This window comes from Sesamum indicum, linkage group LG1 (genome assembly GCF_026168435.1).
Source record: "Sesamum indicum cultivar Baizhima isolate 11 linkage group LG1, ASM2616843v1, whole genome shotgun sequence".
Classification (NCBI taxonomy): Eukaryota; Viridiplantae; Streptophyta; class Magnoliopsida; order Lamiales; family Pedaliaceae; genus Sesamum; species Sesamum indicum.
The window spans coordinates 5,974,496-6,076,870 of NC_142657.1; the positions used below are offsets into that span (position 1 = coordinate 5,974,496).

At 35.5% G+C, this 102,375-nt stretch overlaps 2 protein-coding genes, 2 long non-coding RNA genes and 10 pseudogenes across 6 annotated transcripts; 3 read left to right on the forward strand and 11 right to left on the reverse strand.

Moving 5' to 3' along the window:
* The first annotated feature begins 716 nt into the window (after positions 1–716).
* LOC148789380 (uncharacterized) lies at positions 717–7,326 on the forward strand (annotated as a pseudogene).
* Positions 7,327–8,556: 1,230 nt separating this feature from the next.
* Positions 8,557–9,506, reverse strand: LOC148789381 (adenylate isopentenyltransferase 5, chloroplastic pseudogene; annotated as a pseudogene).
* Positions 9,507–10,732: 1,226 nt separating this feature from the next.
* LOC105180045 (adenylate isopentenyltransferase 5, chloroplastic pseudogene) lies at positions 10,733–11,229 on the reverse strand (annotated as a pseudogene).
* Positions 11,230–40,495: 29,266 nt separating this feature from the next.
* LOC105180090 (uncharacterized) lies at positions 40,496–44,393 on the forward strand. Of its 3 annotated transcripts, XR_016067364.1 has the most exons (8): positions 40,496–40,536; positions 41,047–41,113; positions 41,891–41,949; positions 43,138–43,389; positions 43,475–43,543; positions 43,612–43,680; positions 43,756–43,821; positions 43,896–44,393. It is a non-coding gene; the product is annotated as an uncharacterized LOC105180090 (long non-coding RNA). The 3 variants fall into 3 exon arrangements; XR_016067363.1 differs by having other exon boundaries at positions 41,891–43,389; XR_016067366.1 differs by having other exon boundaries at positions 41,891–43,271.
* Positions 44,394–45,259: 866 nt separating this feature from the next.
* LOC148789382 (adenylate isopentenyltransferase 3, chloroplastic-like) lies at positions 45,260–47,346 on the reverse strand. The gene is made up of 3 exons (XM_088882755.1): positions 47,178–47,346; positions 45,410–45,592; positions 45,260–45,360 (listed from the first exon to the last, which is right to left on the reverse strand). The coding sequence occupies exons 1-3, from the start codon at positions 47,344–47,346 to the stop codon at positions 45,260–45,262; spliced, it is 453 nt and encodes a 150-aa protein (XP_088738881.1).
* Positions 47,347–51,303: 3,957 nt separating this feature from the next.
* On the reverse strand, positions 51,304–52,140 carry LOC148789383 (adenylate isopentenyltransferase 5, chloroplastic pseudogene; annotated as a pseudogene).
* Positions 52,141–56,187: 4,047 nt separating this feature from the next.
* LOC105180091 (adenylate isopentenyltransferase 5, chloroplastic pseudogene) lies at positions 56,188–57,015 on the reverse strand (annotated as a pseudogene).
* Positions 57,016–65,576: 8,561 nt separating this feature from the next.
* LOC148789384 (uncharacterized) lies at positions 65,577–66,434 on the reverse strand. The gene has a single exon (XM_088882770.1). It carries the CDS (start codon positions 66,432–66,434, stop codon positions 65,577–65,579), a length of 858 nt encoding a protein of 285 aa, XP_088738896.1.
* Positions 66,435–70,111: 3,677 nt separating this feature from the next.
* Positions 70,112–71,113, reverse strand: LOC105180358 (adenylate isopentenyltransferase 5, chloroplastic pseudogene; annotated as a pseudogene).
* Positions 71,114–71,776: 663 nt separating this feature from the next.
* On the forward strand, positions 71,777–73,953 carry LOC148789385 (uncharacterized). The gene is made up of 3 exons (XR_016067563.1): positions 71,777–71,879; positions 71,978–72,022; positions 72,123–73,953. It is a non-coding gene; the product is annotated as an uncharacterized LOC148789385 (long non-coding RNA).
* Positions 73,954–87,718: 13,765 nt separating this feature from the next.
* LOC148789386 (adenylate isopentenyltransferase 5, chloroplastic pseudogene) lies at positions 87,719–88,642 on the reverse strand (annotated as a pseudogene).
* Positions 88,643–92,822: 4,180 nt separating this feature from the next.
* Positions 92,823–93,593, reverse strand: LOC105180085 (adenylate isopentenyltransferase 5, chloroplastic pseudogene; annotated as a pseudogene).
* Positions 93,594–94,996: 1,403 nt separating this feature from the next.
* On the reverse strand, positions 94,997–95,920 carry LOC105180084 (adenylate isopentenyltransferase 5, chloroplastic pseudogene; annotated as a pseudogene).
* Positions 95,921–100,012: 4,092 nt separating this feature from the next.
* LOC105180083 (adenylate isopentenyltransferase 5, chloroplastic pseudogene) lies at positions 100,013–100,935 on the reverse strand (annotated as a pseudogene).
* Between the last annotated feature and the right edge of the window lie 1,440 nt (positions 100,936–102,375).

Genomic DNA, 102,375 nt, shown 5'->3' on the forward strand with positions numbered 1-102,375 from the left:
AGAATATTTAGCAAATTCTGAATACAATTAACTGCCCAGTAGATGAACAACTAAACTACAAATAATCATGTTCAAATCATCAATGACGTCCATGTTGAATTCAAGTATCACTACAACAATAATTTAAGAGGTGGGAAGAATAATTCATGGTCCACACACCAATGAGAAGTCTGAATTTTGTTTAACAAAGCTGAAGGAGTTTTTGTTTGTTCTTGCAACAAAAATAATTGAAGGTCCACTTCTTATACATTTTTGTTTGGTTCTTTGCAGCAAGAAAGTATGTAGCCTACATTTGTATCAAATTATCATGATAGAAATGTTGAATTCAAGTATCCCGTGTGTTTGTGTTTGTACAATTATTGCAGCAAGAAAGTGATAAAGCCCATGACTCCATGCAGCATTTTTGTGTTTGTACAATTATTGCAGCAAGAAGTGATAAAGGCAGTGACTTCATGCAGCATTTTCAAGTTTATAAATTGGAAAATATCCAACTCCTCGAAACCAAAAATATTTTAATGTGCAACTCTTCAAGTGCGATCCTTGGTTCAAATTGTCCAACTCTCCAAACAAAAAATATTTTAAAGCTCAAGTTAGTTTTCAAGTTTATAAATTATTTCAAATATTATTCTCATTTATTGTATTTTGTTAAATATCTCAAATTATTCATTAATGGAAATTGTTATGACAATCCTTTATTAAAATTGTGTGTAGTTAATATGGCTCCAAAATTGAATAATGGTTGGGAGCATGCCACCCCTGTTGGGGGAGACAAAAAGAAATTCAAATATAACCATTGTGGAAAGATGGTACATGGCGGGATTACTCGACTTAATCAACATATTGCACATGTCTCTGGAAATGTAGAGGCATGTTCAAGAGTTCCATCGGAGATTAGGAAGATGATATGAAAGCTCTTGGATGATGGGATAAAAGAAAGGGTAAATTACATTTTGCCATCCAAACTATGATTATTTTTATACTTGGGCATTTATTTTTTTTTAAGTCAACTTAACGTATCAACTTTACGAAATTTTGTACTTTACCATCTATAACTATTTTTCAACCAAGTTTTTTGTCCAAAAAACATCACATGAGATGAACATGTGATATTTAAGGATTATGTGATGTGATATTTTTCACATATCCACAGTATGTGATGTTTATTGATAAAACAATTAGCAAAAAAACAATCATATATGGTAAAGTGAAAATTTTGAAAAGTTGAGATGACAAGTTGATACAAAAAAGGTTTAGATACCAAAACACGGACATAGTTCGGATGACAAAATGTAATCTATCCTAAAAGAAAAGGCAGTCTCCGTATGAAGAAAAGAAACACTCGTAAATGCTATAAGAGAAGATAGTTTGAATGGTAATGTGGCAAATATTCATGCTCAAAGTAATGATGACATCGATGAGCATGGAATATCCGCATTGGAGAGAAAACATTGAAGCAGGCTATGGCTGAAAGTCGTTACATTGGACATGTAGAATAGGAAATTCGAAGGAATCCTAGTAGAGGTGCAGGTATAAACAATTGAGAGACATGTTTCGTGTACAAAATATTAATAAAAATTATTTTATTAATCTCTCTTAAACTAAGTTTATTTTAAATTTGTAGGATTCTTTCGAGGATCTTCTAAAGGGTCAACTTTTGGAGCAAAGCGCAGAATTTCACAGAGCTATGGGGTAAAATCGGGTGTTGAGATGCCTTCCATTGGCTTTGATCCACACATATTTCTGTTTGAAAAAAAGAACTACAAGGGGCATGTTGTCCAAAGAAGGAATGAAGAAAGTAGGTAAAGTTGTGTCAAAATTTTATATTTTTAATGCTTCACCATTCAATGCAGCAAATAGTAGTCTTTATATGTAATCAATGATTGATACCATCGCTGAGGTGGGACCTGGGGTTAAAGGGCCATTTGAGTATCACATTGGTGGTATTCATTTGAACGAAGAGGTTGAGGAACTCAAAAATATATTAACACTTTGAAAGTTAAATGACCAATTTTTGGATGCACAATAATGTGTGATGGTTGGAATAGTAGAACAAAATATCCAACCATAAATTTCATCAGGTATAGTGATCGAAATATGATATATCATTCATATGTCGATTGTACAAATAAAGAGAAAAATACAAATTTTATTTTGGTCTGATGGATCGAGTAGTTGAAGAGATTGGAGAACAAAATATTATGCAAGTTGTCACAAATAATGAAAGTTCTTTTAGAGTTGCTGGAGAAATGTTGATGCAGAAAAGAAAGCATCTATTTTGGCCCCTTGTGCGGCACATTCTATTGATTATTATGCTAGAGGATACTGGGAGGATGAGATCAATAAAGGAGACCATAGATGAAGCTAAGAGAATTACTAGCTTCATATATAATAGTGACAAAATTTTGAATCTCATAAAAAATTTATACCTAGGATAGAGAATTGTTAATACTTGGAATCACTAGATTTGCAACTGAATATGTTGCCCTTGAGAGTCTCATTCGTCATAGATAGAATTAAGCCCATTGTGTACATGTGGTCCCAAAAAATGAAAGTGGTCCATTGTGCTTTTGTTTTGAAATCTCCAACACTATGGTCCCATTGTGTTGTTATTGTCTTGAAAGCAACTTTGGACAAATTTTTTTTTCCTGTCTGTCTGCTGAATATTTTATGTTGCCCATGTGCGTGTAAATGTGTTCATTTTCTGAAATTATGTGTAAATGTATCCATTATGTTTCTTTTTTTGTATGATTTTTTATGAATTTTTCTGTGATTAAAATTTTTAACTTGTTACTTGTTCTTCTTTGACTTGTTCTGTTTTCTTTTTTGTTTGATTTGTATGAATTTTAACTTGTTCTGTTTTGTGTTTGTTTGTTTGTGTTCCTTTTTTTTTTCTTTTAGATAATAATGACACTATGTTAGCAACCATTACATTACATTTTTTGGGGGAATGTAATGTACAAATTTAATTATGGGGATGTTTATGAAATGTCTATTTCAAAACTGAATGAAATGGCTAGCGAGATGGGTTATTTTGGTAATAGGATATATTTCACAAAGCTTGGAGATGTGTATTACAAAGTAAATAATGACGATGTTTTGTTTGATGTGTGTATTGGTATTGCTCCTAAAAGAAAATCGATATATATGTCGAAGTTGATGGAAATGTTATGGGTAGTCAGGTTGGTGAATGTAGTACACAACCTCAGGAGGGTGGGTTATCTAAAGAGGGTGAAAATTTGTAAGAATTTGAATCCTTTGAAGAGAGTGACTATGATTTGAGAAATGATAAGATGAATACTCAAAAAACCAGGAGAGTCCATTGATGAAGAGGCTCTGGAAAAACAAATAGAAAGAGAGGTTGAAGAAACTAATATAAAAGAAAAGAAAGAAAAAAAAATTGAAAGAATCTAAATCCTTTGAAGATAGTGACTATGATTTGAGAAATGATGAGATGAATACTCAAAAAACAGGAGAGTGCATTGATGAAGAGGCTCTGAAAAAAACAAATAGAAAGAGAGGTTGAAGAAACTAATATAAAAGAAAAGAAAGAAAAAAATAAAGATCATGACAAGGGTAGCAATGAAGAGGGAGAAGAAGACCTATTTGGGAGTGAGGATGACTTTCAGAGTGAAAAGGGGTCTGATGATGATGAAACTAGAGAGCCAAATATTATTTTCAATCCTGTGGAACAATATGATCCTACCTTTGAATTAGGTATGATCTTCAACACTATATCTGAATTTAGAATTGCCATTCACAGTCATGGAATAAAATCAAGAAGGCATTTGAAAATCACCAAGAATGATAAGAACAGAGTGTATGCTAGATGTGCTAAGGAAGATTGTCAGTGGAGGATAAATACACACAAAATGGCTGATGAATACATATTTCAGATAAGAGAATACAATTTCAATCACACTTGTGGAAGGGACTATCATGTTAAAAATTTAAAGTCATAGTGGCTTGCAAAAAAGTACATTAAAATATTCAGAAGTGATCCAAAAAGAAATGTCAAAGGTTTTTGGGTTGATGTCATTCAGGAGTTAAGAGTCAACGTATCACGAGATCAAGCATATAAACCAAAACAAAGGCACTAAAATCAATAGAGGGTGCTGCTGAGGTAAAATATTCAATGATGGAAGATTATGCACATGAATTGCTAAAATCTAACCAAGGTTCCACAGTGGTGGTAGGGGTTGATATTGATTTGAATTCGATAAATTTTATGTGTATTTTGGTGACTTGAAAAATGGGTTTAATAGGGGGTGTAGACAGGTGGTAGGTGTTGATTGATATCATCTAAAAGGTTTTTTGGGGGTATTCTGTTAGCAGCAGTAGGCATTGATCCAAATAACAATACTTATCATGTTGCATATGCTGTTGTTGGAAAAGAAATGAGGGTTACGTGGGAGTGGTTTTTAAGGCTTTTAAAATCTGATTTGGGGCGGTTAGAAATGATCAGTGGTGTTTCGTATCTAATAAGGAAAATTGGTTAGTTCACGCATTTTTGTGTAAGACATCTACATTCTAACTTGAAGAATACAGGCTTCAGGGGTTTGGCATTTAAACTACCCTTAATGAATTCAGATTGTGTATGAAACAAATGTCAGTACTTGATAAAACTGTTGCAGAATGGTTTGAGGATAAACCCCCAACACAGTGGAGTAGATCACACTTTAAAACTGACTTTAAGTGTGATGTTTTATTAAATAATTGTTGTGATACATTTAACTCAAACATTTTGGAGGCTAGGGAGGAGCCTATTGTCACTATGCTTGAATGGATCAAAGAGTATTTAATGAGATGATTTCCAGAGAATAGGGATAGGGCAAAACTGAAACGGACTGGTGTTATATGTCATAGGATTCTAAAAATTGTTGAGAAAAATATTGAAAAGTCCGCTGATTGCATTCCCATAAAGGTTGATTCATCTCATTATCAATTAAACTATTTTGATGGTTTAGAACATTCAGTTGATTTGGACAAGAGACGCTGTTCTTGCAGGAAATGGGATTTGAATGGCATCCCAGTAAACATGTTTGTAGTGTCATATTGTGTAAAGGTGATGATCTTATTAAGTATGTGAATAAGTGCTATAGTGTGACATCTTATAGAATGTTTATAAAACTGCAATTATGCCTATGATTGATAGAGAATTGTGGACCGCTAAACAATTCATTCCTCATTTGCCATTAAACTTTGGTAGGGGGGCTGGTAGCCCTCCAAAATCTAGTAGGAGGGAACCTAATGAGATAGTGTCAAAGCAGAAGAAAAATGGTAAAGGAAAACCGCAGAACAAGTTGAAAAGAGTGCAGAATACTGTCAAGTGCAGCAAATGCGATGAGGAGAAACACAATGCCCGAAGATGTCCATTGATAGATAGGATTGCACAACACTAATTCTACGGGACATGAATTTTTACTTTGTATAGATAGGATTGCAAAATACTATATTATACTTAATTGATACAAACATCATTAATATATTCACATTTACAATTAAGCGTATAGAGCCAGAAGAAAGGTACTAAAATCAATAGAGGGTGCGCCTGAGGTACAATATTCAATGATGCAAGATTATGCACATGAATTGTTTAAATCTAACCCAGGCTCTATAGTGGTGGTAAGGGTAGATACTGATCAGAAATTCGATAAATTTTATGTCTGTTTTGGTGCCTTGAAAAATGAGTTTAATGCCGGGTGTAGAAAGGTGGTAGGTGTTGATGGATGTCAGTCAAACGGTCCTTTTGATGGTGTCCTATTAACAACAGTAGGCATTGATATGAATAACAAATATTTATGCTGTTGCTTATGCTGTTGTTGGAAAAGAAATGAAGGTTATTTGCGAGTGGTTTTTAAGGCTTCTGAAATCTGATTTGGGGGTAGTTAGACATGATCAGTGGTATTTCATATTTGGTAAGCAAAAGGGTTAGTTCAAGCATTTGAGGAAGTGTTTCCTGCTTCAGATCATAGGTTTTGTGTAAGACATCTACATTCTAACTTGAAGAATGCAGGCTTCAGGGGTTTGGCATTTAAAAACTGTTTGTGAAAAGCTGCAAGGGCTACTACCCTTAATGAATTCAAAATGTGTATAAAACAAATGTCAGTACTTGATAAAATTGCTGCAGAATGGTTTGATGATAAACCCCCTACACAGTGGAGTAGATCACACTTCAAAACTGATTTAAGTGTGATGTTTCATTGAATAATTGTTGTGAAACATTTGGCTCGAACATTTTCAAGATCAGGGAGAAGCTTATTGTCACTATGCTTGAATGGATCAGAGAGTATTTAATGAGAAGATTGTAGGAGAACAGGGATAGGGCAGAACTGAAATGGACTGTTGTTATATGTCCTAGGATTATGAAAATTATTGAGAAAAATGTTGAAAAGTCCACAGATTGTCTTCCCATAAAGGCTGATTCATGTCACTTCAATTAAACTGTTTTGATGGTTCACAACATTTAGTTGATTTGGACAAGAGAAGATAATCTTGCAGGAAATCAGATTTGAATGGCATCCCATGTAAACATGCTTGTAGTGCCATATTGTGTAAACGTGATGATCCTATTAAGTATGTGAATGAGTGCTAAACTGTGGAATCTTATAAGAATGTTTATAAGATTGCAATTATGCCTATGGTTGGTAGAGAATTGTGGACTGCTACACAATTCATCGCTCATTTGCTACCAAACTTTTGTAGGGGGTTAGTAAGCCTTCGAAATCTAGAAGGAGGGAACCTGATGAGATAGTGTCAAAGCAGAAGAAAAATGGTAAAGGGAAACCGCAGAACAGGTTGAAAAGAGTGCAGAAGACTGTCAAGTGCAACAAATGCGGTAAAGAGAAACACAATGCCCAAAGATGTCCATTGAAGAACCTAGAAGAAGATACACAAGTCATTTGATGCATTTAGTCAAGTGATACAAGAAATCAAAGAAAAAGAGGCTCATGCAGGCAAAAAAAGAAGGGTAAGACTGAATATCTAAATATGATTTTGGTGTGTTGATTACATACTTATCTAAATCTGATTTTGTTACAGGTTGAAAATGAGGCAGATGACAAGAACATTTTGACTAAAAATGATGAGTTTCAAGGAGACAACACTATGGTATGAAACATCATTACCCATTACATTTTAAGTTGCCTTTCATTACTACTTAATAACTTTTTTTGCAGGGGATGCAAGAACAAATTTCATATGACGAGATGACTAAAGCTGATGCATTTGAGGAGAACAAGTCCGTGGTAAGAAACTTCAGCACCCATTCATTCCATTTTAATTATACATCTTCTAATACTTTATATGGACTATTTTTTCAGGGTATGAAGGAACAAGAGCTTTTAAGTACTGTAGTCCATCATACAAGCCAACAAACTGCAGCTTTAGTAAGTAATTCTCAAGTAATTTCAAGAATTTTGTTTATCATTCACTTATTCAATTTATTTCATTCTCCTTATAGGTAATACCCAAACCATTCAAGCCACCCCGGTATAAACAAAACGCTGCACACAAACAACCATGGAAGCCATCATTCAAGTCTTCCACATCCCAACAACAAGATGCAACTCAAGTCTAGGCCTCCTCCACCAACTTAGCCAAGTCATCTGCAGCCACCAATCCCAAAAGTTAATATTAGAGCTCCACCACGATGGACAGAGAGACAGGAGGTATTTTCAAAACAGCCTTTACAACCAGAGACCAAATCTCTTCTGTAAACATGTACATTTTTGGAGACAGATGGCAAGAAGTATGTTACATTATCACGATTGAACAATGTGTTATCACAATTGAAGGACAATGGAGAAGTGGGCAAGAAGAAAGATGGGAGGAATTCACCTTTTGTTTAAGTACTTTTTTATTTTGATTGAAACATTTTTTGTTTGTAATCTAAAGATACTTGAGAAACTTGAAGAATCAGTTGTGATTGCATATGTTATGAATTAGGCGGTTCTGTGGACAGGTTGTTATTGAAGAAATGTAGTAAATGGATGTTCATGTTTTTTGTGATGAAAGACTATAAATTGTTGATGTTAGTATAAAATGAATGTTTCTCATTAACATGTTGAAAATGGTGCAGAAATGAATGTTTTTATTTTCATTATATTTCTAAAAATTCCTTATATTATTGAAAAGGGTGCAGAAATGGCTAAAAAGGATGCAAAAATATTGCTGAAAATTTCTTATATTGTTGAAAAGGGTGCAAAAATGGCTGAAAATTCATTTTCATTTTTATTCTATTACTAAATTAATTAACAACTGCAATTTTAGACTTTTAGTTTCATTCTTAAAATTCATTAACAGAATTCTTTATCAACATAACACAAAATTCACAAAACCTTGAAATTTGAGGCTTTCAATTTCATTATCAAAACCACGAAATGCCATTACAATTCCTCCTTCTTATGTTTACCCATACCTAACAACATAATGTAAGTTCCTACAAATCTAGCAACCTAGAACAATTCATCGAACGATTCATCCAAAGACCACCATCCGTTTACCCATCCAAAAATCGACCAACACAAACCATGATGCCACCAAAAATCTGTCGATCCACTAGTTGTTTGTAGTAGCTACTTCAATGGCATTGGATGGAGTACCGACAGTTGGTTTCGGGTCTATGTATTCTTTGCAAATGAAACAAGCCACAATGTTCATTATAGGCTCCAGCATCAATTTCTCCCATGCTCCATTGGCATCTCCACCACGTCGAAGGAATACCTATGTGGCGTTCAACCGATAGATCTGCCACCCGAATTCCTCCCTCATCCTCAAAATCTTTTCAACTTGATGGCAAGCTAATTTGCAATTGTTCGTCTTAATTTAATCAATAGCTGCCTTAAGAAGCTTACCCCTAGTTTCACCATCGACAAGACCCTCGCTCCTGAAGAACTCATCCACTCTCGGGGACCCCAATGGCACGCCTAATCCCATAATCATAGTCACGAATTTTTAGGTAAAAAATGCCTTACCCTCCTCCACCAACCCGCTTTCCACCATCTGATCAACCCTTTTCGACACATATGAATGCAAGACCGGGATCACCACGTCCATCCCGAGAAAGCAACACTAGTACTTGGAGCGAAACTCAGGGTCGTCATTGACAAGTGCCTGTACGAAGGAATTGAACCCTCCAGCAATGATTGACAGCGATTCTTTTGTACAATGGCATCAACAGCCAGAAATGCATGATGCACAAAATCATGTATAGTGAAATCCACCTCCGGATCAGTGATCCCAAGCAAATGGTGTGGCAAGCCACGACCTTATTCAATGCTAACCTTATTGGTTACTATGTATAGGCCCTTGTAGACCTGAATTTTGTTCGAGTTGATGACCTCTATCCTGAAACGGGTGGCCAAGTTTATCGCCAGGCGTGATTTGCCTATACCAGTGGCACCCAATACCACCACTACCTTATCCTTCCCTTGGTGCTTGTTCATCATGCCCTGAACTGAAAAGTTCGTTATGTTGGATTGTGCTGGCTTCCAAGAGGAGATCGGCATTCTAATTGGTAATTACTTTTACTTTTTTTAACACCTCTCAACTTAATCACACAAATAAAAAAAAGTAAAAGGCCATGTGTTAGAATTCTCTCAAATAAAACAAACAAAACATGTACCAAATACAATCTATTATTTTAGAATATCTATCTATCATAGAGAGACAAGACCTTTTCAATTCTTGGATTAATTTCTATTCTTCAAAAGGATTTGTTTGAAGAAAAACTTTAAACATTTGTTGGCTCTAGAGAGAATCACGAACAAGTTTCATTGACGTGAAAGAAATTATCTAGATATTTGTTTGAAACGTGAAGAAATATAGGGATGTGTAGGGGGTATTTATACATACATACGTACACACAATATTTTTATATAGAATATTTAATATAAACTAACTAAATAATTATTTTATACATATTAACTCTTTTATAGATGTGTATTTTTAGATACAGTAAATTTATAAAAAAATATAAAATATATAAAGAATACATTTTTTCACATACTTGTTAGATATATGAATAGATATTTTATATTATAAATTCTGTATTATATGTAAAAGTTCTTGCAAATTATTAACAATTGACATAGGTAGTTTAAAATGGCAATAGTTGGTAATTAGTAAGTGGGTGGACTAGGGTTTAAATCAATTTTGTAACAAATATTTGAAAGTTTATTCATTTGTGGCCATATCACCTTGCCATCTCGCAAAAAATGGCAAATATTACAGTCAAGTCATTTCTTGTGATACATAGGATTAAAAAACTTCAAAATATATCCAACGTGGATATCATGTCATGTTTTTGGGACAAAAATTGAAATTTCGGACAAATATATTGGGAAGTATCTTAAGTTAGACCCGAACGCATGTGTCATTGCACGCAATCGTCATGGAACTTTAATAGAAATAAATGTACCGGTATTCATTAACAACTTAAAAATACATGTATTTTCCAAATAGGAACTAATGATATCTCTAACATACAATGTGAAACGGAGATTACAGACATAATTATTATTAATTCAAATGAAATTACGCGGGTTTTTGGTATGATGATTGGGAAGAATCTCATTGTGTAGTCCTTGGTGAGCTTTGGGATTTGACTCTCGTGACATCACATTTGTTTGTTTCACATGGGATTCACGAACATATACGTCATAAATGAAGAGTAGTAATCATTCCAAATTGAGAGTTTTGAATCCCCGAAGCTCACCAAGAATCTTCAGATCCACTAGTTGTTTGTAGTAGCTACTGAAATGGCAATGGATGGAGTACCGACAGTCGGTTTCGGATCTATATTTTCTTTGCAAATGAAACGAGCCACAATGTTCGTAATAGGCTCCAGCACAAATTTCTCCCATGCTTCATTAGCATCTCCACCACGTCGAAGGAATACCTTTGTGGCGTTCAACCAATGGATTTGCCACCCGAATTCCCCCCTCATCCTCGAAATACTTTCAACATGACGGCAAGCTAATTTCCAAGTGTTCATATTAATTTTATCAATAGTTGTCGTAAGAATCTTAGCCTAGTTTCACCATCGATAAGACCCTCACTCCGGAAGAACTCATCCATCTCGGGGACCCCAGTGGCACGCCTAATCCCATAATCATAGTCACGAATTTTAGGGGCAAAAAATACCTTACCCTCCTCCACCAACCTACTATCCACCATCTGATCAACCCTTTTCGACACATACAAATGCAAGACCGGGATCGCCACGTCCATCTAGAGAAAGCAACACTGGTACTTGGAGGGAAACTCAGTGTTGTCATTGAAACTGCCTGTATGAAGGAATTGGACCCTCCAACAATGATTGACAACCGATTCTTTTGTACAATAGTATCAGCAGCCAGCAATGCATGATGCACAAAATCATGTACAAGAAATCCACCTCGGGATCAACTATTGCGAGCAAATGTTGTGGCACGCCACGACATTCCTCATTACTCACCCTATTAGTTACTATATATAGGCCCTTGTAGACTTTAATTTTGTCCGAGTTGATGACCTCTTCCCCGAAACGGGTGGCTAGGTCAAGTTTTGTCGAATTCTGAGAACGTTCAAAATTGAGTTGTTTGGCACAGTTTTATTAAAGCAAGTTTGTTTCCCTTTTATACAAACTTGTAGTTATTATTACACTTAGAAAATTTAACACACAAATTCGTGGGTCTATAGCAACATTTGGGTAAAGTTTCGTCAAATTCTTAGAATGCTCAAAATTTAGCTGTTTTGCACGGTTTTATTAAAGCGACTTTGTTTATCTTTTATCAAACTTGTAGTTATTATTACGTTTAGAAAATTTAACCCACAAATTCTTGGTCTAGTGCAACGTTTGGGTCAAGTTTCGTCGAATTTTGAGAATGTACAAAAGTTAGCTGTGTTGCACGGTTTTATTAAAGCAAGTTTGTTTTCCTTTTATACAAATTTGTAGTTATTATTATGCTTAGCAAATTTACCACACAAATTCTTGGGTCTAGACCAATATTTTGGTCAAGTTACGTCGAATTCTGAGAACTTTCAAAGTTTAGCTGTTTTGCACGGTTTTATTAAAGCAAGTTTGTTTACCTTTTATACAAACTTGTAGTTATTATTAAGCTTAGAAAATTTACCACACAAATTCTTGGGTCTAGAAAAACGTTTGGGTCAAGTTTCGTCGGATTTTGAGAACGTTCAAAATTTAGCTGTTTTGCACGGTTTATTAAAACAAGTTTGTTTCCCTTTTATGCAAAGTTGTAGTTATTATTACGCTTAGAAAATTTATCTCACAAATTCTTGGGTCTATACCAACATTTGGGTCATGTTTCGTCGAATACTGAGAACGTTCAAAATTTAGTTGTTTTGCACGGTTTTATTAAAGCAAGTCTTTTTACCTTTTATACAAACTTGTAATTAGCAAAATTACCACACAAATTCTTGGGTCTAAACCAGCGTTTAGGTCAAGTTTCGTCGAATTACGAGAACATTCAAAATTTAGCTGTTCAGCACGGTTTTATTAAAGCAAGTTTGTTTCTCTTTTATCAAACTTGTAGTTATTATTACGCTTAGAAAATTTAACCCATAAATTTTTGGTCTAGAGCAACGTTTGGGTCAAATTTCCTCGAGTTTTGAGAACGTACAAAAGTTAGCTGTGTTGCACGGTTTTATTAAAGCATGTTTGTTTCACTTTTATGCAAATTTGTAGTTATTATTACGCTTAGAAAATTACCACACAAATTCTTGTGTCTAGACCAATATTTGGGTCAAGTTACGTCGAATTCTGAGAACTTCCAAAATTTAGTTGTTTTACACGGTTTTATTAAAACAAGTTTGTTTCCCTTTTATACAAACTTATAGTTATTATTACGCTAAGAAAATTTACCACACAAATTGTTGGGTCTAGATTAACGTTTGGGTCAAGTTTCGTAGAATTCTTAGAATGTTCAACATTTAGCTATTTTGCACGGTTTTATTAAAGTAAGTTTGTTTCCCTTTTATACAAACTTATAGTTATCATTACGCTTAGAAAATTTAACACACAAATTCTTGGGTCTATAGCAACGTTCGGGTCAAGTTTCGTTGAATTCTTTGGTCTATAACAACGTTTGAATCATGTTTCGACGAATTCTAAAAAGGTTCAAAATTTAGATGTTTTGCACGATTTTATTAATGCAAGCTTGTTTCCCTTTTTTACAAATTTATAGTTATTATTAGGTTTAGCAAAATTACCACACAAATTCTTGGGTCTAGATCAACGTTTTGGTCAAGTTTCGTTGAATTCTGACAATGTTCAAAATTTATCTGTTTTGCACGATTTTATTAAAGCAAGTTTGTTTCCCTTTTATACAAACTTGTAGTTATTGTTACTCTTAGCAAATTTACCAGACAAATTCTTTGGTCTAGACCAACGTTTGGGTCAACTTTCGTCGAATTCTGTGAACGTTCAAAATTTAGGTGTTTTGCACGGTTTTATTAGAGCAAGTTTGTTTTCCTTTTATACCAACTTGTAGAAATTATTACGCTTAGTAAATGTATCACACAAATTCTTGGGTCTAGATCAACGTTTGTGTCAAATTTCGTTGAATTCTTAGAACATTCAAAATTTAGTTGTTTTGCACGGTTTTGTTAGAGCAAGTTTGTTTCCCTTTTATATAAACTTGTAGTTATTATTACCACACAAATTTACGTTTGGTATAGACCATCGTTTGGATCAAATTTCGTCGAATTCTGAGAACGTTCAAAATTTAGCTGTTTTGCACGGTTTTATTAATGAAGATTGTTTCCCTTTTATATAAAGTTGTAGTTATTATTACGCTTAGCAAATTTATCACACAAATTCTTGGGTCTAGACCAATGTTTGGGTCAAGTTTCGTCGAATTTTGAGAACGTACAAAAGTTAGCTGTGTTGTACGGTTTTATTAAAGGAAGTTTGTTTCCCTTTTATATAATCATGTCGTTATTATTACGCTTAGCAAGTTTATCACAAAATGTTTTGGGTTAGACCAACGTTTGGGTTAAGTTTTGTCGAATTTTGAGAACGTTCAAAATTTAGTTGTTTTGCACGCTTTTATTAAAGCAAGTTTGTTTCCCTTTTATAAAATCTTGTAGTTATTAATACACTTAGAAAATTTAACATACAAATTCTTGGGTTTAGACCAAAGTTTGGGTCATGTTTCGTCGAATTCTGAGAACGTTCAAATTTATCTGTTTTGCGCGGTTTTATTAAAGGAAGTTTGTTTCCCTTTTAGACAAACTTTTAGTTATTGTTACACGTAGCAAATTTACCAGACAAATTCTTTGGTCTAGACCGACTTTGGGTCAAGTTTCGTCGAATTCAAAGAACGTTCAAAATTTAGCTGTTTTCCAAGGTTTTATTAAAGTAAGTTTGTTTCCCTTTTATACAAACTTGTAGTTATCATTACGCTTAGAAAATTTAACACACAAATTCTTGGACCTATAGCAACGTTTGGGTCAAGTTTCATCGAATTTTGAGAATGTTTATAATTTAGCTGTTTTGCACGATTTTATTAAAACAATTTTGTTTCCCTTTTATACAAACTTGTAGTTATTATTACGCTTAGTAAATTTACTACACAAATTCTTGGGTCTAGACCAACGATTGTGTCTAGTTTCGTCAAATTCTTCAAATGCTCAAAATTTAGCTGTTTTGCGCGGTTTTATTAAAGTAAGTTTGTTTCCCTTTTATACAAACTTGTAGTTATCATTACGCTTAGAAAATTTAACATACAAATTCTTGCGTCTATAGCAAAGTTTGGGTCAAATTTCATCGAATTTTGAGAATGTTTATAATTTAGCAGTTTTGGACGGTTTTATTAAAATAATTTTGTTTCCCTTTTATACAAACTTGTAGTTATTATTACGCTTAGTATATTTACTACACAAATTCTTGGGTCTAGACCAACGTTTGGGTCTAGTTTCGTCAAATTCTTCAAATGCTCAAAATTTAGCCGTTTTGCGCGGTTTTATTAATGAAGTTTGTTTCCCTTTTATATAAACTTGTAGTTATTATTACGCTTAGCAAATTTATCACACAAATTCTTGGGTGTAGACCAACGTTTGGGTCAAGTTTCGTCGAATTTTGAGAACGTACAAAAGTTAGCTGTGTTGTACGGTTTTATTAAAGCAAATTTGTTTCGCTTTTACATAAACATGTAGTTATTGTTACGCTTAGCAAATTTATCACAAACTTTTTTTGGGTTAGACCAATGTTTGGGTTAAGTTTTGTTGAATTTTGAGAACGTTCAAAATTTAGTTGTTTTGTACGCTTTTATTAAAGCAAGTTTGTTTCCCTTTTATAAAATCTTGTAGTTATTAATACACTTAGAAAATTTAACACACAAATTCTTGGGTCTATACCAACGTTCGGGTCTAGTTTCGTTAAATTCTTCAAATGCTCAAAATTTAGCTGTTTTGCGCGGTTTTATTAATGAAGTTTGTTTCTCTTTTATATAAACTTGTAGTTATTATTACGCTTAGCAAATTTATCACACAAATTCTTGGGTCTAGACCAACGTTTGGGTCATGTTTCGTCGAATTTTGAGAACGTACAAAAGTTAGCTGTGTTGTACGGTTTTATTAAAGCAAGTTTGTTTTCCTTTTGTATAAACATGTAGTTATTATTACGCTTAGCAAATTTATCACAAAATTTTTTGGGTTAGACCAATGTTTGGGTTAAGTTTTGTTGAATTTTGAGAACGTTCAAAATTTAGTTGTTTTGTACGCTTTTATTAAAGCAAGTTTGTTTCCCTTTTATAAAATCTTGTAGTTATTAATACACTTAGAAAATTTAATACACAAATTCTTGGGTCTAGACCAACGTTTGGGTCATGTTTCGTCGAATTCTGAGAACGTTAAAATTTATCTGTTTTGCACGGTTTTATTAGAGTAAGTTTGTTTCCCTTTTATACAAACTTGTAGTTATCATTACGCTTAGAAAATTTAACACACAAATTCTTGGGTCTATAGCAACATTTGGGTCAAGTTTCATCGAATTTTGAGAATGTTTATAATTTAGCTGTTTTGGACGGTTTTATTAAAACAATTTTGTTTACCTTTTATACAAACTTGTAGTTATTATTACGTTTAGTATATTTATTACACAAATTTTTGGGTCTAGACCAACGTTCCGGTCTAGTTTCGTTAAATTCTTCAAATGCTCAAAATTTAGCTGTTTTGTGCGGTTTTATTAATGAAGTTTGTTTCTCTTTTATATAAACTTGTAGTTATTATTACGCTTAGCAAATTTATCACACAAATTCTTGGGTCTAGACCAACGTTTGGGTCATGTTTCGTCGAATTTTGAGAACGTACAAAAGTTAGATGTGTTGTACGATTTTATTAAAGCAAGTTTGTTTTCCTTTTGTATAAACATGTAGTTATTATTACGCTTAGCAAATTTATCACAAAATTTTTTGGGTTAGACCAATGTTTGGGTTAAGTTTTGTTGAATTTTGAGAACGTTCAAAATTTAGTTGTTTTGTACGCTTTTATTAAAGCAAGTTTGTTTCCCTTTTATAAATTCTTGTAGTTATTAATACACTTAGAAAATTTAACACACAAATTCTTGGGTCTAGACCAACACTTGGGTCATGTTTCGTCGAATTCTGAGAACGTTCAAATTTATCTGTTTTGCACGATTTTATTAAAGAAAGTTTGCTTCCCTTTTAGACAAACCTGTAGTTATTGTTACGCTTAGCAAATTTACAAGACAAATTCTTTGGGATAGACCGATGTTTGGGTCAAGTTTCGTCGAATTCAGAGAACGTTCAAAATTTAGCTGTTTTCAGGTTTTTATTAAAGTTTGTTTTCCTTTTATACAAACTTGTAGTTATCATTACGCTTAGAAAATTTAACACACAAATTCTTGGGTCTATAGCAACGTTTGGGTCAAGTTTCATAGAATTTTGAGAATGTTTATAATTTAGCTGTTTTGGACGGTTTTATTAAAACAATTTTGTTTCCCTTTTATACAAACTTGTAGTTATTATTACGCTTAGTAAATTTACTACACAAATTCTAGGGTCTAGACCAACGTTTGGATCTAGTTTCGTCAAATTCTTCAAATGCTCAAAATTTAGCTGTTTTGCGCGGTTTTATTAATGAAGTTTGTTTCCCTTTTATATAAACTTGTAGTTATTATTACGCTTAGCAAATTTATCACACAAATTCTTGGGTGTAGACCAACGTTTGGGTCAAGTTTCGTCGAATTTTGAGAACGTACAAAAGTTAGCTGTGTTGTACGGTTTTATTAAAGCAAGTTTGTTTTCCTTTTATATAAACATGTAGTTATTATTACGCTTAGCAAATTTATCACAAAATTTTTTGGGTTAGACCAATGTTTGGGTTAAGTTTTGTTGAATTTTGAGAATGTTCAAAATTTAGTTGTTTTGTACGCTTTTATTTAAGCAAGTTGGTTTTCCTTTTATAAAATCTTGTAGTTATTAATACACTTAGAAAATTTAACATACAAATTCTTGGGTCTAGACCAACGTTTGGGTCATGTTTCGTCGAATTTTGAGAACGTTAAAATTTATCTGTTTTGCACGATTTTATTAAAGGAAGTTTATTTACCTTTTAGACAAACTTGTAGTTATTGTTACGCTTAGCAAATTTACAAGACAAATTCTTTGGACTAGACCGACGTTTGGGTCAAGTTTCGTCGAATTCAGAGAACATTCAAAATTTAGCTGTTTTCAGGTTTTATTATAGCAAGTTTGTTTCCCTATTATACAATCTTGTAGTTATCATTACGCTTAGAAAATTTAACACCCAAATTTTTGGGTCTATAGCAACGTTTGAGTCAAGTTTCGACGAATTCTGAAAAGGTTCAAAATTTCGATGTTTTGCACGGTTTTATTAATGCAAGCTTGTTTTCCTTTTATACAAACTTGTAGTTATTATTACGCTTAGCAAATTACCACACAAATTCTTGGGTCTAGATCAACGTTTGGGTAGAGTTTCGTCGAATTCTGAGAACGTTCAAAATTATCTGTTTTTTGCACGGTTTTATTAAAGCAAGCTTGTTTTCCTTTTATGCAAACTTGTAGTTATTGTTACGCTTAGCAAATTACCAGACAAATTCTTTGGTCAAGACCAATATTTGGGTCAACTTTCGTCGAATTCGGAGAATGTTCAAAATTTAGCTGTTTTGCACGGTTTTATTAAAACAAGTTTGTTTCCCTTTTATACAATCTTGTAGTTATTGTTACGCTTAGTAAATTACCAGACAAATTCTTTGGTCTAGACCAACGTTTGGGTCAACTTTCGTCGAATTCGGAGAACGTTCAAAATTTAGCTGTTTTGCACGGTTTTATTAAAGCAAGTTTGTTTCCCTTTTATACAAAGTTGTAGTTATTATTACGCTTATCAAATTTACCATACAAATTCTAGGGTATAGACTATCGTTTGGGTCAAATTTCGTCGAATTCTGAAAACGTTAAAAATTTTAGCTGTTTTGCACGGTTTTTACTATATCAAGTTTGTTTTCCTTTTATACAAATTTATAGATATTTGTACACTTAGCAAATTTACCACACAAATTCTTGGGTCTAGACCAACGTTTGGGTCAAGTTTTGTTGAATTTTGAGAACGTTCAAAATTTGGTTTTATTAAAGCAAGTTTGTTTCCCTATTATACAATCTTGTAGTTATTATTACACTTAAAAAATTTAACACACAAATTTTTGGGTCTATAGCAACGTTTGAGTCAAGTTTCGACGAATTCCGAAAAGGTTCAAAATTTTGGTTTTTGCACGGTTTTATTAATGCAAGCTTGTTTTCCTTTTATACAAACTTGTAGTTATTACTACGCTTAGCAAATTACCACACAAATTCTTGGGTCTAGATCAACGTTTGGGTAGAGTTTCGTCGAATTCTGAGAACGTTCAAAATTATCTGTTTTTTGCGCAGTTTTATTAAAGCAAGTTTGTTTCCCTTTTATGCAAACTTGTAGTTATTGTTACGCTTAGCAAATTACCAAACAAATTCTCTGGTCTAGACCAACGTTTGTGTCAACTTTCGTCGAATTCGGACAACATTCAAAATTTAGCTTTTTTGCACGATTTTTTAAAACAAGTTTGTTTCCCTTTTATACAAAGTTGTCATTATTTTTACGCTTAGCAAATTTACCAAACAAATTCTTGGGTAAAGACCATCGTTTGGGTCAAATTTCGTCGAATTCTGAGAACGTTCAAAATTTAACAGTTTTGCACGGTTTTACTATATCAAGTTTGTTTTCCTTTTATACAAACTTGTAGATATCAGTACGCTTAGCAAATTTACCACACAAATTCTTGGGTGTAGATCATCGTTTGGGTAGTGTTTCGTTGAATTCTGATAACGTTCAAAATTTATCTGTTTTGCACGATTTTATTAAAGCAAGTTTGTTTCCCTTTTATACAAACTTGTAGGTTTTGTTACGCTTAGCAAATTTACCAGATAAATTCTTTGGTTTAGACCAACGTTTAGGTCAACTTTCGTCGAATTTTGGAAACGTTCAAAATTTAGCTGTTTTACACGGTTTCATTAAAGCAAGTTTGTTTCCCTTTTAAACAAAGTTGTAATTATTATTACGCTTAGCAAATTTACCACTCAAATTCTAGGGTATAGACCATCGTTTGGGTCAAATTTCGTCGAATTTTGAAAACGTTCAAAATTTAGCTGTTTTGCACGGTTTTACTATATCAAGTTTGTTTCCCTTTTATACAAACTCTTAGATATTAGTACACTTCGAAAATTTACCACAAAATTCTTGGGTCTAGACCAATTTTTGGGTCAAGTTTTGTCGAATTTTGAGAACGTTAAAAATTTAGTTTTATTAAAGCAAGTTTGTTTCCCTTTTATATAATCTTGTAGTTATTATTACACTTAAAAAATTTAACACACAAATTCTTGGGTCTATAGCAACGTTTGAGTCAAGTTTCGACAAATTCTGAAAAGGTTCAAAATTTTGATGTTTCTGACGTTTTTATTAATGCAGGCTTGTTTCCCTTTTATACAAACTTGTAATTATTATTACGCTTAGCCAATTCACCACACAATTTCTTGGGTGTAGATCAACGTTTGGGTAGAGTTTCGTCGAATTCTGAGAACGTTCAAAATTTATCTGTTTTGCACGGTTTATTAAAGCAAGTCTGTTTCCCTTTTATACAAACTTGTAGTTATTGTTATTCTTTGCAAATTTAGCAGACAAATTCTTTTGTCTAGACCAACGTTTGGGTCAACTTTCGTCGAATTTTGGGAATGTTCAAAATTTAGCTGTTTTACACGGTTTCATTATAGCAAGGTTGTTTCCCTTTTATACAAAGTTATAGTTATTAATACGCTTGGTAAATTTACCACACAAATTCTAGGGTATAGACTATCATTTTGGTCAAATTTCGTCGAATTCTGAAAACGTTCAAAATTTTAGCTGATTTGCACGATTTTACTATATCAAGTTTGTTTTCTTTTTATACAAATTTATAGATATTAGTACACTTAGCAAATTTACCACACAAATTCTAGGGTCTAGACCAACGTTTGGGTCATGTTTTGTCGAATTTTGAGAACGTTCAAAATTTGGTTTTATTAAAGCAAGTTTGTCTCCCTATTACACAATCTTGTAGTTATTATTACACTTAAAAAATTTAACACGCAAATTTTTGGGTCTATAGCAACGTTTGAGTCAAGTTTCGACGAATTTTGAAAAGGTTCAAAATTTCGATGTTTTGCACGGTTTTATTAATGCAAGTTTGTTTTCCTTTTATACAAACTTCTAGTTATTATTACGCTTAGCAAATTTACCACACAAATTCTTAGGTCTAGATCAACGTTTGGGTAGGGTTTCATCGAATTCTGAGAACGTTCAAAATTTATCTGTTTTGTACGGTTTTATTAAAGCAAGTTTGTTTCCCTTTTATGCAAACTTGTAGTTATTGTTACGCTTAGCAAATTACCAGACAAATTCTTTGGTCTAGACCAATGTTTGGGTCAACTTTCGTCGTATTCGGAGAATGTTCAAAATTTAGCTGTTTTGCACGGTTTTATTAAAACAAGTTTGTTTCCCTTTTATACAATCTTGTAGTTATTGTTACGCTTAGCAAATTACCAGACAAATTCTTTGGTCTAGACCAACGTTTGGGTCAACTTTCGTCGAATTCGCAGAACGTTCAAAATTTAGCTGTTTTGCACGGTTTTACTATATCAAGTTTGTTTTCCTTTTATACAAATTTATAGATATTAGTACACTTAGCAAATTTACCATACAAATTCATGGGTCTAAACCAACGTTTGGGTCAAGTTTTGTCGAATTTTGAGAACGTTCAAAATTTGGTTTTATTAAAGCAAGTTTGTTTCCCTATTATACAATCTTGTAGTTATTATTACACTTAAAAAATTTAACACCCAAATTTTTGGGTCTATAGCAACGTTTGAGTCAAGTTTCGACGAATTCTGAAAAGGTTCAAAATTTCGATGTTTTGCACGGTTTTATTAATGCAAGCTTGTTTTCCTTTTATACAAACTTGTAGTTATTATTACGCTTAGCAAATTACCACACAAATTCTTGGGTCTAGATCAACGTTTGGGTAGAGTTTCGTCGAATTCTGAGAACGTTCAAAATTATCTGTTTTTTGCACGATTTTATTAAAGCAAGCTTGTTTTCCTTTTATGCAAACTTGTAATTATTGTTACGCTTAGCAAATTACCAGACAAATTCTCTGGTCTAGACCAACGTTTGTGTCAACTTTCGTCGAATTCGGAGAACATTCAAAATTTAGCTTTTTTGCATGGTTTTTTGGAGCAAGTTTGTTTCCCTTTTATACAAAGTTGTTATTATTATTACGCTTTGCAAATTTACCAAAAAATTTCTTGGGTAAAGACCATCGTTTGGGTCAAATTTCGTCGAATTTTGAGAACGTTCAAAATTTGGTTTTATTAAAGCAAGTTTGTCTCCCTATTATACAATCTTGTAGTTATTATTACACTTAAAAAATTTAACACACAAATTTTTGGGTCTATAGCAACGTTTGAGTCAAGTTTGGACGAATTCTGAAAAGGTTCAAAATTTCGATGTTTTGCACGATTTTATTAATGCAAGCTTGTTTTCCTTTTATACAAACTTGTAGTTATTATTACGCTTAGCAAATTTACACACAAATTCTTGGGTCTAGATCAACGTTTGGGTAGAGTTTCATCGAATTCTGAGAACGTTCAAAATTTATCTGTTTTGTACGGTTTTATTAAAGCAAGTTTGTTTCCCTTTTATGCAAACTTGTAGTTATTGTTACGCTTAGCAAATTACCAGACAAATTCTTTGGTCAAGACCAATATTTGGGTCAACTTTCGTCGAATTCGGAGAATGTTCAAAATTTAGCTGTTTTGCACGGTTTTATTAAAACAAGTTTGTTTCCCTTTTATACAATCTTGTAGTTATTGTTACGCTTAGTAAATTACCAGACAAATTCTTTGGTCTAGACCAACGTTTGGGTCAACTTTCGTCGAATTCGGAGAACGTTCAAAATTTAGCTGTTTTGCACGGTTTTATTAAAGCAAGTTTGTTTCCCTTTTATACAAAGTTGTAGTTATTATTACGCTTATCAAATTTACCATACAAATTCTAGGGTATAGACTATCGTTTGGGTCAAATTTCGTCGAATTCTGAAAACGTTAAAAATTTTAGCTGTTTTGCACGGTTTTACTATATCAAGTTTGTTTTCCTTTTATACAAATTTATAGATATTTGTACACTTAGCAAATTTACCACACAAATTCTTGGGTCTAGACCAACGTTTGGGTTAAGTTTTGTTGAATTTTGAGAACGTTCAAAATTTGGTTTTATTAAAGCAAGTTTGTTTCCCTATTATAAAATCTTGTAGTTATTATTACACTTAAAAAATTTAACACACAAATTTTTGGGTCTATAGCAACGTTTGAGTCAAGTTTCGACGAATTCCGAAAAGGTTCAAAATTTTGATTTTTGCACGGTTTTATTAATGCAAGCTTGTTTTCCTTTTATACAAACTTGTAGTTATTACTACGCTTAGCAAATTACCACACAAATTCTTGGGTCTAGATCAACGTTTGGGTAGAGTTTCGTCGAATTCTGAGAACGTTAAAAATTATCTGTTTTTTGCGCAGTTTTATTAAAGCAAGTTTGTTTCCCTTTTATGCAAACTTGTAGTTATTGTTACGCTTAGCAAATTACCAAACAAATTCTCTGGTCTAGACCAACGTTTGTGTCAACTTTCGTCGAATTCGGACAACATTCAAAATTTAGCTTTTGTTGCACGATTTTTTAAAACAAGTTTGTTTCCCTTTTATACAAAGTTGTCATTATTTTTACGCTTAGCAAATTTACCAAACAAATTCTTGGGTAAAGACCATCGTTTGGGTCAAATTTCGTCGAATTCTGAGAACGTTCAAAATTTAACAGTTTTTCACGGTTTTACTATATCAAGTTTGTTTTCCTTTTATACAAACTTGTAGATATCAGTACGCTTAGCAAATTTACCACACAAATTCTTGGGTGTAGATCATCGTTTGGGTAGTGTTTCGTTGAATTCTGATAACGTTCAAAATTTATCTGTTTTGCACGGTTTTATTAAAGCAAGTTTGTTTCCCTTTTATACAAACTTGTAGGTTTTGTTACGCTTAGCAAATTTACCAGATAAATTCTTTGGTTTAGACCAACGTTTAGGTCAACTTTCGTCGAATTTTGGAAACGTTCAAAATTTAGCTGTTTTACACGGTTTCATTAAAGCAAGTTTGTTTCCCTTTTAAACAAAGTTATAATTATTATTACGCTTAGCAAATTTACCACTCAAATTCTAGGGTATAGACCATCGTTTGGGTCAAATTTCGTCGAATTTTGAAAACGTTCAAAATTTAGCTGTTTTGCACGGTTTTACTATATCAAGTTTGTTTCCCTTTTATACAAACTCTTAGATATTAGTACACTTCGAAAATTTACCACAAAATTCTTGGGTCTAGACCAATTTTTGGGTCAAGTTTTGTCGAATTTTGAGAACGTTAAAAATTTAGTTTTATTAAAGCAAGTTTGTTTCCCTTTTATATAATCTTGTAGTTATTATTACACTTAAAAAATTTAACACACAAATTCTTGGGTCTATAGCAACGTTTGAGTCAAGTTTCGACAAATTCTGAAAAGGTTCAAAATTTTGATGTTTCTGACGTTTTTATTAATGCAGGCTTGTTTCCCTTTTATACAAACTTGTAATTATTATTACGCTTAGCCAATTCACCACACAATTTCTTGGGTGTAGATCAACGTTTGGGTAGAGTTTCGTCGAATTCTGAGAACGTTCAAAATTTATCTGTTTTGCACGGTTTTATTAAAGCAAGTCTGTTTCCCTTTTATACAAACTTGTAGTTATTGTTATTCTTTGCAAATTTAGCAGACAAATTCTTTTGTCTAGACCAACGTTTGGGTCAACTTTCGTCGAATTTTGGGAATGTTCAAAATTTAGCTGTTTTACACGGTTTCATTATAGCAAGGTTGTTTCCCTTTTATACAAAGTTATAGTTATTAATACGCTTGGTAAATTTACCACACAAATTCTAGGGTATAGACTATCATTTTGGTCAAATTTTGTCGAATTCTGAAAACGTTCAAAATTTTAGCTGATTTGCACGATTTTACTATATCAAGTTTGTTTTCTTTTTATACAAATTTATAGATATTAGTACACTTAGCAAATTTACCACACAAATTCTTGGGTCTAGACCAACGTTTGGGTCATGTTTTGTCGAATTTTGAGAACGTTCAAAATTTGGTTTTATTAAAGCAAGTTTGTCTCCCTATTACACAATCTTGTAGTTATTATTACACTTAAAAAATTTAACACACAAATTTTTGGGTCTATAGCAACGTTTGAGTCAAGTTTCGACGAATTTTGAAAAGGTTCAAAATTTCGATGTTTTGCACGGTTTTATTAATGCAAGCTTGTTTTCCTTTTATACAAACTTCTAGTTATTATTACGCTTAGCAAATTTACCACACAAATTCTTAGGTCTAGATCAACGTTTGGGTAGGGTTTCATCGAATTCTGAGAACGTTCAAAATTTATCTGTTTTGTACGGTTTTATTAAAGCAAGTTTGTTTCCCTTTTATGCAAACTTGTAGTTATTGTTACGCTTAGCAAATTACCAGACAAATTCTTTGGTCTAGACCAATGTTTGGGTCAACTTTCGTCGTATTCGGAGAATGTTCAAAATTTAGCTGTTTTGCACGGTTTTATTAAAACAAGTTTGTTTCCCTTTTATACAATCTTGTAGTTATTGTTACGCTTAGCAAATTACCAGACAAATTCTTTGGTCTAGACCAACGTTTGGGTCAACTTTCGTCGAATTCGCAGAACGTTCAAAATTTAGCTGTTTTGCACGGTTTTACTATATCAAGTTTGTTTTCCTTTTATACAAATTTATAGATATTAGTACACTTAGCAAATTTACCACACAAATTCATGGGTCTAGACCAACGTTTGGGTCAAGTTTTGTCGAATTTTGAGAACGTTCAAAATTTGGTTTTATTAAAGCAAGTTTGTTTCCCTATTATACAATCTTGTAGTTATTATTACACTTAAAAAATTTAACACCCAAATTTTTGGGTCTATAGCAACGTTTGAGTCAAGTTTCGACGAATTCTGAAAAGGTTCAAAATTTCGATGTTTTGCACGGTTTTATTAATGCAAGCTTGTTTTCCTTTTATACAAACTTGTAGTTATTATTACGCTTAGCAAATTACCACACAAATTCTTGGGTCTAGATCAACGTTTGGGTAGAGTTTCGTCGAATTCTGAGAACGTTCAAAATTATCTGTTTTTTGCACGGTTTTATTAAAGCAAGCTTGTTTTCCTTTTATGCAAACTTGTAATTATTGTTACGCTTAGCAAATTACCAGACAAATTCTCTGGTCTAGACCAACGTTTGTGTCAACTTTCGTCGAATTCGGAGAACATTCAAAATTTAGCTTTTTTGCATGGTTTTTTGGAGCAAGTTTGTTTCCCTTTTATACAAAGTTGTTATTATTATTACGCTTTGCAAATTTACCAAAAAATTTCTTGGGTAAAGACCATCGTTTGGGTCAAATTTCGTCCAATTTTGAGAACGTTCAAAATTTAACAGTTTTGCACGGTTTTACTATATCAAGTTTGTTTTCCTTTTATACAAACTTGTAGATATCAGTACGCTTAGCAAATTTACCACACAAATTCTTGGCTGTAGATCATCGTTTGGGTAGAGTTTCATTGAATTCTGATAACGTTCAAAATTTATCAGTTTTGCACGGTTTTATTAAAGCAAGTTTGTTTTCCTTTTATACAAACTTATAGGTTTTGTTACGCTTAGCAAATTTACTAGACAAATTCTTTGGTTTAGACCAACGCTTAGGTCAACTTTCGTCGAATTTTGGAAACGTTCAAAATTTAGCTGTTTTACACGGTTTTCATTAAAGCATGTTTGTTTCCCTTTTAAACAAAGTTGTAATTATTATTACGCTTAGCAAATTTACCACATAATTTCTCGGGTGTAGATCAACGTTTGGGTAGAGTTTCGTCGAATTTTGAGAACGTTCAAAATTTATCTGTTTTGCACGGTTTTATTAAAGCATGTTTGTTTCCCTTTTATACAAACTTGTAGTTATTATTACGCTTAGCCAATTTACCACACAATTTCTTGGGTGTATATCAACGTTTGGGTAGAGTTTCGTCGAATTCTGAGAACGTTCAAAATTTATCTATTTTGCACGGTTTTATTAAAGCAAGTCTGTTTCCCTTTTATACAAACTTGTAGTTATTGTTATGCTTTGCAAATTTAGCAGACAAATTCTTTTGTCTAGACCAACGTTTGGGTCAACTTTCGTCGAATTTTGGGAATGTTCAAAATTTAGCTGTTTTACACGGTTTCATTATAGCAAGTTTGTTTCCTTTTATCCAAAGTTATAGTTATTAATACGCTTGGTAAATTTACCACATAAATTCTAGGGTATAGACTATCGTTTTGGTGAAATTTCGTCAAATTCTGAAAACGTTCAAAATTTTAGCTGATTTGCACAGTTTTACTATATCAAGTTTGTTTTCTTTTTATACAAATTTGTAGATATTAGTACACTTAGAAAATTTACCACACAAATTCTAGGGTCTAGACCAACGTTTGGGTCATGTTTTGTCGAATTTTGAGAATGTTCAAAATTTGGTTTTATTAAAGCAAGTTTGTTTCCCTTTTATACAATCTTGTAGTTATTAATACACTTAAAAAATTTAACACACAAATTTTTGGGTCTATAGCAACGTTTGAGTCGAGTTTCGACGAATTCTGAAAAGGTTCAAAATTTTGATGTTTTGCACGGTTTTATTAATGCAAGCTTGTTTCCCTTTTATACAAACTTGTAGTTATTACTACGCTTGGCAAATTTACCACACAAATTCTTGGGTCTAGATCAACGTTTGGGTAGAGTTTCATCGAATTCTGAGAACGTTCAAAATTATCTGTTTTGCACGGTTGTATTAAAGCAAGTTTGTTTCCTTTTTATGCAAACTTGTAGTTATTATTACGCTTAGCAAATTACCAGACAAATTATCTGGTCTAGACCAATGTTTGGGTCAATTTTCGTCGAATTCGGAGAACATTCAAAATTTAGCTGTTTTGCACGGCTTTTTAAAGCAAGTTTGTTTCCCTTTTATACAAAGTTGTAGTTATTATTACGCTTATCAAATTTACCACATAAATTCTTGGGTCTAGAACATCGTTAGGGTCAAATTTCGTCGAATTCTGAGAACGTTCAAAATTTAGCAGGTTTGCACGGTTTTACTATATCATGTTTGTTTCCCTTTTATACAAACTTGTACATATTAGTACGCTTAGCAAATTTATCACACAAATTCTTGGGTGCAGATCAACGTTTGGGTAGAGTTTCGTCGAATTCTGGGAACGTTCAAAATTTATCTGTTTTGCACGGTTTTATTAAAGCAAGTTTGTTTACCTTTTATGCAAACTTATAGTTATTGTTACGCTTAGAAAATTACCGACAAATTCTTTGGTCTAGACCAACGTTTGGGTCAACTTTCGTCGAATTCGGAGAATATTCAAAATTTAACTGTTTTGCACGGTTTTATGAAAACAAGTTTGTTTCCCTTTTATGCAAACTTGTAGTTATTGTTACGCTTAGCAAATTACCAGACAAATTCTTTGGTCTAGACCAACGTTTGGGTCAACTTTCGTCGAATTCGGAGAACGTTCAAAATTTAGCTGTTTTGCACGGTTTTATTAAAGCAAGTTTGTTTCCCTGTTATACAAAGTTGTAGTTATTATTACGCTTATCAAATTTACCACATAAATTCTTGGGTCTAGACCATCGTTTGGGTCAAATTTCGTCGAATTCTGAGAACGTTCCAAATTTAGCAGTTTTGCACGGTTTTACTATATCAAGTTTGTTCCCTTTTATACAAGTTTGTTCCCTTTTATACAAACTTGTACATATTAGTACGCTTAGCAAATTTATCACACAAATTCTTGGGTGTAGATCAACGTTTGGGTAGAGTTTCGTCGAATTCTGAGAACGTTCAAAATTTATCTGTTTTGCATGGTTTTGTTAAACCAAATTTGTTTCCCTTTTATACAAACTTGTAGTTATTGTTACGCTTAGCAAATTTACTGGACAAATTCTTTGATCTAGACCAACGTTTGGGTCAACTTTCGTCGAATTTTGGGAACGTTCAAAATTTAGCTGTTTTACACGGTTTCATTAAAGCAAGTTTGTTTCCCTTTTACACAAAGTTGTAGTTATTATTACTCTTAGCAAATTTACCACACAAATTCTACGGTATAGACCATCGTTTGGGTCAAATTTCGTCGAATTCTGAAAACGTTCAAAATTTAGCTATTTTGCACGGTTTTACTATATCAAGTTTGTTTCCCTTTTATACAAACTTGTAGATATTAGTACACTTAGAAAATTTACCACATAAATTCTTGGGTCTAGACCAACGTTTGGGTCAAGTTTGTCGAATTTTGAGAACGTTCAAAATTTGGTTTTATTAAAGCAAGTTGGTTTACCTTTTATACAACCTTGTAGTTAGTATTACACTTAAAAAAATTAACACACAAATTCTTGGGTCTATGGCAACGTTTGAGTCATGTTTCGATAAATTCTGAAAAGGTACAAAATTTAGATGTTTTGCTCGGTTTTATTAATGCAGGATTGTTTCTTTTATACAAACTTGTAGTTATTATTAGCTTAGCAAATTTACCACATAATTTCTTGGGTGTAGATCAACGTTTGGGTAGAGTTTCGTCGAATTCTGAGAACGTTCAAAATTTATCTGTTTTGTACGGTTTATTAAAACAAGTCTGTTTCCCTTTTATACAAACTTGTAATTATTGTTACGCTTAGCAAATTTAGCAGACAAATTCTTTGGTCTAGACCAACGTTTAGGTCAACTTTCGTCGAATTCTGGGAATGTTCAAAATTTAGTTGTTTTACACGGTTTGATTATAGCAAGTTTGTTTCCCTTTTATACAAAGTTGTAGTTATTATTACGCTTAGTAAATTTACCACATAAATTCTAGGGTATAGACTATCGTTTGGGTCAAATTTCGTCAAATTCTGAAAATGTTCAAAATTTTAGCTGTTTTGCACGGTTTTACTATATCAAGTTTGTTTTCGTTTTATACAAATTTGTAGATATTAGTACACTTATGAAATTTACCACATAAATTCTTGGGTCTAGACCAACGTTTGGGTCAAGTTTTGTCGAATTTTGAGAATGTTCAAAATTTGGTTTTATTAAAGCAAGTTTGTTTCCCTTTTACACAATCTTGTAGTTATTATTACACTTAAAAAATTTAACACACAAATTTTTGGGTCTATAGCAACGTTTAAGTCATGTTTCGATGAATTCTGAAAAGGTTCAAAATTTAGATGTTTTGCACGGTTTTATTAATGCAAGTTTGTTTCCCTTTTATACAAACTTGCAGATATTAGTACGCTTAGCAAATTTACCACACAAATTCTTGGGTATAGATCAACGTTTGGGTAGAGTTTCGTCGAATTCTGAGAACGTTCAAAATTTATTTGTTTTGCACGGTTTTATTAAACCAAGTTTGTTTCCCTTTTATACAAACTTGTAGTTGTTGTTACGCTTAGCAAATTTACCAGATAAATTCTTTGGTCTAGACCAACGTTTGGGTCAACTTTCATCGAATTCTGGGATCGTTCAAAATTTAGCTGTTTTACACGGTTTCATTAAAGCAAGTTTGTTTCCCTTTTATACAAAGATGTAGTTATTATTACGCTTAGCAAATTTACCACACAAATTCTAGGGTATAGACCATCGTTTGGGTCAAATTTCGTCGAATTCTGAAAACGTTCAAAATTTAGCTGTTTTGCACGGTTTTACTATATCAATTTTGTTTTCCTTTTATACAAACTTCTAGATATTAGTACATTTAGCAAATTTACCACACAAATTCTAGGGTCTAGACCAACGTTTGGGTCATGTTTTGTCGAATTTTGAGAATGTTCAAAATTTGATTTTATTAAAGCAAGTTTGTTTCCCTTTTATACAATCTTGTAGTTATTAATACACTTAAAAAATTTAACACACAAATTCTTGAGTCTATGGCAACATTTGAGTCAAGTTTCGACGAATTCTGAAAAGGTTTAAAATTTAGATGTTTTGCATTGTTTTATTAATGCCAGCTTGTTTTCCTTTTTTACAAACTTGTAGTTATTATTACGCTTAGCAAATTTACCACACAAATTCTTGGGTCTAGGTCAACGTTTGGGTAGAGTTTCATCGAATTCTGAGAACGTTCAAAATTTATCTGTTTTACACGGTTTTATTAAAGCAAGTTTGTTTCCCTTTAATGCAAACTTGTAGTTATTGTTACGCTTAGCAAATTTACCAGACAAATTCTTTGGTCTTGACCAACGTGTGGGTCAACTTTCGTCGAATTCTGGGAACGTTCAAAATATAGCTGTTTTACTCGGTTTCATTAAAGCAAGTTTGTTTCCCTTTTATACAAAGTTGTAGTTATTATTACGCTTAGCAAATTTACCACACAAATTCTAGGGTATGGACCATCGCTTGGGTCAAATTTCGTCGAATTCTGAAAAACACGGTTTTACTATATCAAGTTTGTTTGCCTTTTATACAAACTTGTAGATATTAGTACACTTAGCAAATTTACCACACAACTTCTTGGGTCTAGACCAACATTTGGGTCATGTTTTTTCGAATTTTGAGAACGTTCAAAATTTGATTTTATTAAAGCAAGTGTGTTTTCCTTTTATACAATCTTGTAGTTATTATTACACTTAAAAAATTTAACACACAAATTCTTGGGTCTATAGCAACGTTTGAGTCAAGTTTCGATGAATTTTGAAAAGGTTCAATATATCAATAGGGCTACATAATTTTGTTGATCATACTAATTGTTCATATGCACGAAGCTACATATATATTTTTTTAGTAAAAGCATCATATAATGCTTGTAAACTAATTGTACGGAGATTGGTTTTAGACTAGATCAACATAATAACTTCTTTTGTAGACCATAGTTGTTGCATGTACACGATTTTTCACTTGATGATCATAATAAATACTTTGACACGAATTTTTACTTGCCATAGATAGGATCGCAAAAGACTATATTATACTTTATTGATACAAACATCATTAATATATTCACATTTATAATTAAGATAATTTGCAACTATTCTTGATCATATTAATTGTACTAACAAGAGTTGTAAATTGATATGACTTGGATTATATTTCACAAAAATTCTAGAAACAAAGTTTTAATTTGTAACTAGGACTAAATATTTCATTGATGGAAGCACCATAAAACTACGTATATGAGTTTTATTAACTTAGATAAATATTACAAGAATTAATCACATAACTTATTCCACATTCATATTCAAGAATATAGCAATGATTAATACGCTTCTATAGATATCATAAATGTTAACATGCGATCACAATTCGTGTTAGTCGTCATATAATAATATATTCGTATTATACATTTATTCATCAACCTCAAATGCAATCGCGAATAATTTGATTTAATTTTCAACTTTATTCAAGAACTCCGGCTATATATGTGTACATATATACACACCTAGACACCCATAGTATTTTTACTTATATTTTATTTATCAGACTAATTATTTTAGTAATTTTAATTCTATAATTTATAATTTTGATAATTTGGTCTGGTAAAAAGTATTTTTCATAATTCATGTATGATAAAAAATGATACTCCCTCATAAATTATAAGACAGAAACTGTATTTTTATCCCTATACACATATGTAGGATTTAATATTTTAATAATCACACTAACTGCTCGAACACGAGTTTAATTGGTATAAGTAGAGATAATTAATTTCTTTCATACATATGTAGAAGCATCATATGGAAGTAAGTATTAATTTAGTTTGAGTTCGGATTACATCCTTCGTTGATCATACTCATATGGAAGTGAGTATTAATTTAGTTTGAGTAGGGAATACATCTTTTGTTGATCATACTAAATGTATTGGTAAGTTTTAACTAGTTGCAAATAGTATTATATATATTTCTTGTTGATCATGCTAATCGGACGAACAGGAGTTTTAATTGGCATTAATAGGATTACATATATATTTCGTTAATGAAGCATTCAATATTAATGCTTTCATACTAATTGTATCGCCATGAATTTTAACTCAATATATCATTAGGACTTCATAAGTTATTAGTAAAAGTATCACATAATGCTTGTACACTAATTGTACGGACATTGATTTTAGACTGGATCACCATAATAACTTCTTTTGTAGACCACAGTAATTGCAAGTACACGATTTTTCACTTGATGATCATAATAAATAGACGGGACATGAATTTTTACTTTGTATAGATAGGATTGCACAATACTATATTATACTTAATTGATACAAACATCATTAATATATTCACATTTACAATTAAGCGTATAGAGCCAAAAGAAAGGTACTAAAATCAATAGAGGGTGCGCCTGAGGTACAATATTCAATGATGCAAGATTATGCGCATGAATTGTTTAAATCTAACCCAGGCTCTATAGTGGTGGTAGGGGTAGATACTGATCAGAAATTCGATAAATTTTATGTGTGTTTTGGTGCCTTGAAAAATGGGTTTAATGGCGGGTGTAGACAGGTGGCAGCTGTTGATGGATGTCATTTAAACGGTCCTTTTGGTGGTGTCCTGTGACGCCCCAAATATTATAATACATAATTGTAGGATTAATTGATAAATTTTCGTAAAATTTAGTTAATTAGCCACTAAATTATGGGTCATAATGGAATATAATAACACTTGAATGAATTAAATTGGAGTTCGTTATAATATTTTGGGATAATTTTTATTAATTAAGAAAATTAGGAAGGACGTAAATAGTATTTTGAGAAAAGTTTAATTATATAAATAAAATAATAATATTATTATATATAATATATATTACTAAATAATAAATATATATATGTAAATAATATATATACATACCTATTTATAAAAGAATAGGAAAAAAGAAAAAGGTAAGAAAAGGATTTTGGGGGTGGGCCATTACCCACCGCCCCAGCCCCTACATATATATATGTGAGCCAATTATCATAATCTCACAAATATAAATTTGCAATTTCCTTCTCTGTTCGGCAATTCGCAGCGGAAAGTAAGTTTTATTTTAATTTCTATTACTTTATATAATTATATTATTTAATTAGTTCATTTATTAAATATTGATTATATTGAGCGATGAACTATTTTATCGGAGTATTTTATGATTTTAGCTATCTAAATTAATGTCGTATTAAATATCACATTTGATATAAAAATGATGTCGTTGGTTAATTAGATTATTAAATTCGTTAGATTTGAACATTGCTATAGCCAATTTATATAATTCCATCGGAATTGTTAACTAAATACGCAATTCTACATATTGTTATTTAATTAAATTATATAATAGCGAGAAATTAATAAGAAATCCATAGAAATATTCCGAAAATTATATGTAAAAATTGGTATGTTAATAAAGAGGAAAAACGAAGATTTGTACTTCGATAGAAGTGGAATATTAAAGAATTAGTAGAAATTGTACGAATAATATTTAACATTGTAATTAAAAGAAATTATGATATTCTCGATATATTAATTGTATGTGGTATAACTCATTATAGGATACAGGGGTGAGGTGAACGGACTGACAATTAGCGATTGAGTAGAAAGAAACGTTGTGAGGTTGAGGTAAGTAAATAATTAGTATTATATATATGTTCTCTTTATTTGTGGTATTACTATTATATGACTTTGTGGTTTATGCTGATATTGTTTTATCTGAAAATATATGCGTGGTGAATGATTTGATTTGATTGACGATACTGTGTACGTGCAATGCGAAGACACGTTGAAATATCATGTTTGTTGTATGTTGTGTTGTGGGTGTCTGAAAATGAGAATGTAATGATATATTGTTTTACGTTACTAGTTGCTTACAAGAATGGTGATATGTGGAAATGAGAGAGTGGTGGAAATTGAATATAATTGTGGTGTGAATACCCCTTGATGTATTGAAAAGCCTATAAGGCGAAATGAAATGAAAAGAGCTTTAATGCGATATGAAAAAGATGTGATGTGAAAAGAGCTATAATGCGAATTAAAAGAGCTATGATGCGAATTGAAAGAACTATGATGCGAAATGAGATTGATGTGCCGGCTGTCAAGGGAATTCACTTAAATTTATATAACGGTGACATTGAGTTGACCGGAAAAACACGATATCACCTTCTGCTAAGCAAACTAGGAAAAAGGAAGTTTAATTGATGATTTTATTGTGAGATAGCTATGTGGTGTACTACAATTGATTATGTTGGAATTAAATTGACTGTAATCCATGCACGTTGCCTACTTGTCCTGTTTGGGCTGTGTTTGATATACATATATAGATAGTGTCGATTATTTACTTACTGAGTGGCAGGCTCATCCCTCTGTTGACATATTCTTTCAGGAGTAGACTTTGAGGTATCTGACGTTTGAAGAATAGGTCTACGCACTATACTCAGTCAGGTCGGGCCAGTATGCAGTTTTCTCCTCTTGTCAGCTAGAGTACAAATCTTATTTTGTTTGTATAAAGAGAACATAGGCGTAGCGATCAACTGTGGTGTTTGATTTGTATATATGTGATGTTGTGGGTTGACTATGTCGTTATGACGTTGTGATTACGTATGCATATTGATTAAATGATTATGTGCATTTATATATATAAACACAGGGATTATTATAAGTATGACGTTTATGGTAGATATATCCCTTGTAGCGAAAGGAGTGCTACATTAGGTGGTATCAGAGCAGGGATTAGATTTCCTTGGGATAGTAGATGAAATATCATTTTATACGTAAGGTGTATATGTTAGGAATCTACTCACATGTGTGTATTTTATATAGGATGGAAGCGTCAAGAGAAAACGCTGCTGTCCCCGCTGAGTCAATAGAGTCTATGCAGGGTCATGATACAGGATCAGAACATCAGGGGTTAGAATCCCAAAATAGAAATGCCCCACAACTAGAAATAAACCCTTTTATGCAACAGTTTATCGAAATGATGCAGATGATGGTTCCATCGCCACAATCACAACTACATGATGCAGTTATTGATAAAAGTTATGAAATAGTAAGGAGACAGGGGGCGAAGGTATTTGCCGGTACAACTGATCCTGCTGAAGCAGAGGAATGGCTGAGAAACACAGAAAGGGTGTTGGACATGATCGAGTGTACTTCTGAGCAAAAGTTGAGGTATGCAGTGTCCTAACTGGAGAAAGATGCCTTAGATTGGTGGGAAACAGTCCCAGGGAGCAGGAACCGACCAACCACTTTGACGTGGAATGACTTCTTGAAAGAATTTGCTGACAAATATACTCCACCAGTCTACAGAAACCGTAAAAAATTTGAATTCCTGGAATTAAAGCAGAATGAGTTATTTGTTGCTGAATATGAACTGCAATTTGTGAAATTGTCAAAATATGCCCCAGAAGAAGTGAGTACCGATGAATTGAGAAGAGACAGATTTGAAAGGGGGTTGAGACTTGAGATTCGGGATAAACTAGCAATCAAACCTCCAAGTTATGGTGCACTGTTGGAAGCAGCACTGAGGGCAGAAGAGACGTCAATTGAAAGGAGTTCTACTGAAGCTAAACGAAAGAAATTAACAGGTAACCTAAATCCTACAGTGGGACAGAGTGGTGCATTTTCCTTTAGGGGCTCTGGTCCGCAGAGAGGTTGGTTCGGAGGCAGGGGAGTGGGTCAAACTAGCAGGTCTCCTTCAATGTTCTCGAGTAGAGGCGGGCCTACTTCGATTAGATCTGGAGCAAGACAGGGTCTAGCCAGATCGTTCAGTGGAAGATCTATTCCTTCTTGTGCTAACTGCGGTAGGAGACACACTGGTGAATGTTGGGGAGTTCAACCAATTGTGTGTTATCGTTGCCATCAACCAGGACACATTATCAGGGATTGTCCTACATGGAGGGATAATTCCAGAAGACCTCAGACTTCAGAGTTTAGCAATGTAGTCAGCCTCAACCACAAGCTAGGATAAAGTAGTCAGCCTCAACCACGAGCTAGGGTGTATGCAATCACAAAAGAACAAGCTCCTACGGCACCCGAGGTTATCACTGGTTCCTTCTCTATTTGATTCTAGTGCACATGTATTGATTAATCCAGGATCTACTTATTCATTTATATCACGTGATTTTGCATCTCACGTACATGCTAAAATAGAACCATTTGGACATGATTTACATGTTTCTATGCCTGCTGGTAGGTTTGTATTAGTGAATACGGTGGTGAGATCTTGTCCAATAGTGGTGGAGGGTGTTACTTTATATGCAGATCTGGTAGTAATAGACCTTAGGGAATTTGATGTCATCCTGGGGATGGACTGGTTAGTTAGTAATCATGCTCTAGTGGATTGTCAAACAAAAGAGGTGATGGTTGAAGTCAATAGGCAGATGAAGACGGTTATAGTGGGGGAAAGAAAAGTGATACCTAATTGCTTAATTTCTGCTGTGACCGCTTTTAATCTAATTAAAGAAGGGTGTGAGACGTACCTAGCTAGTGTGCACGATACCATGAAAGTTAGTCCGGGTGTATTAAACGTTCCAGTGGTGAGGGAGTTTCCTGATGTTTTTCCTGATGAATTACCTGGACTACCACCTCATCGAGAAGTAGACTTTGAAATAGATATTATTCCTGGGGCGCCACCTATTTCAATTGCACCGTATAGAATGGCTCTGTAAGAATTGAAAGAATTGAAGAAGCAGTTAGAAGAGCTATTGGATAAAGGGTTCATCCGACCTAGTATTTCACCGTGGGGAGCACCAGTATTATTTGTAAAGAAGAAGGATGGGAGTATGAGATTATGTGTCGAGTATAGACAGCTGAACCGAATCACAATCAAGAACAAGTATCCTCTGCCACGGATTGACGATCTGCTTAATCAGCTAAAGGGTGCCACTGTGTTCTCTAAAAATGATTTGAGGTTAGGATATTGGCAACTACAGATTGAGGAAGAGTCGATCCCAAAGACAGCTTTCAGGACCAGGTATGGCCACTATGAATTTGTCGTTATGCCATTTGGATTAACGAATGGCCCTGCAGCTTTCATGGCTCTGATGAACAAGACGTTACAACCATTCCTTGATCAATTTGTGATTGTGTTTATTGATGATATTTTGATATATTCGAGTAGTCCCGAGGAACATGAACAACATTTACGGACAATTTTACAGATTCTGAGAGACAGACAACTGTACGGTAAATTCAGCAAATGTGAGTTTTGGATGGAGGAAAACGCTTTTTTGGGGCACGTTGTTTCCAAAGAAGGGGTACAACCTGATCCAGCAAAAGTTAAGGCTATTTTAGAATGGGAACCACCTAAAAATGTGTCGGAGATCCGGAGTTTTCTAGGATTGGCTGGTTATTATAGAAGATTTGTAAAGGACTTCTCTATAATCGCAAAACCTTTAACGAACTTGTTGAAGAAGAATGCACCATTTAATTGGAATGACAAATGTGCTCAGAGTTTTGAGGAGTTGAAGAAGAGACTCACTTCAGCACCCATCCTTGCTTTGCCGTTTGGGGATGGAGGATATGTGCTATTTACTGACGCTTCACGACAAGGACTTGGGTGTGTTTTGATGCAGCATGGGAGAGTTATAGCTTATGCTTCGAGGCAGTTGAGGCCACACGAGATGAACTATCCAACCCATGATCTGGAGTTAGCAGCCATAGTACATGCATTGAAGATTTGGAGGCATTACTTATACGGGGAGACGTTTCAAATATTTACAGATCACAAAAGTCTAAAGTATATCCCAACACAGAAAGAATTGAATTTGAGGCAAAGAAGGTGGATGGAGCTTTTGAAAGATTATGACTGCACCATTGACTATCATCCCGGGAAGGCAAACATTGTAGTAGATGCTTTGAGTAGAAAGACGATGGACCAACTTGCGGGTATGATCTGCTATAACATGGAGTATTTGACTGCCCTCAGAGCTATGGATGTACACTTTAGCATTGGTGGTGTTATTCTACTAGCTACGATACAAGTGAAGCCCTCCCTCAAGGATAAAATTAAAGATGCACAGGCTAGAGATCCATATCTACAGAGGATGAAAGCTAAGGTGCAAAAAGGAAAGAGCGATCAATTTATAATCCAAGAAGATGGTACATTGTTCAATGGAAAACGTATATGCGTGTCGAACGTAGAGGAGTTGAGAATGAAAATTATGCATGAGGCGCACTACGCACCATATGCTATGCATCCTGGCAGTACCAAGATGTATCGGGATTTGAGACCTTATTACTGGTGGCCAACAATGAAGAAAAATGTGGCAGAGTTTGTAGCAAAATGTTTAACTTCATCCTTTGACTATACCTGAATGGAAGTGGGAAAAGATTACTATGGATTTTGTCATTGGGTTACCACGTACATTCAGAAGACATGATGCTATTTGGGTGATTGTTGACATACTGACTAAATCGGCACATTTCCTACCAATCCGTCAAAATGAGTCCTTGGATAAGCTCGCCGAATTATATGTTTCAGAGATTGTAAAATTACATGGCATTCCTACCTCTATAGTTTCTGATAGAGATCCTCGATTTACTTCTCATTTCTGGGGAAGCTTGCAAACGGCGCTAGGTTAAAAATTGCATTTCAGTACAGCGTTTCATCCTCAGACCGATGGACAGTCAGAAAGAACGATTTAGACATTAGAGGATATGATGAGAGCCTGTGTAATTGAATTCAAAGGAAACTAGGATGATCATCTACCACTGATGGAATTTGCTTATAATAATAGTTTTCATTCCACTATTGGTATGGCTCCATATGAAGCTTTGTATGGAAGGAAATGCCGAAGCCCGATCTGTTGGGATATTGAAGGATTGAGACAGCTTGAAGGGCCGGAGTCAGTCCAAGAAACAGTGGACAAGATAAAAATAGTTAAAAAGTGTTTGAAGGCAGCACAAGATCAGCAGAAAAGTTATGTTGATAAGCATCGGAGAGAGATGGAATACCAGGTGGGGGAAAAAGTTTTTCTAAAAGTATCACCTTGGAGAGGAATCTTGAGATTCGGGAAGCAGGGAAAGTTAAGTCCAAGATATATTGGGCCATATGAAATTCTGGAGCGAGTTGGACCACTAGCCTATCGGTTAGCATTACCGACAGAATTATCGCAGATACATGACGTGTTTCACGTTTCTATGCTACGGCGATACCCTTCCGATCCTAGTCATATTTTGAATGAGCTAGAGATAGAGATATCAGAAGGATTGACATATGTGGAAGAGCCAATGGAAATTCTGGATCGGAGTATAAAGAAGTTAAGAAATAAAGAAATACCAATGGTGAAGGTCAAATGGAGTCATCACCTCCAAGGGAAGCCACTTGGGAAGTTGAGGAGAAGATGAGAGAAAAATACCCACATTTATTCCCTGAGCCGGTAAGTAAGTTAAATTTCGAGAACGAAATTTTTATTAGGAGGGGAGAATTGTGACGCCCCAAATATTATAATACATAATTGTAGGATTAATTGATAAATTTGCATGAAATTTAGTTAATTAGCCACTAAATTATGGGTCAATGGAATATAATAACACTTGAATGAATTAAATTGGAATTCGTTATAATATTTTAGGACAATTTTTATTAATTAAGAAAATTAGAAAGGACGTAAATGGTATTTTGAGAAAAATTTAATTAAATAAATAAAATAATAATATTATTATATATAATATATATATTACTAAATAATAAATATATATGTGTAAATAATATATATACATACCTATATATAAAAGATAAGGAAAAAAAAAAAAGGAAAGAAAAGGATTTTGGGGGTGGGCCATCACGCACCGCCCCACCCCCTACATATATATATGTGAGCCAATTATCATAATCTCACAAATATAAATTTGCAATTTTCTTCTCTGTTCGGCAATTCGCAGCGGGAGGTAAGTTTTATTTTAATTTCTAATAATTTATATAATTATATTATTTAATTAATTCATTTATTAAATATTGATTATATTGAGCGATCAACTATTTTATCGGAGTATTTTATGATTTTAGCTATCTAAAATAATGTCGTATTAAATATCACATTTGATATAAAAATGATGTCGTTGGTTAATTAGATTATTAAATTCGTTAGATTTGAATATTGCTATAGCCAATTTATATAATTCCATTGGAATTGTTAACTAAATACGCAATTCTATGTATTGTTATTTAATTAAATTATATTATAGCGAGAAATTGATAAGAAATCCGTAGAAATATTCCGAAAATTATATATTTAATAAATGGTATGTTAATAAAGAGGAAAAACGAAGATTTGTACTTCGATAGAAGTGGAATATTAAAGAATTAGTACAAATTGTACGAATAATATTTAACATTGTATTTAAAAGAAATTATGATATTCTCGATATATTAATTGTATGTGGTATAACTCATTATAGGATACGCGGGTGAGGTGAACGGACTGAGAATTAGCGATTGAGTAGAAAGAAACGTTGTGAGGTTGAGGTAAATAAATAATTAGTATTATCTATATATGTTCTCTTTATTTGTGGTATTACTATTATATGACTTTGTGGTTTATGTTGATATTGTTTTATCTGAAAATATATGCGTGGTGAATTTTGATTTGATTGACGATACTGTGTATGTGGAATGCGAAGACACGTTGAAATATCATCTTTGTTGTATGTTGTGTTGTGGGTGTCTGAAAATGAGAATGTAATGATATATTGTTTTATGTTACTAGTTGCTTACAAGAATGGTGATATGTGGAAATGAGGGAGTGGTGGAAATTGAATATAATTGTGGTGTGAATACCCCTTGATGTGTTGAAAAGCCTATAAGGCGAAATGAAATGAAAAGAGCTTTGATACGATATGAGAAAGAAATGAAGTGAAAAGAGCTTTGATGCGATATGAAAAAGATGTGATGTGAAAAGAGCTATGATGCGAATTGAAAGAGCTATGATGCGAAATGAGATTGATGAGCCGGCTGTCAAGGGAATTCACTTAAATTTATATAACGGTGAGATTGAGTTGACGGGAAAAACACGATATCACCTTCTGCTAAGCAAACTAGGAAAAAGGAAGTTTAATTGATGATTTTATTGTGAGATAGCTATGTGGTGTACTACAATTGATTATGTTGGACTTAAATTGACTGTAACCCATGCACGTTGCCTACTTGTCCTGTTTGGGCTGTGTTTGATATACATATATAGATAGTGTCGTTTATTTACTTACTGAGTGGCAGGCTCATCCCTCTGTTGACATATTCTTTCAGGAGTAGACTTTGAGGTATCTGACTGTTGAAGAATAGGTCTACGCACTATACTCAGTCAGGTCGGGCTAGTATGTTGTTTTCTCCTCTTGTCAGCTAGCATACAAATCTTATTTTGATTGTATAAAGAGAACATAGGCGTAGCGATCAACTGTGGTGTTTGATTTGGATATATGTGATGTTGTGGGTTGACTATGTCGTTATGACGTTGTGATTACGTATGCATATTGATTAGATGATTATGTGCATTTATATATATAAACACAGGAATTATTATAAGTATGACGTTTAGGGTAGATATAGCCCTTGTAGCGATGGTGGTGCTACATGTCCTATTAACAACAATAGGCATTGATCTGAATAACAAATATTTATCCTATTGCTTATGCTGTTGCTGGAAAAGAAATGAAGGTTATTTGCGAGTGGTTTTTAAGGCTTCTGAAATCTGATTTGGGGGTAGTTAGACATGATCAGTGGTATTTCATATTTGATAAGCAAAAGGGGTTAGTTCAAGCATTTGAGGACGTGTTTCCTGCTTCAGATCATAGGTTTTGTGTAAGACATCTACATTCTAACTTGAAGAACTGTTTGTGGAAAGCTACAAGGGCTACTACCCTTAATGAATTCAGAATGTATATAAAACAAATGTCAGTACTTGATAAAATTGCTGCAGAATGGTTTGATGATAAACCCCCTACACAGTGGAGTAGATCACACTTCAAAACTGATATTAAGTGTGATGTTTCATTGAATAATTATTGTGAAACATTTGGCTCGAACATTTTCGAGATCAGGGAGAAGCTTATTGTCACTATGCTTGAATGGATCAGAGAGTATTTAATGAGAAGATTGCAGGAGAACAGGGATAGGGCAGAACTGAAATGGACTGGTTTTATATGTCCTAGGATTCTGAAAATTGTTGAGAAAAATGTTGAAAAGTCCACAGATTGCTTTCCCATAAAGGCTGATTCATGTCATTTCAATTAAACTGTTTTGATGGTTCACAACATTTAGTTGATTTGGACTAGAGAAGATAATCTTGCAGGAAATCGGATTTGAATGGCATCCCATGTAAACATGCTTGTAGTGCCACATTGTGTAAACGTGATGATCCTATTAAGTATGTGGATGAGTGCTAAAGTGTGGAATCTTATAAGAATGTTAATAAGACTGCAATTTATGCCTATGGTTGGTAGAGAATTATGGACAGCTACACAATTCATCCCTCATTTGCCACCAATCTTTTGTAGTGGGGTTGTTAAGCCTCCGAAATCTAGAAGGAGGGAACCTGATGAGATAGTGTCAAAGCAGAAGAAAAATGGTAAAGGGAAACCGCAGAACAGGTTGAAAAGAGTGCAAAAGACTGTCAAGTGCAACAAATGCGGTAAAGAGAAACACAATGCCCAAAGATGTCCATTGAAGAACCTAGAAGAAGATACACAAGTCATTTGATGCATTTAGTCAAGTGATACAAGAAATCAAAGAAAAAGAGGCTCATGCAGGCAAGAAAAGAAGGGCAAGACTGAATATCTAAATCTGATTTTGGTGTGTTGATTACATACTTATCTAAATCTGATTTTGTTACAGGTTGAAAATGAGGCAGATGACAAGAACATTTTGATTAAAAATGATGCGTTTCAAGGAGACAACACTATGGTATGAAACATCAGTACCCATTACATTTTAAGTTGCCATTCATTACTACTTAATAACTTTTTTTGTAGGGGATGCAAGAACAAATTTCATATGACGAGATGACTAAAGCTGATGCATTTGAGGAGAACAAGTCCGTGGTAAGAAACTTCAGTACCCATTCATTCCATTTTAATTATACATCTTCTAATACTTTATATGGACTATTTTTTTAGGGTATGAAGTAACAAGAGCTTTCAAGTACTGTAGTCCATCATACAAGCCAACAAACTGCAGCTTTAGTAAGTAATTCTCAAGTAATTTCAAGAATTTTGTTTATCATTCACTTATTCAATTTATTTCATTCTCCTTATAGGTAATACCCAAACCATTCAAGCCACCCCGGTATAAACAAAACGCTGCACACAAACAACCATGGAAGCCATCATTCAAGTCTTCCACATCCCAACAACAAGATGCAACTCAAGTCTAGGCCTCCTCCACCAACTTAGCCAAGTCATCTGCAGCCACCAATCCCAAAAGTTAATATTAGAGCTCCACCACGATGGACAGAGAGACAGGAGGTATTTTCAAAACAGCCTTTACAACCAGAGACCAAATCTCTTCTGTAAACATGTACATTTTTGGAGACGGATGTCAAGAAGTATGTTACATTATCACGATTGAACGATGTGTTATCACAATTGAAGGACAAGGGAGACAAGGGCAAGAAGAAAGATGGGAGGAATTTACCTTTTGTTTAAGTACTTTTTTATTTTGATTGAAACATTTTTTGTTTGTAATCTAAAGATACTTGAGAAACTTGAAGAATCAGTTGTGATTGCATATGTTATGAATTAGGCGGTTCTGTGGACAGGTTGTTGTTGAAGAAATGTTGTAAATGGATGTTCATGTTTTTTGTGAAGAAAGACTATAAATTGTTGATGTTAGTATAAAATGAATGTTTCTCATTAACATGTTGAAAATGGTGCAGAAATGATTGTTTTCATTTTCATTATATTTCTAAAAATTCCTTATATTGTTGAAAAGGGTGCAGAAATGGCTAAAAAGGATGCAGAAATATTGCTGAAAATTCCTTATATTATTGAAAAGGCTGCAAAAATGGCTGAAAATTCATTTTCATTTTTATTCTATTACTAAATTAATTAACAACTACAATTTTAGGCTTTTAGTTTCATTCTTAATATTCATTAACAGAATTCTTTATCAACATAACACAAAATTCACAAAACCTTCAAATTTGAGACTTTCAATTTCATTATTAAAACCACAAAATGCCATTACAATTCCTCCTTCTTATGTTTACCCATACCTAACAACATAATGTAAGTCCCTACAAATCTAGCAACCTAGAACAATTCATCGAACGATTCATCCAAAGACCACCATCCGTTTACCCATCCAAAAATCGACCAACACAAACCATGATGCCACCAAGAATCTGTTGATCCACTAGTTGTTTGTAGTAGCTACTTCAATGTCATTGAATGGAGTATCGACAGTTGGTTTCGGGTCTATGTATTCTTTGCAAATGAAACAAGCCACAATGTTCATTATAGGCTCCAGCATCAATTTCTCCCATGCTCCATTGGCATCTCCACCACGTCGAAGGAATACCTATGTGGCGTTCAACCGATAGATTTGCCTCCCGAATTCCTCCCTCATCCTCAAAATCTTTTCAACTTGATGGCAAGCTAATTTGCAATTGTTCGTCTTAATTTAATCAATAGCTGCCTTAAGAAGCTTACCCCTAGTTTCACCATCAACAAGACCCTCGCTCCTGAAGAACTCATCCACTGTCGGGGACCCCAATGGCACGCCTAATCCCATAATCATAGTCACGAATTTTTAGGTAAAAAAATGCCTTACCTTCCTCCACCAACTCGCTTTCCACCATCTGATCAACCCTTTTCGACACGTATGAATGCAAGACCGGGATCACCACGTCCATCCAGAGAAAGCAACAGTAGTACTTGGAGCGAAACTCAGTGTCATCATTGACAAGTGCTTGTACGAAGGAATTGGACCCTCCAGCAATGATTGACAGCGATTCTTTTGTACGATGGCATCAACAGCCAGAAATGCATGATGCACAAAATCATGTATAGTGAAATCCACCTCCGGATCAATGATCCCAAGCAAATGGTGTGGCACGCCACGACCTTATTCAATGCTAACCTTGTTGGTTACTATGTATAGGCCCTTGTAGAAAAGGGTGGCCAAGTTTATTGCCAGGCGTGATTTGCCTATGCCAGTGGCACCCAATACCACCACTACCTTATCCTTCCCTTGGTGCTTGTTCATCATGCCCTGAATTGAAAAGTTTGTCATGCTGGATTATGCTGGCTTCCAAGAGGAGATCGGCATTCTAATTGGTAATTACTTTTACTTTTTTTAACACCTCTCAACTTAATCACACAAATAATAAAAAAAGTAAAAGGCCATGTGTTAGAATTCTCTCAAATAAAACAAACAAAATATGTACCAAATACAATCTACTATTTTAGAATATCTATCTATCATAGAGAGACAAGACCTTTTCAATTCTTAGATTAATTTCTATTTTTCAAAAGGATTTGTTTGAAGAAAACATTAAACATTTGTTGGCTCTAGAGAGAATCACGAAAACGTTTCATTGACGTGAAAGAAATTATCTAGATATTTGTTTGAAACGTGAAGAAATATAGGATGTGTAGGGGGTATTTATACATACATACCTACACACAATATTTTTATATAGAATATTTAATATAAACTAACTAAATAATTATTTTATACATATTAACTCTTTTATAGATGTGTATTTTTAGATACAGTAAATTCATAAAAAAATATAAAATATATAAAGAATACATTTTTTCACATACTTGTTAGATATATGAATAGATATTTTATATTATAAATTCTGTATTATATGTAAAAGTTCTTGCAAATTATTAACAATTGACATTGGTAGTTTAAAATGGCAGTAGTTGGTAATTAGTAAGTGGGTGGACTAGGGTTTAAATCAATTTTGTAACAAATATTTGAAAGTTTATTCATTTGTTGCCATATCACCTTGCCATCTCGCAAAAAAAGCCAAATATTACAGTCAAGTCATTTCTTGTGATACATAGGATTAAAAAACTTCAAAATATATCCAACGTGGATATCATGTCATGTTTTTTGGACAAAAATTGAAATTTCGGACAAATTTATTGGGAAGTATCTTAAGTTAGATCCGAGCGCATGTGTCATTGCACGCAATCTTCATGGGACTTTAATAGAAATAAATGTACCAGTATTCATTAACAACTTAAAACTACATGTATTTTCCAAATAGGAACTAATGATATCTCTAACATACATTGTGAAACGGAGATTACAGACATAATTATTATTAATTCAAATGAAATTACGCAGGTTTTCGGTATGATGATTGGGAAGAATCTCACTGTGTAGTCCTTGGTGAGCTTTGGGATTTGACTCTCGTGACATCACATTTGTTTGTTTCACATGGGATTCACGAACATATACGTCATAAATGAAGAGTAGTAATCATTCCAAATTGAGAGTTTTGAATCCCCGAAGCTCACCAAGAATCTTCAGATCCACCAGTTGTTTGTAGTAGCTGCTGCAACGGCAATGGATGGAGTACCGACAGTCGGTTTCGGATCTATGTTTTCTTTGCAAATGAAACGAGCCACAATGTTCGTAATAGGCTTCAGCACGAATTTCTTCCATGCTTCATTAGCATCTCCACCACGTCGAAGGAATACCTCTGTGGCGTTCAACCAATGGATTTGCCACCCAAATTCCTCCTTCATCCTCGAAATATTTTCAACTTGACGGCAAGCTAATTTCCAAGTGTTCATATTAATTTTATCAATAGTTGTCTTAAGAATCTTAGCCTAGTTTCACCATCAATAAGACCCTCACTCCTGAAGAACTCATCCATCTCGGGGACCCCAGTGGCACGCCTAATCCCATAATCATAGTACGAGTGTTGCTTTCTCTAGATGGATGTGGCGATCCCAGTCTTGCATTTGTACTCGTCGAAAAGGGTTGATCAGATGGTGGATAGTGGGTTGGTGGAGGAGGGAAACTCATTGTTGTCATTGAAAGTACCTGTATGAAGGAATTGGACCCTCTAACAATGATTGACAGCCGATTCTTTTGTACAATAGTATCAGCAGCCAGCAATGCATGATGCACAAAATCATGTACAGTGAAATCCACCTCGGGATCAATGATTGCGAGCAAATGTTGTGGCACGCCACGACATTCCTCATTGCTCACCCTATTAGTTACTATATATAGGCCCTTGTAGACTTGAATTTTGTCCGAGTTGATGACCTCTTCCCCGAAACGGGTGGCTAGGTCTATCGCCAGGCGCAATTTGCCTGTGCCAGTGGCACCCAATACCAGCACCACCTTATCCTTCCCTCGGTGCTTGTTCATCATGCCCCCAACTGAAAAGTTTATGATGATGAAGTGTTCAATTATGGCCCCAAACTTTCCTCTGAGCTTACTGATGAACTTTGTAGGGAAGTCACAGCAATGGAGGTCAAAGACGCAATATTCAACATCAACGACAACAAGGCACCCGGCCCCGATGGATATTCCTCATGCTTCTTCAAGAAAGCATGGAATGTGGTGGGTGATCAAGTATGCAGGGCCGTTCTGGATTTCTTTAGGAATGGACGGATGCTACGACAACTGAACCACACCGTCATTGCTCTCGTGCCCAAATCAGAGCATTCCTCTTCCGTTGCTGACTACCGACCGATTTCGTGCTGCAATATCATATACAAAGCCATCACGAAAATTATATCGGACAGACTTGCACCTGCATTGGAACACCTAATCGACCATTGCCAATCTGCATTTATTGGAGGTCGCAACATCACCGACAATATCTTCTTGGCGCAAGAAATGGTGCGACAGTACTCGAGGAAACGGATTTCACCTCGATGTACTATCAACATCGATCTTCGCAAGGCATATGACTCGGTCTCGTGGACATTTCTCTCCCGAGTACTTCACGGGTATGGTTTTCCCCCTATGTTTATTGCCTGGATAATGGAGTGCGTCTGCACCTCATCATTTTCTGTATCTTTGAATGGTTCCCTACACGGATTCTTCCCGGGGAAGAAAGGCCTACGGCAAGGGGACCCGATGTCGCCAGCCCTCTTCCTACTTGGCATGGAATACCTGTCCCGCATGATCAAGAGGAAGACTTGCAACTCAGATTTCAACTATCACCCAAAATGTGAAAAGTTGAAAATCACCCACCTCCTCTTTGCTGACGACTTGATGCTTTTCTCTCGAGGAGACCTTCCATCTATCCACATCCTGATGGAATGCCTGAAAGTTTTTAGGGACGCATCCGGCCTTTCCATTAACACCTCCAAATCGTGCATTTTTACGGCAGGCATTCGGAATGAAGAACTTGATGAAATCCTTGCTAGGACATCGTTTGTGAGAGGTGAGATGCCAATCCGATACCTTGGCATCCCATTAGCGGCACAACGACTTTCAGTCAACAACTACTCACCGCTTGTGGACCAAATTGCCAAATGCATTTCGAAGTGGAAGTCGAAATCATTATCTTACGCAGGCCGACTGGAACTCATCCGTTCGGTTATTCAGGGTGTGGAGTGTTTCTGGCTCCAAGTTTTTCCCCTTCCAGCGGTGGTCATCGAGAAAATTCACCGTCTTTGTAGGAATTTCCTATGGAATTCTAGGAGGGCGCCAGTCGCTTGGGAGGAAATCTGCCATCCCAAGGAAGAAGGGGGACTCGGTATTCGGCACATACAGTCCTGGAACGTGGCTCTACTTGCTCGTGTATTATGGAACATTCACCGCAAGGCAGACACGTTGTGGGTACAGTGGGTCAACGGTGTCTACCTCAGAGATGCATCAATCTGGGACTGGCAACCGAAGAAGGGGGATTCTCCACTCCTTCAACGGCTTGCCGAAATCCGCAACAGGATGATCTCCGAATTTGGGTCTTCAGAGGCAGCGATTGAGCAGATGACGAGATGGTCCACCCTAAAGGGACTCCAGACGTCGAAAGCCTATGAGTACTTCAGGCCAAAACTTGCGAGGCAACCTTGGAAAGCAGCTATTTGGAAGGCTTTCATCCCGCCGAAGTACTCGTTCATCATGTGGCTTGGTCTGCGCAACAGATTGGCTACACGGGACAGACTCGAGTTCCTCCATGAGGAGGACTTATGTTCACTTTGCATCAACACCAAAGAATCGGCCAAACACCTTTTCTTTGAGTGCCCGTTTAGCACCTACGTTTGGTCACATATCCGAGTATGGCTTGGGATCAACCGACGTATGTCCACCTTGCACAGTGCGGTGAAATGGCTCAAGAAGGAGAAAACCGGATCCTCCGTTCATAACAAAGCACGACACCTCGCTTTGTCATGCACAGTCTACACCCTTTGGCGGCATCGTAACGAATTCATTTTTGAGGGTGCAGTACCCAATCCCGAGGGCCTTATTATGTCTATAGGGTCCTCTTGTCACTTTTCCCGCACGGTTTAATTGCTCTTTAAACTTTAGTGTGGGTCTTTTGTACCTCTCCGGGTATGCCCAGAGTACCTTGTAAATATTACGGATGAATGAAAACTTACAATTCACCCAAAAAAAAAAAAGTTTATCATGTTGGATTGTGCTGGCTTCCAGGAGGAGATCGACATTCTAATTGGTAATTACTTTAAGTATTTTTAAAACCTGTCAATTTCATCACACAAATAAAAAAAAAGGAAAAGGCCATGTGTTAGAATTATCTCAAACAAAACAAACAAAACATATACCAAATACAATCTACTATTTTATAATATCTATCTATCATAGAGAGATAAGCCCTTTTCAATTCTTGGATTAATTTCTCTTCTTCAAAAGGATTTGATTCAAGAAAAACTTCAAAAATTTGTGGGCTCTAGAGAGAATCAAGAATAAGTTTCATTGATGTGAAAGAAATTACCTAAGTAATTGTTTGAAACACGAAGAAACATAGGAGGTCTAGGGGGGTCTTTATACATACATACTTACACAGTGTGTGGAACAAATCAAGCCATGTATAGTAATAACTTCAAACCCTATCCACTTACTATATAACATTCAAATAAATCATGAGCAAAGCTCTGTCCAAATTAATGTATTTTAGACTGTATTTACAAAATAGGAAAATAATCATAAATTATTGCGAAGATGTCGTTAAAAGATAATACAAATACTAATCATAATTAAGATGTCAAAAATCTACACCGTGCAGGTACCATAAGAGGTGCTATAAATCCATCGATAATTATTTTTTGTAAAAAAATTATTCTTGGGTTGTATAATGAGTAATTTTACTATATCAAATGAGAACAAATTATGAGAAATTAAAAGATAATGATGAAGTACTTACTGATTATCCGTATCTTACGTAGGATTTGCTTTTGAGTAAAATCGAGTGGTTTAAGTATTCTCATTAATTCGTCAACCTACATATATATGGAAAATATATATTATAAAGACAAAATCTATATTAATTGAACGTTAATAAATCTGGTCTAGAGATTTTATCTGTTCTTTAGATTTACTGAAATTTAATTGGAGCAAATTCTGAATGTTAATTATCCTATTCTTGTAATTGTTACTATATGCAATTGATTCATGTATTCGGACATTTTGTGGTCCATGATTAATATGAAAGTAATTAAATTGCAGTATCCATCCGTTCATGATACTGATTGCATCCATTTATTTTACTTTATTTTGTTTTAGTTTTGCAATAACGCTATTTCATTGTCATCTCCACCACGTAGAAGGAATACCTCTGTGGCGTTCAACTGATGGATTTGCGCTTGAATTCCTTCCTCATCCTCAAAATCTTTTCAACTTGACGGCAAGCTAATTTGCAAGTGTTCATCTTAATTTCATCAATAGCTGCCTTAAGAAGCTTAGCCCTAGTTTGACCATTGACAAGACCCTCACTCCTGAAGAAATCATCCATCTCGGGGACCCCAATGGCATGCCTAATCCCATAATCATAGTCACGAACTTTTGGGTCATAAAAGCCTTACCCTCCTCCACCAACCCGCTATCCACAATCTGATCAATCCTTTTTGACACGTAGGAATGAAAGACCAGGATCGCCACGTCGATCCAGAGAAAGCAACACTCGTACTTGGAGGGAAACTCATGTCGTCATTGACAAGTGCTTGTATGAAGGAATTTGACCCTCCAGTTATGATTGACAACCGATTCTTTTGTACGATGGCATCAGCAGCCAGCACTACATTATGCACAAAATCATGTACAATGAAATCCACCTCGGGGTCAATGATTCCAAGCAAATGGTGTGGCACGCCGCAGCATTCCTCATTGCTCACCTTATTGGTTACTATATCTAGGCCCTTGTAGACCTGATTTTTGTCCGAGTTGATGACCTCTGCTCCGAAATGGGTGGCCAAGTCTATCGCCAGGCGCGATTTGCCTGTGCCAGTGGCACCCAATACCACCATCACCTTATCCTTTCCTTGGTGCTTGTTCATCATGCCCCCAACTGAAAAGTTTATCATTTTGGATTGTGCTGGCTTCCAGGAGGAGATCGACATTCTAATTGGTAATTACTTTAACTTTTTTTAAAACCTGTCAATTTGATCACACAAATAAAAAAAAAAGGAAAAGGCTATGTGTTTGAATTATCTCAAACAAAACAAACAAATCATATACCAAATACAATCTACTATTTTATAATATCTATCTATCATAGAGAGACAAGCCCTTTTCAATTCTTGGATTAATTTCTCTTCTTCAAAAGGATTTATTTCAAGAAAAACTTCAACATTTGTGGGCTCTGGAGAGAATCACGAAAAAGTTTCATCGCTTTGAAAGAAATTACCTAGAGAATTGTTTGAAAAATGAAGAAACATAGGATGTTAGGGGAGTATTTATACATACATACTTACACATAATGTGCAACAAATCAAGCTATGCATAGTAATAACTTCACCCCTAACCCTATCTACTTACTATATAACAATTCAAAAAAATCGTGAGCAAGGCTATGTCCAATTACTGTATTTACAAAATAGGAAAAGAATCATTAATTATTGCGAAGCTATCGTCAAAAGATAATACAAATACTAATCATAATTAAGATGTCAAAATCTACACCATGTAGGTATCATAAGAGATGCAATAAATCCATCGATAATTACTTTTTGTAAAAAAATTATTCTTGCAATATATAATGAGTAATTTTACTATATCGATAAGAAAAAAATTATGAGAAATTAAAAGATAATGACGAAGTACTTAGTGATTATCCATATCTTACGTAGGATTTGCTTTTGAGTAAAATCGAGTGAGTTTAAGTATTCTCATTAATTCGTCAACCTACTATATATGAAAAAACATATATTATAATGATAAAATCTATATTAATTTAACGTTAATAAATCTGGTCTACAGATTTTATCTCTTCTTTAGATTTACTGAAATTTAAATGGAGCAAATTCTTAATGTTGATTATACAATTCTTGTAATTGTTACTATATGCAACTGATTCATGTATTTGGACATTTTGTGGTCCATGATTAATATGAAAGTAATTAAGTTGCAGTATCCATCCGTTGAGGATACTGATTGCATCCATTTATTTTATTTTATTTTGTTTTAGTTTTGTGATAACGCTATTGTATGCAGTAGGAAATTAGTTTCCTGAATTATTTTACATGAATTCTTCATTATAAGTTACAGGAATTAATCACACAACTTATTCCTCATTAATATTCAAGATTATAGCAATGATTAATACATTTTTATAGATATCGTAAATGTTAACATGCGATCACAAGTCGTGTTAGTCGTCTTATATTAATATATTCACACTATACATTTGTTCATCAATCTCAACTGCAATCGCGAACAATTTGATTTAATTTATCCTTATGCACATCAGCAAGAAATATATATAATCCTATTTACAACTAGGTAAAACTTGCCGATACTTTTAGTAATCAACAAAAGATGTAATCCCTACTCAAACTAAATTAATACTCACTTCCATATGAGTATGATCAATGAAGGATGTAATCCGTACTCAAACTATATTAATACTTACTTCCGTATGATGCTTCTACATATGTACGAACAAAATTTATTATCTCTAGTTATACCAATAAACTAGTATCAAGCGGTTAGTATATATTACTAAAATTATCAAAATTATAAATTTTGTTCAGACATATGTAGAAGCATCATATGGTAGTAAGTATAAATTTAGTTTGAGTACGCATTACCTCCTTCGTTGATCATACTCACATGGAAGTGAGTGTTGATTTAGTTTGAGTTGTGTAGAGTGGAAATCACCAGAAAATCCTATCCAACTATTACAAAAATTAGAGTAAGAAACTCCGTAAGATTATTACAGGCTAATATACAACTTAAATGATAATAACAAATGAAGGAAATAATGAAATAATTAAATCAACAGTATAGTGATTAATAGGCTCAGAGTAGCCAAATCCAATATCTCGATAAAGGAATACAGTCACAAGGCACCGTTTCCACAATGAACCGACTCACGATAACTACACAAACCAAGAATCGGACCACAACCCCGATCACCCAGATCTCAGTATCACACGGTCATAGAGACCCCAACTCAATATTTCACGAAGAACTTTGGTTAATGGTGAAGGAGATAAACAACTTCATGTTTTAGCTACAAGGGAGAATCCCTTATTTAAAGGGGTGAAAACTGTGGTAGAGAAGGAAAACCTTGGTGGCTTTCCTAAAACCATTAGATTGGTTTAGGAAAGTGGCCATGGCTCCCGGAGAAGAGAAGGAAGAAAATCATAGAGAGGATTTGGAGAGGAGAGAAAGTAGACGGCGCACAAAAAAGAGAGAAGAGGGAAAGTGAGATTTTGGGTTTCGGATGTGATATAAGTAGGTAGATAGATGGGTTGGGTTACTGGGTCGGTTGTGGGCTGCCAAGTGTGTCAGGTAATTGGGCTGCCAAGGCCGGCCTTCTAATAAGTCATTAGGCTACAAATTATAACAAGTAGGGAATAAATCTTTTGTTGATCGTACAAAATGTATCGGCAAGTTTTAACTAGTTGCAAATAGGATTATATATATTTCTAGTTGATCATGCTAATTGCACGGACATGAGTTTTAATTGGTATGAATAGGATTACATATATATTTTGTAGATCAAAGCATTGAATATTCATGCTTTCATACTAATTGTACCGCCATGAATTTTAACTCAGTATATCAGTAGGACTACATAATTTTGTTGATCATACTAATAGTTCATATGCAGGAAGGTACATATATATTTTGTTAGTAAAAGCATCACATAATGCTTGTACCCTAATTGTACGGACATTGATTTTAGACTAGATGAACATAATAACTTCTTTGGTAGACCACAATAATTGCAAGTACACGATTTTTCACTTGATGATCATAATAAATACACGGGACATGAATTTTTACATGGTATAAGTAGGATCGCACAAGACTATATTATACTTTATTGATACAACCATCATTAATATATTCACATTTATAATTAAGATAATTTGGAACTATTCTTGATCATATTAATTGTATTGACATGAGCATTAAATTGATATGAGTAGGATTATATTTCAACATAATTCTATAAACAAAGTTTAATTTGGTAACTAGGATTACATATTTCTTTGATGGAAACACCATAAATGTACGTATATGAGTTTTATTAAATTAGATAAATGTTACAAGAATTCATCACACATCTTATTCCTCGTTCATACTCTAGAGTATAGCGATGATTAATACGCTTCTACAGATATTATAAATGTTAATATGCGATCACAATTCGTGTTAGTGTCTTATACTAATATATTCGTATTACACATTTATTCATCAACCTCAAATGCAATCGCGAATAATATTATTTAATTTTCAACTTTATTCAAGAACTCTGGATATATATGTGTACATATATATCCACCTACACACCCATAGTATTTCTACTTATATTTATTGATAACACTAATTATTTTAGTAATTTTAATTCTATTAATTTTATAATTTTTATAATTTTAGTCTTGTAAAAATTAATTTTCATAATTTGTGTAGGAAAAAAAGTGACACCCCCTCATAATTTACAAGGCAGAAACTTTATTTTTATACCTATAAAAATAAGTAGGATCTAACATTTTAATGATCACACTAACTGCTGGAACACTAGTTTAATTGGTACAAGTAGACATAATAAATTTTGTTCGTACATATGTAGAAGCATCATATTGACGTAAGTATTAATTTAGTTTGAGTACGGATTACATCCTTCGTTGATCATACTCATATGGAAGTGAGTATTAATTTAGTTTGAGTAGGGATTACATCTTTTGTGGATCGTACTAAACGAATCGGCAAGTTTTAACTAGATTCAAATAGGATTATATATGTTTCTTGTTGATAATGCTAATCAAACGGACTAGAGTTTAAATTGATATAAATTGGATTACATATAATGCATATAGGATTGAATATGTTTTCACAATAATTGTACCGCCATGAATTTTAACTAGTATATCAATTGGACTACAAAATTTTGTTGATCATACTAATTGTTCATATGCACGAAAGTACATAATTGATCATACTAATTGTTCATATGCAGTTGGTTTCAGATCTATGTTTTCTTTGCAAATGAAACGAGCCACAATGTTCATACTAGGCTCCAGCACCAATTTCTCCCATGCGTCATTGGCATCTCCACCGTGTTGAAGGAATACCTCTGTGGCGTTCAACCGATGGATCTGCCACCCAAATTCCTCCCTCATCCTTAAAATCTTTAAAACTTGACGGCAAGCTAATTTGCAAGTGTTCATCTTAATTTCATCAATAGCTGCCTTAAGAAGCTTAGTCCTAGTTTCGCCATCGACTAGACCCTCACTCCTGAAGAACTCATCCATCTCGGGGACTCCAATGCTACGCTTAATCCCATTATCATAGTCACGAATTTCTGGATCAAAAAATATCTTAGCCTCCTCCATCAACCCGTTATCCACCATCTGAGCAACCCTTCTCGACATGTACGAATGCAAGAATGGGATCGCCAAGTCCATCCAGAGAAAGCAACACTCGTACTTGGAGGGTAACTCAGTGTCGTTATTGAGAAGTGCCTGTATGAATGAATTGGACCCACCAGCAATGATTGGCAACTGATTCTTTTGTACGATGGCATCAGCAGCCAGCAATGCATGATGCACAAAATTATGTACAGAGAAATCCACCTCGGGATCAATGATTCCAAGCAAATGGTGTGGCATGCTGACGAATTCCTCATTGCTCACCTTATTGGTTACTATGTCTAGGCCCTTGTAGAACTGAATTTTGTCCGAATTGATGACCTCTGCGCCGAAATAGGAGGCCAGGTCTATCGCCAAGCGCGATTTTCCTGTGCCAGTGGCACCCAATACCATCCCACCTTATCCTTCACTTGGTGCTTATCTATCATGCCCCCAACTGAAAAGTTCATCATGCTGGATTGTGTTGGCTTCCAGGATGAGACCGACATTCTAATTGGTAATTACTTTTACTTTTTTTTAACACCTGTCAATTTCATCATACAAATTTAAAAAAGAAAAAGGCCATGTCTTAGAATTCTCTAAAAATTCAATCTAGTATTTTAGAATATCGATCTATCATAGAGAGACAAGCCTTTTTCGATTCTGGGATTAATTTATCTTCTTCAAAAGGATTTGTTTGAAGAAAAACTTCATACATTTGTGGGGTCTAGAGAGAATCATGAACAAGTTTCATTTATGTGAAACAAATTACCTAGACAATTGTTTGAAACATGAAGAAACATAGGATGTGTAGGGGGATATATACATACTTACACACAATGTGGAACAAATCAAGCCATGCATAGTAATAACTTCACCCCTAACCCTATCCACTTACTATATAACAATTCAAATAAATCATGAGCAAGGCTCTGCCCAAATTACTGTAGTTTTACATAATAGGAAAATAATCATTAATTATTGCAAAGCTGTAGTTAAAAGACAATTGAAATACTAATCATAATTAAGATGTCAAAATCTACACTGTGCAGGTACCATAAGAGATGCAATAAATCCATCGATAATTGTATTTTGTAAAAAAATTATTCTTGGGATGTATAATGAGTAATTTTACTATATCGAGTGAGAAAAAAATTAAGAGAAATTGAAAGATAATGACGAAGTACTTTGTGATTATCCATATCTTACGTAGGATTTGCTTTTGAGTAAAATCGAGTGAGTTTAAGTATTCTCATTAATTCGTCAACCTACTATATATGAGAAAACATATATTATAATGAAAAAATCTATATTAATTGAACATTAATAAATATGGTCTTCATATGTTATCTCTTATTTAGATTTACTAAAATTTAATTGGATCAAATTCTGAATGTTAATTATACTATTCTTGTAATTGTTACTATATGCAATTGATTCAAGTATTTGGACATTTTCTGGTCCATGATTAATATGAAAGTAATTAAGTTGCAGTATCCATCCGTTGATGATACTGATTGCATCCATTTATTTTATTTTATTTTATTTTAGTTTTGTAATAACACTATTATATGCATCAGTATCAGTTTCCTTAATTATTTTGCATGAATTTTTCATTATATGTTACAATAATTACTCACACAACGTATTCCTCGTTAATATTCAAGAATATAGCAATGAGTAATATGCTTATATAGATATCCTAAAGGTTAACATGCTATCACAATTCGTGTTAGTCGTCTTATATTAATATATTCGCATAATACATTTATTCATCAATCTCAAATACAATCGCGAATATTTGATTTAATTTATCCCTATGCACATCAACAAGAAATATATATAATCCTATTTGCGACTAGTTAAAACGTGTCGATACATTTAGTATGATCAACAAAAAGATGTAATCTCTACTCAAACTAAATTAATACTCACTTCCATATGAGTATGATCAACGAAGGATGTAATCCGTGCTCAAACTAAATTAATAGTTACTTCCATATGATGATTCTACATATGTACGAAAAAAAATTTACTACCTCTACTTATACCAATTAAACTAGTGTTCGAGCAGTTAGTATAAATAACTAAAATTATAAAAATTATAAATTCTGTTCATACATATGCAGAAGCACCATATGGAAGTAAGTATAAACTTAGTTTGAGTACGGATTACCTCCTTCGTTGATCATTCTCTTATGGAAGTGAGTGTTAATTTCGTTTGAGTAGTGTGGAGTGGAAATCACGAGAAAATCCTATCCAACTGATCCGCCTCGAAGAATATTAAATTCGACCTTGAGCATTATCTTCCAATATGTGGGAGTTGTCGAATAGACCAATAGTACATGAGAACCACAAAAGATCGTTAGGTTAGTCGGGTTCGTCCCTGACGATGACACTCCGATGCCTAAGTCAAACTTTGAGATAGAGAATATAGATTATCAGTTTCTAAGAACAGAATCACATTACCTTGTTAATGACTTCCTTTCTCTCATTTATAAGAAAACTGAATTTATGGTAAGTGCTCGTTTATGAGGGTTATATGCAATGTTAATCAGTGTTTCCCATTGATCATGCTCACAGATTGCACGCCATTTAATCCTCCTAGATTAAAGCTGGATATCTTGTCTGAAGATCTTATCTGGCGGATTATTGCCATAATGAAATGCTTATTAACCAAAATAACCACTTTACCCTTAAGAATGGGTCATTTCGTCTTTTCATATTTTTCCCTTATCATTAGTCTCCCAGTTTTGTGTGTATGACCTTTCATGCTTACAGAAGTTGAATAGCCATCTTTCTGAAGCCACTGCCTCGATTCGAGTGAGACATGTGTTGTCCGATTGTGGTTACCATGGGCATTGTGCCCATACGGGTCATCCCCGGAGTGGTTCTTCCTTTTCTTGTTATCCCTTCCAGTTCTCTATATATATAGAGGTTCTATTCAAATAAATTCTTTGCCACTCTTGTAATGTCAAGGTCGTTGTTATCCTTATATCGATCCCAATACTCGCTGCTCGACCTCGTCCTTGGCATTCAAGGTACTATGTCTTCTTCCCAATCTAATTCTAATTCTAATTCTGCTACTCTTTTCAATAGAATAGAGTCCCCCATTCCCAATGAGGGTCCGTCAAAGGTTAGGTCATGTCGCGATAGGCGAGCTGACGAGTCTACCTCAGATGATAATCCTACTTATGAAAAATACAAAGCTATGTTAGAGCATAGTCATTGGGCTGGTATAGTTAGCACTGTAAAGCAACAAATTCACCGCATAAAGGAGAATATATTCCCAATAGCTTTGAAGTTGTTATTCCAAGGTCGTTTAACCGTATGCAGCGTCCACCCAAGGGTTTCTGCGCCTTCTTGCTTCATCACTTTAATGCTAGGTTATGACTCCCTTTAGCTCCTTATGTAGCTCAGATCGTTAGTCGTCTTGAATTATGCCCCATGCAGCTATCCCCCAATTCCATTCGTCAGATAATCCTCTTTATAATTATAATGAGAGTTCACCATTTCGAACTTAATTTTGATAACTTCTGGACCTTGTATTCTTTTACCACTTCTGGTAGATCAGCCAATACGGGCTTCTTTTATCTGTCTACATGTAGGGATTGTAGATATTTAGATCCCCTTACTTCAGACGTAGGCCCTTGGAAAGAGAAGTTTATCTTCATCCTAGCTCCTCCAGGTCGAGAGTGGCCTGTCAAATGTGATTGGGTTGTAGACATACCTAAACCTGTAATCGAATGAGAGGGATTGGAAGGAGACCAAATAAACAGCCTTACTTCCTACCGATATGATCCGAAGAAGATCTTGGTAGAAGAAGTCCTCTGGCTCGCACATCTTACTCTAGCACACCTTCAAGTGGAGGGTTCCTTAGGTGAAAGATTTATCTACTTCGATTTGTAACTCTGTTGTAAGTAATCATATTCTAACAGAAATCTCCTTTTGCAGACGACATGGTTATCCAGGATCGCATTACCCAAGGGATTAGGGCGGCACAAGCCAGGGCTATAGTTGCACAAGTATCTTCTCCGGCTGCTCAAGTCGCACCTTCTCCAGCTGTTTCAACTCGACCTATGGTGGAAGGTTCCTCTGCTCCTGAGGGTATCCCAAGGGATGCTACTCCTATTGTGGTCAGGAGCGAGGACACGCAGTCTAGGGGTTTGGGTCCGGATCCCAAATGTTGAGAGGTCGCCTGATGGTTCTCGTACTGGTGAATATAGCCTTGGTAGCTAAGTCAGTCGTCGCAGGAGGAGGAGTAAGAGCCTCATGCGATCAAACCCAAGAAGTCGATCCCAATCCCTTAGGACGAATTATCCATCGGAGTCCGCTAGGGCAGAAGAACTAAGGAACATGGAGCTTTTGAATGATGTCACCGAATGTCGGAAGAAAGCTCGTGAAGATTTGAGAACTCCCCATCATTTGACAGCTCAATTAGAGGGTGAAAAGTTGGCTCCAGATTGGAAAATTTTTTTCCAGCAGCACAGTTCTCGGTACTCAGTCGGGCTAGGACTCCTGGGAATTCTGTAATGTGAGCTGCCTTCCACACGATCAAGAAACTCTGCTTCAAACTTCATTCACCCATCTTGAAGAACACTGTGCCCATTCTTTAGTCCAGGTTCATTTTCTATCATTTTTACTTTGATTCATTCCCTTTTCCCTTCACTGATAACCTCTTTTTAGGCTGCCAACTTCGTTCGCGGGCTTTCGTTGAAGTGTGCTGGGTTTCGTCGAAACCAGATTATAATAAAGCGAAGGAATCGCGAAGCAGAATCTCTAAGACCTCAGCTCGCGAGTAGGATCTTGAAAATCAACGAGCCGCTTTGGAAGCTCGTAATAAAGAGTTGGAAGAAGAGTTGGTCTCTGAGGTGGCTAAGGCGATGGAGGCAGGGAAGGAAGAGGGCTTTTCTGCTAGTCATGCTGCTGGGAAGGTCGCAGGAGCAATTGAAGGCCGGGATAATTATCTCAAGTCAAATGACTTTTCTGCTCGCATCAAAGAAGCTCGTATCCAAGATGCTCGCGACTTCATGAAAGCTCCTACCTTTGAATCTGCCTTGGAGATTAAAGCTGCAGATTATCTAATGCAAGGATTTGATAGATGTAAGAGGCAGGTGACTACTTTAGGAGGATTTGCTCCGGGTTTTGACGTGTCACAATTAGACCCTGGTCTCGATGGCAGGTTCCAACCATTTGCCGATGAAGAAGTTCCTTTGCCTACTGAAGATGAGTTCGCGACCCTCCTAGATAAGATCGAAGAGGATTGATGACTTATAATTGTGTTTTGAACTCATGGTTGTAATATTTTTTATGATATTCATGTTTTCTGTCTTGTATGTGCTACTTGAGTTTTGCCTTACCCAAGGAATTTCTTGATCACTTAGTCTTTTTCAGATTCGTAAATAATCACCCCTTTTTAGTTTATCTTTTTCAGATTGCGCTAATAGTGCTTTAATATTTATAAGTTACCACAAAACAAATTTTTTTCAGACTACCTATCTCGTCCTTCTGAAGCTGGAGCTTTTTCAGATCACTATTATTTCGACCTTTTACCGGTTTAACAGGGGGATCTTTTTCGGATCGTTTACATTGTTGCGACCTTTTTCAGGTTCTCAAAAATTAAAACTAGGATCTTTTTCAGGTTGTTTGTATTATTGCGACCTTTTTCACGGTCTCAAGCATAAGACTTCCTAAGATTGTGTATATTCCACGGTCGGGGGAGGACCTGTCCATTTGCGTCTTAGAGTTTGTATGATCCCTTTCTTCTTATCTCGATTACTTTATACGGTCCTTCCCATGCCGGGTCCAATTTTCCCACATGTTTTGAAACCTCAACCTTTTTTAGGACTAGATTACCAACCTGTAATTCCCTTGGCCTCAGTTTCTTGTTGTAATTCTTTCTGATCAATCCCTTGTGATGGAGTATTTTTGCATACGTTGCGTCTCTTTTTTCCTCCACCATGGTGAGATCGAATGGTCTTTCTTCCTTGTTGGTCATCGCATCGTAGCTCGCTATCGTCTGAGTCTCTTCACTAATTCTGCAGGAATGACAACTTCAGAACCAGAAATGAAACAAAACGGGGTTTCACTTGAAGCGGTTCGTGTGGTCGTTCGATAAGCCCATAATACTCCTGGGAACTCCTCGTCCCACGACCCTTTGGACTTTATCCTGGTTTTTAGGTGTTGGAAGATGGTTCTGTTCCTCACTTCTGTCTGTCCATTCGCTTGAGGATGGTCAACCGATTTGAAATTTTTTTGAATTTTTTAATTCCTTCAGCCAAGTAGTAATTTGCTTGCCTTGGAATTGTATACCATTATCTGATATTAGGATCCTTGGCACTCCAAATCTGCAGACTATATTTTTCCAAATGAAGTTGATCTCCCTTTCAGATATTTTTGACACAGCTTCTGCTTCGACCCATTGGAGAAATATTCAATCGTGACCACTATGTACTTCTTCTAAGTTTTGGCTGGGGGGAATGGCCCTAAAATGTCAATTCCCCATTGGTCGAATGGCCATGCGATTTGTATCAGTTTCATCGGAGTAGCTGGTACATGCGTCTGTAAGGCATATCTTTGACAGCTTTCACATTTTGGAACTAACTCTTTACCATCTTTCATCATGGTAGGCCAAAAATACCCCTGCCTTGCAAACTTTTGTGCTAGCGATCTAGCACCAGAATGATTGCCACAGCTCACTTCATGAATCTCCCTCATCACATATTTTGCTCGGTCGTCATCTAGGCATTGCAACAATGGTCTTTCTATGGATCATTTGTACAGATCGGATCCGATCACCACAAATTTGAGTGCCCTGAATTTTAATCTCCTAGCTTGTACTGGGTCTTTAGGTAGCATTCCTTCTTTAAGACAGCGCACGATTTCATCCTTCCACGGATATGCTGGTTCAACTGTTTTGATCTCCAACGGTTCTGAGATCGTTGGCCGATCCTTTATGATGACTGTAATTTTTCGATCTTTTATTCATGATAAGAGAGCTCCGAATTTCGAAAGTGAATCAGCTTTATCATTCTCGCATCTCGGAATTTGTTGGATCTAGCATTTTTTTAATTTTTCCATCATGGATTTTGCCCTTCTGTAATACATCATCATAGATTTCTCTTTCTTTTATTAAGTACCCTCGATCTGCATTGCCACTAGCTGTGAATCTGTATATACTTCCAACATTTCCACTCCAGCATCATGGGCCAACTATAGCCCCAATATCAGGGCCTCATACTCAGCCTCTTTATTAGTCGTCGAGAACGATAACCTCGCAGCGACCTCTACCTCAATTCCCTTTGACCCTTGAAGCAAGGTTCCCGCCCCTCCATTATTAGCGTTTGATGAACCATCCACGTGTAACATCCATGTTTCGATCTCCAGAGTTGGTTCGTTCTTTGAGGCCTGGTCTCCTGCTAGTTTCATTATAAAATTTGCCAAAATTTGTCCTTTTTCTGCCGTCCTCCCCTGGTATTCAATATCGTATTCGTTGAGCTCGACCGTCCATTTAACTAATCTCCCAGAGGCTTCTGGTCGCGACAGTATGCTTTTGAGCGATTGATTTGTTAATACTACGACCTTGTGAGATTGGAAGTAGGGTCGTAATCTTCGAACAGTTACTACTAGGGCCAAGACAAATTTCTCGATCACAATATATCTATGTTCAACACCTTGCAACATCTTGCTGATGTAATAAATTGGGTTCTGGATCCTCTTCTCCCTTCTCACCAACACTAAACTTACCGCATTTTCTGACACTGCTAAGTGCAGATACAATATATCGCCTTCCCTTGGGTTCGCTAGCAAAGGTGGCGACCTCAAGTAATCTTTGAGCTCTTGGAATGCTCGTTCACATTTCTCCGCATTTAAACACTTTTGCTTTTCTCAAAATTTTAAAGAAATGCAAATTCCTATCTGCTGAGAAATAAATCGATTAAGTGAAGCGATCTTACCAGTCAGTTTTTGGACGTCTTTAACTGAGGTCGGTGATTTCAGCTGCAGGATCGCCTCAATATTTTCCGGGTTAGCTTCTATTCCTTGGTTGCTCACCATGTATCGCAGGAACTTGCTGCCTCCGACGCTGAATGTGCACTTCGTTGGGTTGAGTTTCATCCCATATGCTCTCATAATGGCGAAGGTTGCCTTTAGGTGTGATAAGTGGGTTTTTGGTCGCTGACTTTTGGCCAGCATGTCATCCACGTAAACGTCCATTGCTTTTCCAATTTGGTCTTTAAGCATCTTGTTCACCAGCCTAGCTAGGTGGCACCTGTATTTTTAGTGCAAAAGGTATTACATTGTAGCAAAAAATACCTTGCTCGGTTACAAATGATTTTTTACTGCAATCTTTCTTTGCCATCGATATCTGATGATAACCCTGGTATACATCCATCATTGAGAAGAGTTCATAGCCTGCTGTCGAATCCACTAACAAATCAATATAGGTTCTTCGGGCATACTTTGTTTAAGTCGGTAAAACTAGTGCACATTCTCCATTTTCCGGAAGACTTAGGTACTACCACCACATTTGATAGCCAATCCGTATATTGGATTTGTGAAATATATCCTGCTTTTAACAACTTTTCGATCTCGTCGTTGATAATGCAATTCTTTTCCAACTCGAACGTTCTTTTTCTCTGCTGCACTGGTCGTATGGTCGGGTCGACATTGAGCATGTGGACTATTACTTCAGGACTTATCCCTCTAAAATCTGAAGGGCTCCATGTGAACATGTCCGCATTACTACGAAGGAATGCTATCATCATCATTTCCAGTCCTTTTTCCATTCTCGACACAATTTTAGTCATGTGAGTAGTATCTCCTTGTAGAAATTCAATCTCTCTATGTTCCTCGATCAGCTCTATCCTCTCCATTCTATATTCCCATCCATTCTCGTTGGGTTTGGAGAATTTCCTCTTTCTTTTGACATTCTCTCCTCTTTTTAAGGATAGGTTATAACATCTCTTGGCCTCTGCCTAGTCGCACATTACCTCACCCACTCCATTTGGAGTTGGGAACTTCATTTTGAGATGATAAGTGGACACTATCGCCCTGAAAGAATTAAGGCCAGGTCTACCCAATATAACATTATATGCAAACGAGGTATCAACATCCAAAAATTTTACCATTAGCTTCTTTCTCCTTGGTTCCTCGCCTATAGAGACTGGAAGTTCGATCGTCCCCAAAGATTCGACTTCGCTCCCACCAAATCCGACCAAGGGAGCCTTTATTGGTGCCAGACTTGCGTTGTCTATCCCTATCTTTACTAATACCTCCATCAAGATGATGTCTGCTGAGCTGCCATTGTTAACCAGCACCTTATGGATAGTGAAGTTGGCGATATCCATTTTGATAACCATAGGATCGTTGTCTTCTCCTATCCTTTCTCTTGCATCAAGAGCTCCGAAGGTAATTTTCGGTTCAGGTGCCACATTCAAGATTTGTCTATTTTCGAGCGAACACCTCTTTCTTTCGACCTTTTCCTCGATCTCCTCGAATACCCATCTGCGGAGCCTCCTACTATTGGTATGGATGATGCCTTTCACCTGTAGATCTCTCCTTACCTCGCCTCCAGGTCCTCTTTTCGGACACCTAGATCTGGTACGACGATCTCCCCTACTATGTTTCCTAGTTACTTGATTTCTAAAATAGCCTTGGCGCACCAGCCTCTCGATCTCATTTTTGAGCTGATAACAGTCTTCCGTGCCGTGACCCTTCTCCTTGTGGAAACGACAATACTTGTTAGAATATTTTTTTGCAGGTGTAAACCTCGTGTGCTTAGGCCATTTTAAGACATCCTCTTTCTCCACCATCAGTAATGCTTTTGCTCGCATCGTATATAATGGAGTGTACTTTGTGTTGGTAAGGCAGTTCCTTGCCCCTGTCGTGTTTTGGCCGTTTATGCTCTTCTTTGTAATAGCGACCTAGATCTCTTCCTCGTTCGACATTAATTTTCCACTCTTCGTCTTTCATTGCGTTCATCTCTTCTTCATCTTTGTATTTCTACGTCAGGTTTCATCAATTGTTCTATGCCTGTTGGTGGGTCTCTTACTAATGCAGACGCAAGGGGTCCCTTCTTCAAACTGTGAATGAGGATGTTGACCATCATGTCTATCCTCAAATCTTGCACCTCCACGGTCTCGTTACTAAACCTCCCCAAAAAGTTTTTTAAAGTCTCATTGTCATGTTGCCTTATGGTGAACAAGTGCGTGGCAAATTACTTTTGCTTCCTATTACTGGCGAAGTGAAAAGTAAACTTTTGCATTAGCTATTCATGGGATTCGATACTACCAGGTGGTAGGTTAGTAAACCACTCTTGAGCTTTACTTGGCAAAGTTGTGACCAGCTCACCATCTCCGTCAGGATCTGGTTACTGAAAGGTGAGTTCCGATGCTGAGCGACCAGTTCGCCTCGTTTCTTGAGCTTGTCTATCTGTTTGCCCAGCTGGGCAATTTATTTGGACACGTTATCAACTTCTGCTCGTGAAATGGCGGGTCCCTAAGACGGCTTTTGTCTCGACTGCTCAATCCAAGCTCAAAGGGTGGGCGTCGACTTTTATCCGCTGCCCTTCCACTTGCTCCTGGCATCTTCTCCTGGTCTCCCTCTCCAAATAACTTTCTTTTGGTGGCTTCTTTATTTATGCGGGTGGTGGTTCTACGTTCGTAGGCTACGATCACATTTCGTCCTGCTTCCTCGATCATTTGTTGAAGCTCCATCCATGTTAATTGAATATTACTTTCCGCAGTTCCCATCGTAATTTATAATCCTGCTATATTCCCTCTTAAATCTCCTTCCATGTTTCTCAGGCTATATGAGAACTCGATTCCCACAGACGGCGCCAATTGATCCGCCTCGAAGAATATTAAATTCGAACTCGAGCGTTATCTTCCAATGTGTGGGAGCTGTCGCAACGAACCAATAGTACTTGAGAACCACAAAAGATCGTTAGGCTAGTCGGGTTCGTCCCCGACGACGACACTCCGATGCCTAAGTCAAACTTTGATATAGAGAATATAGATAATTGGTTTCTAAGAACAGAATCACGTTACCTTGTTAATGACTTCATTTCTCTCATTTATAAGAAAACTGCATTTATGGTAAGTGCTCGTTTATGGGGTTATATGCAGTGTCAATCAATTTCCCATTGATCATGCTCATAGATCGCACGCCATTTAATCCTCCTAGATTAAAGCAGCATATCTTATCTAAAGATCTTATCTGGAGGATACTTGCCATAATGAAATGCTTATTGACCGAAATACCCACTTTACTCTTAAGAATGGGTAATTTTGTGTTTTCATATTTTTCCGTTATCACCAACTATTACAAAAATTTGACTACGAAACTCCTTAAGATTATTACAGGCCAATATACAACTTAAATGATAATAACAAATGAAAGAAATAATGAAATAATTAAATGAACAATATAGTGATTAACAGGCTAAGAGTAGCCAAATCCAATATCTCGATAAAGGAATACGGTCACAAGGCACCATTTCCATAATGAACCGACTCCCGGTAACTCCACAAACCAAGAACCCGAGCACAACTCTGATCACTCACATCTCAGTATCACACGGTCACAAAGACCCTAACTCAATATTTTACAAATAACTTTGGTGAATGATGAAGGAGATAAACAGCTTGATTCATGTTTTAGCCGAAAGAGAGAATCCCCTATTTAAAGCGGTGAAAACTGTGGTAGAGAAGGAAAACCTTGGTGGCTTTCCTGTGTCCATGGCTCCCGGAAAAGAGAAGGAAGAAAATCACAGAGAGGATTTGGAGAGGAAAGGAAGTACACGGCGCAGAAAAAATAGAGAAGAGGGAAAGTGAGATTTAGGGTTACCGATATGATATAAGTAGTTAGATAGGATGGGTTGGGTTACCGGGTCGGTTGTGGGCTACCAAGTGGGTTAGGTAATTAGGCTGCCAAGGTCGGCCTTTTAATAAGTCATTGGGCTACAAATTATAACAAGTAAGGATTACATCATTTGTAGATCGTATTAAATGTATCGACAAGTTTTTAACTAGCTGCAAATCAGATTAAATATGTTTCTTGTAGATCATACTAATCGCACGGACATGAGTTTTAATTGGTATAAATAGGATTGCGTATATATTTCGTTGATCAAAGCATTGAATATTTCTTACTTTCATACTAATTGTACCGCCATGAATTTTAACTCAGTATATCAGTAGGATTACATAATTTTGTTGATCATACTAATTGTTCTTATGCAAGAAGGTACATATATATTTTATTAGTAAAAACATCACATTATGCTCGTAAAATGAATGCACGGACATTGGTTTTAGACTGGATCAACATAATAACTTCTTTGGTACACCACAGTAATTGGACGTAGACGATTTTTCACTTGATGATCATAATAAATACACGGAACATGAATTTTTATTTGGTATAAGTACGTTCGCACAAGACTATATTATACTTTATTGACACAAACATCATTAATATATTCACATTTATAATTAAGTTAATTTGCAACTATTCTTGATCGTATTAATTGTACTGACATGAGCTTTAAATTGATATTAGTAGGATGATATTTCAAAATAATTCTATAAACAATGTTTAATTTGGTAACTAGGACTAAATATTTCATTGATGGAAGCACCGTAAATGTACGTGACTTAGATAAATATTACAACAATTAATCACACATCTTATTCCTCGTTCATATTCAAGAATATATATATCATAAATGTTAACATGCAATCCCAATTCGTGTTAGTCATCTTATACTAATATATTCATATTACAAATTTATACATCAACCTTAAATGCAATCGCGAATAATTTCATTTAATTTTCAACTTTCTTCAAGAACTCTGGATATATATCTGTACATATATATCCACCTACTCACCCATAGTATTTTTACTTATATTTTATTGATAACACTAATTATTTTAGTAATTTTAATTCTATTAATTTTATAATTTTTATAATTTTAGTCTTGTAAAAACTAATTTTCATAACTTCTGTATGACAAAAAATGACAGCCCCTCATAAATTACAAGACAAAAACTGTATTTTTATACCTATACAAATAAGTAGGATTTAACATTTTAATGATCACACTAACTGCTCGAACACTAGTTTAATTGGTATAAGTAGAGATAATAAATTTTGTTCATACATATGTAGAAGCATAATATTAAAGTATGTATTAATTTAGTTTGAGTACGGATTACATCCTTCGTTGATCATACTCATATGGAAGTGAGTATTAATTTAGTTTGAGTAGGGATTACTTCTTTTGTTGATCGTACTAAATGAATCGGCAAGTTTAACTAGACGCAAATAGGATTATATATATTTCTTGTTGACAATGCTAATCAACCAGACATGATTTTAAATTTGTATAAATTGGATTACATATGTATTCCGTTGATCAAAAGCATTGAATATTAATGCTTTCACACTAAATGTAATGCCATGAATTTTAACTCAGTATATCAATAGGACTACAAAATTTTGCTGATCATACGAATTGTTCATATGTACGAAGGTACATAATTGATAATACTAATTGTTCATATGTACGAAGGTACATAATTGATAATACTAATTGTTCATATGCAGTAGGTTTCGGATCTATGTTTTCTTTGCAAATGAAACTAGCCACCATGTTCGTACTCGGCTTCAGCACCAATTTCTCCCATGCTTCATTGGCATCTCCTCCACATCGAAGGAATACCTCTGTGGCGTTCAACCGGTAGATCTGCCACCCAAATTCCTCCCTCATCCTCAAAATCTTTTCAACTTGACGGCAAGCAAATTTGCAAGTATTCATCTTAATTTCATCAATAGCTGCCTTAAGAAGCTTAGCCCTAGTATCACCATCGACAAGACCCTGACTGCTGAAGAATTCATCCATCTTGGTGACCCCGATGGCACGCCTAATCCAATAATCATAGTCACGAATTTTTGGGTCAAAAAATGCCTTGCCCTCCTCCACCAACCCGCTATCCACCATCTGATCAACCCTTTTCGACACGTACGAGTGCAAGACCGGGATCGCCACGTCCAACTAGAGAAAGCAACATTCGTACTTTGAGGAAAACTCAGTGTTGTAATTGACAAGTGCCTGTATGAAGGAATTGGACCCTCCAGCAATGATTGGCAACCGATTCTTTTGTACGATGGCATCAGTAGCCAGTAATGCATGATGCACAAAATCATGTACAGTGAAATCCACCTCGGGATCAATGATTCCAAGCAAATGGTGTGGCACGCCGCGGCATTCCTCATTGCTCACCTTATTAGTTACTATGTCAAGCCCCTTGTAGACCTGAATTTTGTCCGAGTTGATCACCTCTGCCCCGAAACGGGTGGCGAGGTCTATCGCCAGGCGCGATTTGCCTGTGCCAGTGGCACCCAATACCACCACCACCTTATCCTTCTCTTGGTGCTTGTTCATCATGCCCCGAACTGAAAAGTTTGTCAAGCTAGATTGTGCTGGCTTCCAAGTGGAGATCGACATTTTAATTGGTAATTACTTTTATTTTTTTTAACACCTGTCAATTTCATCAAACAAATAAAAAAAGAAAAAGGCCACGTGTTAGAATACTCTAAAACAAAATTTGTACCAAATACAATCTACTATTTTAGAATATCTATCTATCATAGAGTGACAAGCCCTTCTCAACTCTTGGATTAATTTCTCTTCTTCAGAAGGATTTGTTTGAAGAAAACTTCAAACATTTGTGGGCTCTAGAGAGAATCATGAACAAGTTTCTTTGATGTGAAAGAAATTACTTGGACAATTGTTTGAAACGTGAAGAAATATAGGATGTGTAAGGGGGTATTTATACATACATACGTACACACAATGTGGAACAAATCAAGCTATTCATGGTAATAACTACACCCCTATCCCTATCCCCTTAGGTCATGTTCACTTTCCCCCACTTCGCATCCCCCCCTCCGAATTAATTTTGGATTGCTAGTTGGATTGGTTGAGGTGGGATAGATAGCCCAATGTTTACCTATAGGGATTAATTTCGCAATCTATCCTTTTTCTTCTATTTACCTTCATGTATTATTTCCACGATGTACTTGTTCTATTACGTTAATGCCCCCTTCTATTTGAACAATTTATATTACGCATATTCCCACCGCTCCTGCCCCTCGCCTCGTCATTTCCCTTCCCTCTCTTTCCCCAATTTCTGTTTTAAGCTGTTTCTTTGCCGAAAGAGGGTCCTCCCACCGATCCGTTGTACTGGACGAATTCATCCATTATCTTCACGGTAAGCTTATCTTTATCCAAACATTCTCCGTAACGAAAAATCCCCTGATATATGTAACGGGTTGTAATTTTGCCCTGAACAATTATCTCCATTTTTAGGGTTTATGTAATTTCAGTTTTCCGCACTCCCATCCGACGACGTCGGTGAGTTTGTAATCCTCTCTGGACAAAATTTAAAGCAATTTCTGATTATCCCCGTCGTTTTTATGAGATGACTCCCCATCCCTCCACCATTACTGTCTAGATCATCGTTCATGGATACCGCTCCTTTCCAAAACGATTTCTGTAGTACCAATGATGAAGGCAGAATGGGTAGTAAGCAACATTCTTCTGCTTCAACCGAATCTGTTTTTCGTGTTTGCCGTTGCGGTAGGGATGTTCACTTACGCACATCATGGACTACCCTTAATTCGGGACGGAGGTTACGCGGGTGCCCTGGCAACGCGGTTCGTTCTTTCAGTAAACTCCTGTTCACAGCTATAAAATATTTTTTTTGAAATGTGGTACATGCTATTCTGAGCATGTACGATTTACTCATTCGATGTTGCTTATTTCGTATATGTAAGACACGTTTACTCACCTCATACCTGTCTTTACAATTAGGGTCATTACTGCGGCACGTTTGAATGGGTCGACCCGTCCATGTGCCGCAGGTCAAAAGAGATTATTCCTAGGCTGTTCAATCGTATATCAGGCTACGAGACTCAGATAAAATGTTTGAATGATCGTCTACATGTAGAGAATAGGAGTCATACACGGTTACACAATTACTTGATCGTCTTATTACTTCTTTTGCTTATTACTCTTGCATACTCGCTCAATATTTAAGCTTGCTTAATCACTCCGACTGTATATACTTTTTTTTCAATCTCAGCACTTCTTCCTTGTTTTACGTTATGCAATTTTGACTTGACCCAATGAGTGCTCTGACAAGTAAGTTTTCTCCAATCGTGTGCCATTTAAAACTTTGTAAACTACTTCCATTATAATGTATGCAATCATTCTATTATTTTCTTATGCTTGTTACGTCTCTCCTGCCTTACTAAAGTTGCTGGTGACAAGTTGAGCAATTTAATCTTACTGTGTCTTACCCTCTCACGTGCTTAATTTCCAATACAGCTTACTTGAATTCCATACATCCTTTTACAAATAATATATTATCCTCAGTTCCAACTACTGCATTCATTCTGAAGTCGCAATTCCATCACTTCACTTTCGAGTTCTGCATTAATTCATACAAACTACCTATCCCCCCAACTACTTCATTCATTATCACACAACTTCCAGCATTCAATGTCCACCTGCTGCAGATAATAAATTTGATATCATTGTCTGAAAATGGCTACATACTGCATTTCTTTATACATCCAACGCCTCTGCATTTATTGGGCACATGCTGCATAGAATAAACATTGTGCCATTCTTCCTAAATGGCAGCAGCCTGCACTTCACTCTACATCCCCTGCATATGCAATTAATGCTTAGACACGTCCATTCTTACACAACTGCCATATCTTTCCATTAATTACAATCACCTACCTTAATGTTATGCAACTGGCATTTTAATTACTACAGACTATTCTCTCTTACTTCAGACACAATTTTCGCCTGAATTCTGTTTATTGTCCATAAAATGCAAAAATATTCCCCATGTTACCACTATAAATGCGACTGAATGTTCCTTTTGTGTTCTGCAACTTCCTTTCCTTTTTTTGTACATTCCCTCAACATACTATTTGTGGAAATACCCTATGATGTGGCCCGATGGGTTCTATAATCAGCATTATATGTTCTATTGTTCCAAATGGACCAAGGATATGGAGCGAACTTTTGTCAGTAAACTGCTGAAACATGCCAAAAACGGACGTTTCCATCCTGATAAGGAGAACACCTTAGCCATAACTGATGCGTTGGCAGCGGTTCGTAAACATCATGAGCTTAAGATTGACATTCGTTGGGGAAAGTATGTCGTCAAGTTCCTACGTGAGAGACATGATGCTTTCGGGAGGCTCATTGCCCGCAGGGATGTTGTCTGCAACACTATGCTACGTTTTGTCACCGCGCATGACTCTACTTCGAAGGAATTCTGCAAGGTACTTTTTTCTTTTATATTCTGTGGGAATGTTGTTATATGCATTTTATAATGGTAACACGTATGACAATGTGCATTAATGTTGGTTGTCTCGTACGGCTTTGTTTTTTTTGTGGGAATCTCGCATCGGAAAATGCTATGTTAATGCCTATGAAGACATGTGGGATGATCTATATATGCTCTTTGCCCAGCCGGTTGACTCTAACTCCGCTTCAGTTGACAATGGCAGATTCGAAGGATCATTTTGATCCTATTGTCCCGATTCAACTATCCGATCCAGTGGTTGTTGTCCATAAAGATCCTTGCCCCTACGGCTCTATCTCGGGTAGCCCTACTTCGGGCTCATCTCTTTGGAATTTTCGTGATGATTTCTATGGGTTCGAGGATGATGCAGACTCCATGCAGCCACTTCCTCATGTTCCAAGTGTCGGGCAGAAATGCGAAGATACCAACTGTGGCAGCCCCAGTGGTGTAAGGTCTGAAGGACAAGCCAGCTCCTCCGCTTCGAATCATACACCCGTGAAGAAGGTTGATTGATGTTTGCAACATTTCAGTGCTGTCTGTTGGAGGTTCGTCGGTGATGGAGAAGGGGGTCCGTTTCCGTGCTTTGTGTTGGCCATGATTGCATGGGATCATATATATAATATTATGTATGTGTACTATTTGTCTGTGTATGTACAAATATATATATATATGTATATTTTGCAGATTTTCCTCCGGAGCCATGTTGCCTGTTCACAACATTTCTCCTTCCGCCGTAACTTATCTAGCGGCTACCTTTAGTACGTCTATAAATGCTTTTCAGGTGTATATTTTGTATGTCTTTTAGTAGAACTGTTGTACGAGGCAGAGAATGTTTCCTCAGTGCTGTGGCAGGTGGTCCATTTTTGTCTCATATGCATTTTCAACATGGTTGTATATGTTTTGTGGACCACCACCCTATGTTCCCTGTACCAAAACATCAGTCTAATTAATGAATTTACAGATGGTTTAATGTTTTTATCTATATTATAATATTTGAACTTTCCGTATTGTATAATAATCTTCTGACAACATTGTTTTTTGTTGCGAGTAATTTGCAATGTCCACCCATGAGTCCCTGACATATGGGTTTCATATACGTCAGAAAATAAGTGGTTTTCTATTGGTTGATGTAGTAATTTCTGTAGGACGTTCAATCTACTTTGTAAGCACTTCCAACCGGAACGGCGTATACCAATTTCTCTGCAGTATGAACACTCTCCTCCTTATATCAAAACTGAACCGTGCGGAGATGGAAAAAGAAAAGCCTACAACCATCTACGCTTCAATACATGCGTGTCGCTTCAAATACCCCGTCCAGATACGACAGTTCTCCCCCTTACATAACCGAGTGTCTTGCATCTCCTCACAAATCCTATTCATCTTCGTCTTCTATTCTCTGTATTCTCCCACCACCGTAATCTTCTATAGCCCCCGAAATGCCTCGCCGCAAGTACCCCATGGGTCAATCGCGGTACTTTTACACACCTACCTAGACGAAGAGAGTCGACAACGCCTTCTATGTCTTTCTTCAAGTCAACGTGCTCATGGGCAGTCCACAGCCCAACCCCTTTCCGCCCGGTAACCATGCCTTCACATTCTCTGCCAAGGTTGTGAATGCGTATGCCGGTCGCGTGTGGTCTGAATCTTTCTTCAGATCCAGATTGAGCCTTCTGCGGTTGTGATACGAAACTTTCAGTAAGTTGCTTTAGGAACCCAACATACGATGGAACAGACGGTCGAATAGGATGTGCTGTACGAAGGAACATTGGCGGCGGATCATACGAGTAAGAGTTTTCCCATATGCTTCTCCAAATTTGTGTCTGTTATTGAGTTGTACACTCCGGCTTCAAAAACTTTAACCTTTCGCAGGAAATCCCATTTGCTAAGGCCTACTACTACTTCGGCGAGCCGCAGTGGGATGAGCTGCAAGATATTTTCAGTGGACCCGAAGTTGCGCCTATGACTTGACACATGGATGACGTTGATTCATTTAGTTTGGATAGCTCCGCCCGATCAGAGGTGGAATAGTTGGGGATCAAAGCTGGTTATGAGCCAGATAATGAACTATTTATTTTTGTTTACTCTTTGTCGTGTTTGGCCTACAATGATGCTATCTTTGTATTCCGGTGTGTAGGCCGGTGTTAAACATTATTTTTGGGTATATTGACGCATATTTTAATTGTTTTCGGTACTCTGTTTTTGCCGCTTAATATTCTTTCGTTGTAGTGGTGTCGACGGTCATTGTGTGCTTCCCTGAACTTTGTATGCATTAAGCCAAACCCCTCTGTTATGTTTTAGTGTGCAGATTGCATTTAAGTTCTTTCTACCCTTTAACTCGAAAAAGGTAACTGATTTTCTGGTTTTGTATTTGTTTATGATGAATTTGTACAATCCACCAGCCATCCACCTTTGGTTTTGTTTGATTTGTGGTGATTCTATATGCTGGAAATAATACTGCAAAATCTGGATTCCATCAAGCTAAATAAGGTGTAGGGCTCTGCTGCTGCTGTTTGTGTTGCTTCTCTATGGAGCTAGAACACAGGTGTTTTTTATATTGCGTTTTTTCCTTTCTTTTCTGATTACGTCTTTGTTAGTTTAGTAGCTGATCACGTGTATTAGTGGTTTGCTCCATTAGTCAGAGTCTGTTACATTTTCTGTTCATCCTCTTCTTCGTTTTGTATTGAAAGGGAGTTGTACGTTGCATCTACAAATATGATAGAGATTTCTTTCACTACGAGAATGCCATTAAAGTTCAGTAAATTGCTTCTTTCTTCAGCTCAATACCTCAACACTATATCTGGATATTGGTGGGACGATGATGAATGTTCACTGCATGACTGCAGCCCTACCTTTGATTGCGGTCTTACCAAGAACAAAGCAGCTGCAGTTTGAAGATGTTGTCGTGTTCATCCTTTTTAAGTTAAAGTTTTTTTTTATGTTCTATTTAACGTTCTTTGTAGTTTAACACTTCTATTAGTTATAAACACGTCTTTTCTTTGTTAGTTTGTTATGGTTAGTTTACAGAGTCGTTCTTCTGGTAGCCTTCTTCTCTCTGTACATAAGAACTCCGTATAGCAACATTGAATATATGAATGAATACAAGTTCAGATACATTTCATATTTCTCCTCCAAACTTGAAGAATGATTGTTGATTTTTCCATACATACTCTGTTTTCACAGTCCAAATACACTTTATGTGAGCGCCGCCTGGTTTGCAACTACAATTATGTAATGAATAATTCTTCATGTAATGCACCGCCACCCTGTTTCCAATGCACTGCCTTCCCATAATAATCAGAAGGAGTAATACTGGTTACCCCAATAAACTCAATTAAGTGGTTCGATTTCAATGCATCTGAACACATGAAACAACGGTCCTCAAAAAGGCAAGGCATTATTGCCTCACTCTCTTCCATGCCTAAAAGTATCCGAACAGTCATGTAAGCACTTACTCTAAATACCCTCGAATCATCACAATTTTCTGTCATTCATTACTTCCCACGCCTTTCCCTCCGCCCAAATTTCTGGACACACAACCTCCCGCAACACTCGCGCATAGCGAGAGTCCCCCATGCCTCAACGAAAAATCCCCATGGCTTAGTGCCGGTACTTGTACACTCAGACCTGGACGAAAGAGGTCGACGAAACATTTTGTAATTATTTGTACTATCACGCTCTATGCGGCAGAGACCATACCGACCCGTGGAACCCGGATTACGGCTCATTGTGCACCGCTGCCCAGGGGATCCGGTACTTAACTGGTCGTTGGATTTCTTCCGAGACAGGCTGAACATCCTGCGCCTGCGGTACGATACTTTGAGGCATGTGCTCGAAGAGCCTAGCATAACCTGGAACCGACAAAGCAACAGAATGACCGGCGGGATAGCCGGGTGGAGGAGTCTCATACGGGTATTGTTTTAACAGCTGCTTTGTCATACGCATTGTGCAATTACCCGGACATCTAATTTTATTTCAACTTTTATCGGTGTACTGCATTCTTTCGCAAAGGCGTACTTCTACTTCGGGGAACCCAAGTGGGAGCAGCTGGAGAAAATTTTCAATGGCTGTGCAGTCACCCTTTTGCCAAGCAGTTCAATGGATATTGTTCCATACGACCCCAGTGTTAGCAAACCAGATGTGCTCTTCCTCGGGGAGAAATCAAGAGTCGAGCCGGATGTGATAGAGTTGGTGACAAGTGATGACGAAATTTGAAGGGGGAACCTGGTTGTAGCGAGTGCTTGTTTGTGGTCGGCGTGTTCGTTAGTTCTACGTTTTTTGGGATTTGTCATAAATGAATTGAGAACATTATGTGTAATCTGATATGGAGCGAGTTGGGGACTCGTTGCTGTTTTACATTTTCATGTGCATTTCAGCCCGTTTGCCTGTAACCGCTTGCTTTTTAAATCATATGTAATGTATGATCCATTTTGATACTTCTGTTTGACAAAGACTTGCAAATTGCTCTGCTTCACTCAAGATCTCATGTCATACCATATGATATGCAACTACAATACAAGGATATAGAACATTATCTTCTTCTGTTATGCACGCCCTTCACGCTTTCATAGAATTTGAACACTTCCTCATTGATTTGAGTTGGCACAAACTGAATAGTAAAAGTCAAAACATCTTTTCTTTTTTTAACGAGTACTAAACTTAAATTACTTAAACGAGAACATCGAATTGGTGAATTCTTTGTTGTCGTATACGTGCTTTCACTAATGCCGAAACCAAGTGTGGGCAGCCTTAGCATTAAGGCTGCCCGCATGTCAGGTACTCAATTGGCTTATATACAACACGCCAAATGAGTAATGCTGGAACAGTCTTTGCGTGAACACAAGCGGCTATAGCCTTAGCAGGTCTTCTGTGCGAGGTGAGTGATGGGTCGTCAACGTGGCACATCACTTTATGTGTAAGCAGTAAAGTTGAAAATAAATTGAATACATGACGATACAAGTTAATTGGGGACCCCAAGGTCATTCAGCCAATGCCTAGTGTTGAGGACAAGTGAAGATGGAGGGCGGTGTTTCATATACGATTATTTATAAATAAAACCAACGCTCATTGTAACGTTTGTTTATGCCGATATGGTAAGGAGGTTTAGTCTGTACGAACTTGGAATGGTTGAATGAGAGTGCAATGAATATGGCAAGAGTCGAAGTTGGAAAGTATAACATGCATGGAATACGGTGTTGTTTTATATGTTAATTGCATGATTGGGGCAAATTCATCAAACTTTAATACAGCCGTCCGTCCATCTTCAACAGATGGACCCGCCGTTCCAAAATTTGGAATGAAATGTCGGACGCATTGATGCACAAAAATTGCACGCAGTACCGATGCACATAATCATATTGTGCAAAGAATTTGTAGAGGCGGCTCCTCAGTAATAACTCCTCAGCATTGTTTCTTTTATGTAGTAAAGTGGGCCATACCTATAGTAAATATGGTAGTGCTTTCCATACTAATAAATGGAGGAACACCGACCTATGTAAAGAATAAAGTGGTTGGATTTTGAAGAAATTACTACTAACTCTTTGAACCACCATTACCGCGAACAAAATGCCGAGGCGAGAGCGTACAGGCCAGAGCCGTTACTTCTTCAGTTCAAATTGGACGACAACGTTTTCATCGATGCACTGGCCTACCAGGCTTTTACTAGTGGGCCCCAGTCGGACCGGAGGCAGACGAATATGATTTTTTGACCTACGCGGCCTGGTAGGTGAACAGGTTAGTCGGAAGAGAATGGCCAATGCATTTTTACAAAAGAAAACTTCGCCACGCAAGGTTGCGGTACGATACGTTCAGAAAAGTGATTGCAGATCGAGCTGTCACATGGGACGAGAACACAAATCTAATAAGTGGCAGCTACGATGAGTGTTGGAGAATTTTCAAGGTATGTGTTGCAAGTTTCGATTTTTGTTTCATTATCGCAGGACTACCATAGTAATAACATTGTCACATTTCCTAGTGTCGGCCAACGTCGTCGGCAAACTATGCCACCCCATTCGCTAGGGTATACTGCTCCCAAGGCGAAATGCGGTGGTGGGAGTTGAAGGAGATATTCGATGGAGATGAGATAACTGCATCTGACGAAACCAAAGATGAAGACGTCGATGAGGGAAGCGAATACCAATCCGGGTCACATCACAGGACAGAGCAAGTGGAAGGTGGGAATGAGGTTATAGATGTGACAACAACTTTGGAGGACGAATGACGGTGGGTGATGAAGGGCGGATGGCTGACGATGGCCGCTTCATTAGGAAGAAGGAAAATGTTGTAACCCATTTCAATTACTGATACCGAAGTCTGTGAACACTCATTTTGTCCTATACTAAGGTTTGTAGTAGTTTAGACATTTTAATTCGACAAAATCAGCAGTTGTAGGTGTCTGTATGTTTTTTGGAATACAATTGCTGCGCATGATGAATTTTGATTGTACTGATCTATTACGTTGCTTAAATTTTAAAATGTAATTAGTCAGTATAGAAATGGATGGTTGTACCGTGTTAGTTCGATGATGTATCCGTCATCCCGGACATTACATTCGCCATCCCGCACATTGCATTCATGGGTTTCATCAATCTCCTCGTCTTGGACGTCGTTGGCCTCCTTAAATGGATCGGCACTTCGTTTTACAGTAGCACGATCCCGACCTAAAATTTTCCTCCAAGAAGGAAAAAAGGCCATGTTTTATGCCTCATCCCCTTTGCGGATGGGTCCATCTGTAAAAGCGTTAGTATTGGAGGTCACTAAAAGAGAGAATACAAAGTATGTTAAATAATGTGCACAAACGACCGAGTTAGGTGCATACTTTCACGTAATCATCCCAGACGGAATCATCTTCAACCGTTACCATGTTCCGGTTCTTGTACCAACCAAAATTAGACCGTGTAAGCATGGTGGTCAGTGTGGAGTAATTTTTTTTCCAGACGTGTAGTTTGGAAGTGATGTGTGGTTCGGCCTCAATATTGGAATGTGGGAAATGCTTTAGAATGTAGGCCTCCAACTGTCCCAGATACCCATTCCTGTACCCATTCTCGCATTTCCTAGTTACCACCAAATTCTGTAGTGCTGCAATAAGGCATTCTTTCTCCATTATTGTCCACATTCGGCGCCCAATAGGCCTATCGGGATTCCCACCACGACGGTGCGTAATCCTGTTACCTTCATCAGATCCCACATCCATATTCTGATTAAAGATAAAGCAGAAAAATGTGACTAGATAGACAGCATGATACGTAAAAGTAATAACCGAAATTAATGAAAACAGTACAAGATGACACAAATGAATTTCGAATCAGACGAGTGCGAAAACTCTGAAGAACTCTATGTAAACGAGTAACAACGTAAGGAGAAAAACGAAGCAACTTGTACGAAAAAACAGGATATAGAACGGCACAACGAAGAACTGTATCCAATGTCGATACACCTAATGCCATTACGCTGACTTGATTACACAAGAAAATTTAAATAATTGTTTTCACTCGCAGGACTATGCAATAGACTGAAGGCAATCAAAGACAGTCGTCAATATTGTATAATATTGGCTCATCATCGGTGGCTTCGCCACTCGTTGTACATGGACGTGGCCAGTGTATCCCTCCAATTGCTCCATGTTGGATTGGGCTCTATATTCCAGACTATTTCCCCGTCGTTTTCCGTCTCTTCAACTCCTACGTTAGGCAACTAATCTTCCAACCGGTCCTCAGGCATTTCCTGTCTTAGAAAGTTATGCAATAAGCAGCAGGCCAATATAATCCGAGTTTGGACCTTGATGGAGTAGAATGAGTGACTCCTTAAAATACCCCAACGCATTTTAAGCGAACCAAAGGTACGCTCAATGACGTTACGAGTTGACGAGTGCTTTAGATTGAAAACCTCCTGATGGTTCTGTGGTCCTGCACTCCAGTGTCCCAGTCTCGTAGATGGTAGCGCACACCTCTGTACGGAGTCAAGAAGCCTTCGGCATTTGCGTATCCATTGTCACACAAGTAGTAATTCCCTGGGAAAGCATATACCAACATTATGCCATGTTTTTAAAAAATTAGCACCCAAATAATCATATACGCATACAAGAGGAATAGGAAAGCGTTGTGGATGAAATTATAACCTGAGGGTATTCTAAGACCACCAGGTCTGTGGACGGCATCACGTAGTATGCGGCTATCAGCCGCACTACCCTCCCAGCCAGAAAGCATGTAAATAAATTGCATGTTTGGGTTGCAAACACCGAGAATATTGACAGCAACATGACCCTTGCGGCTTCGGTACCTTCCCTTTTCCTCTTCAGGTACGCGTACGTTAATGAAAGTCCCATCCAATGCCCCCAGACAGCCCTACAAGTAGTGATAAAATCGTAATTCACAAATGGTATATAATGACCAGAATCTGACGATCGGTAAAACAAGCACAAAAACCCTATGTGCAGTTCGAATGAAATTAATAAATGAAGAAGTACCTTGAACCATTTCCACCGAGAGTCAACGCATTCGTCCGTAATTGGAGTTGGCCTGGCCAAGAGGACGTTGTACAACTTAATCACTGAATTCAGGACACGGTGAAAATGTTTGTGGATCGGGCGCCCGCAACGTATAAAATCATGCCTGACGACGCTGTTCTTTTTGTGGTGGGACAGAATGCTAAGGAAAATTGCTACCTGTTCGGCGACACTTAGGTTTTTGGTCGGGTTCATACTACCTGAGTACTGAAACATATAGCACAGGCGTCCGAACGCGTTGCGGTCCACGCGGAGATTGCGCAGACATGACTCGTCAAAAATGGAAACCAGCCTATGAAGATGGTGTATCTGGTCTGGGATCCTACTACTCACGACGTAGGTTCTGGCCCGACGTAGACGTCGTCTAGCGGTTGGAGCAGCAAGGTATTTGGTAACGAAAGAGAATACTGTCAAAGTGACGACAATCTCATCGATGATTTTTTGTACAATTATTAAAGCCAATGTAACTCTTTCGAAACTGTCAAAGTGACGACAACCTCATCGTAAGGAACGAAAAAATTAAGCATCCACCTCCAAAACTTTGGATAAGAAGGTAAAGAAATGAAAACAGGGTGTGCCAACTGGATCTATCCAAGTCCCACTTTACAGAAAATAAAAATTCCATCATAAAGAGATGTTAAAGTGTGAGTAGACAGTGAAGTAAACCCGAAAATGGTAACAAAAAGAGACATGCAAATCCATCAAAAATGTTAATAGGTACAGAAATATAGAAGGCCAAAAAGATGACACCGAAGTGAGCCGATAAGAGGACACAAAGGTGTAGTGTTACGAAACTTGAAAGAGTGAAGTACATACCATACCACATCTTAATAAAAGTTGCGAAGAAAATGTTAGTAGGGGTGCGGAGAAGGGTTTCACAAGTACTCACCATCAGATCCAGTAGTAATCCCAAGACAACCATAGAGATATTCACAGAGTAGGTCAGATCATCGAGAGAACAGCTTAGTCGGCAACTCCGTGACAGATGCTTTGCCGGAAAAAGAGAAAAAAAACTAATGTTAAGAATAACACAAAAATGAATGACTTTACAACAGAAAATGCGTTTCGGAAAAAGAAAAAACAATGGAGGACCAACAAGTTCAATATGAAAATAGAGATATACAGTCAATGTCTCAGCCACATACAAGTGAACGGACGGGATTACAGACTTCGCCGACGGAAAAACAGTGTGGGTGCCGAAGCACTCTTCCAGAGGAAAGTTTCAAAATGAGGTACACGTAGTTGGTGGGAAATGAAAACTGACAGAGAATTGAAATCGGTAGGTGGGAGTGGGCAATTTGGTCATTTCCAGTGTAATTTTCAGGATATAAACATAATTTCCGAAGGTGCATGAAAGTGGGATAACAGGCAAGGATTCTAATCCAACCCCCGCAGCCCGGATATATATCTAGCGTTTTATCAACCGCAATACAAGGCCTAGCGCTTGTTATACCAGGCTACGGCTTTCGCAAGTAAACGATGAGCAAACCCCGATAATGTCGGATATCCTTGCTAATTCTCATTAGCAAACATGACCTTACTATATAACAATTCAAATAAATCATGAGTAAGGCTCTGTCCAAGTTACAGTATTTTTTACAGTATTTATGAAATAGAAAAAGAATCATTAATTATTGCAAAGCTCCGTAAAAACATAATACAAATACTAATCATAATTAAGATGTCAAAATCTACACCGTGCAGGTACCATAAGAGATGCAATAAATCCATCAATAATTATTTTTTGTAAAAAATTATTCTTGGGAGGTATAATGAGTAATTTTATGATATTGAATGAGAAAAAAATTATGAGAAATTAAAAGATAATGACAAAGTACTTAGTGATTATCCATATCTTACGTAGGATTTGCTTTTGAGTAAAATTGAGTGAGTTTACAAAATTGAATTTTGAATCTGAAAAAGTATTCTCATTAATTCGTCAACCTACTATATATGAAAAAATATATATTATAATGACAAAATCGATATTAATTGAACGTTAATACATGTGTTCTACAGATTTTATCTCTTATTTAGATTTACTGAAATTTAATTGCAGCAAATTCTGAATGTTAATTATACTATTCTTGTAATTGTTACTATATGCAATTGATTCATGTATTTGGACATTTTGTGGTCCATGATTTATACGAAAGTAATTAAGTTGCAGTATCCATCCGTTGATGATACTAATTGATCCATTTATTTTAGTTTATTTTATTTTAGTTTTGTAATAACGCTATTGTATGCAGTAGTAAATTAGTTTCCTGAATTATTTTACATGAATTCTTCATTATATGTTACAGGAATTAATCACACAACTTATTCATCGTTAATATTCAGGAATATAACAATGCTTAATATGCTTTTATGGATATCATAAACGTTAACATGCGATCACAATTCGTGTTAGTCATCTTATATTAATATATTCACATTATACATTTATTCATCTTTCTCAAATGCAATCGCGAATAATTTGATTTACTTTATCCCTATGCACATCAATAAGAAATATACATAATCCTATTTGCGACTAGTTAAAACTTGCCGATACATTTAGTACGATCAACAAAAGATGTAATCCCTACTCAAACTAATCTAATACTCCCTTCCATATGAGTATTATCAACGAAGGATATAATCCGTACTCAAAATAAATTAATACTTACTTCCATATGATGCTTCTACATATGTACGAACAAAATTTATTATCTCTACTTATACAAATTAAACTAGTGTTTGAACAGTTAATATAAATTACTAAAATTGTCAAAATTATAAATTTTGTCCATACATATGTAGAAGCATCATATGGAAGTAAGTATAAATTTATTTTGAGTATGGATTACCTCCTTCGTTGATCATACACATATGGAAGTGGGTATAAATTTAGATTGAGTAGTATAGAGCGGAAATCACCAGAAAATCCTATCCAACTATTACAAAAATTGGAGTACGAAATACCAAACGATTATTACTGGCCAATATACAACTTAAATGATAATAACAAATGAAAGAAATAATGAAATAATTAAATCAACAGTATAGTGATTAACATGCTTAGAGCAGCTAGATCCAATATCACGATAAAGGAATACGGTCACAAGGCACTATTTCCACAATGAACCGACTCACGGTAACTCCACAAACTAAGAACCCGACCACAACTCCGATCACTCAGATCTCAGTATCACACGGTCATAGAGACCCCTACTAAATATTTCGGAAAGAACTTTGGCGAATGGTGAAGGAGATAAACAGCTTGATTCATGTTTTAGCCGAAAGGGAGAATCCACTATTTAAAGGGGTGAAAACAGTGGTAGAGAAGGAAAACCTTGGTTGCTTTCCTAAACCATTAGAGTGGTTTATGAAAATGGCCATGGCTCTCGGAGAACCGAAGGCAGAAATTCACAGAGAGGATTCGGAGAGGAGAGGAAGAAGACAGCGCAGAAAAAACAAATAAGAGGGAAACTGAGATTTAGGGCTAGGGATGTGATATAAGTAGGTAGATTGGATGCGTCGGGTTACCGGGTCGGTTGTGGGCTGCCAAGTGGGTCAGGTAATTGGGCTGCCAAGGTCGGCTTTTTAATAAGTCATTAGGCTACAAATTATAACAAGTAGGGATTACATCTTTTGTTGATCGTACAAAATGTATCGGCAACTTTTAACTAGCTGCAAATAGGATTAAATATATTTATTGTAGATCATGCTAATCACACGGGCATGAGTTTTAATTAGTATAAATGGGATTACATATATATTTTCGTTGATCAAAGCATTGAATATTCTTGCTTTCATACTAATTCTACCGCCATGAATTTTAACTCAGTATATAAGTAGAACTACATAATTTTGTTGCCTAATTGTTCATATGCAAGAAGGTACATATATATTTTGTTAGTAAAAGCATCACATTATGCTTGTAAACTAATTGTACGGACATTGGTTTTAGACTGGACCAACATAATAACTTCTTTGGTACACCACAGTAATTGCACGTACACGACTTTTCACTTGATGATCATAATAAATACACGGAACATGAATTTTTACTTGGTATAAATACGTTCGCACAAGACTATATTATACTTTATTGAGACAAACATCATTAATATATTCACATTTATTATTTAGACAATTTGCAACTATTCTTGATCATATTAATTGTACTGACATGAGCTTTGAATTGATATGAGTAGGATTATATTTCAAAATAATTCTATAAATAAAGGTTAATTTGGTAACTAGGACTAAGTATTTCGTTGATGGAAGCACCATAAATGTACGTATATGAGTTTTATTAACTTAGATAAATTTTACAAGAATTAATCACAAATCTTATTCCTCGTTCATATTCAAGAATATAGCGATGATTAATTCGCCTTTATAGATATCATAAAAATTAACATGCAATCACAATTCGTGTTAGTCATCTTATACTAATATATCCGTATTACAAATTTATACATCAACCTCAAGTGCAATCGCGAATAATTTGATTTAATTTTCAACTTTCTTCAAGAACTCCAGATATATATGTGTACATATATATCCACCCACTCACCCATAGTATTTTTACTTATATTTTATTGATAACACTAATTATTTTAGTAATTTTAATTCTATTAAGTTTTTAATTTTTATAATTTTAGTCTTGTAAAAACGAATTATCATAACTTCTGTAGGACAAAAAATGACACCCCCTCATAAATTACAAGACAGAAACTATATTTTTATACCTATACAAATAAGTAGAATTTAACATTTTAATGATCACACTAACTGCTCGAAAACTAGTTTAATTGGTATAAGTAGAGATAATAAATTTTGTTCATACATATGTAGAAGCATAATATTAAAGTATGTATTAATTGAGTTTGAGTACGGATTACATCCTTCGTTGAGCATACTCATATGGAAGTGAGTATTAATTTAGTTTGAGTAGGGATTACTTCTTTTGTTGATCGTACTAAATGAATCGGAAAGTTTAACTAGACGCAAATAGGATTATATATTTTTCATGTTGATGATGGCAATTAAAGAGACATGAGTTTAAATTTGTATAAATTGGATTACATATGTATTTCGTTTGATCAAAGCATTGAATATTAATGCTTTCACACTAAATGTACTGCCATGAATTTTAACTAAGTATATCAATAGGACTACAAAATTTTGCTAATCATACTAATTGTTCATATGAACGAACGTACATAATTGATCATACTAATTGTTCATACGCAGTAGGTTTCGGATCTATGTTTTCATTGCAAATGAAATGTGCCACCATGTTCGTACTCGGCTCCAACACCAATTTCTCCCATGCTTCATTGGCATCTCCACCATATCGAAGGTATACCTCTGTGGCGTTCAACCGATAAATCTGCCACCCAAATTCCGACCTCATCCTCAAGATCTTTTCAACTTGACGGCAAGCTAATTTGCAAGTATTCATCTTAATTTCATTAATAGTTGCCTTAAGAAGCTTAGCCCTAGTTTCACCATCGACTAGACCCTCACTCCTGAAGAATTCATCCATTTCGGGGACCCCGATGGCACGCCTAATCCCATAATCATAGTCACGAATTTTTGGGTCAAAAAAGGCCTTGGCCTCCTCCACCAACCCGCTATCCAGCATCTGATCAACCCTTTTCGACACGTACGAATGGACAACCTGGATCGCCACGTCCATCCAAAGAAAGCAACACCCATACTTGGAGGAAAACTCAGTGTTGTTAGTGACAAGTGCTTGTATGAAGGAATTGGACCCTCCAGCAATGATTGGCAACCGATTCTTTTGTACGATGGCATCAGCAGCCAACAATGCATGATGCACAAAATCATGTACAGTGAAATCCACCTCGGGATCAATGATTCCGAGCAAATGGTGAGGCACGCCGCGGCATTCCTCATTGCTCACCTTATTGGTTACTATGTCAAGGCCCTTGTAGACCTGAATTTTGTCCGAGTTGATGATCTCTGCCTCGAAACGGGTGGCCAGGTCTATCGCCAGACACGATTTGCCTGTGCCAGTGGTACCCAATACCACCACCACCTTATCCTTCCCTTGGTGCTTGTTCATCATGCCCCGAACTGAAAAGTTTGTCATGCTAGATTGTGCTGGCTTCCAAGCGGAGATCGACATTTTAATTGGTAATTACTTTTACTTTTTGTAACACCTGTCAATTTCATCACACAAATAAAAAAAGAAAAAGGACACGTGTTAGGATACTCTAAAACAAAACTTGTAACAAATACAATCTACTATTTTAGAATATCTATCTATCATAGAGTGACAAGCCCTTCTCAACTCTTGGATTAATTTCTCTTCTTCAAAACGATTTGTTTGAAGAAAAACTTCAAACATTTGTGGGCTCTAGAGAGAATCACAAACAAGTTTCATTGATGTGAAAGAAATTACCTAGACAATTGTTTGAAACGTGAAGAAACATAGGATGTGTAGGGGGGTAGTTTTACATACATACGTACACACAATGTAGAACAAATCAAGCCATTCATGGTAATAACTACACCCCTATCCCTATCCACTTACTATATAAGAATTCAAATAAATCATGAGTAAGGCTATGTCCAAATTAGAGTATTTTTTACTGTATTTACGAAATAGGAAAAGAATCATTAATTATAGCGAAGCTGTCGTAAATAGATAATACAAATACTAATCATAATTAAGAAGTCAAAATCTACTCCGTGCAGGTACCATAAGAGATGCAATAAATACATCGATAATTACTTTTTGTAAAAAAATTTTCTTGGGATGTCTAATGAGTAATTTTACGATATTGAATGAGAAAAAAATTATGAGAAATTAAAAGACAATGACTAAGTACTTAGTGATTATCCATATCTTACGTAGGATTTGCTTTTGAGTAAAGTCAAGTGAGTTTACAAAATTGAATTTTGAATCTGAAAAAGTATCCTCATTAATTCGTCAACCTACTATATACGAAAAAACATATATTATAATGACAAAATCGATATTAATTTAACGTTAATAAATGTGTTCTATAGATTTTATCTCTTATTTAGATTTACTGAAATTTAATTGGATCAAATTCTGAATGTTAATTATACTATTCTTGTAATTGTTACTATATGCAATTGATTCATGTATTTGGACATTTTGTGGTCCATGATTTATATGAAAGTAATTTAGTTGCATTATCCATCCGTTGATGATACTGATTGATCCATTTATTTTAGTTTATTTTATTTTAGTTTTGTAATGACGCTATTGTATGCAGTAGTAAATTAGTTTCCTCAGTTATTTTACATGAATTCATCATTATATGTTACAGGAATTAATCACACAACTTATTCCTCGTTAATATTCAGGAATATAGCAATGATTAATATGCTTTATTGGATATCATCAACGTTAACATGCGATCACAATTCGTGTTAGTCATCTTATATTAATATATTCACATTATACATTTATTCATCTATCTCAAATGCAATCGCGAATAATTTGATTTACTTTATCCCTATACACATCAAAAAGAAATATACATAATCCTATTTGCGACTAGTTAAAACTTGCCGATACATTTAGTACGATCAATAAAAGATGTAATCCCTACTCAAACTAATCTAATTCTCACTTCTATATGAGTATGATCAACGAAGGATATAATCCGTACTCAAACTAAATTAATACTTACTTCCATATGATGCTTCTACATATGTACGAACAAAATTTATTATCTCTACATATACAAATTAAACTAGTGTTTCAACAGTTAATATAAATTACTAAAATTATCAAAATTATAAATTTTATTTATTCATATGTAGAAGCATCATATGGAAGTAAGTATAAATTTATTTTGGGTCTGGATTACCTCCTTCGTTGATCATACTCATATGGAAGTGAGTATAAATTTAGTTTGAGTAGTATAAAGCGGAAATCACCAGAAAATCCTATCTAACTATTACAAAAATTGGAGTACGAAACACCATACGATTATTTCAGGCCAATATACAACTTAAATGATAATAACAAATGAAAGAAATAATGAAATAATTAAATCAATAGTATAGTGATTAACATGCTTAGACCAGCTAGATCCAATATCTCTATAAAGGAATACGGTCACAAGGCACTGTTTCCACAATGAACCGACTCACGGTAACTCCACAAACCAAGAACCCGACCACAACTCCGATCACTCAGATCTCACTATCACACGGTCATAGAGACCCCTACTAAATATTTCACAAAGAACTTTGGCGAATGGTGAAGGAGAAAAACAACTTGATTCATGTTTTAGCCGAAAGGGAGAATCCCCTATTTAAAGTTGTGAAAACAGTGGTAGAGAAGGAAAACCTTGGTGGCTTTCCTAAACCATTAGAGTGGTTTATGAAAAAGGCCATTGCTCTCGGAGAACAGAAGGCAGAATATCAATAAGAGGATTCGGAGAGGAGAGGAAGTAGACAGCGCAGAAAAAACAAATAAGAGGGAAACTGAGATTTAGGGCTAGGGGTGTGATATAAGTAGGTAGATTGGATGGGTCGGGTTACCAGGTCGGTTGTGGGCCGCCAAGTGGGTCAGGTAATTTGGCTGCCAAGGTCGGCCTTTTAATAAGTCATTAGGCTACAAATTATAACAAGTAGCGATTAAATATATTTATTGTAGATCATACTAATCGCACGGGCATGAGTTTTAATTAGTATAAATGGGATTACATATATATTTCGTTGATCAAAGCATTGAATATTCTTGCTTTCATACTAATTCTACTGCCATGAATTTTAACTCAGTATATAAGTAGAACTGCATAATTTTGTTGATCATACTAATTGTTCATATGCAAGAAGGTATATATATTTTGTTAGTAAAAGCATCACATTATGCTTGTAAACTAATTGTACGAACATTGGTTTTAGACTGGACCAACATAATAACTTGTTTGGTACACCACAGTAATTGCACGTACACGATTTTTCACTTGATGGTCATAATAATTACACGGAACATGAATTTTTACTTGGTATAAATACGTTCGCACAAGACTATATTATACTTTATTGATACAAACATCATTAATATATTCACATTTATAATTAAGATAATTTGCTACTATTCTTGATCATATTAATTGTACTGACATGAGCTTTAAATTGATATGAGTAGGAATATATTTCAAAATAATTCTATAAACAAAGTTTAATTTGGTAACTAGGACTAAATATTTCGTTCATGGGAGCACCATAAATGTACGTATATGAGTTTTATTAACTTAGATAAATGTTACAAGAATTAATCACAAATCTTATTCCTCGCTCATATTGAACAATATTGCGATGATTAATACGCTTCTATAGATATCATAAATATTAACATGCAATCACAAGTCGTGTTAGTCATCTTATACTAATATATCCGTATTACAAATTTATACATCAACCTCAAGTGCAATCGCGAATAACTTGATATAATTTTCAACTTTCTTCAAGAACTCCAAATATATATGTGTACATTTATATCCACCTACTCACCCATAGTATTTTTACTTATATTTTATTGGTAACACTAATTATTTTAGTAATTTTAATGCTATTGTAATTTTTATAAATTTTAGTCTTGTAAAAACTAATTATCATAACTTCTGAAGGACAAAAAATGACACCCCCTCATAAATTACAAGACAGAAACTGTATTTTTATACCTATACAAATAAGTAGGATTTAACATTTTAATGATCACACTAACTGCTCGAACAGTAGTTCAATTGGTATAAGTAGAGATAATAAATTTTGTTCATACATATGTAGAAGCATAATATTAAAGTATGTATTAATTTAGTTTGAGTACGGATTACATCCTTCGTTGATCATACTCATATGGAAGTGAGTATTAATTTAGTTTGCGTAGGAATTACTTCTTTTGTTGATCGTACTAAATGAATCGTCAAGTTTAACTAGACGGAAATAGAATTATATATATTTCTTGTTGATAATGCCAATCAAACAGACATGAGTTTAAATTTGTATAAATTGGATTACATATGTATTTTGTTACATATGCATTGAATATTAATGCTTTCACACTAAATGTACTGCCATGAATTTTAACTCAGTATATCAGTAGGACTACAAAATTTTGCTGATCATACTAATTGTTCATATGCACGAATGTACATAATTGATCATACTAATTGTTCATATGCAGTAGGTTTCAGATCTATGTTTTCTTTGCAAATGAAACGAGCCACCATGTTCGTACTCGGCTCCAGCACCAATTTCTCCCATGCTTCATTGGCATCTCCATCACATCGAAGGAATACCTCTGTGGCGTTCAACTAATAGATCTGCCACCCAAATTCCTCCCTCATCCTCAAGATCTTTCCAACTTGATGGCAAGCTAATTTGCAAGTATTCATCTTAATTTCATCAATATCTGCCTTAAGAAGCTTAGCCCTAGTTTCACCATCAACTAGACCCTCACTCCGAAAGAATTCATCCATCTCGGGGACCCCGATGGCACGACTAAACCCATAATCATAGTTACGAATTTTTGGGTATAAAAGTGCCTTGCCCAACTCCACCAACCCGCTATCCACCATCTGATCAACCGTTTTCGACACATACGAATGCAAGACCAGGATCGCCACGTCCATCCAGAGAAAGCAACAATCGTACTTGGAGGAAAACTCAGTGTTGTCAGTGACAAGTGCCTGTATGAAGGAATTGGACCCCCCAGCAATGATTGGCAACCGATTCTTTTGTACGATGGCATCAGCAGCCAGCAATGCATGATGCACAAAATCATGTATAATGAAATCCACCTCGGGATCAATGATTCCGAGCAAATGGTGCGGCACGCCTCGGCATTCCTCATTGCTCACCTTATTGGTTACTATGTCAAGGCCCTTGTAGACCTGAATTTTGTCCGAGTTGATGACCTCTGCCCCAAAACGGGGGGCCAGGTCTATCGCCAGGCGCGATTTGCCTGTGCCAGTGGCACCCAATAGCACCACCACCTTATCGTTCCCTTGGTGCTTGTTCATCATGCCCCGAACTGAAAAGTTTGTCATGCTAGATTGTGCTGGCTTCCAAGCGGAGATCGACATTTTAATTGGTAATTACTTTTACTTATTGTAACACCTGTCAATTTCATCACACAAATAAAAAAAAAAAAAAGACACGTGTTAGAATACTCTAAAACAAAACTTGTACCAAATACAATCTTTTATTTTAGTACAATCTCTGGACCAACATAATAAGTTCTTTGGTACACCACAGTAATTGCACGTACACGATTTTTAACTTGATGGTCATAATAAATACACGGAACATGAATTTTTACTTGGTATAAATACGTTTGCACAAGACTATATTATATTTTATTGATACAAACATCATTAATATATTCACATTTACAATTAAGACAATTTGCAACTATTCTTGATCATATTAATTATACTGACATTTGCTTTAAATTGATATAAGTAGGATTATATTTCCAAATAATTCTATAAACAAAGTTTAATTTGGTAACTAGGACTAAATATTTCGTTGATGGAAGCACCATAAATGTACGTATATGAGTTTTATTCACTTAGATAAATGTTACAAGAACTAATCACAAATCTTATTCCTCGTTCATATTCAAGAATATTGCGATGATTAATACACTTTTATAGATTTCATAAAAATTAACATGCAATCACAATTCGTGTTAGTCATCTTATACTAATATATGGGTATTACAAATTTATACATCAACCTCAAGTGCAATCGCGAATAATTTGATTTAATTTTCAGCTTTCTTCAAGAACTCCAGATATATATGTGTACATATATATCCACCTACTCACCCATAGTATTTTTACTTATATTTTATTGATAACACTAATTATTTTAGTAATTTTAATTCTATTAATTCTATAATTTTTATAAGTTTAGTCTTGTAAAAACTAATTATCATAACTTCTGTAGGACAAAAAATGACAGCCCCTCATAAATTACAAGACAGAAACTGTATTTTTATACCAATACAAATAAGTAGAATTTAACATTTTAATAATCACACTAACTGCTCGAACACTAGTTTAATTAGTATAAGTAGAGATAATAAATTTTGTTCATACATATGTAGAAGCATAATATTAAAGTATGTATTAATTTAGTTTGAGTACGGATTACGTCCTTCGTTGATCATACTCATATGCAAGTGAGTATTAATTTAGTTTGAGTAAGGATTACTTCTTTTGTTGATCGTACTAAATGAATCGGCAAGTTTAACTAGACGCAAATAGGATTATATATATTTCTTGTTGATAATGCCAATCGAACAGACATGAGTTTAAATTTGTATAAATTGGATTAAATATGTATTTCGTTGATCGAAGCATTGAATATTAATGCTTTCACACTAAATGTACTGCCATGAATTTTAACTCAGTATATCAGTAGAACTACAAAATTTTGCTGATCATACTAATTGTTCATATGCACGAACGTACATAATTGATCATACTAATTGTTCATATGCATTAGGTTTCGGATCTATGTTTTCTTTGCAAATGAAACGAGCCACCATGTTCGTACTCGGCTCCAGCACCAAGTTCTCCCATGCATCATTAGCATCTCCACCACATCGAAGGAATACCTCTGTGGCGTTTAACCGATAGATCTGCCACCCAAATTCCTCCCTCATCCTCAAGATCTTTTCAACTTGACGGCAAGCTAATTTGCAAGTATTCATCTTAATTTCATCTATAGCTGCCTTAAGAAGCTTAGCCCTAGTTTCACCATCGACTAGACCCTCACTCCAGAAGAATTCATCCATCTCGGGGACCCCGATGGCACGCCTAATCCCATAATCATAGTCACGAATTTTTGGGTCAAAAAATGCCTTGCCCTCCTCCACCAACCCGCTATCCACCATCTGATCAACCCTTTTCGACACGTACGAGTGCAAGACCGGGATCGCCACGTCCATCCAGAGAAAGCAACACTCGTACTTGGAGGAAAACTCAGTGTTGTCAGTGACAAGTGCCTGTATGAAGGAATTGGACCCTCCAGCAATGATTGGCAACCGATTCTTTTGTACGATGGAGTCAGCAGCCAGCAATGCAAGATGCACAAAATCATGTACAGTGAAATCCACCTCGGGATCAATGATTCCGAGCAAATGGTGCGGCACGCCGTGGCATTCCTCATTGCTCACCTTATTGGTTACTATGTCAAGGCCCTTGTAGACCTGAATTTTGTCCGAGTTAATGACCTCTGCCCCGAAACGGGTGGCCAGGTCTATCGCCAGGCACGATTTGCCTGTGCCAGTGGCACCCAATACCACCACCACCTTATCCTTCCCTTGGTGCTTGTTCATCATGCCCCGAACTGAAAAGTTTGTCATGCTAGATTGTGCTGGCTTCCAAGCGGAGATCGACATTTTAATTGGTAATTACTTTTACGTTTTGTAACACCTGTCAATTTCATCACACAAATAAAAAAAGAAAAAGGACACGTGTTAGAATACTCTAAAACAAAACTTGTACCAAATACAATCTACTATTTTAGAATATCTATCTATCATAGAGTGACAAGCCCTTCTCAACTCTTGGATTAATTTCTCTTCTTCAAAACGATTTGTTTGAAGAAAAACTTCAAACATTTGTGTGCTCTAGAGAGAATCACGAACAAGTTTCATTGATGTGAAAGAAATTACCTGGACAATTGTTTGAAACATGAAGAAACATAGGATGTGTAGGGGGGTATTTATACACACATACGTACACATAATGTAGAACAAATCAAGCCATTCATGGTAATAACTACACCCCTATCCCTATCCACTTACTATATAACAATTCAAATAAATCATGAGTAAGGCTCTGTCCAAATTACAGTATTTTTTACTGTATTTACGGAATAGGAAAAGAATCATTAATTATTGCGAAGCTGTCGTAAAAAGATAATACAAATACTAATCATAATTAAGATGTCAAAATCTACACCGTGCAGGTACCATAAGAGACGCAATAAATCCATCGATAATTATTTTTTGTAAAAAATTATTCTTAGGATGTATAATGAGTAATTTTACGATATTGAATGAGAAAAAAATTATGAGAAATTAAAAGATAATGACAAAGTACGTAGTGATTATCCATATCTTACGTAGGATTTGCTTTTGAGTAAAGTCAAGTGAGTTTACAAAATTGAATTTTGAATCTCAAAAAGTATCCTCATTAATTTGTCAACCTACTATATATGAAAAAAAGATATATTATAATGACAAAATCGATATTAATTTAACGTTAATAAATGTGTTCTACAGATTTTATCTCTTATTTAGATTTACTGAAATTTAATTGGAACAAATTCTGAATGTTAATTATACTATTCTTGTAATTGTTACTATATGCAATTGATTCATGTATTTGGACATTTTGTAGTCCATGATTTATATGAAAGTAATTAAGTTGCAGTATCCATCCGTTGATGTTACTGATTGATCCATTTATTTTAGTTTATTTTGTTTTAGTTTTGTAATAACGCTATTGTATGCAGTTGTAATTTAGTTTCCTGAATTATTTTACATGAATTCTTCATTATATGTTACAGGAATTAATCACACAACTTATTCCTCGTTAATATTCAGGAATATAGCAATGATTAATATGCTCTTATGGATATCATAAATGGTAACATGCGATCACAATTCGTGTTAGTCATCTTATATTAATATATTCACATTATACATTTATTCATCTATCTCAAATGCAATCACGAATAATTTGATTTACTTTATCCCTATGCACATCAAAAAGAAATATACATAATCCTATTTGCGACTAGTTAAAACTTTCCGATACATTTAGTACGATCAACAAAAGATATAATTCCTACTCAAACGAATCAAATACTCACTTCCATATGAGTATGATCAACGAAGGATATAATCCGTACACAAACTAAATTAATACTTACTTCCATATGATGCTTCTACATATGTACGAACAAAATTTATTATCTCTACTTATACAAATTAAACTAATGTTTGAACAGTTAATATAAATTACTAAAATTGTCAAAATTATAAATTTTGTTCATGCATAGTAGAAGCATCATATGGAAGTAAGTATAAATTTATTTTGAGTATGGATTACCTCCTTCATTGATCATACTCATATGGAAGTGAGTATAAATTTAGTTTGAGTAGTATAGAGCGGAAATCACTAGAAAATCCTATCCAACTATTACAAAACTTGGAGTACGAAACACCATACGATTATTACAGGCCAATATACAACTTAAATGATAATAACAAATGAAAGAAATAATGAAATAATTAAATCAACAGTATAGTGATTAACATGCTTAAAGCAGCTAGATCCAATATCTCGATAAAGGAATACGGTTTCAAGGCACTGTTTCCACAATGAACCGACTCACGGTAACTCCACAAACCAAGAACCCGACCACAACTCCGATCACTCAGATCTCAATATCACACGGTCATAGAGACCCCTACAAAATATTTCACAAAGAACTTGGAGAATGGTGAAGGAGATAAACAGCTTGATTCATGTTTTAGCTGAAAGGGAGAATCCCCTATTTAATGGGGTGGAAACAGGTGTGAAAAGGAAAACATTGATGGCTTTCCTAAACCATTAGAGTGGTTTATGAAAATGGCCATGGCTCTCGGAGAACAGAAGGTAGAAAATCACAGTGAGGATTCGAACAGGAGAGAAAGTAGACAGCGCAGAAAAAACAAATAAGAGGGAAACTGAGATTTAGGGCTAGGGGTGTGATATAATTAGGTAGATTGGATGGGTCGGGTTACCGGGTCGGTTGTGGGCCGCTAGGTGGGTCAGGTAATTGGGCTGCCAAGGTCGGCCTTTTAATAAGTCATTAGGCTACAAATTATAACAAGTAGGGATTACATCTTTTGTTGATCGTACTAAATGTATCGGCAACTTTTAACTAGCTGCAAATAGGATTAAATATATTTATTATAGATCATGCTAATCGCACGGGCGTGAGTTTTAATTAATATAAATGGGATTACATATATATTTCGTTGATCAAAGCATTGAATATTCTTGCTTTCATACTAATTCTACTGCCATGAATTTTAACTCATTATATAAGTAGAACTACATAATTTTGTTGATCATACTAATTGTTCATATGCAAGAAGGTGCATATATATTTTGTTAGTAAAAGCATCACATTATGCTTGTAAACTAATTGTACGAACATTGGTTTTAGACTGGACCAACATAATAACTTCTTTGGTACACCACAATAATTGCACGTACACGACTTTTCACTTGATGATCATAATAAATACACGGAACATGAATTTTTACTTGGTATAAATACGTTCGCACAAGACTATATTATACTTTATTGAGACAAACATCATTAATATATTCACATTTATTATTTAGACAATTTGCAACTTTACTTGACATATTAATTGTACTGACATGAGCTTTAAATTGATATGAGTAGGATTATATTTCAAAATAATTCTATAAATAAAGTTTAATTTGGTAACTAGGACTAAATATTTCCTTGATGGAAGTACCATAAATATACGTATATGAGTTTTATTAACTTAGATAAATGTTACAAGAATTAATCACAAATCTTATTCCTCGTTCATATTCAAGAATATTGCGATGATTAATACGCTTCTATAGATATCATAAATATTAACATGCAATCACAAGTCGTGTTAGTCATCTTATACTAATATATCCGTATTACAAATTTATACATCAACCTCAAGTGCAATCGCGAATAACTTGATATAATTTTCAACTTTCTTCAAGAACTCCAAATATATATGTGTACATTTATATCCACCTACTCACCCATAGTATTTTTACTTATATTTTATTGATAACACTAATTATTTTAGTAATTTTAATTCTATTAATTCTATAATTTTTATAATTTCAGTCTTGTAAAAACTAATTATCATAACTTCTGTAGGACAAAAAATGACAGCCCCTCATAAATTACAAGACAGAAACTGTATTTTTATACCTATACAAATAAGTAGGATTTAACATTTTAATAATCACACTAACTGCTCGAACACTAGTTTAATTGGTATAAGTAGAGATAATAAATTTTGTTCATACATATGTAGAAGCATAATATTAAAGTATGTATTAATTTAGTTTGAGTACGGATTACGTCCTTCGTTGATCATACTCATATGGAAGTGAGTATGAATTTAGTTTGAGTAAGGATTACTTCTTTTGTTGATCGTACTAAATGAATTGGCAAGTTTAACTAGACGCAAATAGGATTATATATATTTCTTGTTGATAATGCCAATCGAACAGACATGAGTTTAAATTTGTATAAATTAGATTACATATGTATTTCGTTGATCAAAGCATTGAATATTAATGCTTTCACACTAAATGTACTGCCATGAATTTTAACTCAGTATATCAGTAGAACTACAAAATTTTGCTGATCATACTAATTGTTCATATGCACGAACGTACATAATTGATCATACTAATTGTTCATATGCAGTAGGTTTCGGATCTATGTTTTCTTTGCAAATGAAATGAGCCACCATGTTCGTACTCGGATCCAGCACCAATTTCTCCCATGCATCATTGGCATCTCCACCACATCGAAGGAATACCTCTGTGGCGTTTAACCGATAGATCTGCCACCCAAATTCCTCCCTCATCCTCAAGATCTTTTCAACTTGACGGCAAGCTAATTTGCAAGTATTCATCTTAATTTCATCTATAGCTACCTAAAGAAGCTTAGCCCTAGTTTCACCATCGACTAGACCCTCACTCCTGAAGAATTCATCCATCTCGGGGACCCCGATTGTACGCCTAATCCCATAATCATAGTCACGAATTTTTGGGTCAAAAAATGCCTTGCCCTCCTCCACCAACCCGATATCCACCATCTGATCAACCCTTTTCGACACGTACGAGTGCAAGACCGGGATCGCCACGTCCATCCAGAGAAAGCAACACTCTTACTTGGAGGAAAACTCATTGTTGTCAGTGACAAGTGCCTGTATGAAGGAATTGGACCCTCCAGCAATGATTGGCAACCGATTCATTTGTACGATGGCATCAGTAGCCAGCAATGCGTGATGCACAAAATCATGTACAGTGAAATCCACCTCGGGATCAATGATTCCGAGCAAATGGTGCGGCACGCCATGGCATTCCTCATTGCTCACCTTATTGGTTACTATGTCAAGGCCCTTGTAGACTGAATTTTGTCCGAGTTGATGACCTCTGCCCCGAAACGGGTGGCCAGGTCTATCGCCAGGCGCGATTTGCCTGTGCTAGTGGCACCCAATACCACCACCACCTTATCCTTCCCTTGGTGCTTCTTCATCATGCCCCGAACTGAAAAGTTTGTCATGCTAGATTGTGCTGGCTTCCAATCGGAGATCGACATTTTAATTGGTAATTACTTTTACTTTTTGTAACACCTATCAATTTCATCACACAAATAAAAAAAGAAAAAGGACACGTGTTAGAATACTCTAAAACTAAACTTGTACCAAATACAATCTACTATTTTAGAATATCTATCTATCATAGAGTGACAAGCCCTTCTCAACTCTTGGATTAATTTCTCTTCTTCAAAACGATTTGTTTGAAGAAAAACTTCAAACATTTGTATGCTCTAGAGAGAATCACGAACAAGTTTCATTGATGTGAAAGAAATTACCTGGACAATTGTTTGAAACATGAAGAAACATAGGATGTGTAGGGGGGTATTTATACACACATACGTACACATAATGTAGAACAAATCAAGCCATTCATGGTAATAACTACACCCCTATCCCTATCCACTTACTATATAACAATTCAAATAAATCATGAGTAAGGCTCTGTCCAAATTACAGTATTTTTTACTGTATTTACAGAATAGGAAAAGAATCATTAATTATTGCGAAGCTGTCGTAAAAAGATAATACAAATACTAATCATAATTAAGATGTCAAAATCTACACTGTGCAGGTACCATAAGAGATGCAATAAATCCATCGATAATTATTTTTTGTAAAAAATTATTCTTGGGATGTATAATGAGTAATTTTACAATATTGAATGAGAAAAAAATTATGAGAAATTAAAAGATAATGAGAAAGTACGTAGTGATTATCCATATCTTACGTAGGATTTGGTTTTGAGTAAAGTCAAGTGAGTTTACAAAATTGAATTTTGAATCTCAGAAAGTATCCTCATTAATTTGTCAACCTACTATGTATGAAAAAAAGATATATTATAATGACAAAATCGATATTAATTTAACGTTAATAAATGTGTTCTACAGATTTTATCTCTTATTTAGATTTACTGAAATTTAATTGGAGCAAATTCTGAATGTTAATTATACTATTCTTGTAATTGTTACTATATGCAATTGATTCATGTATTTGGACATTTTGTGGTCCATGATTTATATTAAAGTAATTAAGTTGCAGTATCCATCCGTTGATGTTACTGATTGATCCATTTATTTAAGTTTATTTTGTTTTAGTTTTGTAATAACGCTATTGTATGCAGTAGTAATTTAGTTTCCTGAATTATTTTACATGAATTCTTCATTATATGTTACAGGAATTAATCACACAACATATTCCTCGTTAATATTCAGGAATATAGCAATGATTAATATGCTCATATGGATATCATAAATGTTAACATGCGATCACAATTTGTGTTAGTCATCTTATATTAATATATTCACATTATACATTTATTCATCTATCTCAAATGCAATCACGAATAATTTGATTTACTTTATCCCTATGCACATCAAAAAGAAATATACATAATCCTATTTGCGACTAGTTAAAACTTTCCGATACATTTAGTACGATCA

Excerpts from the sequence above, each read along its gene's own strand:
- LOC148789382 (XM_088882755.1), bottom strand. The coding sequence starts at position 47,346 with ATGAAGGAGGAATTTGGGTGGCAAATCCATTGGTTGAACGCCACAGAG. Across the intron at positions 45,593-47,177 it reads AGATCCGAAACCGACTGTCG|AATCGCTGTCAATCATTGCT; the intron begins GTACTCCATCCA and ends ATCGTACAAAAG. Across the intron at positions 45,361-45,409 it reads AAGCGAGTTGGTGGAGGAAG|GCGTGCCATTGGGGTCCCCG; the intron begins GTAAGGCATTTT and ends TTATGGGATTAG.
- LOC148789384 (XM_088882770.1), bottom strand. The coding sequence starts at position 66,434 with ATGCGAGCAAAAGCATTACTGATGGTGGAGAAAGAGGATGTCTTAAAA.